General features: G+C 43.7%; 3 protein-coding genes across 5 annotated transcripts; 2 read left to right on the forward strand and 1 right to left on the reverse strand.

Annotated features, from left to right (window-relative positions):
- Positions 1-12,034: 12,034 nt before the first annotated feature.
- IFI6 (interferon alpha inducible protein 6) lies at positions 12,035-15,385 on the reverse strand. Its single transcript, XM_026516915.4, has 5 exons — positions 15,301-15,385; positions 14,233-14,328; positions 13,808-13,891; positions 13,577-13,726; positions 12,035-12,474 (listed from the first exon to the last, which is right to left on the reverse strand). Exons 2-5 carry the CDS (start codon positions 14,300-14,302, stop codon positions 12,365-12,367), a joined length of 414 nt encoding a protein of 137 aa, XP_026372700.1. The 5' UTR covers positions 14,303-14,328; positions 15,301-15,385; the 3' UTR covers positions 12,035-12,364.
- Positions 15,386-34,525: 19,140 nt separating this feature from the next.
- On the forward strand, positions 34,526-65,253 carry FAM76A (family with sequence similarity 76 member A). Of its 3 annotated transcripts, XR_008956757.1 has the most exons (12): positions 34,581-34,800; positions 36,045-36,109; positions 39,258-39,312; positions 40,043-40,195; positions 43,265-43,422; positions 47,698-47,784; positions 54,520-54,655; positions 57,231-57,332; positions 57,839-57,975; positions 60,634-60,803; positions 61,762-61,863; positions 62,714-65,253. XR_008956757.1 is itself a non-coding variant. In XM_057305264.1 (9 exons), the coding sequence occupies exons 1-9, from the start codon at positions 34,720-34,722 to the stop codon at positions 57,923-57,925; spliced, it is 924 nt and encodes a 307-aa protein (XP_057161247.1). In that variant the 5' UTR covers positions 34,526-34,719; the 3' UTR covers positions 57,926-60,135. The 3 variants fall into 3 exon arrangements, 2 of the variants coding, with proteins under 2 accessions (XP_057161247.1, XP_057161248.1); XM_057305264.1 differs by lacking the exons at positions 60,634-60,803; positions 61,762-61,863; positions 62,714-65,253 and having other exon boundaries at positions 34,526-34,800; positions 57,839-60,135; XM_057305265.1 differs by lacking the exons at positions 60,634-60,803; positions 61,762-61,863; positions 62,714-65,253 and having other exon boundaries at positions 56,845-60,135.
- A 2,610-nt stretch (positions 65,254-67,863) lies between these two features.
- Positions 67,864-100,133, forward strand: STX12 (syntaxin 12). The gene is made up of 9 exons (XM_026516912.4): positions 67,864-68,137; positions 81,198-81,267; positions 82,806-82,905; positions 87,734-87,871; positions 90,551-90,594; positions 92,157-92,262; positions 95,749-95,821; positions 96,759-96,841; positions 98,616-100,133. The coding sequence occupies exons 1-9, from the start codon at positions 68,020-68,022 to the stop codon at positions 98,706-98,708; spliced, it is 825 nt and encodes a 274-aa protein (XP_026372697.2). The 5' UTR covers positions 67,864-68,019; the 3' UTR covers positions 98,709-100,133.
- The last annotated feature ends 5,374 nt before the right edge of the window (positions 100,134-105,507 follow it).

Here is a 105,507-nt window from a genome sequence, read left to right on the forward strand (position 1 = left end):
TCCCTATCAGGACACGCGATCTTCCTCATTCTTTTTCACAGTTGCATAGTGTCCCATTTAATGGATCGACTATCCCTTACCTAAGCTAACCCTTTACTAATGGACAATTGGATTATTTTGAGTCTTTCGCTGTTGTGAACAGTGCTGCGAGAATAACTTTTTTTTTTAAGGATTTTATTTATTCATTCGACAGAGAGAGACAGCCAGCGAGAGAGGTAACACAAGCAGGGGGAGTGGGAGAGGAAGAAGTAGGCTCCCAGCGGAGGAGCCTGATGTGGGGCTCGATCCCAGAACGCCAGGATCACTCCCCGAGCCGAAGACAGACGCTCAACGACTGAACCACCCAGGTGCCCCCTGAAGATTTTTTTAACTTATTTGGAGGGGAGGGGAAAGAGCACAAGTGGGCAGAGGGGCAGAGGGAGAGGGAGAAACAGACTCCCCACTGAGCAGGGAGCCCGATGTGGGGCTCGATCCCAGGAGCCTGGGATCATGACCTGAGCCGAAGGCAGCCGCTTAACCTACTGAGCCACCCAGGTGTCCCAGACAATAACTTTATATAAACTTCATTTCTCACTTGCGCAAGCATATCTGAAGTATAAATTTCCAGAATCAGGATATCGGGATGCATTGAGAATTTTGGTAGATTTTGCAATGCCCTTTTGGGGGCCTGCACTGATTTATACTCACACGTGTGAGAGTACTCTGTGACGGCGCGCACGAGAACGTGGTTTCCTTACAGAAACAGCTGCAGGGGCGCCTGGGCGGGTCAGTGGGTTAAACGTCTGCCTTTGGCTCAGGTCATGATCCCAGGGTTCTGGGATCGAGCTGCGTTGGGCTCCCTGCTCGGCAGGGAGCTTGCTTCTCCCTCTCCCTTGGCCCTCCCCCTGCTCGTGCTCTCTCGTGCTCTCTCTCTCCCTGAAAAAAAAATTAATTCTTAAAAAAAAAAAAAGAAGTAGCTGCAGACTGTACTATTAAGCGTCGGGATCTTTTGCCAGACTGGTAGGAAATGGTATCTCAGTATGGTTTCCCTGATTTTCACTTCTCCGGAGTTCCAGCTTCTTTCCATATGTTGAGAAGCCGTTTGTATTTACCTTTTCGGGAACTGTCTACTCATATCCTGTGCCTGTTTCTATTAGGTTGTTGGTCCTTTTAATGATTTTCCAGAAATGCTTTATAAATTAGATGACCCTTTGCCTGTGATCTGAGTCGCAAATATGTTCCTCTAGTTTGTCATTTGTCTTATGCCTTGATTTACAGTGTTTTACTTGCAAAAGTTTTTGATTTGTGTGTAGTTGACTATAATCAAACTTTTTAAAAGATATTTATGTATTTATTTATTTGAGAGAGAGAGGGAGAGCATGAGTGGGGGGTGGGGAGGGCGAAGGAAAGGGAGAAGCAGACTCCCTACTGAGCAGAGAGCCCCACAGGAGGCTCAATCCCAGGACCCTGAGATCATGACCTGAGCTGAAGGCAGACACTTAATGACTGAGCCACCCAGGCGCCCTAATCAAACTTTTTTTTTTTTAAAGATTTTATTTATTTATGTGACAGAGAGACAGCCAGGGAGAGAGGGAACACAGCAGGGGAGTGGGAGAGGAAGAAGCAGGCTCCCAGCGGAGGAGCCTGATGTGGGGCTCGATCCCAGAACGCCGGGATCACGCCCTGAGCCGAAGGCAGACACTTAACGACTGCGCCACCCAGGCTCCCCTAATCAAACTTTTTTTGACGGCTTTTTTGGGTTTGAGTCATGGTTACACTTTTCCTGCTCTGAGATTATAGATTCTCCAGTGTCTTCCTCTAGTGTTTTATGGTTTTGTTTTGATTTTTTAAATATTTAAATTTTTGATCCGTTTGGAGCTTATCCTCGGTGAGGTACTCGAGATGACGTACAGATCTAATTTTTTTTTCCAGTTGGCTATCCAGTTGTGCTAACGCTGTTTATTAGAGCCCGTTCTCCACTTTGAGATGCCCCAATTATCAAATACTAAGTAACTGTACATTGGGTCTATTTCTGGACAGTCTATTCCAGTCCATTGGTCTGCTTGTCTCCTCCAGCACCCAAATCAAGTTGTTTTAATTATTGACACTTTAAATATTATCTATAGTAGTGAAGTTAGTCTTATCCTCTCCCCCACCCCCAAGACCGTTTCCTGGTATTCGTTTCCCTTTTCTTTTTCTGAGGGTGGTGAACCTCAGGAGATCTCATGGGACTTATACTCTGTAAGGGAACAGACAATAAACAATAATTACATGTCACTTTGTAGTGGAAAAAAAACCCCAACAATAAAGCAGACAAAAGGACAGAAGGCAAGTAGGCAGTCCTATTAGGCGTACAGCCAGGGAAGGCCCCCAGATGAGGTGAACACACCTGAGTGAAGGGACGGAGGCCACCCAGATACCTGGCGGAAGACACTCCTAGCGGGACCAAGGACAAATGCGAAGGCCTGAGCCAGGAGCATGCCTGGCATGTTGAAAACAACCAGGCGGCCAGTGCAGCTGGAATGGAGTGTTCAGATGGGAGAGCGAGAGGCGAGGAAGTACATCATGCAGGCCTTGAAGGTCATACCAAGGACGCCGGCTTTTCCTTGGAGATGTGGAGCCAGGCGAGGGGACTGAGCAGCATAGTAACAGGTTCTGACCTCCCTTTTAACAGGCTGCAGGGTGGAGAGCAGACTGTGCAGGCGAGCGCAGCAGCAGGGAGGGCGATAGGATTTGGGATGGGCGAGTGGATTGTAACTCAGTTTCCTTGTCCGTCTCCCCCAGTAAACCGTGAGTTTACGAGGACAGGCAGTGATCTATGCACAGAGTAGGCATGGATAAACATTTGTGGGAGGAGGAAGGGAGGGAGGATAGACTGGAGGAGGCAGGAGAGGCAGAGTCCCCTGGGGACCGGCTCTGCAAAGGCCACAGACAGTAGAGGGAGCAGATGTGATAACAGAGCCGGCTCCCCAGCAGGGATGAAGGCTGAAAGGGGCTGAAGCTGGGGAAGCTCATCTTCCCAACCTGGTGCCCCCCCAATCTAAGATCTGTGACCCCCATCGAGGACAGGCTATGAGCAGTTTAGGCTGGAGTTTTGCTACCACAAGGACACTGGAGGGGGCTCTGTTCCTCAAGGACAGAGGGTTCAAGGGTGAGGTAGCCTGGGAGAGAGAGCAGCTTTCCTGAATTTTGGCACGCTGAGGCCCTGGGAAGGGATAATTTGTCCTCTTTACAGATGATAAATTGAGGCTCCAAGAAGGAAAGGAACTCACCCAAGGTCACACAGCAAATAAATGGCCCAGTCCAGTGTCAGGGACTTGGTGTCTATAAGACAGCTCCTTGGCCACTGCCCAATTTTTGTCTGGGTCCCTCTGCAGTTTTGGGGAGTGACCAGGTGCAGAAGGGAGAGAGGATTCCTGGCATCAGCCAGCCCTTAGCTGCTGCCCAGGCACTGCTGTTGCTGCCCCAGTGCGGGTAGGACCCAGCTATGGGGAGCAGAAAAAATGGGACCCTCAGGACTTCACGATGCTTTGAGCAGAATGTGCCTGGGAGCAGGGCAGATAGATAAGAGGCACCAAGCTAAGGGGCAGAGGAAAGAGGTTGGGCTTTGAAGTTCAGCTTGGCTTTGCCACTATCTCACTGTGTGACTTCAGGCAAATAGCATCTATCCAGAAACCTCAGTTTGTGCATCTGTAAAATGGGAACAGCATCTCTTCCTTACAGGGCTGGCATGGGGTTGAATGAGGCAATAGGAGGCCAGTGCTACCTGAAAGTGCTTCCTTCCTGGCTTTCCCCCATCCAGACTGGGGTGCTGGTGTCCCTGTCCCCTGTCCACTGTGCTTAGGTGAAAGGGAACATGAGTTGTGTCTCAAGTCCCAGGCCTACAAGTGGATCTAGGCTATGGGGCATCTGGCCAGTGCCAATGCCTGTTAGGGTCAGGTGAGCTGCACGAGCCCCCAGGACAGGTAGGTGGACCCTGCTCTGACCAAGTACCTCAAAGTACTCACTCACTCTGGGCCTCAGTTCCAGAGAATCTCTTGAGCGCTGGTTGGAGGTGGGCAGGAATTAGAGGCCTTCCAATGGGCAGATGGAGTTGGCTGCTTCAATAGTAGTGAGCTCCCTGTCTCTGAGGTATGCAAACAGACTGGACAAGCCCTGGGCAAGGATTCACTCATCAACAGACATCAAATAGCGGCAAGAAAGAGGGTACATGACATGGGTGGGGCTGGTCAAGATCTCTAAACTGAGATCTGAAGGACCAGTATGAGTTAAACTAGGGACGAGAAGAGTGTTTAGGTCTGAGAGAACAAGAGGTGCAATGCCTAGAGGCAACAGACAGCCCTGCATTTTCAAGGAACTGAAAGTTTAGCATGGCGGAAGGGTAGGAAGCAAAGGGCAGTGCCTGAGCTGGGTGAGGTCAGAAGTCACCCGTCCTCATCTAAAAGGGGATCCGTCTTAGGGGTCAGGATCCACCCCGTCCCATGATGGTCAAGGATGAGGAACAAGCAAGGCGAGAGAGGATGGGGCAGGGAGGGAACCATCTGTGCAAACACCTGGAGGAGAGGAAAGAGTTGAGAGCAGCTCAGTCCGGCTAGGGCCTGGCTGGGAGAGAGGGGAGGAAGTGTGGCTGGGACTAGAGACCCAGGTAGGGCCTTGTGGGTCTTGCTGAGTAGCCTGAGGGCCATTGGGAGTCACCAAAGGATTTTACATGATGGTGAAAGTGTGTGTGTATTGGGGGAGGGGTAGTGATCCAACCGCAGTAAAAACATTGAGGAAGGATGTCTGGGATGCCCTTCAAAGTCCCTGCAGACCCCAAGACCCTGCAGAAACTCTGGGGAGTCCAGCACTCTTAGGCACAGCATCATTAGAGGCATCTCAGGGAGGATGAGGAAGTTCATTCGTCAGAGGAACATCAGAGAAGTCAAGTGACACCTGGGGGTGGGGTCTGGTCTCAGCTCATCACTGATTCATTGAGTCAGTAAGTCTTACCTCTCAGAACGTAGGGGCTGGAAGGACAATTCTCTCGTCAAGATGGGGAAGTGAGGCCCCCAGATAGGTTAAATGAAATTGCTCCAGACCACAGAGCAAATCAGCGGCAGAGTCAGGGTCAGGGAGCAGGAAGCTAGCATCTACTGAGGACGTAGTATGTGCCAGTCCAGTGCTAGGCACTTTATGCATCATTTAATGCAGTATGGCTTCATTCTGCAGATGAGCCGACTGAGGTGCAGATGGCACGACTCTTGTTCCGGGTCATATAGAGATAGTGCTGGAAGCCAAGTCTGCAGACTCCCTGTCCTGCAGCACCTTCGGGTCTACGTTTAAGGTGGGGGTGGGGGTGGGGGTGGGGGTAGGAGGCGGGGCGTGTCGAGGAGAGTGAGGGGGAGGGTGGGGCTCTGTTTCTGGGACTTTCCTCTCTGAGGTCAGAGGCCCGAAATAGTTGCGCTCCAGTGGGCGCCCCGAAGCTTGGCCACACTTTATATGCCCCGCCCGCCGCGGGGAGCGGTCTAGACACAGCGCGCGTCCCCTCCTCTGTTCCATCTCCCGTAGAACAGAGTGAACCTCGCCAAACGCTCGGCGCGCCGTGAACGTGCCCCGGGGTGCCCCTGCGCGCTGAAGCTGGCGCCGCGGCGGCAGGGCCTGGCGGCCGGCTCCGGGGACACATCGACGCACTCCACAGCCTCTCCACTCCCAGCACAGCTCCTCCGACCGCCGCGGCTCTGAGCGTGGCTGCCGCCGCCACGCGCCCGCCAATTAGGAGGCAGAGGCGGAGTCCGGGCACGCCTCCCCTTGACGTCACGCAACCGTCCAGGAAGCCCCGCCCAGTGGCCTTGCCTGGGAAAGGCCTCGGTGGCGAGCGGTGCATGCGAGCTCTCGGTGGGTGGAAAGAACTCCCGTGTGAATTGCACACATTATACCTGCCCTGAGAAACAGAGGCAGGGTGAATAGTCTCCTAATTTTAAAATGTATTTATTCACTCAGTTGCTTTTCATCCACCCATCCATCGGTCTGTCCGTCCATCTGGACCATGCACCCCACCATCGCTACTGGGCGCCTTCTGTGTGCCAGGAGCTGAGCTGGGTGCTAGGGATAAATAACGATGAACCCTGTGCTTGTGTTCAGGGAGCTCAGAGTCTAGTGAGGAAGTCTGACAGTAACAAATGCTTACACCAATCATGCTTTTATTACAATCGTGATCCATTCTCAGAACGTAAAGTACAGGCTGCTGGAATAACGGAGTGTTTAATTTAGATTGGGGGCTTGGGTCTCCGGAGAAGTTATATTCGAGCTGACTCCTGAAGCAACAAGAGTGTTCCAGGCAGAGGGAAGAGCTTGTGGAAAGGCATTGAGGTCGCCACGCACTTGGAGGGTTCTGGAAAGAAATAAGAGGCCAGTATGGCTGGAAAAGAGTTGGGGGAGGGGAAGCAAGGTGAGGTAAGACGCTGGAGCTTCGGAGGAGCACATTATTCAAGACCTTGAACACAAGAGTAAGGGAGTAGAATTTTAAGTGTGATGGGCAGCTCCTGGGGGGCTTTAAGCTGGAAGGGGGGGGTCACTTTGTTTTGCTTTAAGATCTTCCTGGCTCTGTGTGAAGAATAGACAAGAGTGGACACAGGGAGACCCATTAGGAAGACCTTGTAGGTGACCTCCAGGACTGAGGGTAGTGAGCTAGATGATGAGAGGGGAGCCATGTGGGTGGAGAGCCATGAACAGACTCAAGAAATAATTAGAAAATAGGTTCTACAGGCGGCTGGTTGCTGGATTGAGTGTGGGGGGATGGGTGGGACCAAGGGAGGTTAAGTACTTTTATTGGACAATTATTTGTAGAGTCCTCTCTGGGTGCCAGTTACTGCTCTAGAGTACCTGTCAAGATTCAGATCCTGGTCCTGCCACTTGCTAGCTGTTTACCTTAGGGAGTCATTTAACCTCTCTCTGCCTTGATCTTTTCCTTTGAAAAGCAAAGATCCCAATAATACCCAAGAGGATTGTTGTCAGGATTAAATGAGTTAATATATGTAAAACCTTGGATCTGGAGGTCTGAGACTGGGCTCTGAGGCTTAGTACTTGGACTTGGTTACTTGGGACTGAGTGCTTGGGCCTGTAACCAAGGCTCCATTTCTTGAGCCTGCCCCTAACCTGACTCTCCTCTCTATGGCTTCATAGCCCATGAAAAGGGTGTGACCCTACCTGTCTGCACTGTTTGCTTCACAGAAACCTCAGATGGAAGGGAAATAGGAGGCTGCTCTGGACTTCTCCATGGGGCCTTGCTGGGGCCCCTTTCTTTTCCCCCTAAGCCAGGAAACCCATACTCCCTACTCTTCTGCCCCTCCCCCACAGCCATCTGCTTAAAGGAAGTGGCTCTTTAGTTCTTCACAGGAAGCCACAGGCCTCCTCTGCCTCAGGTCCCTCCAGCTACTGCTGACCCAGGCCCTCTGCTGGCCCAGGCCCCCTTCAAGGCTGAATCCAGGGATACCCTATACCTGGCATCATTCTCTGCTGCCCAGCCAAGGAGAAGTGTGTGTGGATTGTTCTTCTCATTTCCTTTAGATCCCCATGGCTCCAGTCTGGAAGCACAGGCTGTAGGCCTGGAAGTAAGACCTGACTGCAGAGGGTCCTGAGTGCTCTGCTGAGGAGTTTGGAGATCCCAGCATTGCAGGACGGAGGGCCCGCAGTGCAAGGGAGAGGAGGGGCAGGCCCTGCAGGGATCCTCAGGACTGACCACTCCTGTGAGCTTCAGGAGCTCCTGCTGTAGAGCACAGGCAGGGTCCGATTCGTTTTGGTTTTCAGCGTCCTTGGTGGGGTCTGCCCTGGGGAGGGCTGGTGGTAATTGTGGAGGGGCTAAAGGATGATGCAGGCTGAGGGAGAGTCAGGGCGGGACTGTACTGCCACCTGGTGGCCACAGCAGCACATAGCACCATGAGATGGTGCTGAGAGGAAGTGAGCTGACTTTCAAGGGTCTGGGGGCCAGGGAGGCCCTTAAAGAATAAAAGAAACCCCTACGTGAAGGGATTTTATTAAAGAGGAAAACACCTCTCACTTGAGTACTGGGGAAAGACACTCCAGGTCTGGATGGGAGTCCAACTCCTCCTCTCCTCCATTTCATAGACTAGGACACTGAGGTCCAGAGAGAAATGATGAGGACAGAGGACCTCAATGTTGTTTTCCATCAGGGCAACCACACAGATGGGATCTATTTTTGGACTTGTCTTAGGGTGTGGTCTCAGAGTGAGGAACTGCCCTGCTGGTTTCTAGTCACCCTCTTTTGTGACCAAACATGGCATCTCTCGGCACCATCACCCACCTTAGTCACCGAAGTTGGCACCACAAGGTGGCTTTTGGCAGCTTCTAAAAATAAAATCCACTCTCAGAGGGCCAGGATCAGACAGGACTGAGAGGATTCCGAAGCATGTGCTCCAGGCTCAGCAGTTTTAGGCAGGAGGTAACTCAGAGACCATAATATCCAAGCCCCCTTGTTTTAAAAACGAGGAAGCTGAGACTCGAAGGCAGGTAACCTGCTGGAGGCACCACCCTGTTGCTGGGCCAGGACTCGGCTTTTTGTCTCTCTGAAGGCCATTGCCAAGGAGGAGTCTACCAGCGCATTAGCGTCTCCTGACGTGTTGCAGTCGTGAATTCTGGCTTGTGTTCCTCATTCTGCCTCACACTTTGGAGACAGGATGATCGTGGCCCATGATGGCTCCCGAGGGCCAGGATGGGTGGAAGGAGATGGGGGCAAGGACAGGGAGGGAGGAGGGGGTCATAGATTCTTTGTGGGGGCTCCTTGTCTGTGCACTGTGGGCTCCAAGGAGGTGGGAACTGGGTCTCTTCCACCACAGTGTTCTCAGCAGCCGGCACAGTGCCTGACAGACTGAGGGCCCCATAAATGCCTGAAGAATGAAAGCAAGGAGTCCTCCTGCATAGACCCATGGGATCCTGTGGTAAGAAGAGTGTCCCCTTAAAGACGGGTCATTTTCAGTGTCATTCAGCCTGACAAGTGCTGAAGCCTCAAATCTGAAATCCTGGGGGCAGAGCTGTCTGTCTCTGGCCTTGAAGCTGTTCACGTGAATAAGATGCCACGGGAAGGGACGTCTGGATGGCTCAGTGGCTTAAAGTGTCCAACTCATGGTTTTGACGCAGGTCATGATCTCAGGGTCCTGGGATTGAACCCTGAGTCAGGCTCCACGCTCAGCATGGAGTCGGCTTAAGGATTCTCTCCCTCTTCCTCTGTCTGTCCTCTCTCTCTGTCTCTCTCTCTCATATAAATAAATCTTTTTTTTAAAGATTTTATTTATTTATTTATTTGAGATAGAATGAGAGTGAAAGAGCACAAGCAGGGGAAGCAGCGGGGAGAGGGAGAAGCAGACTCTCTGCTGAGCAGGGAGCCCGATGCAGGACTCCATCCCAGGACCCTGGGGTCATGACCTGAGCCGAACTGAGCCGCCCAGGCGTCCCCCCCAAAATAAATAAATCGTTTAAAAAAAGATGCCGGGGCACCTGAGTGGCTCAGTCGGTTAAGCATCTGCCTTCAGCTCAGGTCATGATCCCAGGGTCCTGGGATCGAGTCCTGCATCCACATCCGGGCTCCCTGCTCAGTGGGGAGCCTGCTTCTCCTGCTCCCTCTGCCACTCTCCCTGCTTGCACTCTTTCAGTCTCACTCCCTCTCAAATAAATAAATAAATAAATAAATAAATAAATAAGATCTTAAAAAAAAAAGATGTCAAGGGAATAAGTGGGGGGTATATGCTCCTGGGGGCAGGGTGCCCACCCTTGGGAGAAAGGAAGAACAGAAAGGAGCTCTGGTGAGCTCCAGAAAGTAAACCCTGACTCCAAAGTCACATGATCTAGTTCCCGGCTGTTATTTGGCTTTTTCCTATCTGCTTTAGGCTTTCATCTTACAAAGGAGGAAACCGAGTCACATGTGGTGAAGGAACTTGTGTTAGGTCTGTAGGACTCCAGAGGAAATTCCTAGCTACTGTGCTCCACTGCCTTGTTTGAAAACCGCAGCCTCATCTGTGCTGGAGAATGCTGAGTAAGAGGTTAAAGGCCTGTGTTTACTCAGACCAGTGTTAAACGGGGTTCAGCTCCCCTATCCCCGGGCCTACATGGTAGTGGCAGTGGGTATTATCAAGGGTCCCCGAGGGACAGAACAAGAGGTCCAGTCATCCTTCCCATGAATACTGGGGAAGGTGAAGGGACGGGTAGATGGGAGGCGGCTGACCTCGGGTTCCATTCTACCCACATATATTAGACTACTGCGTGCCAGGCCTGTGCCAGGCATTGGGGAGGAGAGATATTAGAGACAACGCCCTCCCTGAAGGTGTTGAGGGTTATACACTGTGTCTCTGGGATGTCAACCCTATAGACAAACTGGGGTGCAGGGCTCGGTCGAGTGTGAAGCTTGAGACTCCACCTCCTCTGTGGGTGGGGGTCCCCCGTCTGCCCCTCTGGGGGTGGCCCCGGCCAAGACAGGACTCTGCTGAGGCCCTATGGTGAGTGTCAGGTCAGGGGACGCAGCCCAGCTTTTGCTCTTTTTTTTTTTTTTTTAAGATTTTATTTATTTATTTGACAGAGAGAGACAGCCAGCGAGAGAGGGAACACAGGCAGGGGGAGTGGGAGAGGAAGAGGCAGGCTCCCAGCAGAGGAGCCTGATGCGGGGCTCGATCCCAGCACACCGGGATTACGCCTTGAGCCAAAGGCAGACGCTTAACAACTGAGCCACGCAGGCGCCCCCCAGCTTTTGCTCTTGGACACAAGCCATGAAGAGTGCCTGAGGAGCAGGCGGTGTCTCTCCCACCTGCGCATCTCTCCCACGAGCAGCGTTTCTCTGGGGCCTGGGGCAGGCCCACTGAGCCACACGACTGCCGGCTGCAGACAGGGCATTAGATCTGGGGCGGGAGCGGGTGGGATGGGACCTCTTACCCACCTTCCCACACACAGCGGTAATTGGAGAAGACTTTGGGGATTATAAGTGGGGCGGGGCAGGCGAGGCCTGAATGGCACTACCGTGGCCCTTTTGTGACCAGCTTTCGTGGTTCACACAGGACCACTCCCCAGGGATGCTGATCTCTGCAGGAGGCTGGTCTGGGCTGGAGGCTGGTGCGCCCACTCACAGACCAGAACCCTGGTGCCGGCACCAGCCCTGTCTTCACTGCCATTTGATTTCTGGGACCTCTATGCCACCCCCCCTGGACCCCGCCTGGGTCCAGGCACCCTGGTTCACCTGGACAGGCCTCTCGAACTTTGGATCCCCCCAAAGGTTTGGGATGGCCTTTCCTTTCCTTTTTTTTTTTTTTTTTTAAAGATTTTATTTATTTATTCGACAGAGATAGAGACAGCCAGCGAGAGAGGGAACACAAGCAGGGGGAGTGGGAGAGGAAGAAGCAGGCTCACAGCGGAAGAGCCTGATGTGGGCCTCGATCCCACAACGCCGGGATCACGCCCTGAGCCGAAGGCAGACGCTTAACCGCTGTGCCACCCAGGCGCCCCTGGACTTTCCTTTCCATTCAGAAGGCGTAAAGGTTCCATATGCAAACTGTCCCCTTGATCCCCAGAGTTCTTGGAGGAAAGGAGACCTGGCCGAGCTGAGCCCTCAAAAAGCTGCCGTTACATACTTTCCCCAAGGAGAAGGTCTGGCGTTATATTCTCCATCTAAGGGAGATCGCTCTGCGCTTCCTCAGAGAACGGAGATCAGGTTTCTCCATCTCTGCCTAATCAGAAAAGTAGCTGGAAGCTTCTCCCACTGAGAACAGACTGAGCTCTGCCTCCCCGGGCACCCTGTGAAATCGAGCCTGAGTGTTCACGCTGTGGCAGGAGGCTCTGCTGGGAAGGAATCCCAGAGGAGGGGATGTCTCAGCTGGGTTATGAGCTTCAGAAGGACATTCGAGGCAGTAAGAACAGCATGTGCTGAGGCCCAGAGACAAAACCACCTGGTTAGGTTCCGGGAGCTGTGGTTGGCTTCAGAGAGGAAGGGGTCGGAGGTGTGTGGAGAAGGCAAATTAGAGCCAGATCTTGCAGGGCTTCTCACAGTAAGCATGACTCACAGAAGGGCAAAGCATTTTCCTTTTTTTTTTTCTTTTTTTAAAGATTTTATTTATTTGTTTATTTGAGAGAGCTTGAGCACGAGAGCGCAGGAGCAAAGGGAGCAGCAGAACGAGGGGGAGAAGCAGGCTCCCCGCTGAGCAGGGAGACAATGCAGGAGTCAAACCCAAGACTCTGGGATCATGACCTGAGCCAAAGGCAGATGCTTAACTGACTGAGCCACCCAGGCGCCAGGGCAAAGCATTCTCTGATTGAATTTTACTCTGTGTTTTCACTTAGGTCACCGATGAGTGTGACAGAGAAAGCTCTGGACTACAATTGGAGGAAGGAGTGGGTTCCCAGTTGCTGCTGGCTACTCCTCTTCTTCCTCCTCCTCCTCCTTGCTGTTTTCTAGGTGTTTGTGGACCGTGTAGCCCAGTAAGGCACCAATCTTACCCAGGAGGACACTGCCACCGCTAGCCCCTGTAAAGCAGAGAGAGCCAGGTCACTTGGGGCCTGGGAATCCAAATGCCTGGAAACCATTAGTGAGGTCCAACCTCTTCATTTCCAGTGGAGAAACAGGGGTCCTGAGAGAGGACAGGACTTTTGCAAAGTGAATTCTAGTTCTCCCTTGACTTGTCATGTCAAACCAGAGATGTGTTTCAGAGTGGAAAATACACAAATAACAGCCAATTCTCTTCACATCTGCGGTGAACACACTGTGTTATTAATAATGCTAATAACAGCCACCTCAGTGGAGACGTCCCTCTGGGGGCTGGGGGTTCACAAGTAAGGGATTTCATCCCCCTTACAACCCTGTGACATGCACGAGCGCAAGCATCTTACAGCACAGGACTGTTCCTAGCTTTGCCCACAGCCTTCACCTCCCACTGCTGGGGTGTAGACTGATCTGTGTCTTCTCTTCTGCCTCCTCTGAGAAGGGCTCTATTCTTTTGGGCTGGTTCTTTGAGCTTTTGTCATCCAGAATTGAGAGCAGATGGAAGATTCAGGAAGGCAGAGGGGGAGTCTGCCAGGGGCAATTTTTTCTCTGGGATTTTAGAGGCCTCAGAGAGAGAGGGAGGGAAAGAAAAAGAAAGTAGTGGAAAAGAGAAGTGAATGCATTTTTTTTTTAATAAAAAAAATTTTTTTTAAAGTATAATCTCTACACCCAACATGGCGCTCGAACTCACAACCGGGAGATCAAGAGTCACATGCTCTACCAACTAAACCAGCCAGGCGCCCCTCTGCACCACCTTTTTTGCCAACCTGGTTCTCTAGGATTGAGCAGATTCATAAAATGATATATTAAGGATGGTCATCCCTGTTAACAGATAAGGAAACTGAGGCTTGTTGTGACCTGGCCAAAGCATCAGTGAGGCACCTGGCTTTCGTGGTTAAAAGCGAGGAATATGATGAGGTTGGAATCCTGACTCTGATGCTAATTAACTGGGAGAACGCGAGTACAGTACTTAGTCCCTCGGTGCCTCAGTTTCCCCGCCTGCAGGATGGAGAGTGTAAGAACACCCGGACTCGTGGTGTCACCTGGCTCTGGCAGCCCGGCCCGGGGGCCCGGCCGCCCACTCACCGAGGCTCTGCAGCGTGGCCACCAGCCCCCCGGCGGGCACACCGCCCCCGTTCGCCACGGCCGACAAGCTCATCAACGAGGCGCCCACCGAGTTGGCGGCGATGCCGGTGCTCAGGAAGCCCAGCGCGGGCAGCCCGGCGGCCAGGAGCCCTGCAGGAAGAGGAGGTGACGAGGGAACGCCCGCAGCCGGGCCCGCCCCACCTTCCCGAGCTTTCCGGCCCCCGGACGCACCTCCTCCGACCGCCATGTAGGTCAGCGCACCCCAGAACCCGGAGCCTCGGTCTTTCGAGCGTCGTTCTTCCTGTTTTCGCTTGCCTATGGGGAGGGGACAAAGTGGAGTGGGGAGCGGGGCTCCCTTCTCTGTGCCTGATGCTCGAGACCACCCCTAGCCTTCCATTTCGGGGAGCCTCCCTGAAGGGAAGAGACTTCACCGAAGGCGCGGTGCAGGGCGCAGAACTGGCACAGAGTAGCTTTCGGGTGGGACGGAGGAATTGACATGGGGGCATTCGAATCTGGGACCCTGGCTACAGCGACCCGGAGCTGTCCATCGTGAGAGCCCTTCCCGTCCTGGAACCAGGGATCCTGAGACTCTCCCCTAGGGTCTGAGACTCTCCGCGTCTTTATCCCTCGGCCCTCCCGCCTGCGGGGCTCCTTACCTGCCTCCACCCCGCCGCAGGCGTAGAGTAGCAGGTAGCTCAGGAAGAGCGCCACCGCCTCCTGCCGCATGGGGGCGCCGCGCGCAGGCTTTGTCACTAGCCCGAGGAGGGGGAGAGAGAGGAGATGGTCTCCAGAGCTCTTTTGGACCGGCTCGGTGGTTTCCCCTTCCTATTCTGGGATGAGTCCATAAAATGCAGCGAGGTGCTCTGGACTGAGCCCAGGACCCTCCTAACGAGCCGCGGGCTTTCAATTTCCTCGTGGCAACGACAGTAACACAGCAAGTGGTGCAGCCTAGACACACGCTCAAGACTCGGAATTCAAACCTTATGCTCCTTCCATTATAGCACAGAGTAGGAAAGTACATATGCCCCCAAACTCACCTCTCATGTGATCTTTGTCAGCTCAATGAATTTTCCTTGAATTAAAAACGAACAACCTCCCATATATTGAGGACTTAGCACTTCATGGCACTAGGCATTCATACCCGGAACAACCCCATGGGGTAGGTACCATTGCTCTCAACCATGTGTTACAGAGAAGGAAGCTGGAACTGGGAGCGGTTCAGTCATACTCCTAAGACTGCCCAGCTAGGAAGTGGCAGTCAGCATTTAAACCCACAGTTGACTGATGCCCGAACACACACTTTTTTAACAACCACTCCAGATAATTTCATCTATCCTCGAAGATGAACTCATTGTCACATTAGATCCTACATTAAAGGAGTTTCAGAGATCGTCCAGTCCTTTGGGCAGGTAAGGTAGCTCGGTCTCCATTTTACAGATGCCAAACTAAAGCCCAAAGAAGTGAAGTGCCAGGGTTAAGGCCACAGATTGCTGCTTTGGTACCAAACGCTAAGTGTCATGCCTCTTGGCATTTTATACCCCAAGCCCCTCAAAGCTCCCAGGCCATCTCCTGGGACCAGTCCTAGCCCAGGGCACTACAAGGGACCCAGGGGATAGCCTCCCTGAGGAATGGGCATCCGGGCTCTCGGGGCATGAGGCTCACAGGCAGGCAGCCTGGCAGAGGCTGGCAGCTTGCCATTCACACTTCCTAGCTTCTGGGTTTACCTTGGTGGAGGGGAGAAGAGGAATCTTCCTTTCCTTCCCGGAGCCTGATGTTAGATGGGAATAGCGGTGAGGTAACAGCTCTCTGGCTGAAGGCTGGCTTTTTATAATCACATTTGGAATGCCTCCTCCACCCAGGCAACCAACCAATCCCAGACTGAGTTTCCGTTTCCCGGACCCATCTTGGGTTTTCTTTCCTCTTTCCTCCAGCTCTGCCCGGTGACGGTGTCTCTGCCATATCCACTGGCAGAAACATGTCACTGAAGCCAGGGCCTTTCTGAACAGCTGAGAGTATTCAAAACAGATCATGCTGGAGTGGGAAACACGGCCCTGCTGGGCTTCGTGAAGCCGAAACACCAGCTCCTCTCGGGATGCCGAGGCCTTTCACAATTCAATTCATAATAATGCCTACCATTTATCGAGCACTTTCTGCACAGCAGGGCCTATGTAAAATACCCTCTATACATGATCTCTTTCCTATCCCACAACAATCCTGCGGAGTATCATCTATTGTTTATAATCCTCATTATAAACAGGAGGAGATTTAAGCTTGTGGAAATGACGTCATTCGATTCTATGTTTTCTCAGGCTGGTGCTTCTGGGTGGTAGGCTTATGGTAAGACCAGGGAAGGCCATGTGCATGAGGCCATTGGCTCACATCCTTTGCCATAAAATGGATCCTCTGGTCCTGGTAATGGATTGAGCATTTTCTTTCTTTCTTTTTTTTTTTTTTAAGATTTTATTTTTATTGTTTATTTGACAGCGAGACAGCCAGCGAGAGAGGGAACACAAGCAGGGGGAGTGGGAGAGGAAGAAGCAGGCTCCTAGGGAGGAGCCTGATGTGGCGCTCGATCCTAGAACGCCAGGATCACGCCCTGGGCCGAAGGCAGACGCTTAATGACTGTGCCACCCAGGCGCCCCATCTTTTTTTTTTTAATTAATTAATTAATTAATTAATTTAACAGAGAGAGATCGTGCACGCATAAGCAGGCAGAGTGGCAGGCAGAAAGAGGGGGAGAAGCAGACTCCCCGCTGAGCAGGGAGCCCTACGTGGGGCTCGATCCCAGGATCCCGGGATCATGGCCTGAGCCAAAGGCAGACGCTCAACCGACTGAGCCACCCAGGCGCCCCTGAACTGAGAATTCTTTAAACCTTTGGATAGTAATGCTTGCAGAAGCGCTAGGGGCAAGAACGGCAACCCATGTTTGGAGTACACAGCCGAACATTCTAGTAAGGATGAGTCACTGCCTTCTCCAAAGTGCAAGGGGGCTGATACAACTGAGTTGCCAGCAGGGGGCTGGCGGGTCTCCCTGACCTGCATCGCTACACTGCAGCCTGTTGGCTGGTTGGCTATTTGTTGGCAGTTGCTAGATTAACTTTGGTGAGAGGGAACCCAAATTGTGGGGTCCATTCAGAGCCTCCATCTATGCTACCGTGGGCATTCATTTATGGATCTTTTGCAAAGCAGTAGAGCTGCTAGGCTCAGAGCCTGGTTGATGTCCCCAATATGGGACATGCGACTGGCTGGCTGGGCAGCCTCCCCTGCAGTAGACAGTCTCTGGTGAGCGTTAACATGAGACACAAAGATCCGCATGCCTTGTGCCTACTCCCATCCATACGCCCCTTACCCAGACCTGCTTTTCTTCGAAATTCCAGTCTTGTGATTTCCATGCCCTTGGCCAACGAGCCAAGCCATTTGCCACTTGTTAGGAATTAGTGTCCGTCTGCACCTCAGTCCATCTCTTCCTCCATGCAAAAGGGGAAGAAGTACGCTGCTCACGGTTCTGCCCCTGAGAAGCTTTACCACTGTTCAAGGCTACCCCAACTGGGGCTGTAATAGAGTAGTCTGCTTCCAGCTGGTGCCAAAATATCGTACTGACCTATCCGTGAAAGGGGTCTGACTCCTTTCCTCTTTTATCAATCAGCTGCAGGGAACCCTGCATGAGACCATAGCTATGAGTTAAAGGAGAGGTGTCAGATCAACAGAGTTAGATGCAATGGGAGTCCGAGCTGCCTGCCCATTTGACTGACTTGTGCCTTCTGAAGCCTACGGGCCCAGCCCTGAAGGTAACACTTCCATCATATTGAATTGTTGTTCTTCCTGCCTGATAACATCTAGCTTAAGACATACAGCCCCTGGCATCCAGTGGTCACAGCGGGGCCCAGTGCCACATCAGGACTTTTGGTTCAAATGGCCCATGGTGAGTATGTCCTTACTCTAGATCTCAGGGGTCCTCACTACAACTCTCCTTTCTGAGCTTCCATAAGCTCCCTACAGAAACTTTATCCACCACAGGTGCCTCCAGCCACATTGTATCTGCAGGATCATGTAAGCCACTGGGTTTAGGCTAAACTCCATCCATCGTCTGGCCTCTGTTAGTCCCTCTCTAACCAGAAAGCTATGTTGGCATCTTGTGTCTCTTAGTTTCTGTGTCAGCTCAGACTCCATATCTTTAACAGCCTTTGAAAACTGTGAATATTCTTCTCTTTCCAGTGCACAGTTACCCCAGCAAATGGCCGCAGATCTCTTTGGGGCAGGATCAGAGGGACAGTTACTATACGTAACTATGGTATCACTCACTGCAGAGTTGCTCCTTAATGGGGCACGACCTCTACTGTAGTCAAGGTGTTCTGGTTCTGTGAACTTAGGTCTAGGATCTGGGTGAGAGACTGTGATTTTCCATTTTCCATTGTGGCAGTTAATGACAGTCTTCTGCTGATCAGCTTTTTTTTTTTTTTTTAAAGATTTTATTTATTTATTTGACAGAGAGACAACCAGCCAGAGAGGGAATACAAGCAGGGGAAGTGGGAGAGGAAGAAGCAGGCTCATAGTGGAGGAGCCTGATGTGGGGCTCGATCCCAGAACGCCGGGATCACGCCCTGAGCAGAAGGCAGATGCTTAACGACGGTGCTACCCAGGCGCCCCCGCTGATCAGCTTTTGATTTTTTTCTTAAATATTTTATTTATTTATTTGACAGAGGAAGAGAGAGAGCACAAGCGGGCGCAGTTTCAGGCAGAACGAGAGTGAGAGGGAGCAGAAGGCTCCCCACTGAGCAGAGAGCCCAATGGAGGACTGGATCCCAGAACCCTGGGGTCATGACCCGAGCTGAAGGCAGACGCTTAACCAACTGAGCCACCCAGTTGCCCCTTGATTTTTTTTTTTTAACATAAAAATTGAGAGTGGGTACCTGGCTGGCTCAGTCAGTAGAACATGTGACTATTGGTCTCAGGTTCATAAGTTCAAGCCTCATGATGGGTATAAAGATTACTTAAAAATAAAATCTTTTAAGCTTTTTTTTTTTAAAAGATTTTATTTATTTGAGAGAGAGAGTGTACGCATGAGAGTGGGGGGAGGGGCAGAGGGAGAGAATCTCAAGCAGACTCCATGCTGAGCGTAGAACCCAATATGGGGTTTGATCTCACGACGCTGAGATCATGACCTGAGCTGAAACCAAAAGTAGGGCACTTACCTGACTGAGCCACCCAGGGGCCCCCAGAATATAATCTTTAAATAAATAAATAAATAAATAAATAAATAAATAAATAAATAAAATCGAGGATTACCCAGTCAGCCATCCATCCATCCCCATAGTCAACTTGCCATAGATTCCTGCAGATCAAGGCACCCTCATTGTCACTTTGGCCTTGCTGCCCATGACAGTCATCATACTCACCTGGCCTTGGACGCCACTTCTGCCATTCTGGGATCCCAATATTACAATTATTAGGGATGCCAGTTCCACAGCAGCATCTCTCACTCTTCATCCCCATCTACCAAAGACAGACACCACCGAGCTACTCAGAGACGCTGATGTCTATTTCTCAGTGAACCCTCGTTGCCTTAGTAAAGAGAATGTCCTCTGGACCCTCCTAGAGAACATAGTCAGATGCTGAGTTCTTGGATCTTACTGTCCCACCTTCTTGAACTTTCTGACCTCTTCTTAAATACTCGACCATGGAAGTTTTAGCATCTTGACCTCATTTATTGTAGGCCACCATCCTGCTTTAACGAACCATCCTTGTAAAGTATTAAGACCATATTTCAATTATTCGTTGCTGAATAACAACCCCCCCCCCAAACTTAAAGGCTTACGACAACCGCATTTATTATTTTTCACAATTCTGCAATCTGGGTTAGGCTTAGTTGGGTGTCCATTTGCTTCATGTGGTGTTTACAGGTGTTTGTAGGAGAAGAAATGTCCAAGATGTACTTTTCACTTACATAAATGGCACTTCAGCTGGGATGGATGGAACACCTGGGGACTGGTCAGTCTTCTCTCTCTTTTTAAAAAAGATTTATTTATTTGAGAGAGAGAAAGAGAGCACACAAGTGTGCACACAGGGAGCAGGGGCAGAGGGAGAGAGAGAGAATTCCAAGCAAGCTCCAGCATGGAGCTCAACGTGGGGCTTCATCTCACGACCCTGAGATCATGACCTGAGCTGAAACCAAGAGTTGGATGTGAATGCTTAACTGACTGCGTTCCTCAGTCATCTCTCTTAATATGGTGTCTCCACATGGCTACCTTGTACTTCCTCATAGTATGGGGGTCTCAGTGTGGTTGGATCTCTTACATGGTGGCTGGCTTCCAAGAAGGAGGAAATGGAAGCTGCCAGTCTTCATGAAGTTTAGGTCTGGAACTGGAATGGTGTCCTTCCACCATATTCTGTTAGTTAAGGCAAATCACAAGACCAGTCCAGATTCCAAGAGAAGAGGAAAACAGACTCCATCTCTTGATGTGAGGAGGGGCACATATAAAGAGGAAGGGAAGGACTTTGGAAACTATCTACCAGAGACAAGCTCTAGCTATCCTTTTTTTTTTTTTTCAATTTTTTTTTGTTTAAAGATTTTATTTATTTATTTGAGAGAGAGAGAGAGAGAGAGGGAGAGAGAGCACAAGCGGGGTGAGGGATGGAGGGAGAAGCAGACTTCCCGCTGAGCAGGGAACCCTACATGGGGCTCAATCCTGGGACTCTGTGATCATGACCTGAGCCAAAGGCAGATGCTTAACCTACTGAGCCACCCAGGCACCCCTGAGATCTAGCTACCCTTGCAAGAATACTGAAGACTGTGTGTGCCTGTCTGGCTCAGTCAGTGGAGCATGCACTCTTGATCTCAGGGTTGTAGGTTTGAACCCCACGTTGGGTGTAGAGATTACTCAAAAATAAATTCGTAAAAAAAAAAAAAAAGAATACTGAAGCCTGAACTATGGGACAGTGGTCCATGATGATGTGATCCCAATGAGCCAGTCTTATATTCTGCCATGCCTGCCTCCTCACCGCCATGTCTAAAACCCCCAAGATCTCTCCCACATATATTAACTAGGTTTTTTAATTCCTTTGATGTATAGCTTATTTTTCCCAGGTCAGGACTTAAATTTCCCCACTCAGGATTTGCCGGGAACTGACCTGGTTATTTGAGGAGGTGATAGGAGCAGGTCTTGAGGAGAATAAATGCCATCTTATGAGACCTCTGCTTCACGTGAGATTATTGGATAGTCTCAAGGAAAAGGGAAACTGTTCTTCCTTGGGAAGAGGGCAGGGGCTGCTCAGGCACCCAGGAACACTCAGGAGAATTTATGAGATAAAGGTTTTTAGGTTTGTCTGCCCTAATGTCCCTATCCCAGGTCTCAGGGTCCTACTCTTTCTCTGTCGGGACCTTGACTCTGACACAGGAGATCTACTAAAGTTGCACGTTTGGAGTCCTTTGCACCTGTGCCACTTATAACCTGCCTGAGCTGGATGTGGTTTCTTGTTTTGGGTTTTTTTTGTTTTTTTGTTTTTTGTTTTAGTCTCCCGTTCACCACAAGAGAGAGCTTTCATAATTGTTGCAGCTGAAGGCCAAGGTTATCACTTCACTCGCTACCAGCAGTGAGATCCCTATTGCCTTCACATACGTGAGAAAAAACAACCACAGAATCATATCCTGAGGGTCTGTTTTCTAGGACCTCTTCTGATACTAAATGTCAGCCTATGTTCCCTAGAAAATGGAGTCCAAATCGAAGGTTGTATGCTAATGCTTTCTTGGGAGTTGCAATCCCCACAGCCAGGGGAAAAGAGAAGTGAAACAGAGAAGGAAAGAAAGAAATACAAGCTAGTGCATTATTTCGCTGGCCAGAGTCCCACAAAAATCAAAGCCAGTTGCTCAGTCACATGGGATCTCTTCAGAGAGGTCACATAACACTGTGTCTCAGAATAGTGCATAAGAAGGAAGAAGAGTGAGGAATTTATCTCTCAGCAATTTTTCACTCTCTGGTCTCATGGTCACCGGCAGGGTCTTAACAGTCTGCACTTTGGAATTGTGTGAATTCATTCCACTGGGCTGTTTCTGGGCAAGCCAGAGCCTTCCTGGGTCCAGTTGGGTCAGACGTGAGTGCCAAAGCTTCTGTGCTTCCCACTGCAGCAGGCTTCATCAGGCTCATGCCAAACACTAACATTTGCCTCCCGATGATGCTGAGGCATCCAGGAACGTTTGGAGATGAGGCAAGGATATGGACCGCTGGAAGACATCTAAACTGCGTCTGGGGCAGTGAGACTAAAGACCCGCATTTACTTTAGAGTGAGGTGGGAAGGAAGCTACTGGAAGGATTTGAGCAGAGCGACATCTGACAAGTTTTAGCAGGATTATTCTGGCTGCCCAGGAATCGATTGCAAAAGTCCAGGTGTATCGATCATGGTTCTATCAGAGAAGCAGAACCATTAGGAGTGATATAAAATTAGCGATTTATTATAGGTATTTAGCCTGATACAATCACGAGGGCTGCTTAAACAGATTACACGGGTTGTGTATCTGGTGTTGGGCTAGAAGTCAACAAGGCAGTTCTGGTGGTGGGTGTTCTGAAAGATGGACATGACGTGCTGGATGTCAAGGTCGAACCGGACCCCTGAAGATGAACTGGAACCCACGAGGCCAAACTGGATCTCCTGTTGGTCTCAGCACACCTCCAAGCCTCCAACTTTGACGACCAGCAATAGAAGCTGATGCCCTTCGTCGACACACACACTTAAGCCTGGAGTTGGAGAAGCAGAAGGCAGAGAACCGGGGGTTGCTGGAGGGGCTGTGGGCCCAGCTGCTGCCTTACACGGGCAAGGGGAGCCAGCAGACCGGGGAAAACATGCATGAGCCACGGCAGCGTCTGACTCTGCAGCAACCTTTCAAGAGTAGGCGTGGCTACAGCCTCACTTCTGCCTCCAAATCCTGCCTTGTCTTCCTGGCGTGGCAAAACCACACGAGAAAGGGAATTCTGGGAAACATAGTTCCAGCTTAGCTAAATTGACAGAATACAAATTCCACCACACCAGGTAAGAAATTAGGGTGGTTCGAGCCAGAGTATTGGCAACAGGGGTGGGAGAAGTGCTTGAACTCTGGACGTGTCTTGAATAGCCCTCACGATCTGAATCTGTTTGCTTTCTAAGCTTGGGCGGTGAGTTCTGATGCGGACGTCGCATGCGTTGAGTGAAAAGCAAATCCCCACCACCCTCATCTATACAGCCTGGGACAAAGGTATAAAATAGAGGTGCACCTATTAGGTCTAAACATTAAAAAACTCTAAATGAAGACACAACCTATCATTTAAAATATATTCTAGTGCCTGGGTGGCTCAGCTGGTTGGGCGTTCGGGTCTTGATCTCAGGGTTGTGGGTTCAAGCCCCATGTGTGGAGCCTACTTAAAACTAGCTGAATAATAAAATAAAATATATTCTATCTTTATACCTTAAATTTACCTTCATAATGACAAAATAAAAAATATGTGTAGACCTATAACTTTGATGTGACCGAAAGTCTATCAGAGTGAATGCATTTCATTATCATACTACATATCTGGGTGTTCTCGTCCTGAGCTGGAAATATTTGGACAAAGATACAAAAATATGTGCATAAGTAATAAATTATTATATATTTATTCCGTATAAAAGAGAGAGAAAAAAGGCTGGCCTGTAACTCACAGATAGACCATGTTATTGAACATAAACGATCTCATAGGATACCAATCTCAAATGTTACTCTGAGACCATGACAAAATAAGACAAAACAAGGCCACTTTATATTTTATCTTAGCACAGATAACAACAAGGTCATTGTGCCTCCCTCAAAATATCAAACTACCCTTTCCCCCTTAGCTACAATAAGTGACTGCTACTTCTTAACAACTAGTTTTACCCTCGTGCTAGTCTCGTCTCCCTATGGATAAGATTTATGTATTGAGATCCCCGTAGAATTGTCCTTGCTCTCTCACATCCAGAGAGCGAGAGCAATCCCTCGCTCTCTTAGACTTTCCCCCAAGTCATTCAGCCCTAGTCCAGATCCTATAAAAGGCTGTTTGTAACACCCATGATTCCCAGTGTGTCTATTCTCCCTCACTGCAGTGCTTTATAAAGCCAATTTGCTTATCTATAGGTGCGTTCCCGGGGGTCTTTGGCTGAAGACCATTAACACGCTAAGAATATATTTTCCTTGACTTTTTTTCACCAAAATTACTAATCTTTCTTTCTTTCTTTTTAAGTTTGTATTTAAATTCCAGTTAGTTAACATATAGCGTAGTTGCACCTTTTGCGCTCATGCTCAGCTCCTGGAAGTCCCCTTGTGGCCTTTCCTATTCTGTTAGCCCTTGGAGGTGGCTCCGAAAGGGTGGCTGTTAATCCCCTGGGGCGGCTCCCAGGGTGTGGCCAGCATCTGCTTCGCACTCCTCTATCAGGCCTCACTAACTGCCCAACATCAGTTTCAGGGATACAAGATAGTGATTCAACGCTCCCATACAACACCTGGTGCTCATCACCACAAGTGCACCCTAATATTTCTTTTTTTTAAATGTTTTATTTATTCGAGAGACAGAGCACAAGCAGGGGAAGAGGCAGAGGGAGAAGCAGATGCCCTGCTTTCCAAAATATTTAAATCATTTATTAAAAATTAAAAAAGCAAACTATACACATTAATATAACATTTAAAATGAAGATTGAGGTGGCACCTGGGTGGCTCAGTTGGTTGAGTGTCTGACTCAGGTCATGATCTTGGGGTCGTGGGATCGAGCCCCTCGTCCAGCTCTGCGCTCAGCATGGAGTCTGCTTCTGCTTTGGATTCTCTCTCTCCCTCGCCCTCTGCCCCGCCCCCCACATGTGCTGTCTCTAAATAAATAAATACTTAAAAAATAAAATGATAAAGTTGATTATTTTGGTTTTGAAAATTTTATCAAATCTTCCTAATTTTTTAAAAATAAAACTCTCTGCCATTTTAACATTCAATATCCAGCTAAATCCCATAGAAAGAATTGGTACTATGCCTCACACATGTTACGTCTAGTTCTATGCATATCCAGATGAGTAATAATATTTGTTCAATTGGAAAACATCCCTCAGCTACCATGTGTAACCGTTGTGAATGCCAAGGTAATTTACGAGTACCTCCAGTTGGAAATTGAAACTGGAAGAGAAACAAGAAAATGGACACTGGACACTACTGGAAAATGATACTTTGTTGTGCCAGAATTTATTACCTTCCTGCTATCAGAGAGGAAAGTTTTGGCAAGGCAATGAATGAATTTGTCGGTTCTCTTGCCTAAGCTCTATCTTTCAGTGTCCTGCAGACTTTGAAGCAGTGTGTGTTCTCTGATGTTGGCACTGACACAACCTGCAAACCTTTACAGCAATCAGCACAATTCACTTTTGTTCTGGGAACACAGAACACAAGATTTTAGAAGCATTGCCTGGGGCCTGAATCATGCTAGTCCTAGATGTTTATGATTTCGGGTCGTGCTGTGCCAGCCTTAAACTTCAGATCCTGAGCCACGGAAACACTCGTGTGTTCTTTATCTGATGAGTGCTGGTGATGTGCAGGGTTCTCTAAAGCACAGGGCTTGGATCTAAGGATGGTAGTAGTAGTGAGGCGTCCGATATTGAAGGATATTTCAGAAATTGTATTTGTGTCTCTTTGGTTTCTGAGTTTAGATAACAGGAGTTCAACTAGTGAGGGATACCTGGTATTTCAATGATAGAACCAATCAATGGCATTTACAGACAGACCGGAGCTGAGATACAAGAGAAAGAGAGAAGTCAAGGATGACACCAAGATTTTTGACCCAAGCAACTGGGAAAACGGAGCTGTCGTTAACTGAAAGGGAGAGGACTGCAGAAGGAGCTGGACATTTTTTGGAGACACCAAGTTTGAAATGCTTAGAAGACATCCAAATAGACATGTCAAGTTCAGGGGAGAGGCCGGGCTAGAGACAAATTTCAAAGTCATCGGTGATAGAAAAGTCAAGAGCTACATAAGATCTCATAGGATGAGTGGAGAGAGAAAAAAAGTCCAAGGACTTTTTACATTCCCCACCAGCTGTAGATAGTGGAGGAACTCGCTAGAAGAAATCTGGGTGCCTGGATGACAGCTACCAGCTGACCTGGAACATTAGTCCTTAGACCATTATTGTCAGTTTCAACTGACAGAATACCATCAACTGGATGGCTTATAAACAACAGAAATGTATTTCTCACAGTTCTGTAAACTGGAGAGTCCAAGATCAAGGTACCAGCAGATTCGGTGTCTGGTGAGAACCAGCTTCCTGGTCGCTGTCTTCCCACTGTGTCCTTGCTTGGTGGATGGGGAAGGGAGCTCTCTAGGACCTCTTTTATGAGGGCACTAATTCCATTCATGAGGGCTTAGACCTCATGAGCTAATCATGTCTCAGAGCCTCCACCTCGAAATACTATCACATTCGGGATTAGGTTTCAATGTGTGAATATCAGGAGGACATAAACTTTGTCCATTGTAATTATATTAGAGAAAAATAGACATCTGTCTTGGTCAAGCCACTGAATAATTGTTTGTTCTTGTTGTTAAAGCAGCTTAGTCCAACTCTAGGTGACAAAGCTCATGGAGGTCCCTACACCCAACATAGTCCAGAAAGAATAGACAGGAATGGCTGAAGGGTGTGGTTCCTCATGCTAGAGGGTGGTGTGGGGATCAGCGGGACGTTTCCTCCAATCACCCTGAGCAGAGGAGGTATGGCATATATTGCTGGCAGATATGAAGAGGCCTTGTGGTCTAGGTGAGGAGGACATGGCAGCGAGCTCCTTGGACAAATGACTTGACACCAGATGGGAAAGAGGACAGATGACAAAGACTAGATAATCCTTACCCTACCCCATTCCACCTGTGCCTTCGGCTCGAAAACTTCCCAGAACTTGGATGCAGCCGCTGGGGAATGTGTGGAGCAGACTCAAAGTTACTCCTGCCGCTACTGTTCACGGCCAACTTTCAACTTCTATGCTGGATCCCATCCCCATTCACCTACTCAAAGGCTTTGTTCCTTCAACTTTCTCCTGCATCAGCAAGTTTCCCCTTTCCTGTAATAGCGCCCACTGAGGAAATAGAAAGGTAAATCTTCTCTTGCCTCTCACAGCCTTTTAAAATTATCCTTTGTTGTTGTGTCCAAATCCTCTAAATGCTTCTCTATACGCCACTTCCTCACCTCCCATTCTCTCTCTTTCTCCTTTTCTTTCCCTGCCCCATCTGCCTTTAACCTATCTCAGTCAGGCTTTTCCTCCTGCCAAACCAGTGCAACCACTCTTGTCCATCCCCCAAAGCTCTTAGCAGCCTTTACCGCAGATGATCACTTCTTTCTTTTCTTAGTTTACTTATTTATTCAGGCAATCTCTACACCCAACAGGGGCCTTGAACTCACAACCCTGAGATCAAGAGCTGTGCGCTCTTCCAACTGAGCCGGCCAGGGGCCCCAGTGATCGCTTCTTTTTTGAAGACCTTTCTTCACTTGGCTTCTGAGACTCGACACTGCTGAGTTTTTCCTAACCTCACTGGCTGTACCTTCTTAATTTCATTTGCTGGATGACCTCTCCCTCTTCCGCCCCATCCTTCACTTAGGCGCCTGCTCTCGAGCCACCCACTCAGGGAAGTCTTCCCTGACCATTCCATCTAAAATAGAGCCTCTCCCATTATTCTCTCTCCCTTGTCCCTGCTCTATTTTTATCTGAGCATTTAGCATCACTTGAAATTATATATACGTTTGTTCACTCCTATATCGGCTGCCTCCCCAACCCCTAGAAGGGAAACTTCATGACAGGAGGGAGTTGGTTATATTTGTTGCTGTACTTTTTAAAAATAATCTCCATGCCGGGGCGCCTGGGTGGCACAGCGGTTAAGCGTCTGCCTTCGGCTCAGGGTGTGATCCCCGCGTTATGGGATCGAGCCCCACATCAGGCTCCTCCGCTATGAGCCTGCTTCTTCCTCTCCCACTCCCCCTGCCTGTGTTCCCTCTCTCGCTGGCTGTCTCTATCTCTGTCAAATAAATAAAATCTTTAAAAAATAATAATAATCTTCATGCCCAACGTGGGGCTCAAACTCACGACCCCAAGATCAAGAGTTGTATGCTCTACTAATTGTGCGAGCCAGGAGCCCCTTACGCTGTACTTTTAAGGCCTAGCCCCGGGTCTGATACTTACTAGATGGTCAGTGCATGTTTCTTGAATAAATAAAATAGAAATTAAATCCAGTTGTATGACGATATATCTCAATAAAGTCAGAAACACAATATAAGTCAGAAAATAATGTTTTAGAAAAGAAATTACAGTTTTTATTTTTATTTATTTATTTATTTTTTAAAAAGATTTTATTTATTTATTTGACAGAGACAGAGACAGCCAGCGAGAGAGGGAGCACAAGCAGGGGGAGTGGGAGAGGAAGAAGCAGGCTCATAGCGGAGGAGCCTGATGTGGGGCTCGATCCCGGAACGCCGGGATCACGCCCTGAGCCGAAGGCAGACGCTTAACCGCTGTGCCACCCAGGCGCCCCCTTTCTTTTTTTTTTTAAGTGAAGTATAGTTGACATACAACGTCGTATTGGTTTTAGGTGTACAACGTGATGATTTGACAATTCTGTACATCACGCTCACCACAATAAATGAGGTTGCCACCTGTCAACGTATTATTATTGTAATATTATATTATACATATGATATATATTATTACAATATTATTGACTGTAATCTCTATACTGTACCTTCCATCCCCGTGACTCAGTTATAACTAGAAATTTGTACCTCTTAATCCCCCTCGCCTATGTTCCCCGTTCCCCCAACCCCCTCCCCTCTGGCCAACACCAGTTTCTTCTCTGTATTTGTGGTTCTGTTTCTTTCTGTTTGTTCATTTGTATCGTTTTTCAGCTTCCACATATCGGTGAAATCATATGGCATTTGTCTTTCTCTGTCTAACTTATTTTACTTAGCACAATACCCTACACGGGCTTCCACGTAGTCACAAATGATCTTGCCTTGAAGTTAATAGCTGCTGGCGGATCAGGATGGTGGGTGCTGAAGGTCGGGGTGGCTGTGGCAATTTCCAAAACAATGAAGTTTGCCGCATCGATTGCCTCCTCCTTTCACAGACGATTTCTCTGGAACATGCGATGCTATTTGATAGCATTTTACTCACAGTAGAACTTCTTTCAAAATTGGAGTCGTTTCTCTCAAACCTTACTGCTGCTTTATCAACTCAGTTTATGTACTATTCTAAACCCTTGGTGTATTTCAACAGTCTTCGCAACAGGAGCAGATTCCATCTCAAGAGACCACTTCCTCTGGTCATCCATAAGCAGCAGTTCCTCATCTGTTCAAGTTGTAACATGAGACGGTGACCATTCAGTCCCATCTTTGGGCTCCACTTCACATTCTAGTTTTCTTGCTATTAACACCACATCTGCAGCTACTTACCCCACTGAAGTCTTGAACCCCTCACAGTCATCCACGAGGGTTGGAATCAACTTTTTTTCTTTTTTTTAAGATTTTATTTATTTGAGAGAGAGAGAGAGAGCATGAGCAGTGGGAAGAGGGGGAAGCCGGCTCCCCATTAAGCAGGGAGCCTGATGTGGGACTCGATTTCAGGACCCCGGGACCATGACCCAAGCCAAAGGCAGACGCTTAACCGACTGAGCCCCCCAGGTGCCCCCCAGGAATCAACTTTTTCTAAACTCCTATCAAAGTTGTTATTTTGACTTCTTTCCATACATCACGAATATTCTTTTTTTTTTTTTAAAGATTTTATTTATTTGACAGAGATAGAGACAGCCAGCGAGAGAGGAAACACAAGCAGGGGGAGTGGGAGAGGAAGAAGCAGGCTCATAGCGGAGGAGCCTGATGTGGGGCTCGATCCCATAACGCCGGGATCACGCCCTGAGCCGAAGGCAGACGCTTAACCGCTGTGCCACCCAGGCGCCCCTTTCACGAATATTCTTAATGGCATGTAGAGAGGTGAATCCTTTCCTGAAGGTTTTCAATGTAGTTTTCCCAGATCCACCAGAGGAATCACTCTCTATGGCGACTATACCCTTAAGAAATGTATTTCTTATATAATAATGCCTGGAAGGTGAAATTATTCCTTGATCCATGAGCTGCAGCATACGGATGATATGTTAGCAGGCATGAAAACAACATTAATCTCGATGGACATCTCCATCAGAGCTCGTGGGTGACCAGGTGCATTGTTAATGAGCAGTAATATTTTGAAAGGAATCTTTTTTCTGAGCAGTAAGTCTCAACAGTGGGCTTGAAATATTCAGTAAACCACATTGTAAACTGCCACGCTTTCATCCAGGCTTTGTTTTTCCATTTATAGAGCACAGGCAGAGTAGATTTGGCACTGTTTTTAAGGACTTTTGGAATGGAAATGAGCATTGGCCTCAACTTAAAATCACCAGCTGCACTAGCCCCTAAAAAGAGAAACGGCCTGTCCTTTGAAGCTTTGAAGCCGCTCACCGACTTCTCCTCTCTAGCTATGAAAGTCCTGGATGGCATCTTCTTCCAGTAAAGCTGTTTCATCTACATTGAAAACGTGTTGCTTAGTGTAACCGTCTTCATCACTGACCTGAGCCAGGTCTCTGGAGAACTTGCTGCAGCTTCTCCATCAGCACCTGCTGCCTCCCCTTGCACTTTTATTTTATAGAGATGGCTTCTTTCCTTACCTCTGCTAGCTTCAGACTTTTCTTCTGCAGCTTCTGCCCCTCTCTCAGCCTTCATAGACTTGAAGAGAGTCAGGGCTTTGCTCTGCATGAGGCTTTGGCTTAAAGGAATGTTCTGGTGGGTTTGATCTTTTATCTAGACCACTTGAACTTTATATCAGCAACAAGACTGTTTTGCTTTCTTATCATTCGTGTGTTCACTGGAGTAGCACTGTTAATCTCCTTCAAGAACTGAACCTTTCCTTTCCTTTCACAACTTGGCTAACTGGCACAAGAGGCCTAGCTTTCAGCCTATTCCAGCTTTTGACATGCCTTCCTCACTAAGCTCAATCATTTCTAGCTTTTGATTTAAAGTGAGAGACATTTGGCTCTTCCTTTCACTCGAACACTTAGAGGCCGTTGTAGGGTTATAAGTTGGACTAATTCCAATATTGTTCCCTGTGTCTCAGGGGACAGAGAGGCCTGAGGAAAGGAAGAGGGAACAGCCGTTTCATAGAGCAGTCAGAAGACACACATTTATTGGGATCCCTGGGCGGCTCAGTCAGCTAAGCGTCTGACTCTTGCTCTTAGCTCGTCTTGATCTCAGGGTCACAAGGTCAAGCCCTATGTTGGGCTCCACGCTGCATGTGGAGCCTACCTAACAAACAACAACACATGGGACACCTGGGTGGCTCAGTCAGTTAAGCATCTGCCTTCAGCTCAGGTCATGATCCCAGGGTCCTGGGATTGAGTCCTGTATTGGGCTCCTTGCTCAGTGGGGAGCCTGCTTCTCCCTCTGCCTGACACTCCCCCTTCTTGTGTTCTATCTCTCTGACAAAGGAATAAAAATCTTTTTAAAAAACCACACACGCATTTATTAATCAAGTTCACCCTCTTATATGAGTGTGGTTTGTGGTATCCCAAACAATTACAATAATAACATCAAAGATCACTGATCGCAGACCACTGTAACAAATACAATAATGAAAAGATTTGAAATACTGTGAGAATTACCAAAATGTGACACAGAGACAAGAAGTAAACAAATGTTGCTGGAAAAATGGTGCATATAGACTTGCTTGACACAGTGTTGCCATAAACTTTCAATTTGTAAAAGTGCAATGTCTGCAAAGTGCAATAAAGCCAAGCGCAATAAAATGATGCATGCCTGTATGCCAAAAATAAAACCCTTGGTTTTGTCTCTGAAACCTGTCCTTCTTATCTTCTCTTTTGCTGGAAATGATACCACCATCCACATAAGTGGGTACATTGATCATCATTTCTTTCTTTCCCTTACCACCTCCTAAATCCAATCCATCCCTAAATCCTGTCGACTCTCTCACCAAAATATATCTTGAATCTGTCCGCTTCTCTCACGGCAACATTTTAATCGTCACCTCCCACCTGGACGACTACAGCAGCCCCTCACCAGTCACTGTGCAGTTGGCCCCCTACAGTCTATTTTACCCATAGCAGCCAGACAAATCTTAAAAATACAAATCTGTCACTCGTCTGCTTGAAAACTGCCAACGGCTTCTTTCCCATTATGCTACATACATTGTAGCATATCAGGGTGGACAGATTCTGTGCATCTGGCCCCAGCCAATCCCTGCCAACCCCTCTCCTGGCCCGGCCCGCTAAGTTCCAGCTATAACGGCTTCTTCTCCATTCTTGTACCTGCCTAGCCCTATTCCACCTCAAGATCTTCACCTTTCCCTCTGCCCAGAACATTCTTGGCTAAGTCATATGGCTAAGTTCTTGACCTTCACGTCTTGGCACCTCCTCAGAAAATTATTCCCTGACCTTCTCACCACTCCCCTTACCTTCTCCCATATCCCAACATTGTTCTCTATCCCTGCGGTACATCTCATCATTCATAGTCTTTGCTATTCGACTGTCTTTGTTACTAGACTTTTGGCTTCACAAGCTCAGGATTCACATCGGTTTTACATACCAGCGCATCCCCAATGCCTAAGCCAGAGCCTGGTATATAGTGAACACTGAATAAAGATCTGTTGAAAGAAATGACCTAGATATGGCCCTTAAATCCCATAATGCCATACTCTGATAGATGAAAAATGTGCTAATGGGCAATTAGAAAGCTGGTAAGTAATACATTGGAGATCAGAACTGGAACACAGACAGACTCATACCCCAGTGTGGGGTTATGGATGGGAGTAGAAGGGATGCTGTATTTACATGACCCAAGGCAGCAACATCTCCCTGATAAGAAACACAGCTTTTTTCTTCTAATAATGAACATTTACCTAGTATACCAAATTCCATGTACTATTATTACTGTTTGTTTATTTTGTTTGTGTTTAATATCCCCAAAGTAATACAGCTTCTAAGTGATAGAGCTGGGATTCAAAGCCACACAGTCTAGCTCCCAAACCTACATCTTTTTTTTTTAATGATTTGAGGTGAAATTCACATAATAAAATCTACCATTTTATTTTTTATTTTTTTAGATTTTATTTATTTATTTGACAGAGAGAGAGAGAGAGAGCAAGCAGGGGGAGTGGCAGGCAGAGGGAGAGGGAGAAGCAGACTCCCCACTGAGCAGGGAACCCAGTGCAGGTTCGATCCCAGGACCCTGGGATCAGCACCCGATCCAAAGGCAGATGTCTAACGGACTACCATTTAAAAGTGAACAATTCAGTGGCAGTGCATTCACAATGTTATGCAACCACTACCTCTATCTAGTTCCAAAATATTTCCATCATTTCAAAGTAAAACCCCTTACTTATTGAGTAGTTTCCCCCATTACCCTCCATGTACTATTTTGATTCTCATAATGATCCAGTTGTGCAATCGAGGAAAGTGAGGCTCTGAGAAGTTCAGTGATAAGTCCAAGGTCACATAGTAAATAGTGGAAGAGTGATTTTCAACTTTGGTTTTGAACTTTAGTTCCACTAGTAAATGCGAAACAGTGACTTTGAACTTTAGTTTTCTGACCCCAGAGCCTAAACCTTTGATTAGCACACATCTTTGGGCAAAAGCCCAAAAAGGGGGCTGGATTTGGGTTTCAGAGGCAAATTTTGTTGGGGCAGGGATGTAGAAACCATGTGCATCCTCAGTTGTAAAAAATGCACGTTGAAGTAAAACTGCAATTAGTACCCTATAGATGGTTGGCAGAACCAAAAATAATCTAAGGCCAAGAGCAGCTATAGGGCAGGGACTTGGAAAGGTCAGCACTGCAGGAAACTTCGCCGAAGTCTTAAGAACAAGAAGTTCAAGGGCGCCTGGGTGGCTCAATCGCTAAGCGTCTGCCTTCGGCTCTGGTCCTGATCCCAGCGTTCTGGGATCCAGCCCTGCATAGGACTCCCTGCTCAGCGGGAAGCCTGCTTCTCCCTCTCCCTCTCCCCCTGCTTGTGTTCCCTTTCCCTCTCTCACTGCCTCTCTCTCTGTTAAATAAATAAATACTTAAAAAAAAAAAAGAACAAGAAGTTCATAATTCTTTGGGCAGCCCCTACATGTGCCAAGCTGAGAGATGGAGATGCCGAGTATCCAGGAGGGTGTGGCTTGCCTGGGGGTGGGGGCAGGGTCAGCCAGGAAACCTCAGGTGGTTGTTTGCGAGAGAACCTGGGGCTGCAACTGGGCAACACAAAGTAGGAAACGGGCCTCACACCAAATGTGTCCCACTCTGAGGGAGGTCACCAGAGCAGGAGTACTCTGAGGGATAGAGGGCCTCGCGTTAGTATTCTTCCGCATCGTCCTGGAGGGGCTGTCATCACTCTAGCAGCCCTCTTCCTCAACATAGAGGTCCTCTTTCTGGGGCTTCCCCCTTTCTCTCTGGAGGTCACCGATCCTCGAGTTCCCCCCCTTTTTGGGGATCTCTGACAGAGGGCACCCCTCTTAGGTTGTCTCTCGTGGTTTCCTCTTCTCCCTCCCTGTGTTGGTGATGTTCTCTCACAAGCCCCCCACCTTTTTCAGGCTCGGGATCTTGCCCGACTTCTAGTTCAACAATGCTCAGCTCTCCGCTCAACCGCGCCCCTCCTGCTCCGTGAGGGCAGCTCCATGGAAACCAAAACATCACAACTCCGCGGAGGTATCGCGAGAGGCACGGTTGCGACCGTGGCCGGGGAGAGGAGGAGCGAGGGCGGGAACAAAGAGCGAAGTGGGAGGGGTCTGGGCGCTTCCGAGGTCCCGGGCGGGAGAAGGTACCTCCTAGTGGCGCCCCCGCGTGACTGCGCTTTACATAATCGAGGCCGAGCGCGTCATAAGTGGCGTACTCCAGTCCAAACCGAATCAGAGTTGTCATAAGCTCTGTGTTCCGCCCCTTCGTGGTTGATGGACGTCGAAATGAACCAGTGAACAGGCTACCAGGTCCGCCGCGCCCGCCCTGATCCGCCCGCACTCGCCGGCCCGCCAGCCTGCCGCAGCCCGCAGCCTGCTGCCGCCACCGCCGCCAGCTTGTCCGTCAGACTGTCAGATAAAGCGGCGGGCCGGGCCGGCTGGGCGGTGAGCACGGCCCGGGCCGGACATGGCGGCGCTCTACGCCTGCACCAAGTGCCACCAGCGCTTCCCCTTCGAGGCGCTGTCTCAGGGGCAGCAGCTGTGCAAGGTGCGCGGGCTGGGGCGGCGGCCGGGAACTGGGACGCTAGAGGCGCGGCCCGGAGCCCCCTGTTCTGCGGGGCCGCTCAGCGGGGTCCCCCGGGCAGGGCGTGGCAGGCCCGCCTAGCTGAGGCGCCTCACCCGCTCCGCTGGGGGCCAGCGGGGCACGTGGGGGAGTCCCGGGCTCCGTCCAGGCCCCCGCGGCCGGCGTGTCCCGGTGCTTAGCAACCGCAAGGGATTGTTCTCGGACCCCTTGAGGTCAGGGGAGGAGACAGTGGGTCCCCTGCTTGCTCCCGACCAGACGCACCGAGATCCCTCTTGGGCTGGCTTCCCCGTCGTTGGTTGCAGACTGAGGGACCCCCTGCCCCGCCTGGGACTGAACTCCAGAGTTGGGTGCTGCCTGGGAGGAGAGTCTCCCAACTCGGGCGCCTCACGGGCACTTTCCAGCCAGTCTCAGAGTCGGAGGTGGCGCGGCTTTATAGAAAAGCCCCACAATTAAGCGCACGAAGCAAAAGGATTTTTCAGCATCCAGTTGGTGACCTTCGGTCCTGGCCCTAACCAGCTACTGTTCAGTTTTTACTCCTGAAGGTCCAAGTTGCTTTTTTCGTTCGAGTTGCTTCATCCTGCTTTGCCTATTTAAGTTAATAGAAGTGCTGTGAGGTGACAGTTAAAAGTCACAAAGCCGGCCTGAGACAGATTTTGAGATATTCCCAAATAATCCAGTTTGTGCCTCTGATATGGGTAATTCCTAACTGTATGTCACCGTGGCCGCAAATGGCCGTGACTTTGTCACTCTCTGCTTACCCTGTAGGAGAGAGCTCAGATGTTTGAGTGCCTTTTTAAGGCTATATATATGAAATATATATAATGCTTTTAAGGCAGTTTCATATTGGTAAGCAATAATGATTTTAATTTAGCATTTTCATTTCGCAAGTGAACCTGCTCAAAAATCAAGCAGTGCAAGTGGCAGAACTGGAACTAGAATCCAGGGCTTCTGATTTCCACTCTGAGGCTAATTCATACATACTTTTGTTTTACAATTTATGACTAGTTCCATATAAATTCTTTCTTAATTCCCACATCAATGCAGGCCAGTGATGCCAATATTACAAAAGAGAAAAATAAGGCCCAGAAAGTTCAAGTGACTCACTCAAGCACAGTGGCTATGCTGGGAATAGTAGGTCTTCTGCCTCCTACTGAAGGCTGTTTCCATTTCTGACTGCCTTTTAAAATTATATCCTCATTTCATTTCAGGAATGTCGGATTGCACACCCTGTTGTGAAGTGCACCTACTGTAGAACTGAATACCAGCAGGAGAGGTACAGTTTTTGTTGACCATGGAAGATGTTAATAGGCTTTTTCCTCTTAAAATCGACAATTAGTTGCTTGTCACGGAACAGATCTGTCATTGAGTGCATTATACACAGATTCTGCAGTTTTTTTGTTATCACACATTGACCAATACCAAACACACATCTTGTTCCTTAGTTATCCATTGATTGCTTAAATGTTTAAAGTTACTTTTTTTTCAGCTCCTTGATCGTCTTATATTGTGTTTATAATCTTGATGACATGAAGAAACCTTAACAGTAAAACAATGAGCCTCATGTTTCAGTGTGTTTATATTCAGAGCTTCAAGAATTTATAATTCAAAAGAAGATACTTTTGGAAATGTGACAATTCTGATAAGGGTTTGTTAGCCCCAGTCACATTTGAAACTCATTGGCCTTATGTAAATCTCATTTTGAAAAATGTGAAAAACATTTAGGTGTGAGTAAACACACATTTGGGGGAGACTTTCAATAGCAGCAAAGTAGTTTATTGGTGTAGTAAGTTTTGTGAGACTGCAACTGTATTAGTTCTTAAAGCAGGGTGGGGTCTGTTTGCTAACTCACACATAGACCTAGAAGCCTACTTTTAATCAGTCTTATTTCAGTTCTAGGAACATCTTCCCCAACACTTCATGGACATTTTCAAACCAGAAATGGTTGAAAGAATTAGGCAATAAACACTCATATACCCACCACTTAGATTCTACAGTGTACATTTATTGTATTGGCATCTATCCATCAGTTTATTAATCCATCTTATTTGTGATGCATTTTATTTATTTATTTATTTTTATGTTTATTTATTTATTTAAAGATTTTATTTATTTATTTGATGGAGAGAGAGACAGCCAGCAAGAGAGGAAACACAGGCAGGGGGAGTGGGAGAGGAAGAAGCAGGCTTCCAGTGGAGGAACCTGATGTGGGGCTCAACCCCAGGACTCTGGGATCACGCCCTGAGGCTGAACCACCCAGGCGCCCCTGTGATGCATTTTAAAGTGTGGACATCAGTACACTTGATGCTAAACAGTTAAGCATGCATATCATTAACAAAATTCAACATTTCTTTACAGTCCTTTATTTTTTTAGAGGTAAAATTTGTGCACAGTGATATGCTCAGATCTTAAGTACATCATTTGATGAGTTTTGCAAACCGTATACATCTGTGTAACCCCAAACTGTTTCAAAATATAGAACATTACCATCACCCCAGAGGGTCCTCTCATGCCTCTTCCCTCTCAATCCCTACCCTTCTTGCCTTCCCCACACAGCTACTGTTCTGATTTTCCTTTCCACCATAGATCAGTTTTCCCTGTTCTCGCACTTAATAGAAATGGAAACATACAAAACATACTCTAGAAGCATTATGTTTTAGCTTTTACATTTGGGTCTATGATCCATCGTGAACGAATTTTTGGGTCTGAAGGGAGATAGGAAGTTTGACATAAAAATTTATTGCAGATGGCGGTGCCTGGCTAACTTAGACAGCGGAACATGCGACTCTTGATCTCGGGGTTGTAAATTCGAGCCCTGTGTCGGGTGTAGAGATTACTTTAAAAAATTAAATCTTAAAAAAATTGATTCAAGGGCACCTGGGTGGCTCAGTCAGTTGAGTGTTTGCCTTTGGCTTGGGTTGTGTTCCCTGAGTCCCAGGATTGAGATCCGCATCGGACTCCCAACTTAGTGGGGAGTCTGCTTTTCCCTTTGCCTCTCACCCACCTTGTGCTTTTTCTCTCTCACTGTTTCTTTCTCTCTCAAGTAAATAAGTAAAATCTTTTTAAAAATTGGTTCAGGGGCGCCTGGGTGGCACAGCGGTTAAGCGTCTGCCTTCGGCTCAGGGCGTGATCCCGGCGTTCTGGGATCGAGCCCCACATCAGGCTCCTCTGCTGGGAGCCTGCTTCTTCCTCTCCCACTCCCCCTGCTTGTGTTCCCTCTCTCGCTGGCTGTCTCTATCTCTATCTCTGTCGAATAAATAAATAAAATCTTTAAAAAAAAATTGATTCAAGATGGATCATAGAAATAGTTTTTCTTTGCATGTTTTCTAAGATGTCAGGAGCATTTGTATGGAGATATATATATATGTATTTTTTCAGTAATAATCTTCAGTAGTAAATCTAAACATAAACCGGAATGTTCAACATCACAGAATTGCTGATGTGAATCCTCTTTCTAAAAGAGTTTCCTTTAAATGCACCTCACTTCTTGTACTGCCTCTTTAAAATGGCAGAAAATTGCCCTGGAAAATATTTTGTTCGAACATTTCATTTTAATTTAAATGTTTTCTACTTTTAGGTTTTTCTTTGTTTTAACTTCATGGTCACTTTTATAGGACTTTGTGGGAAAATAATCACAAAATAGCTAATAGGCTGGATTTTTATGTGATTTTATTTTCAGCTCCAGAATATTGTTTATTCTTGCACATCAAGCATTTGTTTGTACCTCCCTTTGTGAAGAATTAAACTTTATTTGAAGATGATTTTTTTTCCCCAAGGTAGTTTATCAGTTTCAATATTTAGGTAATATTATGACCTCTGGACCTTCATAAGACAGGGACTTTGTTTTTGTTTTTTTGTCAGTGCTTAGTTCTTAGAGAAATTGGAAATATTGGTAAAATATTTGGTCATAGCCTCTATTTCCCCACATCTGGAATTTTCATATGCTTTTACTTACAGAGAGTGTAGAGAGAGTAAAGTCAACATGGATAGAATCTCTAAGTTTGTATTCCAAACACAGATACTTTCTTTCTCACCTTAGGTTTCTCAGGTGTTCATCCGAATTGATGAGAATTACTGCTAGTCCATTTCAGTCTAACATGATATTCTTTTGAGGGTCCTGTCCACATTTGATCATTTTGTTTAATGATACTTGGAGATGTAATGTGATAATCAGAAATAACTCATTCTCCATTTTAACTAAAGTCTTATTTTATCTGAGCTAATAAAATTAGTAACCATAAAATAATTAATAAAAGTTTTTGGCCAGATACTCAACCTTCAGTTAACCAAGTATTCAGACCACATATCACCTTGGCACTTAGCAATGAGCAAATTCTGTGGGCTTAAGGAGGAATCAGTTTTCAGATGTAAGTAAGGCAAGTTTTTTTCTTATAAAAGCCTTGTGTCTCTTTTTTCCTTAACAGTAAAACCAATACAATATGCAAGAAATGTGCTCAGAATGTGCAGTTATATGGAACGGTAAGTAGGGTTTCTCTGTACCTAACAGTGAGAACACAGGTCTCTTGGAACCTTAATATTCTGTGGATTATTAATGTAATTACCATATTTTTATTAAAACTAGTTATGTGTTAATACTTTCTCAGTGAAGTTTATCTAGTATGTGAGCTTTTGAGCTTAGCTAATACTTAGTATTGAGAAGGTCTGTGTTTATGGTCATGATGGTAGGATTGTCATCATAATTTTCCTTGAGAGCTTTCGTAACCAATATGAAAAGAGGAGGGGAAAGATGGATCTTACAATGTGACCTCCTTGTTTGGTAGCAGTTGACTGTTCATTCTGATGAATGGATTTTTGTCTTTCAGTGTTAGGGTTCTGGATACTATGTCCGTCCAGGGAATCTCCCAACTTGTGATACGGTGATAATGGCAAAGAGGCCTTTTGAGAAATTTGGAAGCACCTGCTGGTTTCTTCAAGGAACTGGTTCTGTGAATTTCTCAGAGAAGTCCCAGCATATACACTAATGGGGTTTTATTTGTTTATTTATCTGTTTAAAATCAATAGTCCTGTGCAGAAAAACACCTTACATAGTGTTAAGAATTAGGCTTCATTTGATCGGTGTAGAAGGAAATTTATGAAGTCAGGAATGCATGTTTACAATGACTAATGAACTATGTAATAGGAATGATTGGTTTAAAAAATGTGCTGGTATTTTATAATATACTCAGTTGACCCTTTTTCTCTCTTGAAGCCCAAACCTTGTCAATATTGCAACATAATTGCCGCGTTCATCGGCAACAAATGCCAGCGCTGCACGAACTCAGAGAAGAAGTACGGACCACCATATTCGTGTGAACAGTGTAAGCAGCAGTGTGCATTTGACAGGAAAGATGACAGAAAGAAGGTAAATCTCCGTGTTTTCTGTTGATTTTTTCTTTCAGAGAATTAAGGTGGGTCACTCGTGTCAAAAAGGGGCACCTGCTGGGCTCAGTAGGTGGAGCATACGACTGTGGATCTTGGTTTGTCGGTTTGAGCCCCATGTTTGGGTGTAGAGATTACTTAAAATCTTAAAAAAAAAAAAAAAAAAAAAGAGGGGCACGTGGCTCTGGGTTAAGCGGCCGACTCTCAATCTCAGCTCAGGTCTTGATCTCAGGGTTGTGAGTTCAAGCTCCGCATTGGGTTCCGTGCTGGGCATGGAGCCTACTTAAAGCCTACTTAAAAAAAAGAAGAAGACATATAACAGAGCAAAGAATTCTCAGTTCCTCTTCTAGTTGTTATTGACCTTGAAGATTTTCAGCCTTTGTTTTCTTTATTTACTAAATGTGGACCATTATATTCTTTTTTTCGAGTATATATATATATTTTTTTAAATTAATGAATTAATTAATTAATGTGCTTTCTGCACCCAGGGTGGGGCACAAACTCATGGCCCTGAGATCCATGTTTGCATGTTCTTTTGACTGAACCATCCAGGCATCCCTGGACCATTATATTCTTTTTTTTTTTTTTTTTTTTTAAAGATTTTATTTATTTACTTGACAGAGAGAGACAGCCAGTGAGGGAGGGAACACAAGCAGGGGGAGTGGGAGAGGAAGAAGCAGGCTCATAGTGGAGGAGCCTGACGTGGGGCTCGAACCCAGAATGCTGGGATCACGCCTTGAGCCAAAGGCAGATGCTTTAACCACTGCGCTACCCAGGCGCCCCTGGACCATTATATTCTAATCTCATGAGTTGGTATTTCATGAGAATCTGAATTATAGTGATCAAAATCCCACATAGGTGAAGTGATGATTGGCAGAATTCTGTAGAATTCTGTAGAGGAGAGATTGTGACTTAAGCAAGATACATGACCAGTTTCACTATCTGACTCTTCAAGGGTTTCCCTCTGTTGAAGTTAAAAATCACAAGATGACATGGAGGAGAGTTCTGTGTGGAGCAATGGGGCATTGGTAGAATAAAAGTGGTTTAGATTTGTTCTGTTTAAAACCCTCCAGTGGTTTCCAACTGCACTTAGAATAAAACCCAAAGCTCTTCCCTGGCCTGCACGGCCCATACCTGCCTCTCAGTCTCATCTGACCTCACACCTCCCACCCCTCACCTTATCTCAGCCACACCGGCTGCCTTTCAGCCCTTCAGATGTGGCCGTGTCATTCCCACCTTTGTGCTAGCTGTCGCTTTGCCTGATGCGTCCTTCTCAAAAGCATCTTAACTGGTTCCTCATGCTCAGATGCCACTTCTTCACTGAGACCCTTTACTCACTCACTCACCCCGTATCATATTACCCTGTTTTATTGTCTTCGTAGCATGTAACATTGTGAGAAATTAATCTTGTTTTTTGCTTATATGTTTGTCCACCTCCATTAGAACATGAGCTCTGTCCATCTTGTTCTTTGTCACATTTCCTGTGGCCTGGCACATAGTAAGTGCCCCCCCATATTATAATATATATATGTAAATGTATCTATTTAGGTTGTTAAGAGTTATACTTTATTGAGAACTTTTTTCTCTCCCTTTCAGTTGTTTTACCAGACATGGCCAAAATATTAATCTGAAATATATCTTCAGCTTGCTGTTATTTATTGAGAAAAAGTATGCTTGTTATTTTCTACTTTTTTAAAAGTGACTGAAAAAGTGATTATTTTATATATCTTTTTAAATTGAGGTATAATCAACATACCTTATATTAGTTTCATATGTACAGCATAATGATTAGATATTTGTGTGTATTGGAAAGTGAGCACCACAATAAGTCCGGTTAACATCCATCATTATACACAGTTACAGAATTCTTTTTCTTGTGATGAGAACTTTTAAAATCTCCTCTCTTAGCAACTTTCAAATATGCAATATAGTATTAACTATAGGCATCATACTGTACATTTTGTCCCTGTGACTTATTTATTTTATTTTATTTTATTTTATTTTATTTTATTTATTTATTTATTTTTTTAAAAGATTTTATTTATTTATTAGACAGAGACAGCCAGCGAGAGAGGGAACACAAGCAGGGGGAGTGGGAGAGGAAGAAGCAGGCTCCCAGCGGAGGAGCCTGATGTGGGACTCGATCCCGGAATGCCGGATCACGCCCTGAGCCGAAGGCAGATGCTTAACCGCTGTGCCACCCAGGCGCCCCTATTTATTTTAGAACTAGAAGTTTATACCTTTTGACTACTTTCACCCATTTCACCTGCCCCCCACTCCCCATCTCTGGCAACTATCAATTTTTTCTCTTCAATAAGTATTCTTTTGGGATGTCTGGGTGGCTCAGTCGGTTAAGCGTCTGCCTTCGACTTGGGTCATGACCCCAGGGTCCTGGAATCGAGTCCCGCATCGGGGGGGGGGTCCTTGCTCAGCAGGGAGCCTGCTTCTCCTTCTGGCTGCTGCTCCCTTGCTTCTGCTCTTTCTCTCTGACAAATAAAGAAATAAAATCTTTAAAAAAATAATTAAATACTCTTTTAATGAAAGAATACAGTACAGAAACTTTTTCAGTGTCCAGAGCTACTTTTTGGAGATGCTTAGGCTCACAAGCACGAACTCTTGCCAGCCAAATTTATTAATTTACAATGGGAGGCTATAACTCTCCAGTGACCAGAATACTCCTGCCTGCTAACCGGAGCACATTTTCCCTGCATCAGGATAACTGGAGAGGCTGACTTAGGAATCAGGAGGTAGCATACACTAAGAGTTGGAGTATAAGCTTTGCAGTCCTGTAGGCCTGGGTTAGCTGAATGATCCTGGGCAGGTTTCTTACTTATTATGCATCAGTTCCTTCATCTTTCCAGTGGGGAATAGTTGTAGCTGCTTCACAGGACATAGGGAGATTTAATTGAGGTAGAAGACTTGCCTAAGTTCACACACCTCATAGGTGGGAGAATTGGTACTTAACCCAGAGGGTCTAGCTCCCAGTACCTATATTCTGGAGTACCCATGTACTACATTTTCTTTTCTTTATCTTTGTCTCCTTGTCTTTCAGGTAGATGGGAAATTGCTGTGTTGGCTGTGCACGCTTTCATATAAACGGGTCCTTCAGAAGACCAAAGAGCAGAGGAAACATCTGAGCAGCTCTTCCCGTGCCAGCCACCAGGAGAAGGAACAGTATAGTCGACTGAGTGGTGGCAGCCATTATAACAGGTAACCCCAAGATGCATAAGGTAGGACTAGAAGTACTGGTTGATCAGATAGAATACACAGTTAGCCACGGAAGATAGCCACATTTGGTATACATTTTCCTAGTCTTTTCTGTAGTTACTAGCCTTAGGAGGAATCTCCTTTACCGTATTTCATAGTTCATGTATCTTCCAAGTGCCAGAGAGATTTCTGTAAGGTATCAGGATTTCCTGACTTGGTTTGTATTGTGTCTGAAAAGTTTGTGGACCTTGTTCTACTTTCCCTGTAATGTTCTACTCACCCTTGGAGTGGGTTATCTTCTTAGAAGATTGGACATTTCACTTTCTGAGGTGTGCAGTTTTTTTATGCATATTTGTCCAGGAGGTTGATAGATGTTCTAGGTTTGTCCTGGTGGGATCTAGTCAAAAAGATGTCCTTTCATTGTAGCCTTAGCTTCCTTTCGGAGTACCTGAAGTGTCGTTAAGAATTCTGGCTCTGGATTGAATCCCAACTCTGCCAGTTTCTCTGTGTGGGATCTTGGGCAGGCTTTTCTCATCTTTAAAATAGGGAAATAATAGTATTACCTCATGGAATTGTTGTGAAGATAAATTATGTAGTGCATGCATAGTGATTAGTTTTATAACTGGCATATAGGAAGCGTTCAATAAATTTTAGTTACTGTTTGTTATTGTTACCATTATGATTTTGTTTGTTCATTTAGCAAACATTATTAAGTACTCTCATGGGCCAGCGACTCTGCTAGGAAGGCAGAGATGAATCAAAGAATCATGCTGCTCACCAGGAGTATGCAGTCTGGTAGGGAAGACAGACCTGTAATCAAATCATTGCAGCATAATTCGATGAGCATGAGAAACATCAAGATACAGGCATGAGATGCAGTAGTAATTAACTGCCTTGGGAAGTCAGGCAAGAGAGGCTCAGAAAAGAGCTGGTGTTGGAGCTGGATTTTAGGATGAGTTGGAATCATCACCGAGGGAATGGGCAGAGGCACCCTAGGCTGAGGGAATAGCATTTGCAGAGTCACGGAGGGCATAAGACTATGGAACCCTGGGGAATTGCAGGTCCTTTTATGTTGCTGGACCTTACATTTGGGAGCCAGGGAATGGGAGAAAAGGGGATTCTGCGGACATGTTAAGGAGCATGAACCTGATCTTGGGGTCTGTAAAAAAAAAAAATTAACCCTGATTACTGTGGAGAATACATTGGAAGAAAAAGAGACTGGATGCTGGTTAAGAAGCTTTTTTACGAGTCCGGGGTAAGAAATGTTAATATTAGAAGCCCTGGCACCAGAGATCAAAGAAGCAGATTCAGGAAGATCATTTAGAGGGAGAATTATGAGAAATTTAGATAATTTGATGAACAGGTGGAAGGGCAGAAGCTGGGTGAGTAACGGATAATTCTCAGGTTTCTTACTTAGGTGAATAGGTGTATTCTTAACTGAGAGAGAATATAGGAAGAAGAGAAGTTCAGTTTTTAAAAGTTGAGTTTGTGGGACTCCTGCGTGACTCAGTTGGTTAAGCGTCTGCCTTCAGCTCAGGTCCTGATCTCAGGTCCTGGGATGGAGCAGCCAGGTCAGGCGCCCTGCTCAGCAGGGTGTCTGCTTCTTCCTCTCCCTCTGCTTCTCCCCCTGTTCGTGCTCTCTTTCAAATAAATAAATAAAATCTTTTTAAAAAATTAAAAAAAAATAAGTTGAGTTTGGAGCATTAAGAGGAATTATTTTTTGGGAGCTTAGCCTAGAACTCAGAAGAAAGGTTCAGATGAGGCCCATTGGTGGCACATGAGAGTCAGTGGGAATAGAAGTTGTTATAAAGTGTGGATTCCCGCTGCTCCATCCCAGACTTTAATTCATAGGGTGTAGGATGGAGTCCATGAATCTGCATTCGGGGAACACCATTTCCAACCCATATGATAAGTTGTTAAAACCATGCTCTTGGATGGTATAATTCAAGTTGGGGAGGCTGACAACAGAACTCTAGAAGCACTCAAGAAGGATGGAGTGAGTATTTGCAAACCATATAGCTGATAAGGGGTTAATGTAAAAAATATATGAAGAATTCATGCAACTCAATAATAAAAAAAGCAAATAATCCAATTTAAAAATGGGCAAAGGACCTAAATAGACATTTTTCCAAAGAATACGTACAAATGGCCAGTAGATACATGCAAAGGTGCTAGACATCACTAGTCATCAAGGAAATGCACATCAAAACCACAATGAGATATCACCTCACATCTTTTAGGATGGCTATTATCAAAAAGACAAGAGGGGTGCCTGGCTGGCTCAGTCGATGAAGCATGTGGCTCTTGATCTCAAGGTTGTGAGTTCAAGTTCCACTTCGGGTGTAGAGATGACTTAAATAAAAGAGAGAGGGGAAAAGACAAGAAATAACGAATGTTGGTGAGGTTGTAGAGAAAGGGAACCCTATACGCCATTAGTGGGAATGTAAATTGGTATAGCCATTGTGCAAAACAGTGTGGTGGTTCCTGAAAAAATTAAAAACAGAGCTGCCATATGATCCAGCGGTCATTCCTGGGTATATATTCAAAGGAAATGAAATGGATATCTTGAATAGATATCTGCACCCCTGTGTTCATTGCAGCTTTATTCATAATAGCCAAGAGATGGAAACAATGTAAATGTTTTGCAGTGAATGAATGGATAAAGAAAATGTGATATATATATGCAGACACACACACATACTATACGGTATCACTTCTATGTGGAACCTTTTTAAAAAGCCAGTTCCATAGAAACAGAGACTGGAATCATGGTTGCCAGGGGCTGGGAAAATGGGCAATGGGGAGATTTAGGTCAAAGAGTATATAAACTTTCAGTTCTAAGAAAAAGTTCTGAGGATCTAATGTACAGCAGAGTGACTGCTCTTAATATGGTATATTCTTGAAAATTGCTGAGAGTGGATTGTAAGCATTCTTGCCATTAAAAAAAAAAGTTACTATGTGACGTGATATATGTGTTAATTATCTTAATCTTGGTTATCATTCCATAACATACATGTATATCAAACTCTCACGTTGTATGCATGTATACGATTTGTCACTTACTCCACAATAAAGTTGGAAGGGGGGAAGGATGGCATGGTCAGTGGTATCAGGTATTGAAGAAATCAAGTAAGAAAGGGTCTTACTTGGGGCGCCTGGGTGGCACAGCGGTTGGGCGTCTGCCTTCGGCTCAGGGCGTGATCCCGGCGTTCTGGGATCGAGCCCCACATCAGGCTCTTCTGCTATGAGCCTGCTTCTTCCTCTCCTACTCCCCCTGCTTGTGTTCCCTCTCTCGCTGGCTGTCTCTGTCTCTGTCAGGTAAATAGATGAAATCTTTAAAAAAAAAAAAAAAAAAGAAAAAGAAAGGGTCTTACTTGAGGGTGAACTCGTTGGGCCTAAAACTAATTTTTTAGTGGTGTTGTGGGACTCAGATAGTAGATTCACAGAACTACACTGAAAAAGAACTAGACTAGGAGTTCAACCTGGTATCTAGTCCCAGCTTCACTATTGACTAGCTATATATCCTCGGGTAGGTCAGTTGACCTCAATGAGCCTCAGTTTCTGCAGAGTAGAAATAGTACCTTGTATATACCTCACAGAATTGGAAATGCATATGAAACATGAAATGTAAAAGTAATTTTTAAGCGGTGTGTGGCTGGCTCAGTTGGTGGAGCATGTGACTCTTGATTTCAGGGTCATGAGTTTGAGCCCCGCATCGGGGATGGAGCCTACTTAAAATTTTAAAAATTAAAAAGATTTTTAGAAAAGTACTTTTTAACTATAAGATAGATTATACTTCCTATTAAAATATTATTGACTCTTGACTCTGTTCCCATATTTATTAATAAAGCAGGTAATATTTAATTAAAGCTAAGAATTTTGGGGGCCTAAGAAGGAGAGCTACCCATGCATCCAGGACCTATGAAATCAACACCTTGGTGGATTTTAATAATCAAGACTGGGGTGCCTGGGTAGCTCAGTTGGTTGAGCATCTGCCTTCGGCTCAAGTCCTGATCCCAGGGTCCTGGGATCAAGCCCCACATCAGGCTCCTTGCCCAGCGGGAGACCTGCTTCTCCCTCTCCCTCTGCCTGCCGCTCCCCCTGCTTGTGCTCTCTCTCACTCTTCCTGTCAAATGAATAAGTGAAATCTTTAAAAAAAAAAAATCAAGAATATGGAAGAGCTGTGGTATCGTGTTGGTACCATTTAACAAACTTTTATTGTGATGTTTTATAAATCTTTGATTTCTAATGTGTGTCTCTCTATTTTTGCATTAAAAGCCAGAAAACACTTTCCACATCTTCAATTCAAAATGAAATCCCAAAGAAAAAATCCAAGTTTGAGTCAATCACAACCAATGGAGACAGGTAAGCCAGTTGGTGTGTGTGCATGTGTCCGTTTGAGCTGCTGCGTATACAGGTCCGGAAACAGGAGTACATTCCAGGGTATGCCTTGGACCTAGTCTAGGGTTGTTGTTGAGCCTCCGAGGGTCATTACATGAGCCGCTTGATATCTCAGGAATAAGCATTGCCGATATTTGTTTGTAACTAATCCTGTCAGTACAACATAAGCACATATGACGGGATTTAATAGTAACTGAATTCTGCAGTCCACAAATAACTCCCCCACACTAATTCTAAGAAGTCAGGAGCTGTATGCCTTTCACTATGATCTGTGCCTGTGGCCTCCTCTAGGCAGGACAGGAATTGGTCTTGAGAGGTGGAGTGGAGACCATTTGGAGTTAAGGCAGTGTTGCTCGATCTGTGCGGGGTGATCCATGCTTCCTTAGCGTGCAGAAAGCCCAGTGCAGATACTGAACAGCAGAGAACAAGATGCATTTAAATATTGTTGCTTCTTTTTAAACCTGTCTAAATACATATTTTTATTCTTTGCTTTCCCTTCTCCTGAGCAATGCTTCCTCTTGCAAGCTGCTTTGTCCTAATATCCAGAGTGCCCCATCTGTGTTGGTTCAGTGCTGCTTCCCAACCAAGTCTTGGGGCCACCCATTTTCCTATTTCTGCAGGCGCAGGCATCCTCAAGTGAGACACTGACATACTCTTCCCCCAGATCCTTGGAATCGTGTTCGTTCTGGAAACTCCCAGTATGAGTTCTCCCTCCCAGCCAGTGGTGGGTATGGGAGTAGACTAGCACATAGGCTTACCAGGGCTGAACTTCGTTTAGGGGAGCACAAAGCATCTGTGAAATTTACTCTTTCCTGTTACCTCTTTTATTAACCTGATTTCAGATTCTACAAGGTGTCTTATATATTTTTTTAATATTTATTGATTTATTTAAGAGAGAGAGTATGAGGTGGGGAGGGACAGAGGGAGAGAATCTCCAAGTAGACTCCCCACTGAGCGCAGAGCCCGACACAGGACTCGATCCCACAACCCATGAGATCATGACCTGAGCCAAAACCAAGAGGCGGATGCTTAACTGACTGAGCCACCCAGTCACCCCTACGAGGTGTTTTTTTTTATCAGCTAGTATCACTGATTTATACTTTTTTAATTGAACCTTCTGGAAATGTTTAACTTAGATATTCAAATTATATGGGAGAAGGAACCATAAAGACCATCTTCTCTGGTCAGCTTCACTGTTCTCTGAGTAGATATTCTGGCCGTTATGAGGATCGTCCCATCACCTCTGCCAGGGCGCATGATCCTGCAAAAACCATGTCAAGGGGTGAACCTTTCTGAGTCCTCTGCCTTTACAGAGGCCTAGACGAAGACTCACAGCCTTTAGGTTCAAAATTTCTGTTTTGTGCTCACTTATGACCCAGACTGTATTTGAATGACCTGGAAAAAACTCATTTATAACCTTTAGTTGAACCAACCAGTCCTTAAAGTTTGCCTTCTTTTAGCTTATTTTGTTCTTGAGATGCTGCCATTATTCTTGCTGTCCACTGCTATGAATATACAAAGCAAAACTTAAGTTTTCAACTGGTCACCAGTAAAGATTGTTTCCTCAAGTAGGATGCTGATCCTAACACGGTCTTTCACAATCTCCTCTGGAAAAGATCTCAGAAGATCATTTTTTCCTTGAAATGTAGATGCTAATTTTTTAAATAACTTACCCTAATAACTTGAAAATTTGGAAAATTTTTCTGCTTCCACAAAAATTATTTTCATACATATATGAGTTCTGTTCCATTTGAATGTTCCTGCATTAGCAGGTCCTGACTATCAATTCCACTTGTTTGCATTTCTTTTAAAAGTTCATAGCACAAGTTAAATTACATTGTTCCTTTTCTTTTTCCTTTTCGTGAGTTTTTTTTCTTGTTTTTCCTTCACTTTGGAAACATTTTATTTATTTATTTACTTATTTTTAAAGATTTTATTTAATTATTTGTCAGAGAGAGAGAGGGAGAGAGAGAGACAGAGCACAAGCAGGGGGAACGGCAGGCGGAGGGAGAAGCAGGCTCCCTGCTGAGCAAGGAGCCCAATGCAGGACTCAATCCCAGGACCCTGAGATCATGACCTGAGCCAAAGGCAGATGCTTAACTGACTGGGCCACCCAGACACCCCTTTATTTTATTTTTTTAATTTAAGATTTTATTTATTTATTGGAGAGAGATAGAGAGAGCACAAACAGGGAGGAGAGAGAGAAGCAGGTTCCCCTCTGAGCAGGGAGCCCAACGTGGGGCTTGATCCCAGGACCCTGGGATCATGACCTGAGCTGAAGGCAGACGCTTAACCGACTGAGCCACGCAGGTGCCCCTGAAAACATTTTTTTTTTTAAGATTTATTTATTTGTCAGAGAGAGAAGGAGAGAGAGAGAGCACAAGCAGGGGAAGCAGCAAGCAGAGGGAGAAGCAGGCTCCCTGCTGAGCAAGGAGCCCAATGCGGGACTCGTTCCCAGGACCCTGAGATCATGACCTGAGCCAAAGGGAGACGCTAAACCAACTGAGCCACCCAATGTCCCGAAGACAATTTTTTTAAAAGATTATTTTAGAGAGAGTGAGTGTGTCTGCACTCACATAGGGGGAGGGGCAGAGGGAAAGAATCTTGAGCAGACTCCCCACTGAGTGTGGAGCCCCACACCAGGCTGAATCTCTCAACCCATGAGATCATGACCTGAGCAGAAACGAGGAGTCGGACACGCAGCCAGCTGAGCCACCCAGTCACCCCTCACTTTGAAAACATTCTGATAAGCCTTTCTTTGACGGTCCTTTTGTAATGTCATGCAAACCCCCAGTGTTTTTACTGAGTATCTATCTTGAATTCAGTTCTGTACCAGATGTTGGCAGTCTTGCTTCTGAGATCTCTGTTGTAGCTGCCGCCCCGTTTTCAGTTGATGGAAGACTACTTCCTGGCCCCACTTTTAAAATATCCATATATGCTCTTGTCCTTTCATTGTTATCCCCTCTTGTCTTCTTCTTCTTTTTTTTTTTTTTTAAAGATTTTATTTATTTGACGGAGAGAGACAGCCAGCAAGAGAGGGAATACAAGCAGGGGAGTGGGAGAGGAAGAAGCAGGCTCTTAGCAGAGGAGCCTGACGTGGGGCTCGATCCCAGAACGCTGGGATCACGCCCTGAGCCAAAGGCAGAGGCTTAATGACTGCGCCACCCAGGCGCCCCTCCCCTCTTGCCTTCTGCGGGCTGCTCTCTAACAACTTTCCATTCACCTTGCTGTTCTACCACATTCTCCTCTCTTAGCTTTTAAGTCTAGAGGCATATTTGATCTTTTTTTCCTTTTTTCCTTCTCCATTAGCCTTCTGTATCGTACAGAGAGAATGCATCACTTTAGCTTTTGTTTTCTTTTGTTTTTTTGAAGATTATATTTATTTATTTAAGAGACAGAGCAAGAGAGAGTGTACATGAGCAGGGGGAGGGGCAGAGGGAGAGGGGGAGAGCCGAGCAGACTGCCCCGCTCAGCGAGGAGCCCAAGGCAGGACTCAATCCCCGGACCCCGAGATCATGACCTGAAGTCAGATACTTAACCACCTGAGCCACCCAGGCACCCCTAGGTTTTTTATAAAACTTTTTCTTGAATAATTTTATTTTTTATTTTTTTAAAGATTTTTATTTATTTGAGGGGGGAGGGGCAGAGGGAGAGGGGGAGAGAGTCTTAAGCAGACTCTGCACTGAGTGCAGAGCCAGACACAGGGCTCAGTCTCACAACTCCGAGATCACAGCCTGAGCTGAAACCAGATGCAACAAATTGCCACCCAGGCGCCCCCTCAAATAGTCTTGTGCTTCTAGAATGCCTTTGTCTTTTTTTCAGTATCTTGCAGAATTCATAGTCTCCCTCTCATATTTTCTAGTTTGTTGAAATTGTAGCAAAAACTTTTCAATTTGAGGAAAATCTGAGTTCATTTCTAGCTTTCCTTCCCAGAGAAAATGCACCAGCTACTTTTTTTTTTTTTTAAGATTTTATTTATTTATTTGACAGAGACAGCCAGCGGGAGAGGGAACACAAGCAGGGGGAGCGGGAGAGGAAGAAGCAGGCTTCCAGCGGAGGAGCCTGATGTGGGGCTCAATCCCATGACCCCGGGATCACGCCCTGAGTCGAAGGCAGACGCTCAACGACTGCGCTACCCAGGCGCCCCCACCAACTACTTTTTGATCATACTTGTTTGTTGTTCTGTTGATGATAGAAAAGCTCTCAACAATGGGTGATACCCAGGCACACCTTGTGGTTTATTGTTTCTAAAGGATTCTTTTCCTTTCCTCATAGGTTTTTTGGTTTTTTTTAAGATCTTATTTTTAAGTAATCTCTACACCCAGCGTGGGGCTTGAACTCATGACCCTGAGATCAAGAATTACAGGCTCCATCGACTGAGCCAGCCCGGTGCCCCTCCTTGTAGTTTTATTTCATTCTCCATTTGAAATATGCCTGAAAGAGTGGACTTACTTTGTGTGGCCTTTGAGGACAGACCCAGGGCCAAAGGATAGAAATGACAGGGAGGCAGGTTTTGGCTTAACCTGAGGAGGATTGCTCTTATATTAAAAGGTTTAGAAAAGACAAGAAGCTTTCTAGAGAAATTGTGAGTTCCCTGTCATTGGAGATATTTGAAAAGAGACTGGATCTAATTTTCTGCCTTGCTAACCTAGCCATCTGTTTTCATTTGATTTCCAGCAGTTCTTATTAATCAGAAGTTAGAGAGTTAGAAAGGTCAGGCCCTAACACAGGATAGACATGACTGGTTTTGTCAACAATGTATTGCTATGGGAAAAATCCTCTCTTAAGCAGGTAGAGAAGAGCATTAGAAGCTTTTGGACCACACGATTTATATTAGCCCATTACTCTGTTTCATTTGTCATTCTAGTTACGAGCTTAAGTAAATTCTTTTGGGTGGACGGAAGACAATCCCTTGGCAGGTATTAAAACTGATGGAGACTTTGATGGGTTCTTTTAGCATTTTCTCCTGCATGCCTTGTTTTATTATATGGCATTAATTTTTGTCACCCAGTAATTCTGCATATTCATCAGTTACGAGAGCATGGGTCCATTCTTCTCACATGCTTTATGATTCTCTCCCAGGAGAGAATCAACGGACACAGTCTGTTGGAAATGTTTGACTTGGTAACTCTGAGGATGTCCAGTGATTTCGCTTGCTCTTTGGACTTTCTACCTGTGTAGAGAAATGCCGGTTATTAGATGTAGTTCAAGATGGAGGAACGAACCAACAGCAAGGGGGACCTAGAGTCGTTGCTATATTGATATAGGGAACTGGAAGTCAATATTCCAGTGTCTGCTTTGGAAAAATAGGTTTGTGTTTTACTTTAAAGGTTGCCCTGGGAAGAGTAAGAGCTTTCTTTGGGAAGTCTCTAGAGAAGGGCAGGATTTGACTCTCATGGCAATGATTCTTAACTTGTTTTGGGTATAAGACATCTCTGACCAACCAAGGAAAGCTATGGATCGTCACCCTAGAAACCACCCATCGTATGTATACACTGAATTGCACATACAATTTCAGGGGGTTACAGATTCCCTGGAGCTGGGCCTGGTTAGAAGATTCTGCTAAGAGGACAGACTTCTCCTGGCACTTTGGAAAAATGAAGTGCTCGGGTACTGTTACTGAGAAGAATCTGTTGAAAACCCAGGTTGTGGTGTGACTCTGGAGTTTGCCACCTCTTTGTTCCTTTTCTAACTAAATATCACTGAATTCTTGATATTGGAAGTGGTGGTCAACAGGCCAGTTGCAGTGTAGGGGAAGTTGGCTTCCTTCCTATTGGTTTCATCTTCATGGGGCACCTGGGTGGCTCAGTCGGTTAAGCGTCTGCCTTTGGCTCAGGTCGTGATCCCGGAGTACTGGGATTGAGCCCCTCGTCGGGCTCCCTGCTCAGCAGGGTGTCTGCTTCTCCCTCTCCCTCTGCCCCTCCCCCTGCTTGTGCTCCCTCCCTCTCTCTCTCTCCCTCTCAAATAAATCTTTAAAAGAAAATTTCATCTTTTTATAATTTTTAAAAGGGACTGACTGCTCCTGAGATGGAATGCAGCAGCTTTTTTTTTTTTTTTTTTTTAAGATTGTATTTATTTATTTGAGAGAGAGCGAGAATGAGTGTGGGGAGGGACAGAAGGAGAGGGAGAAGCAGACTCCTCACTGAGCAGGGAGCCCAACATCAGATGCTTAACCGGCCAAGCCACCAGGCGCCCCTACGAGCAGCTTCTTAGCAGCTGCACCACATCACTGGTGTTTTGGGGCAAAAAATAAAGAACCAAAAGATGAGGTCTGTGGGGAGCTTTAAAAGAAAAATACATGAGCTTACAATTGATCATTTAGCCAGATTCTAGGGAAATTAGTCACAAAAAATTGACTGTTTCACCCATAAATAATTGGGAATCTTCAGTGCACCTGAAACAAAATGTCCTTGACTCTTGGGGAATGCGTGTGTTTTCGTCTCGATTGTGAGAGGAGGTGCTGCACAAGTGCTCTGGGTTGTGGTTTGGTTGGTATAGTAACCCCATGATCGCCTTGCCAGTGCAGCGTAGCAGATGCTGTTGAGTCTGGTGTGTGGAGCATTGTGCTTACGGCTGGGAATTCAAAGAATTGTTCTTACCCTTGAGCTTGTAGTCAGGTGGCCTATGGTGTGTCCTCAAGTAGGAAGAAGGTGTATCCCTCCAAGTTACGATCTTTTCCCCCTCCGTGTTTCTACTCAGCTTTTCCCCAGACCTGGCTCTGGACTCACCAGGCACTGACCACTTTGTCATCATTGCCCAACTGAAGGAAGAAGTGGCCACTCTGAAGAAGATGCTGCATCAAAAAGATCAAATGATTTTAGAGAAAGAGAAGAAGGTACAGTTTTGTTAATGCCTCTCAGGCCAGAATGATGCAGGGGGAAGCACGTGGTACCACAGGGCATGGTGCTGACTCTTGTTCAGCTGACATTTATCTGGTACTGACCATGGGTGCTTTGAGAGACCCAGTGGCAAGGTTGGGATATCCTGGGAGAGGCTTACTATCTGCCAGGATGACTGATGGTCTGGTATTACCGTGGCGAATCCACCCCGGTCAGGTGCATTTTAGAAAGTTGATTTTTCTCAGCATTTGGAGGGAGCTTCCGCTTCTCAGGGAGGACTCGTGTTACCCAGCCTTACAGAGGTGATGTATAAAAGTACAGTGCCCCTCTTAATTCACAGTGGGGCATAACTGACTACTACTCTTCTCAGCATGAGCTGCTTTGGAAGGTTGTAATCAGAAGGTGCTGAGTGAGCATGGAGTTGGGACAAGAGGAGGTAGTTATGTAATTGGAACTCTTAATGCTCTCAAGCTAAGCGAACCTGATGTCTCCATCTCTGTTATTGGGATGGCCATGTCTGTGGGACAGTAATACTCAAAATATGTGGGCCAGGTCTCCCTCCTTCCTGGACAATGTTCAGGTGGGCCTTCCTCTGTGACTCTTAGGTCACTTTGCTTCCATTACTGACAACTCCCTTCCTGAGTGACCCATTCTTGAAACACATTAACATCTTCAGTAAAGTCTTACTCTGGTCTAACAGCCCTCCCTCTTTAAGGGAACTTTTTATATCCTTCTTCTGATTGAGGTCTATTTATCTTATTTTTAGGTTCTTAAAGAATATCTCATTTTTGTCTTAATATATTAATAACCATAATAGCTAACTTTTATTGAATACTTAACTATGTGCCCGACTGCTCTGCGTGCTTTCTATGTATTAACTCACTTATCCTCATAATAACCCTTTGAGAGAGGAATTACTGTTACCGTCATGTCATAGATGAAGAGAGCCTCCAATATTTTTCCTTTTACGCTTCCATTCCCTTCTCCCAGTTGTGTTTTTTTCCCTGAGGCTGTATGTTTTTTTGCACCAAGTTTGGAGTGCTAGGATTCATTGTGAATAGCTAACGAAGGCATTTCTAATGTTAAAATATTTATATGCATTCTTTTCATCTAATTTTGACCTCATTTTACAAATGAGGAAACGGACCCAAAGATATTAAATGAGGTACCAAATCACACAACTAGTAAATGGCAGAACAAAGTAATTAACTCAAATCTTTCTGACTCCGCCATTCTTTCCACTAGCCTATGTTTTCTTAGCCGGTAAGGTGGAGATTCATGGGGAGAGACCAGTATTCTTTCTACTTTACTACATGACTATTGGATGAAAGCAGACCCAAGGGGCGCCTGGGTGGCTCAGTCGTTAAGCGTCTGCCTTCGGCTCAGGGCCTGATCCCATCAGTCATTCGAACAAGCTATCAGTTACCTCACACTCTGGCTGTGCCTGTACAGTTTCCTGTGCTTGGATGCCCCTCTCCCTACCTTGTGTGCCAGTTGTCGCTCATGTACCTCAAAACTCAGCTCACACATCACTTCCCTGACGTAGAGATCTCTTCTCTCTGCTCCTTGAATAGCATAGTCAATAGAAGAAGGCCTGGGATTTGAATTCTAGCTCTGCCACTTGCCTACATGTTTGATCTTGGCCATGTTATTTAACCCTTTCTAAGCCTTGGTTTTTCCCATCTATAAAATGGGAACAATAATATTGTCCCCCAAAGGTTTATCATGGAATTGGATGAAAAAATAGAATCAAAAACAGTTTGGGGCACCTGGCTGTCTCATTTGGAGGAACATGCAACTCTTGATCTTGGGGTTGTGAGTTCAAGCTCCATGCTGGGTATAGAGATTACCAACAAAACAAAACAAAAACAACCATATATATATCTATATATATATATAGATATATATATGTGTGTGTGTGTGTGTGTGTGTGTGTGTGTGTGTATACACACACGCACACAGATTACTAAAAAACAAAACAACTGTATACATATATATATGTTCAAACATTTTGCCTGGAACAGGGTTAAAAATTCAATAAATGGCAGTAGCTGTTATTCTCCTGACTTCTTTTAAACCATCAGTCATATCGTATTATAATCACTGATTTATTTGCAGGATTATTGGCATGTATTAAATACATAAAATCTTTATTTTTTTTCAAGATTTTTTATTTATTTGACAGAGAGAGCGCACAAGCAGGCAGAGTGGCAGGCGAAGGGAGAGGGAGAAGCAGGCTCCCCACTGAGGAGAAAGCCCGACGTGGGGCTCATGACCTGAGCTGAAGGCAGATGCTTAACCAACTGAACCACCCAGGCGCCCCAATACGTAATATCTTTAAAACCTGCCAGTGACGAAGTATCAGAAATGTATGTCAGGATTTTGTGTAATTTTCAGGAAATCTTTAGAAAATAATAGGATACAGAATCCCCTGGCTTTGATGTAGTTAGGGATCTTCAGGAGAGCCCTGGATTTCATTCATTTGGGAAACCATTTAGTTCTTTGGTACCAGAACATTTTTCGTTGCACAGAGATTTCTTCTGGTCACACTGCCTTTTTTTCTCCTCTCAGATCACAGAGTTGAAGGCTGATTTTCAATACCAAGAATCTCAGATGAGAGCCAAAATGAACCAGATGGAGAAAACACACAAAGAAGTCACAGAGCAATTGCAGGTGAGTCTGCTTATTTTATGTGATAACTGATTGTATTTTAGGTGATTATTTCTTAGATTTCTTTGTTCTCAGGGTATTGACAAATTCACATTAATCCACCTTATAGCTGTCTTTTATTGTTTCACTGTTAGGTGTGTTCTGATCTTTTCCCCTCAAAAACAGTGGAAGTAATAAATGTGTGCTTTGATTTTCGGGTAAGCCAGATGTGATTCCAGATGTCTGGATGATGAATTCTGTTTATCCAGCACACGAAAGCGCTCCGCGGCTCGTTTGTGTTGCACAAAGCACCCTTTTGTAACCGTGGATCCCAGGAGATTGAAGCGTGCTGATTAACCTCCAGCAAACACTGTCTTCCCTGAACCAGGCCCTAGAGCTTTCTGTTGTTTTCTGCCTCTAGAACTTGTTCTCTTCCTGACCCTCTACGTTGTATGCCTTAGCATCTGCGTGAAAAACATGTCCTGTTAAGACATCCTTCTTGCACTGATTTTTTGTTTTGTTTTGTTCAGGCTAAAAACCGAGAGCTCCTGAAGCAGGCAGCTGCCTTGTCCAAGAGCAAGAAGTCCGAGAAGTCGGGAGCTATAACCTCTCCGTGAGAGACCATAAGGAGGCTCCCAGCCAACAGCAAAGGGGTTCCTGGCTTAGGGTGGGTGACCTGGCTGTTCTCTGGGAATTGCAAGCTTTCTTAAGAAATCTCTATTTTATTACAGTTATCCTCCTTCGTGGGATTGCAGCGGGCTGAATGGAAACACCTGGTTTGTGCTGTGTCATGACCGCATGCTTGGACGTTTGGGGTTCCAAGCTCTCTGTCTCATACACTCACTTCCCTTTCCCTCCCTTCTCCCCTCCCCCCTCCACCAGTACTACTCTCTGTCTCTGTCTCTCCCTTTTGGTACTACTCTGTGTGTGTGTGTGGTGGTCACTGCTCAGTGTTATGTGCAGAATGATTAGTTTGTTTGTCTGTTTGTCCATCATCGCATCCTGCCGTACCCATGGGCAAATAGTTTGGCATTAATTACATATCACTGCCACCCTCTGAACTTCGAAAACTGCCACCTTGAGACTTGGTACAATGGAAGAGGCTTTCTCTCTCCAAGAAACCTTTTGCTTCAGGGTATACTCTTGGGTTTTTTTCCAGGTATATTATGTATGAACTTTGTACTATGTATAGCCAGAGTTTTATTTATTTTTTAAAAAAACTTTTTCTTGATAAAGGAATAATGGTAGCCTAGCTTGTTCTTCTTGTAAAAGTGATGCCTCTTAAAAAAAAAGTTCTCTCTACCTTTTAGTAAAGGAATAAGACCTTTTCTTGTTACCTTGGAGTCTTAAAAAGTGCTTGCTGAGGTGAAACAATTCAGTGCGTAAGTATGGAGTCAAGTGCCTTTTGGAGGATTTCTTGGAAGAGCATTTAAGAAGAAGATACTTAAGGGAGGTAGCAAAGATTTGAACAGTCTGTCTTTTTTTAAGTAAGGGCAGAAAGAAAGGTTGTCCAGGTTTTACTGGACATTTCCGTCCCCTACCCCTTTCTTGATTGTTTTATGTGACCGATTTTAAATTCTCACACTGCCACTTCGTTTTTAAAAAAAATACCCTTCAGTTGTTATATTGGGCCATTGTCAGAGAACATTTTTTTTTAAATGAGCAGATTCAAAATGGGATAATATTTGAACTACAGAGCGTTTTGAGAGTCAGTGTGAGCTGCTCCAGTATGGACTCTGAATCTGATTGGGAGAAATGACATCACTGGACCTTCTCCCCTCTCCTCATCCACCCCAGCCTGGACACTCCCTGCTTTTAATGGAAATGTATTGAAAACAGGTGCTTGTCAGAAGCAGCTTGGCCTCAGCCAGAATTGTTTGTGTCCTCTTTTCCCTTCTTGACCCAATAGGCACATGGATTTACTTTTCCAGAAGAAGAGATAGATTTGCGCTTCTAGCCATTCTCTCAGGTCCTCTATGAGATGTTTGTGAAGGAAGTCAGAGACATGTAATGTGCCATGAAACACAGTAAAATCAATTACCTTGGTATCATTAATGGAAAGGGAGGGGTACTGCGGCTAGAGGTAACCATGAGGGCCAATGACCTTTGTACCTCAGTGCACCAGAATTGTAAGCAGTCAGTTTAACTTGCTAGGCATTTCCTAGAGGCAAATGCTTATGATTTGTGATAACATTCTCACAAGTGGAGCCATGCACAGAATGGGCCAGAGATGTGGAAATGGGTGGCTTCTTTCTGAGAAGAGAAACAATGGACCATGTTGCTTCTATCTCACTCTGGTAGGGGAGGTCATTTTCCCTTCTAAGCAGGGGAAACGGCAGTGCTAAATAGTTTTGTAACTTTTTGAATGAGAAACTTTTAGGTAAAGATAAACTGTCAGATAATATTTTTCAGATGCATTTACGTTTGACTATGGGGAAAAGATTGTGAAAAAAGTTACAGTCATGGTTTTTTGGGTTTTTTTAATTTGGAAGACTTGAGAAATTCTGTTTCATGAAGTGATAATATAAAAACACATACTTAGTTTTATACTAAATCTTTTTTTAAGGTCTTGGCATTTAATATAAAGCAGATTCACGCATTTTCTAACTTTCCACAAATTCCAAAAAGTGAAGGAAGAAACCTCAGTCCTGAAATTTTGGTTTTTAAAAATCATGACACTGTTTTACCATGAAATTGAGTAGCTAACTTTTGGTAACACCTTTTGTTCATTTGTATGTTTGTATAATGGACATTTTGAAACACAGGAATGTTTTGGTTTGTACAAACTTTGAAAAATGTGTGTTAATAAAAATTCATATTGACTCAAGTCTAATTGTTGGGTGAGTGATTGACCGATTGATTGCTGGTTTACCAATGGACATATCCCACAGTGCCCTTCAGCCTAGAAGACATTTTGTCTGGCTTGTAGACTTAAATGTTTAATTAAAAGCCTAACGGTGGTAATAGGGAGTTTCATATCCATCAGAGAATAAACTCATTCTCTTTTCTTCTGTGACTTTATTTTCCAGTTTAAGTGCTTACTTGTTATAAACACTGTGCTAGACAATGAGGATACAGAAGTGAAGAAGACTGTCAGTTACTGTCCTCATGGGCTTCTGCTTCGTGAAATATTGGACAACACCATTGTTTCTTGATTTTGTATTTACCATTATTTTTCGAAATATAATACAGGATGAATCTTTATACGGTATGAGTGAAAGGATTTTGAGATATCATCTCAAGAAGGAGAGGAATGTATTAGTTTAAAACTTTGGTACTGGTAGGTTTTGTTTTTTTTTTAAGATTTTATTTATTTATTTGACAGAGATAGAGACAGCCCGCGAGAGAGGGAACACAAGCAGGGGAGTGGGAGAGGAAGAAGCAGGCTCTTAGCAGAGGAGCCTGATGTGGGGCTCAATCCCAGAACACCAGGATCACGCCCTGAGCCGAAGGCAGACGCTAAATGACTGCGCCACCCAGGCATCCCTGGTACTGGTAGGTTTTAACATTTATAACAGGTGCCTCTCAGATATTGTCACTGTCACATCTTGGTCATTCGATTTCATAGACTCAATGACAACTTACTTTCTCTAAATTTAAGACGGTTTTATTTTGTAGGTACCATGGTCTGAATGTTTGTGCCCCTCCCCCCCAATTAATACGTTGAAATCGTAACCCCAAAGATGATAGTGTTAGAAGGTGGTACCTTCCTCTAGAAGGTGCTTAGGCTCTGCCTTCGTGGATGGAATCAGAGACACCTTGCCTCTACCACCATGTGAGGACACAGCAGAAGGCACAGACCGTAGACCAGAAAGAAGGCCATCACTAACGTAACCGTGCTGGCACCTTGATCTTGAACCAGCCTCCAGAACTCTTGAGAAATACATTTCTGTTGTTTATAAGCGTTTAAGTTTATCTTATAAGTTTATCTGCAATATTTTGTTACAGCAGCCCAGAAACACTGAGACGGTAGGCTATGTTTATAACCATCTTTGTTGTGTGAATTACTTTATCCATTTACTCAGCCTTGAAAACCACTGTAGGGGAATGATATAGTATAAACAGTTCAAGAAGGTCTTCAGCCACTTGAAATAACTGTCCAAATTTAGGACTTTGGTTCCATCCTTTGTGGTTTAAGATCATACGTTACCTGCAGTATAGCTGTCTTCGCAACTGATGGCCCTCTCAAGGGTCTTGGAGGAGGGGCCATTTTTGGGAAGGCCCAAACTGTCAGGAGTTGCAGGGTATCCTGATTGTTATTCCTACATAAGAAACTACCCCCAAATTTAAATATGCCCACAGACCCTATTGGTCAAGAATTTGGACAGGGCACTGTGGGGATGACTGCTCTTTGTTCTACAATGTCTGGGTCCTCAGTTGGGAAGATTCAAAAGCTGAGGAATGCTTCTTGGGGCTGGAATCACCTCTAAAGGCTGTTTACTTGTATATCTAGTGCCCGGGCCGGGATGACTGGAAGTCCAGTAATGCCGACTAGAGCACCTTATGTGGGACCCTTCCGTATATAACTTGGCTTTCCCAAGCATGGTGGCTCAAGGTAATCAGACTTCTTCCACGATACCTCTAGACTCCAAGCACAAGTGATCCAGTGAACAAAGCTGAAGATGTGCACATCTTCTGATCTGTGTTCAGAGGTCACATTACCTTACTCGTGCAGTACTCTATTGGCTAAACAGTCAGAAGCCCATCCAGACTTGAGGGGAGGGGACATAGATTCCTTCTCTTTATGAGAGAATGACAAAGTAGAAGAGCATGTTGGATGGAAACTATTGTGGTGGCTAACTTGAAAAATAGAATCTGCCACATAGATTCTGGAACCAAACCAAATCCAAGAGAGCAAGGCAGAACTGCAGTGTCTGGGGCACCTGGATGGCTCAGTCGTTAAGCATCTGCCTTCAGCTCGGTGTGATCCCGGGGTCCTGGGATTGAGCCCCACATCGGGCTCCTCCACTGGGAGCCTGCTTCTCCCTCTCCCACTCCCTCTGCTTGTGTTCCCTCTCTCGCTGGCTGTCTCTCTCTCTGTCAAATAAATAAATAAAAATCTTAAAAAAAAAAAAAAAGAACTGCAATGTCTTTCAAGGTATAACTTCAGGTGTGGCTCTCCATCATTTCTGCAATACCTTACTGGTTACAGAGGTCAAATTACTGACACTATTCGAGAGAGAATGATGCCACCCACGTGGGTACATACCAGGAGTTAAGGATCTTCAGGGTCTGTCTTGTAGGCTGGCTACCACATTGCCCTTTGGCCTATAGGATTGAGTAAAACCGATGTGAACCTCTAGATTTGGAAGCCAGAAGTGAAAGCTGTCAGTTTGGGAAAAGTAGTTCATATTCCTCAGCTCTAACTGGAACCAATGCCTACTTTCCCTACCACTGTTGGCCAGGTTGTCGCTGCAACAGATCGTCAACTCGAAAATTGATGCCGGAGTCGTGCCATGGTTAACTCTGACGTCAGACTGCATGGGTTTGAGCTGTGTCTCTACTCAGTTTACGGTTGGTGTGAAGATGAAGTTGTATCCGTAGAAGTTGTTAGAACAGTGCTTGGCACGTGGTACGCACTACATTTTGTAAGCAGTTTTTATGCGTGACTTCTACAGAATCTACATTTTCTATTTCCTGAGGGGGAAAGTAATAGAGTCATAAATTAGAATCACCATGGATGTCCACTTGTTTTGGCTTCCATTGTTACCTTATCCCAAGATCACATTTAGGCCCTCAGAACATTCATGCAACTCACAACTGGTCTGTTCTTTTCTCGACTCCAAACGACCCACCTCGTGCATGCCACTTCATCACACTGGTTCGTAGAGTGTCGTTTTTTTTTAAGTTTAATAAGATATCGATTGCATACAGTAAAATTTGTCCATCTTTGTATATAGATCAAAGAGTTTTGGTGGATGTATTCTGTTATGTAATCACCACAATCGAGATATAAAACATTTCTAGCAACCTCAAAACTTCCCTTATGCCGCTTGGTAGTTAATCCCCTTCCCCCAACTCCAGCCCCTGGCAACCATTAATTTGATTTCTACCGCCGTAGCTTTGCCTTTTCTAGAATGTCTCATAAATGAAATCATACAGGGACGCCTGGGTGGCTCAGCTGGTTGGGTGTCTGCCTTCAGCTCAGGTCATGATCCCGAGGTCCTGGGATGGAGTCCCACATTGGGCTCCTTGCTCAGTGGGGAGCCTGCTGCTCTGCCTGCCTCTCCCTCTGCTTGTATGCTCTCTCTCTCTGACAAATAAAATCTTTAAAAAATGGAATCATACAATATGAAGGCTTTCATGTCTGACTTCTTTCATTTAGCACCTGCTTTCGAGATTTGTCCTTGTTGTTGCATGTCTCAGTAGTTCATTCCATGTTCCAGTAGCCTGTTTATTTTATAGCTGAATAGTTTTCCATCGTATGAATATACCACAATCTGTTTACTCCATAGCTGATGGACATTTGAGTTATTTCTAGCTTTTGGTTATTATGAATAAAGCTGCCTTACACATTCATGTACAGATCTTTATAAAACATGTGTTTTCATTTCTCTTGGGTAAAACACCTAGGTGTGGGATTGCTGGATTGCTGGATTGTATGACAAATTTGTTCAATTCTCTAAGAAACCACCAAACTGTTTTCCAAAGTGGCTATATGATTTTGCATTCCCATGAGCAATGTATGATGAGTGCTCATTTGAATGCAGTCTTCACTGCAACCAAAGTGAATATCTCCATTGACCCTTCCCTACCATTACCAAGAACACTTGCCATATTGGTGATAATGATACTTTATTTTTAAAATATGAAACTTACTTACTGATGTATAGCATACTTCAGAAGAGGACACATCACATGTATATGACTTGATGAATTTTCATAAAGTAAACACACCTATGTAATCACTACCCAAATCAAGAAGACTGCTACCAGCATCCTAGAAGCTCACCTCATGTGCCCATTCCTAGTTACTCCCTCTCTCAAAACTAACTACATACTATGCTGACTTTTAATAATAATTTTGCTGGATATGAATCTAATAAAAATGGATTAATACAGAATGTACTCAGTTTTTTCTGGCTTCTTTTGCTTTGCATTATGTTATTTTTTATTTTTTTAGGTAGGCTCCATGCCCAACATGGGACTTGAACTCACGACCTCAAGATCAAGGGTCAAGGGTCGTATGCTCCATCGACTGAGCCAGGCAGGCACCCCACTATGCATTATATTTGGATGAGTTCACCCGCATTGCTCACACAGCAGTAGGAAATTTATTTTTGTGTTTATCCATCCTATTGTTGATGGACATTCAGGCTGTTTCCAGTTTGGAATTAGTAAAAATAAATGCTGCTCTGGCCTTCACCGTAATAGTCTCAAACTGGAAACAATTCAAATGTCCGGCAATAAGAGAAAGGGTAATCAAATTGTAGTATATTCGTATGATAAAATAGTACTCGGCAATAACAAAGACCAAACCACTGATACATGCAACATCATGGATAAATCTCAAAAATATTATGTTAATTGAAATAAGCCAAGCACTAAATGATACATAAAATATGATTCCAGCTCTATGAAGTCCAAGAATAGGGAAAAAAATCTGTAGTGATAAAAATTAGAAAGTGATTTCTGGGGATGAGAGAAATTGGTTAGGAAGGAGCACAGCTTGATAGAGCAACGTGTACAAACCTGCAGTTCGTTGATGTTTTTGTACAAGCCTGACCCTTTCCTTTTTTTCCCCCTATAAAATACATGATAGAAAGGAGCACAGCTCAAGGAAACTTCCCTGGGTAATGATGAAATTGTCTATATCTTGATATGGGTGATAGTTCCACGGATGGATACAAGTGCCAACATTCATTGAATTGAACACTTAATGCCTGTACATGACGTTGTATTGTAAGCCCATTATAACTCAATAAAAATAATTGATACAGAAAAATGTTACTTAGTCCTAAAAAAGGCTATTATGAACATTCCTATACTTGGTTTTTGGAACACATAGGTATTCATATCAGTTGAGTATTTAGGTAGGGGTAGAATTGCTGGGTCATAGAATATGTATGAATCACGGCTCTGCAACTTAATAGCTGTATAGCATTGGGCAAGTACCCAGGACCTCTAGAGAACATCAGATTCCTTATCTGTTACCGAGGAGCTAATCTCACATTGATGGGTGCAAACCATGAAAACTGTTTTTGTCAATTAACAAAAGGACATAATGCTGAGAAAAAAAATCACAGATTTTCAGAATATTTGCTATTAGAAATATCAGTGAGAATGGAATATTCCACTCCTGCCTAGAGGATTTGAGTTACTTTGACACAGAGAAGCAGCCTCAATTTCTAACCCAGGTGCAGAGCTTTAGATAAGGGGTTTCCAGCTACAACATTCCACATTTATCTTCACGTTGTAGTTTCCAAGGAAACAAGATCCCGAGTCCTCTTGTTAGCTCAGGCCTGATGATAATCCCCTTCCACGTAGCCTGGTGTGCTTTGAGGCTATTAAAACACTGCTTCTTTTAAATTTTACCTACACTCCATCTTTCCCCCAAATCCTAGGATAACTCTCTCTCCTTCTGTGCTTGGTGAGACGCCCCACGATTCCTCTGGTGTGCAGTCTCCCCTGCAGCATTAACTTAATAAACCTAACTTTGTCAGACCACAGGTGGTCTTTATCAGATAGGCTTTATCTTGGGGGGTACCGATAAGGTTTGTAAAATGTGTTCACATTGCCGGGAGAGGCATTTAAGAAATGGTAGTTTTTTATTATTATTCATGTATAAATATAATAAATGTTCATTTGACATCTAGTATTTGCAAGACACAAATGTATTGCTATGACAGCACAAGACAGCACAAGGCACAGATGGAAAACCACTCTTTATCTTAGATGGAGAAAGAAAACAACAATAACAAAATCCTATGTCTTCAATTCCTAGGAGAAAAATACCTTTACTGGACCTTTACATTGAGTCAAGTGTAAATGAAAGAATACTTGACTATTTTATATGTAAAAAAGTACAATTTACATGATTAGCTGTAAGATTTGACAGAAAACTATGGATTCTAAGAAATGGTAGCATTTTAATAACCAGAATGAGAGCCCCCAAATGTCATCTGTCCCTTCCTATAGAGAAAGAAATGCTCTTAAAAATGCCACAACGAAAATAGAAATAGCTTTGCTTACAAAATCTCTAAGGCTCTTTCACTCATTTGGGGTCTCATCCCAAACAGGCAAACAGCTTCCTCTCTTGCCATTCCCCAGAGACTACAGAGTAGGCTGGGGTGGGGTTGGGTGGAGAACACAGGAAACAAACTACTGCCAGTTTCCCTTTCACTTCTTCCTATCTAGATCTCCTCCCAAACCCAAATCCTACCCACGTCTGTCCATTTATAAGCTCACAAAATGCAATATTCTACAGGAACATTGAGGTCATACCCTCCAAATTACTCAGGGAATATTCCCCCCCCCCCAAGGGAATGATTTTTAAAATGTGAGAGTCTAGCTCTCCAAAAAAATCCTGGTTTGGGGTACATAGTAAGTGAAGAGGCTATTTGGGAAGGATTTAGATGGAGAATGAGTTTGGGAATACGAGAATGCGTTTTAGGGAAGTAGCGAGATGAGGATGGAGTTAGCTTAGTGTTTGGGTTTTGAAGTCAAATCTCAGAAAAGCAAATTAACCACTGTGGTCTTAATTTTCTCAGTTTGTAAAAGGGAAAATAACTCTTGCTTTGTCGAGTTACTTTGCTTCAACATTTAAAAAACCGATTGTCCATAATCTATTCAGAACGTAAACATATAATTAGAACATTGTCCCTTGCTATGATAGAGCTTATGAACAAATGAATTGCAGGGAAGATTCATACATAGTATGTGCTCAATAAATATTATTATTTTTTTTTAAAGATTATTTATTTATTTATTAGACAGCCAGGGAGAGAGGGAACACAAGCAGGGGGAGTGGGAGAGGAAGAAGCAGGCTCCTAGTGGAGGAGCCTGATGTGGAGCTTGATCCCATAACGGCCAGGATCACGCCCTGAGCCAAAGGCAGACGCCCAACGACTGAGCCACCCAGGGGCCCCACTCAATAAATATTATTATCATCATCGCTTTATTGTTTAGATTAGAAGAGGGGTGGAAGGAGAAATGAAAGCGGTCTGTAACCATAAAAGCGCTCCGCAATTACTACCAAAGCCCTACAGGGTGGAAGTAGAGTGAGGAATTTCAGGAGTTTGGTTACCGATCTGAGTTTCAGAGTTGTCGAATTCTCCCATATTTGGGCCTGAATTCTCAGAATAGAACAGAATAGGATGTTAGGGCTGAGATCATCTGGTACAATTTTATGCTAATCGAAAATTCTTGCCGCCTGTCACCGTGCTCTGGCGAGAAACAACACTACCACACCAGCTCCTCCAATTCGAGCCCCAACCGTGTGACGTCAGAGCCCCGCCCCATTTCTCCAAGGCGGATGCGTCCAGTCTCTAAGCTACTGTCCCCGGCCCCAGTTTCAGCAGCGCCTGCGCACTATGGGGCGGGGCGGGGCGGACGCGTGCGCGCGGCGTGGGGGCGGGGCTAGTGCGCACGCAGCCCTCGCTCCTTCCCCCGCCCTTTCTCTTCTCGGGTTCCCCGTCAGGCTGCGGGTTCAGTCTGGCGGCTGCTTCCGGTAGGAACGAGGTGCAGGTCGAGTCGGTCTCAGTTCCTCGTCATGTCCTACGGTCCCTTAGACATGTATCGGAACCCGGGGTCCTCTGGGCCCCAGCTCCGGGACTTCAACAGTATCATACAGACGTGCAGTGGCAACATCCAGCGGATCAGCCAAGCCAGTGAGCTGGGGGACGGGGCTGGGGGGCAGGGGCTGTCCCGGGGACAGGCCTGGGTGAGGTTGCCGGGATGCGGAGCCCGGCCGAGGCTACGGCCAAAGCCACACTTGAGGCCGTCTCGGGCTCTCTCCTGCGGGCGCGGCGGCTGCTATCATCGAGGGTGTCAGGCCCAGGCTCCCCGAGGGTCCCGAGCCTCAGCTGAAGCTTGAGCTTCTTCTCAGGTGTACTGCCCTCATGGTAAGGGGGCCAGAGCAGCAGTCTTGACAGCCCTAGGGTGGGAGGGGTGTGTGTGTCATCTCGGGAGCAGTGAGTGAGTTCACTTGGCGCAGTGGTCAGCCGAGTTTTTCCTGTCATCTGCCTTACCCCCACCCACCTCTCTTTCCTCTTTGGCCAGTTTGGATCGGGAAATGTTTACTGATCTAGACTTTAAGTTACATTCCGTTCAGCTTTTTCCTCCTTGGAAATCAGCAGCTTTCAATTAAGGGAAGTGGAGAGTGCATGTGTTTGGGTGACTTAATACCCAGTCTTCCTGTAATGAATTGGAAATCAGATACAATGACATGTATTTGAGGGGTGAGATGACTGTGTTTTAATAAAGAGAATTCACCGAAAACATTCCCATTTACATGGTTTTGTCTTTTGTAGCAAAAGATTTGCATATTTTTGGATTTCAAGCTGATGAAGCTTCTGCATTCGTTCTCTATTTAGCAGCTTTTTTGAACAAATCTCATACACAGAGAGGCTCAGGGACTTGGACACAATCATATAGCAAGTAAGACATGGTAGAGTTGGTTGTGGATTTCAGAATGTCATTGCCTGTCTTAAAACTACCCCCCCTCCCCCTCATTAGGGTCTGAGTAAGACTGATTGAGCTAACTGAGTCAAATACAGGCGGTTTCTTGTGCCTGAAAATCATCACAGAGCCTTATAAACAGGTTAGTGGCACAAGTTTACTTGGAAAGAATGGTGATCAGCATCCTTGTTTATTATTGTGTTTTTGTGAGCTTTGCTGTACTCTGTTAATAGGCAGATCTCAGTTGGCCCTGAATTATAATTATGTTCTGTATACAGAGGGGGAAAGTTTCTGATGAAAAGAGTGTGAGACTGGGTGAATGGAAGTGGAAGGAAGACTATGTGGGCTGTTATGTATAAAAATTTAAAAAAATTAATGTGACCACTGGTTTGAAAGTACAGTACTTCGTGTTCCAATTTCTCCTTTTGTGAGGGAGCTGTAGTACCAGTTAGGTCAGAAGATTCTGGTTCAAGGCTGAAAGTTTATCACTGAGTCTAAATCTAACCTTCATGTCTGTTTGTGAAATACTCATTCTACATATATTTGTTTGAGTATTAGGCATACTCATATACTGAGTATAGGAACGCATGGCATGGATTCTTTCAACAGGGAGCCCATGGCATATAACAACTGAAATATAAAGTTGAAAAGGTTCAGTACTACAGAAGAGATATAGCAACATTGAGTAGGTATTCGGGGGAGAAAGATACCATTTTCACTTGGGAAGGATCTGGGAAGGCATTGTGGCATTTGAGCTAGGTCTGGAAAAGTGGTGGAAAGGATTTGAACTTTTAACAGTAAAGAAGGGAAGAGGAGGGAATAAAATGAACAAGGCATGGTAGTGGGAAGGCATGGGGTGTATGTAGAAGAGTAGAGTGATTTAGTTTGGCTAGAGGGGTGGACTGTAGAAAGTAGCGGAAAATTGTGTTGGAAAGGTAAATTGGGGCCCAAACATGAAGGGCTTTAAGTGCTAAACTAAGGGGGCTGGATTTAGTGGGGTTTTTTTTTTTTTCAGATTTTATTTATTTATTTGAGAGGGAGAGAGAAAGAGAGAACAAGCAGAGTTGGGGGAAGGGGCAGAAGGAGAAGCAGACTCCTCACTGAGCAGGGAGCCTGATGCAGGGCTTGATCCCAGGATCCTGAGATCAGGACCTGAGCCGGAGGCAGCTACTTAACTGAGCCACTCAGATGTCCCTTGGATTTAGTTCTTTAGAAATGTATAAATTGAATTGGAAGGGAGAGGCTGGAATTAGAGACACCAGTTAGGAACTGTGAAAATGAAAAGGAAGGAAAAGATAGGCTTCTTTGGTGCCAGAATTGAATAGAATTTAGCTGTTGGTTGGGTATCGGGCTCAGGGGATCATCGGAGTCAACCATTAATAACACGAATAGCTAACATTTGAGTACCTACTGTGTGCCGGGCAATGCAAAAAGTGCTTTATATGCATTATCTTACTTAATTTTTTAACAACTCCGCTAAGTAGTTACCAATATTATTTCTCTTTATGAATTAGGAAACAGGCTGGGAAAGTTTAAATAATCACCAAGCAAACAGGTGCCTGGGTGGCTCAGTCGGTACATTACTATGTACCTGTCACATCTTATGACCCTAGGTAGTGTCAGTTGGAATTTTTCCCTTAGGGTTGTTTGGGGAGGACTTGGGAATTTGAAATTGGCGGGGTAACACTGTTTCTACCCTGTTATCAGATTAGTGACTTTCCCCAAAACTCTCCAAGATGTGGTGGGCATACTAAGCATACACTCTGAATGTGAGCTCACAGACATATACCCACATCCATATAGCCTTGCAGGGAGTCTGTACCCATTGAAAATTTGAGAGAATAGCTGTTCTTTTTTCTCAGCTGTTCAGCCACAGATGTAGGTTTGGAATTGCTGAGCATATCGGCTGAAATATGGCAGGCCACCACGTGGGTTGTTACAGATACAGCTAGGGTTGACTGCCTGGTACAGAAAGGGTTGTTATCAGTATGTGTGGGGTACAGAAGAAATGTACTTGGCTCTGCCTATTATGGAGTAGAGGGTCTGGGCAAGTATTGCTGTGTCAGATATAGGAAAAAAACCTAATAGCCTTCAAGTTATCTCTAAAGAGATTAAAGAACAGCATTTCTGTTCTTTAATGTTGCTTATTTATTGCCATGGTTTTTTTTTTTTTAAAAGATTTTATTTATTTATTTGACACAGATAGAGACAGCCAGCGAGAGAGGGAACACAAGCAGGGGGAGTGGGAGAGGAAGAAGCAGGCTCCCAGCGGAGGAGCCTGATGTGGGGCTCGATCCCATAACGCCGGGATCACGCCCTGAGCCGAAGGCAGACACTCAACCGCTGTGCCACCCAGGCGCCCCTGCCATGGTTTTTTTAACTAAAAAAAATGAAAAGCAGTTGAATTTTTGAAACTAATTATCATGAAATCGCATGGGTTGTTGTTCAAAGTTATTTTCACATTTGCCAATTTCTTTTTATTTCATTGCCATCTCTTAAATCTTCATGATCTTAACACCTGTATCACAGCAGCATGCTCTCAGTGTCTCTGTTTCCATTCTTATTCATCCTGATAATGCTATCAGTAGTATGTCTAAAATCCTGTTTGATTATACCACTTGCCTCTCTCTTGTCTGCTGCATCAGATCTTAACTTTCTACCTTGTTTTCAATCTCTATCACCTTTTTAAAGAAATATTTTATTTTTAAGCAATCTTTATGCCCAGTGTGGGGCTCAAACCTACAACCCTGATCAAAAGTCACACGTTCTACCACTTGAGCCAGACAGGCACCCCTCACTCTCTGTCATCTTAACCCAGATTAGCCACACTTCTCTTCACCCTTTGCCATAGGCAGGCTGTTTTTCTTAACATCCTTAAACACTGGTTTTTGCTCCAAGTTTTTGCTCATTCTGTTCCACCTTTCTTTAATATCTTTCCCTAACTCACTAGCTATCTAAATTATACAAATCTTCTGAGTTGTGCTTAAATCCTGTCCCTTGTAACTACACCTACCTTTGATTTTGAAAGAAAGTGAAGTCAGAAAGAGCATGGGCTTTAGGGTCAGCAGTTCTGCGACTGAGTCCTTGCCCCTCTATGCACTGTTAACTTTGGGCAGGTTATTATTTCCCCTTTTTGTCTGTAACTCTATCTGTAAAATGAATAGATTTTTTTTTTTTTAGATTTATTCACGTATCAGAGAGAGAGAGAGTGGGAGGAAGGGCAGAGGGAGAGGGAGAGAGAGAATCTCAAGTAGACTCCCCGCTGATCGAGGAGCCCGATGCAGGGCTCAATCCCAGGACCCTGAGATCATGAACTGAGCCAAAATCAAGAGTTGGCCACTTAACTGACTGAGCCATCCAGGCGCCCCATGAGTAGAATTATTAAAATAGGGTGTTTGAAAGTAGAGTGACTGGCACATAATAGACATTCAGTAAATGGTGATATTATGGGTTGAGTCGCTTGCCCTACTATGGTTTAGTAATTAGATGAGCAGGCTCAGGAGTCAGACTACCTGGGTTTGAATCCTAATCGGCTTCTTACTACCTGTGTAAAACATACTGCCTTATCTCTCTATTTCTCAATTTCCTCATTTGTAGTGTAGAGTTAAAAATAATATCTACTTCATAGGGTTGTGAGAATTAAATGATGTAATTAGGTAAAGTGCTTAAAACAATGCCTGCAAACATAGTAAATATTTAAGAAATGTTGGTTATCCTTTTGTAGTATTTGTTGTTGTTTCTTTGAATTTGCAAGCACTTTCATTCACAGTTTAGCACTTTTATTCAGTATTCCTTAATTAATTTTTTTTTTACCTTGTCATTCTAACCAGAGAGATAATTTTTAGTTTTCTGGGGATAGAGACAGCATGCATCGTACAGTTCTCTGTAGCTCCAGTGCCTGGCACAGCAATGGATATGTAGTTGGCATTCAATATGTACTTAATCGATGTTATCATTGCTAAGTATATTGTTCTTGGTCTTGAGTTTGATAATTATAGCTATTCTTAATTGAGTTCTTTTATGTGCCAGACACTGTTCTAAATTTAGCTTCATATTGTCTCATTTTATCTGCTCAAAAACTGTATGAGAGTTCTCTTGTTATTCTCATTTTTTAGGTGAGGAAACTGAGGCACAGAGGAGTGAAGCCTTTTGCTTGAGATCATAAAGCTAAGTTGGGGCACCTGGCTGGGTCAGTCAGTGGAGCATGCAGCTCTTAATCTTGGTGTTGTGAGTCCAAACCCCACATTGGGTATAGAGCTTACTAAAAGAAAGATCATAAAGCTAAGAAGTGGTAGAACCAGGAATAACACATAGTCTTAATCAGAGTATGCTCCTAACTGCTACATATTCTGTCACTGGTACAGCAAATGGAAGATTATGCCTTTGATATTTAGTGCTCATGTTTTTTTTTTTTTTTTAAAGATTTTATTTATTTATGTGACAGAGAGACAGCCAGCGAGAGAGGGAACACAGCAGGGGGAGTGGGAGAGGAAGAAGCAGGCTCCCAGCCGAGGAGCCCGATGTGGGACTCGATCCCAGAACGCCGGGATCACGCCCTGAGCCGAAGGCAGACGCTTAACGACTGAGCCACCCAGGCGCCCCATAGTGCTCATGTTTAGTTTAGTTTAGAGTCTTCATATTGTAATATAGTGGTTACATTTTTAAAGTCAGGTCATCTTCATTGTAGCTATATGAAAACAATATAAATCTGATTTTCAGGGTAAGACACTGAGATGACTTAATTGTTGTAATCACCACATAGGCTATCATTTTCCATTTGGGTGTAAATAATGTTTTTTTCTTTGAAAAAGAAACACTATGATGGTAGTTACTTTGATATGACAAGACTTTGATTTGAATTAAGGTTCATTTGGAGATTCAGGGGCGCCTGGGTGGCTCGTCGGTTAAGCATCCAACTCTTGATTTTGACTCAGGTCATGGTCTCAGGGTTATGATCTTAGGGTCGTGAGATTGAGCCCTGCATCAGGCTCCATGCTCAGTGCAGAGTCTGCTTGAGATTCTCTCCCTTTGCACTCCCTAAATAAGTAAATAAGTAAAATCTTGAAAAGGTCCATTTGGATATTCAGATTCTGCTTAAAGCTGATATCAGCTACAAGCACATAAAGAATGTTCAATTTAGAGTAGTTCATAGTGTGGATGTCGGCTGTAATGTACAATAAATTGATTTGTTTTGTAGTCTTCATAAAAGTTTTAGCCAGGACATGCTTTTAAAAATAAGAGGTCAATGATAGAAATTGAGGTCTAGTTTTAAAAATAACAAAATTACTTACATAGAAGTTAAGCACTTGTTTTTACATTTGGCCTAGTCATCGGGTTTCCAGGATTATGTAGCATTTCATAGACTCTTATTTTCATCCAAAATGTTGTAACAAGTCAACCTAAGGTAAAATTTTTATTTACCGGAATTCTTAGAGAAGGAGTTTTCTCACTTACCAAGTTGACTAGAAAACCCTTCTAGATTCAACCCATTTTTATAAAAATCTTTCCAAAAAGTATTACTTTACTTCACTGTAAGTGCACTCCAGTGAAAATAACTGAGTATGGGAACATTCTATTCCTTTCTGGGCTTTAGGTTTACTAAGGGATAAAATTCTTAGATATAAAATAGATGGGTCATTGAGTCACTATTTTTTAATAAATCCCTGATGTTGGTGGTTATGGATGGCGGTATACAAAAAATTCTGCTTCTTTGGATTCCAGTAAAGTAAGACACTACTATCCTTACGATTTGAGTTTTGGGGTATCTGATACCTGAGTCTTGCTGGAAGCTTTTAGGAAAATATCTTAATATTCAGAAATTTAGGAAGAGTTGGTGGAGGCTTGGATTAATTCTGGTGCTTAGGTAGGAAGTGATCCAATAAATCCCTCTTCCCTGCACTTCTGTAACCACCCCTCCCCCAACAAATTCAGGTAACCTCAACAAACCAAAAAGAAGTCAGAAAAGTCTAGATGAAAAAAGTTCTCAGCTGAGAATACACAAAGAATAGCTGATTTTTAATAGATTTTTTTCCATGTCCTATAAAAAACCCATTGCTCTCTGGGGTATTTAATTAAAAATTTTTTTAAGTTTATTTTTTAGTAATCTCTACACCCAACGTGGAGCCTGAACTTACAACCCTGAGATCAAGAGTTGCATGCTTGGGGTGCCTCAGTGGCTCAGTGGGTTAAGGGTCTGTCTTTGGCTCAGGTCATGATCCCAGGGTCCTGGGGTCCAGTCCCAGTCCAGCGTCGGGCTGCTTGCTCAGCAGGGGAGTCTGATTCTCCCTCTTCCTCTGCCCCTCCCCCAGCTTGTGCTCTCTCTTGCTCACTCTCTGTCTCAAATAAATAAATAAAATCTTAAAAAAAAGAGTCACATGCTCTTCCAACTGAGCCAGCCAGGTGTCCTGGGTATTTAATAAGTTTTGATAGATGATTAATACCTTGATACTTTGACATATCTCTAGAGTTTCTAAGGAGGGTACTCTACTTATAAAGACAGTGAATAAGATGAGATCTGTTTCCTTAAACTTTTTGTAAGATCTACCTTAATGTGTCTTCATATATTCAACCAACCGTTTTCTGGAGTGTGTGTGTGTGTGTGTGTGTGTGTGTGTGTGTGTTGTTATGCAAATTCAAAAATGAATAGACCGTGGTTCCCTGCCCTCCTGAAGCACATACTCTGTCTAGTCCCATTTGTACACAGGTGGATCCTCTCTAAGCCAAAGTCTGGCTTGCAAAAAACACTCTTTGGTTACATAGCATCATTCTGGAACTAGAGCTTTTTTATTATTGTTGAATTTTAGCACTGAGCAGTGATGGGAGGAGGACTCAGAGAACATTTATTCCTCACACAGCTGTAAAGATTTAATGAGGAAAAAACAGTACAAGTAGTAAGTATTATAACAATATTAAGTATTCAGTGTATGTTAGTTAAACCTGAATATCACATACAATTGGTAAAAAGAGACCCAGCAACATGAAATGACTTGCTTGGTGCCATGCATCTAGTTAGTGGTCAAGTGTGGCTTAGAGGTCAGGTCTCATTATTAGTGGTCAAGTGTGGCTTAGAGGTCAGGTTTCATTATTCCCAGTTCATGTTCATTCATATCTTCTGCCTTAAAGAAAATGTCATGATATAAAAGGGAGGTTAACTCAACCAACAATGACTTATGTACCCACTGGGCGCCTGGCACTTTGCTGGATTCTGGGGAGTACACAGGAATGTTCCCAAAGGTGGGAGGGAGTTGGGGAAGAGAGCAGGTTAGAGCAAGGACATCAGCCTACCTGGGGCAGAGAGCTATTAGGTTAGGGAGGTATCAGATAAGCAGGGTGGGGCTAAGTGGAACCCGGGAATTAAGGCCTGCCCTCTGTTGCTCCATTCCATTTCCTTTAAGCCTCAGCCTTTTGAGAAAACATAAGGTGGCACAAAGAATACCGTCATTGGAATTTGCCCTGGGCTTGAGTTCCGGTTATTATGGTACTCTGTGGCTTCCCATTTCATTCCTATTTGAAGTCCTTGCTCTAGTTTAGATACAGGATCTGGCCTTTATCTCTTTGGCCTCTTCTTTTACCCCCTCTTGCTTCTCTACTATAGCTGCAGTGGCCTCCTCACTGCTCTTCACAAGAAGCACTCTTGCCTTGGGACTTTGACTTCTTACTCTCTCTCTTAGAAAGCTTCTCCCCCATGTATTCGTACGGCTTGATCTTTCCCTTCCTTAGATCTCTTCTCTGTGTCACCTTCTCAGAGAGGTTTTCTCTAACTACACTGTAGTAGCTAGTACCCTCTCCCCACCCTGTCTTTCCAGCCCTTACCTGAATTTCTTTCTCTTTTTCTTTTTTTTTTTAAGATTTTATTTATTTATTTGACAGAGAGAGAGAGCACAAGCAGGGGAGCAGCGGAGGGAGAGGGAGAAGCAGGCTCCCCGCTGAGCAGGGAGCCCGATACGGGGCTCGATCCCAGGACCCTGGGATCATGACCTGAGCCGAAGGCAGACGCTTAACCAATTAAGTCACCCAAGTGCCCCTATTTTTCTTTATGGTACTTAATCACCAGAGATACATGCTTATTGTCTATCTCTTTTCTTTAAAATGTTAGCTTCTTAAGAGCAGTTGTCTTCTAGAGCATAAGACAGTATAGAGCAGGTACTATGAATGAATGAATGAATGAATGAATTCTGTCTCATTCATGAGCCTCAGTGTGCCCATCTATAATACTGAGATAATAATACATATTATTTAAAGGGTTGTTGGGATCAAATAAAATAATGCTTAATAAGTGTAAAGGAAAAATACTCGTTTTTCCTTTACTTTCAGTGCTTCTGACATCAGATATTTGGGTCTTCCACACACCAAACAATTCTGAGATTCTCCAAACACCAGTTGGATTTCCTACAATTTAACCCCATTCTGACACTTCTACCTGGAGTTAGTATCAGATGCCACAGGTTAAGGACTGAGTCCCACGTGACTGTTCCCCTTCAGACACCACTTGCAAGTTCCGGCTGTCATGTGTACTTCTGTCCAGTGGGCTGTAAATCAGAGGTTCCCATGAACCCCTCCTTGGGTTCGATTAATTTGCTAGAGCAGCTCACATAATTCAGGGAAACATTTACTTATTACATTATCAATTTATTATAAGAGAACATAATTCAGGAACAACCGGATGGAAGAGATGCCCAGGGCAAGATATGTAGGAAGGAGCTCGGACACCCTCCAACACCCTCCCTGTATCTTTGCCTGTTGACCAATCCAGAAGCTCGTCAAATGGCGTTCAAGAGTTTTTATAATGCTTAATCTTAATCTGCAGTGCCTATCATCCCCGCCCCCAGCGCCATTTCTCTGAAGTCAGTGGGTGGGGCTGAAAGTTCCAACGTAATCACTTGGTAGTTCTGGTGACCAGCCCCGCCCAACCTAAGGCTGTCTCCTCTAACTCACCCTAGGAGCATAAACTCTGTGCTCAGAAGGGGCTCTTTATGGGGCACCTGGGTGGCTCAGTCCATTAAGCGGCCGACTTTTGATGTTGGCTCAGGTCATGATCTCCGGGTCCTGGTATTGAGCCCCACATAGGGCTCTGCACTCAGCTGGGAGTCTGCTCAAGGATTCTCCTTCTCTCTTTCCCTCTGCCCGTGTGCCCCCCCATCCCCCGACCCTTGCTCATGTGTGTGTGTGCACATTCTCTCTCTTTCTCAAATAAATAAATCTTAAAAAAGAATAAATCTTAAGGAAAAAAATCTTAAAATCTTAAGAAAAAATAAATCTTAAGGAAAAAAAATTTGTTGCACATAAAATTCCAGGGGTTTTAGGTGCTTTGTGCCAGACACTGGGGACAGGGACCAAGTACATTTTTTTATTATATCACGTCAAGTACCTAGCCCAGTGTCTGGCACATAATAAATGCTCAATTAATGCTAATGTCTGCCCTCTTATAAATTATTTGTATGGCTAGCCAGTTGATAGTTCTAGTGGTATCCTGATTCCAATTTGACTGAGATAAGGGGAAATTCCACATGTTAGTGATGAAAAATTTTATTTATATCTTATAGAATGCTGCCTTAGCAAAATGCATTCATTATGGTGCCTACAGTTTCTGGTGGAACCATTAAGCTAAAAGTAACCCTCATTTAATAGAATAATTGATATATTTTAGGGAAGTTGGTCAAAAGGCAAAATTTTAATCACTTGAACACTGTATTTCCATTATAAAATTGGAGTTAACGTTTTTGCTAAACAAAACATGGTCTCAAGGTAAGATAAAATCATAACTTGAAGTGCTGCAAGTTTATATATTCTTGACTTTGGACTTTTTTGCTTTGTAACACCCATGGTGTAGTGATTTTGGCTAGACCGAAATAGCGTAGACCTATTTCTAAGGACTGGGTTGTTCGATTCCTGCTTAGCAGTAGCGTCACCAGCAATCAATTCGGTTTTGCTTAATCACATTGTTTCTTATCAGACTTTGAGGCTATCAGCTCATCCGTGTTTGTGTAAGGTAACTTGGTATTTAATAAATTTTTTTTAAAGATTTTATTTATTTATTCGACAGAGATAGAGATAGCCAGCGAGAGAGGGAACACAAGCAGGGGGAGTGGGAGAGGAAGAAGCAGGCTCATAGTGGAGGAGCCTGATGTGGGGCTCGATCCCATAACGCTGGGATCACGCCCTGAGCTGAAGGCAGACGCTTAACCGCTGTGCCACCCAGGCGCCCGGTATTTAATAAATTTCAGCTTGCCTTTTTACTACTCTCTCTCTCTCTTTTTTAAGATTTGTGTATTTGTTTTAGAGAGAGCATGGGGGGCGGGGCAGAGGGAGAGGGAGATAGAAGCAGACCCCCGCTGAGCTCGAAGCCAGTCCAGATCCCAGAACCCTAAGATCATGCCTGAGCCAAAATCAAGAGTTGCACTCTTCACTGACTGAGCCACCCAGGCGCCCATCTTTTTATTACTCGTGGTGACCAAATTAAGAGCAAGATTATGATTGAACCTCAAATTTTGTTATTTTAAGGAACACCCTATCATAAAGTCTAATAAGTGAAGGTTTTCTCTTACTGGATATGGAAGCATTGTGTGTACATTGTCCCTATAATATATACAAATGGTATAATATACATTGGTTTCCTCCTCATCTTCCACTAAGCCAGTCAGTTAGCAGACTGATATTTCACAAGTGAAACTTTGGCATTAATGCTGAGAGAATAGGAAAGGCCCTCACAAAGGAGGCTGTGTTTTGGCTGGAAGAGTCATATACCTATTGTGTTATGTTATCTTTTGAAGTTCTGGTGAAACTGAAGATAATCGTGTTTCCTCTGGGCAAGGAGTACTCTATTATGTTCTATACTCCAGGAACTTGGAATAGAAGGTAGTGAATGCTCTTCAGGAGCAAGCAAGGAGGAGCGCCTGGGTGGTGTAGTCGGTCGAGCATCCACTTGGTTTTGGCTCAGGTCACGATCGCAGGGTCATGAGATCGAGCTCAGCGTCAAGCCCCATCTAAGGCTCCGGGCTCTGCGTTCCTCACAGAGTCTGCTTGGAATTCTTTCACCCTCTCCCTCTGCTCCACTCTGCCCCCCACATGCATGCATGCTCCCTCTCTCTCAAATAAATAAATCTTTAAAAAAAAAAGCAAGCAAACAACAGCAAAAAGAAATACAAGAAAATTCCAACCTCTACAAATGAATGAATGAATGAATCTAACTCCTTCATCCTCCCCGACAACCAGAAAAAGAACAGAAAGCAGGACACAAAAGAAATCAAAAGGTCAACTGCACTACAAAAACGCCTACAAAAAACCCAAAAATATTTAGAATAAGGAAAAAAAAGAAATCAACGCTCTATTTCTGGTGCACAAATTGGTGAAGTACAGGGCTATTCACATTCCCAGGCCAGCTAGTGTTACAGTGATTCTCCTACTGATAGATGATCAGTTCCTCTGGACCTCTGCTTCCCTAGTCCAGGGCTAGAGGCCTAAACATCTAGAATTCCAACATGACCATTTCTAGTCTTAGCAAAATATCTAGGAAAAGATAGAAAATGTTACCTGAACAAAAACATATATTTGACTGTAGACAACATAGTTAAAAAGAACGAGGCCTTGGAGTTCAATGTATCTGGGATTGAATTTTTTGCCCTGTTCCTTAATAATTGTGCACCCTTACATAATTAACTTATGTAAATTTAACTTATATAACTTATTTAAATGTATCTCCTCATTGGCAAAATGAAGATATACCTACTTCAGACTGTTGCTGTGAAAATTAATAAACAATGTGTACAGAGCTCCTAATATAAAAGCTCCAGGCACGTAGAGGTGCTCAGTCAATGGTAATTTATTATTACTATTTTTTAGTGGTAATTTATTATATTATTAACAACAAATGTACATTGTCTTTCCAAAAATGTTTGCTATGGAAAAATTATTGTGTATTACGAATTTAAATTTTAATTGTTGCGAGTTGATATTTGGTAGTAAGGCCCTTCCAAAGGTGTTGAAATTTTAAACCAGCGCCATGGGAAATATGGGAAATTTTGGAAGTTCTTTGGGAATGATGAACAAAACTGCCATCCTCTACTTGGCGACATAGTATCTGTAGAAGAAAGGTGAACCTCATAATTAGTTTTAGAAGGGACTATATATGCTGAAGTTTTGATCATAACATGCTTTCGTTAGTTGCATGAATTTATTCAGGATGTGGAGAGAGATCAGTGATCTTGAGAAGTAGGATGCTTATGATGGATGTATTTTTCTTTTAAATAAATCTTTTCCCCCCACTCTCCCCAGCTGCTCAGATAAAGAATTTGATGAGCCAACTAGGAACTAAGCAGGACTCAAGCAAGCTACAGGAAAATCTGTGAGTAGCTTCCTAACACGGTTGGGTTCTGTGAGGGCCCTTTGAGGACATACCCACTGTCTTTGCTGTGTGGCCGCTTAGGTTTCTGGCCTGTGGAGTCAGAATGACAGGCAGTGGGACATGAAGTAATAGCTGGACCTAGAAGAGGGGCAACAAAATATAGTCATGGGTTGTGATCTCTGCTGCCTTTCAAAATCCTTGAACTCGGATTCTTTCTTTCCTTGGGCTGTTCAGCAGAACACTTTGAGGAACTAGGGAAGGGAACTTGTACCACTGTTAAACTGCATTCTGCCTAAAGGAGCCTCCTTGTTGGCACAGGACTCCTGATCTGCAGAGCTCGTCTAGTCTAGTGGGATTTCCAACTGTAAATATGAGAAAAATGTATTCACAATGATCTGAGGGGTGTCTGAGGGAGAGGAGAACGGACTGGTAGTAGGGACTCGTGGTTCTTTTTATTACATCCTTCTTGACCCCATTTCTGCTTTTAGAAGTTCTATTCTTCATCTTTAAAGTATACCGAACGATATTCTTTGTTTCCTGTCCAGACAGTGTGAAGTGAGAGAATGACTTACTACTTTGAGCTTTTTCCAGGGAGATGTGAACTCTGGATGTGTTAGTAATGTCTGGGAGGTGCAGGCTCCTGATTGACACCTCTTGTTTTTGACTCCTTCATTTTTTATCTTGGAGGCCCCTCTGCAGTGAAAAAATAGTCGTGATTAAGTAGTATGGGTTTCTTTGTCCTCCCTTAAAACCTTTGTAGAAATGGCCGCAGAGTAGAGGAAACCATGACTAAAAGGGGCTATTTTTGTGTTTCCACTACTTTCCAATCTCACTTAATAGAATGCATATTCTTCCCTCTTTAATATTCTTCCCCTTATACTCCTTATATGTTTTTATGCAGTACAGCGATTCTTTGTTTTGGAGGGAAGAGCCAGAAAGTCAAGCATGAAGGACGATAGAGGGCCAAGAATAAAGCTGAAAAAGTGCCAGCTTTAAGCAAGAACGTGGGAGTAGATCTTTGGAGCTTGTTCCCTAGGGTAGAAGCTGTGCTTTTAATGCACATTTCATCCAACCCCCAGTGTCTGGATTCCGTCTCTAGTCGGTGGCCTGTGATAGACAGCCGCTAGGCAGAACTGCTGGGCAATGGACGGGAGAGTTTTGTGAGACCTCGGTGTGTGCAAACTATTAGGTTTAGATGTGGGGGCAGTTGCTCTTACATTTCTATGAGAATTGCTGATAGGCATTTCTTTTCTCCCCAAAGAGTTAAAATACCTGATCAGCAGGTTTCACTGAGGTAGGTTCTTTCTACTGAGTAACATGAAGATGCCTTGCAGTGGGTTTGACGGAGTCGTATTTCTGGATTTTTTTTTTTTTTTTTTTTTTTTTTTTTTTTTTTTTTGGTGAACTGGGGCCTCTGGGAACCCATTCCTTCAAGTACCCCTTTCATTCCCTGCACTGGGGCACTCTGAGAACTAACTGGACTAACTAACAGCTCTTGAGCAGCGGGAATATCCTGAAACATGTCTTTTCTCTCTTAGGCAACAGTTACAGCACTCTACAAATCAGCTTGCCAAGGAAACAAATGAATTACTGAAGGAATTAGGGTCCTTGCCTCTTCCCTTATCTGCTTCAGAACAGGTTGGTATTTTCTGGTGTGTGTGTTTGTTTAATAGGAAAGGACTTTGTTTTAATGGGAAAGCAGTGTGTGAAACAAAAATAACTTGGCCTTTGGTGCTAGGTAGACCTTCTCTGACCCTCAGTTTCCTTATCTGTAAAATGGGGTTAGTGACTGTCGTGACAATAGAAAGAACGTACGCACCAGGTCTTGCAAAGTGCTCGGCGTTTAGTAGGTACTCAGTATCTGCTGCTGTTATTAATCATAACATACTAACATATTGATAAAATGAGTTGAACTGGTAAAGAATATCAGTGTTTGCATCTCTGGGATTAGGCCAGCAGCTTTATGTTTACAGGCTTGGTCCTAGTTTGTTTTGTAGTCAGTTTCTATAAATTTCAGTCAAATATTTTTGCTTTCTGTTCTGTGGTCGCTTCTGTATCCCATCATGAGTTATTCATAGGTCTCAGGTTGAGGAAATGGCCAGGGGAAAAGATTTCTCTTTTCAAGTTATTTTATTCAGTGGTCATTGAAATCCTTTAAAAACACACAATTTTTAACTGGAGTTCATTACTCCCTTAATGTTTTCTTCACACATTTCCTGAAGTCAGTGTACCTCCTCCTCTATTGTGGCTTGACCTGTTTTACTTATCATTCATGGTCTACCTCACATCCTCTCTCTTCCAGGAAAAAAAGACCTTCTCCATCTACCGTAGCCTACTGTGATTCCATTTTTCTTTTAGCTTCTCTACCATTCCTGGGAGCACTTGACTTATTTTGCTTTTTGTTACTGAGATTTTTTCTGACGATGTCCTATGTCTGCTGGCTCTAAAGACAGAGCCTACAACTTCCCTATTCTGGGTTGTTTTTCATTCTGTGAGTTGTGGCAAGTTGGAACATGAAATAATTTTAGTGTGCTGTGATGATCATTTAAAAAATAGTGTACAAATATCAGAATGTATACCATGTAATAAAGGGAACTATTATTACAGGAAGCTTTCATTTCATACGTGTGTGTGTATATGGTACTAGGTCAAGATGTCACATTCTTACTGCATGTCTCCATCAAAAAAGTTTGAAAACGCTAGTCTAACCCTTCCCTGGCAAGCTGTTTAATGAAGCAGATGTTCAGTCTTTGGAGTTCTGGCGCCCCCTTGCACCAAAGAGAGGAACCAAGACTAGATGCTTTGTCCTGGTGCTACAAGGTAGCTCTGGTAAAAAGTAATGTTAATGTAATCACCTTTGGTTGTCCACGTGTATGCTGTTGTTATTCATGCGGATATTTCACTTGGGGACCAGTTCTCCTTGCCCTCCAGTATCTCCAATAAAAATCACCCCTTTCCTCCTCTTAGCTGGACACTTAGGGAATACATGCTTGTGGATGGTTTTAGTTAGTAATAAAAAAGGAGTCTAAGGGTCTTGATGAAACCAGTGTACTTAAAAAGTACTTAAGGGTTAACAGTAGCCTAAGCAAAAATAAATAGAAAGTTAAATCTGGTACCAAAAAAAAAAAAAAGAGAGAGAGAGAGAGGAGGAGGAGGATTTAATGTATTCCAAAATCGAATAGAAGTTATTTTTGGATCATGCATGCGATTGTTCCCTTCCATTATCTTGGATCATTAAAAACATGAAATAGATCTACAAGTAATTCCTTGATCCCTTCCCCTGTTGTGCTGAATACCATTTGCCCTTTCGATTCTTTCTTCATCTAATCAGTCTTAGCACCATCTTTTGCTGCTGTCCTGTATATCAGATCACATATCCTCCTTTCAGTCTTTTTTTACACTCATGTGCTATCATCAGTGATCTTGTTGCCAAATCCAGTGGGCTTTTTTTGAGCTTTTGTTCACTTTTCTGTCTCATTTGAAACAGCGCATCCCGTCTCTACTGAAATTATCTCCTTTCTATGATCCCCTTTCAGTGTGTCTCCCAACTCTGGTAACCCTTGCTGGCTTCTTTTCTCTTTCCCCAGCTGGAGTCTCAGCCTCCTTCTCTGACTCTCGGTCTTCCTAGAAATAGGCATGCCCCAAGGCTCTGCCATTGACCTCTCATTTTCTTAGTCTCTGCTTTCTCCCTCAGGAGGCTTACTTATTTTTATGAGCTCCATGTCACCTTTATGAACATGACCTCCAGATCTTTTCCTGGCTCTAGCCCTTAACCTCTAAGGACTAGGCTTATATTGCCAATTCCTGCTCTAATATCTGTTCTTGAATATACTGCCTTCATCTAAAATTAAAGTGTTGTCTTATACTGAATTCCTCCCATTTCACCCAAATCCCTTAACTAAGCTGATTGATAATACTGATTGTCATATAAAAAGTTTGTGCCTTTTGACCTAATATTCCCATTCATGAAAATTTGTCCTAAGGAAAAAAATTGTAGTCTGGAGCCGGATTTCCTGTATTTAAATTCTACCCCTTCTACTTACTGACTGTGTGATCCTAGGCAAATTACTTAATTTCTTTGTGCCTTGGTATTCTGATCTGTAAAGTAGGGACTATAATATAGGTTGTTGTATAGATTAAAGTGAGTTATTATGTTAAAGTACTTATAACCATATTGGTACATGGTAAGCACTGTATTAATATTAGCAGTTATGGTGGGGCTCACATCAGCTTTATTTATAATAGTTAAAACCTGAGAATAATTTAGAAGGAATGTTTACATAAAATTTACTAGATCAACTTGATAGAATATTATGTAACAAAGACCATAATTGTGAAGAGTATGATAACCTGGAAAATGTTTATGATATACTTAAAGATAGTATTTTTTGTGGGGCACCTGGCTGGCTTAGTTGGCGGAGCATGCAACTCTTGATCTCAAGGTTGTGAGTTCAAGCCCCACATTGAGCATGGAGCCTACTCAAAAAAAAAAAAAAAGATGGTGTTTTTGGATAGTGAGATTAAGGAATGATGGTTTTTCCCTCTTATTGTTACAATGTTTATGTGAAAATTAAAAATCCCAGAAAAAATGGAAAAAGTTCCTCATGTAAATTTGCTCTCAGGGGTCACCTGGGTGGCTTCGTCGTTTAATGTCTGCCTTAGGCTCAGGTCATGATCTCAGAGTCCTCGATTGAGCCCCACATCAGGCTCCCTGCTCAGCAGGGAGTCTGCTTCTCCCTCTGCCCTTTACCGTGCTTGTGCTTGCTCGCTCTCTCTCTCTCTCTCTCAAATAAATAAATAAAACCTTAAAAAAATAAATAAATTTGTTTTTAGGGTGCCTGGGTGGCTTAGTTGATTAAGCGTCTGCCTTTGTCTCAGATCATGATCCCAGGGTCCTGGGATTGAATCCCACATAGGGCTCCTTGCTCAGCGGGGAGTCTACTTCTCCCTCTTCTTCTACCCCTCCCCCGTGCTCATGCACTCTCTCTCTCTCTCTCTCAAATAAATAAAATCTTTTTTAAAAATAAAATAAATTTGCATTCAGTATTACCGTAATTCTCCCAGGTGTGATATTTGAGTCATTTCTTTGTTTAATTTTATTTTAGAGAGAAAGAGTGAGGGAGAACATGAGAGCAGCAGAGGGAGAAGCAGACTCCCCACTGAGCAGGGATCCTGATATGGGGCTCGATCCTGGAACTCTGGGATCATGACCTGAGCCAAAGGCAGACGCTTAACCGACTGAGCCACCCAGGGGCCGCTTGAATCATTCTTGACGTTAGCCCCCTTGTAGCCTTATAGGCCATCACTAAGTCAGAATGTTTCTTAAATTCATGTCTTTTGTGTTCCCATTACTGACACAATGTGCTCCTAATCTTTAACCTAGAATATTGCAATAGTCTTTTTGACATGTTTCTTTTCTCCATTCTATCCTGTACACCATCACAGACTACTTTTTCTAAATTATCATTTTGTACCCATCATGTTTCCTGCTCAGAAATCTTTGTTGCTCTTTGTTCTTTAGGGATTGAATCCCAGACTCATTAGCTTGGCATTTAAAACCAGGTCCGGTCAGTCCCTTCTCTGTCTTTCTAGTTCTCTCTTTTAGCTTTTAGCTATTCTCATGAAAAAAACTTTGGTTCCAGCCAAACTATCTCCTGATAGAGCCTCTTCAAATTTTTACTGGCAGGCCTTTGCTCAAACTGTTTTCTTACTTGGCTTTGTCTTACTCCTTCCATGTGCTTATTCAGACCGTTCTCTTCCTTCAGTGTCCACTTTCTCTTGGCCTTTTTGGCCACCTGAGTTCTTACTGATTATACCTGCCTCCAAAGTCCTGTAGCACTAATCGGATATAACAGTTATTCAGAATGATTTGTAACTTGTGTGTCTGTATCCCTTATCTATAAGTAGTTGGTAACTGTTTGAGGTCAGGGATGAGTTTTTACTTCTCTGTTCTAAGCACATAGCAGGTGCTCTCATTATGTTTTTTGAGACATAGAATCAGTAAGCTTAGTAAAGATAGCCTGTAGTAGCTTTCAGGTTCTCAAAGATTTTAAACCTCACTACAGTATAAAGGAAAATGGTTCTGTAGTTTTCAGGGAAGCTATGAACTCAGTGTAGATGAATATTTTTAACATTTTAACATAATACAATCTCTTTTGGGGTTCAGTCTGAACCTAAAGTTATTTATTCTGCTTTTAGATTCTCCAGGAAACCAAAATTCTCAATTGCAATTCCCTCTGTGATTACCTTACAAGGTAAATCACACACAGTTCCCAGGTTTGTCAGAATGAAAAAAGGAAAATTCAGACTTGGCCTATTGCATTAATGAGGGATTGGAGTTAGCAAAGAACACATTTATTAACTTAAGGAAGAGCCTCTAGTAATTTTTCTGGTTGGAAATAATGGGAATTAAAACCAAATTATTCATGGATAATATGAAATTTCAAGTCTTTATTTATTTCCTTAGCGCCAGCAGAAACTTCAGAAAGAACGCCTCATGAATGACTTCTCTGCAGCCTTAAATAATTTCCAGGCTGTGCAGAGAAGGGTATCTGAGAAGGAGAAGGAGAGCATTGCCAGAGCAAGAGCTGGATCTCGTCTCTCGGTGAGTTTATTCCCGAAAGAAGACCCTTGCAATTGCAGTATGTTCTTTCCCACACTGTTGGGTTTTTTTTTTTTTTTTCTCCTCCTAACTCTGACCGTTTTGACCATTAGCTTTTGTTTATTATCTGCCCCCCCCAATAATAATAAACATAGACATTAGCTCTTGTGAAAATGTCAGATTGGTACAACCTATATAAAAAATATGTATGCAGGGTGCCTGGCTGGCTCAGTTGGTAGAGCATGTGATTCTTGATCCCAGGGTCGTGAGTTCAAGCCCCACGTTGGGTGAGGAGCCTACTTAAAAAAAAAAATTTTTTTTTAATAAAAATAAATTTAAAAAATATGTATGCCTGTGGTCTAAGACTAGAAAGGAATAGGCACAAAGATTTGAAAAAGTGACAGAATTGTGTGTAATTTCTTTTTTATTATTTTATTTGTCTTACATTAAAAACGTAAAAAAAGAAACAATGAATCTGTTTCCTAGTATATAGCAGGCTAGGTTATTTGCACTAGTCCTCTCTGTGAAACAAATTAACAAATACTAAATTTTAACAACCCAACTTTTCAAAAGTATCAAAGAGCCATGAAAATATTAAGGTCAAAATCTAAGAGAAGATGAGAACCCATAGAGAGGTAAGCTGAGCATTGAAACTGCTTTTGTATGGAGTATATTTACTGAGGGCAAACTTGAACTTCAGTTTTGATGTCCTTAGGGCATGAAGGGGAAGAAAAGCCCAGAGTCCACACAAGGTGGAAAATCTAAAAGAAGGTGCTCCTCCAGTTAAACTGGACCCCAAAAGGCTATATCCTTCAGGTATGGGTGAACCAAAAGTAAACCCTTCTTTCCTACAAAAAGTTTGCATTAGCACTGAGCTGAGCGGCAAAGGACAGCAAGAGAGAGGGGAGATCCAGACAATAACTTGTACCACAAAGGAACCTTGAGGCAAATTTACTGCCCAAATTCATACTACATGAATGATCCAAAAGCCTCAAGCTTCAAGTAGTTCTGGCCTGGTAGAGTACCCAGGTGCCAGGCAGAAGCAAATACAAATCCTCTCTGGTTAGCCCCGCATCAGGCTCCTTGCTCAGCGGGGAGTCTGCCTCTCTGTCTGCCCCTCCCCCTGCTCACTCTCTCTCCCTCTCTCTCTCTTAAATAAATAAAATCTTAAAAAAAAAAAAAGAAAAAAGTAAGCTCCACATGGAGCCCAATGCGGGGCTTGAACTCACGACTCTGAGATCGAGTCCTGAGCTGAGACGAAGAGGCTGATACTCAGTGGACTGAGCCACCCAGACACCCTTCCACCAGTGTTTTTGTTCCATGAGTATAAACGTCAACACAGTGAAAATGGCAAATAACATCTTAGTGTTATTTTGAATAATGGTCAAACAAATGGAAATACCCAACTTCTTTAATCGTCATGAAATTGCAAATTAAAACCACAATGAGGTCCTATTTCATGTCCAAACGTAGGACAAAAATGTAAAATTCTGTGACCACTGAGAGTGGTTCTTATAGACATGAAGCAGCAGGAACTTTCCTACCTGGCCGGTTAGAGTGTGAACTGAACAACCACTGGAAGACATTTTGCCTGTAACTTCAGAACACATCAGCTCTACCCTAGAGAAAACTGGAAATGTTTACCTCAGGATATATGTATAAGAATGTTTATAGCAGCATTATTTGTAGTAGTCAAAAGTTGGAAACATCTGAATGTCCCTTGGTAGAATAGGGTAAGTGCCTGATGGTATGTTCACATACTGTAATATCGAACAGCAAAGAAAGTGAACCACAGTGACATTCAGCATCAGGGATGGATCTGGCACAATCTGGCGTGATCCAGTCAAAGCATGGAAGAATACAAACAGTATAATTCCATTCATGCGAAGTTCAGAAGCAGGTAAAATGATATTAAATAAGGATACATACCACTATATTGAAAATACAAGAAAATGATCATCGTGAAGTCAGAGTAGTGGTTTCTTTAAGGGTGAGGAGGGGCGTTGTAATTGGAAGGGCGTAGAGGTAGGCTTGAGGGCACGATCAGTGTTTTGTTTTTTGATTTGGGGAAAAAGTAAAAATTAAAAACAACCACCACAACAAAAAACTTCACAGTGTTCCTCTGGGTGGGTAGAATTTTGAAATGTGTTTCATTTTGCTTGTTCTTTTAATTACTGCTATTATAAAAAGGGAAAAACTTATTTTTGAATGGAAATAGATTGCTCGTAACATTTTTTTCTTAACTTTTTTAAATACATGCGTTAGACTGATTTTTGAAATGAGTCTGCCACTTTAGTGCCTGATATGCCATAAATGTCCATACATCTTTACATGTTCTGAAAATTTGTTTCCCTCCAAGTTTTCAACTCTTTCCCTTGTTCTACCTCCCTGCAGATTGTAAAATAGGTTATCACTATTACTATTGTTTACTCCTCTTTCCAACCCATGTTCCCTCCATCCTGTTCAGTAAGGTTACCATTCTGAACCCAGATTTGCTTTCACCTACTTCATACCCATTTTCTAGCCGAGACAGATTGCCACAGCCCTGTGTCATCTTACAGATCCTGTTGGAGCCAAGGGATGTTGCTTCTTTATACTGTAGCGAAAGGAAGCCATTGTTTTGTGTGTCTGTCTGTGACATGTTTCTGGATAACAGCAGCAATAATGCCATCTGCTTTCTAGGCGGAGGAGAGGCAAAGAGAGGAGCAGCTCGTCTCCTTTGATGGGTAAGGAATTATCCATACAACCTGCTGGCTAGTTGAGATGGGATTCTATACTTTCTACTTACTTCTAATTTAAAAAATGACTGCGGAGAAGAAAGAAAAAATAAAGGGAGACCTGGGGGTGGGTAATTTATAATCCACCAAATAAAATTAAAAAGTCAAAACCTTGGGCTTTTCTAAGATCTTTGAATTAGGGAAGAAAGAATTTCAAGGTGAAAAAAAAAAGCCAGAGAAATCCCTGATGTCTTTGTGTTGGGGAGAGAGCTTGGCTTGCTAGGAATAAGTACACACCCACGAATCTACAGATTAGGATTTTACCTCTGATTCAGATTTAAGATTTTCAAAGTTCTGGATCTCTGTTTACGCATCTGTAAAATGGAGGCAACTCATTCTTTCAGGAGTAGTACAAGAAAAAGCAAACAGTTTGCATTTGAAAGACATCTTCTTTCTTAACTTCTCCAGACTGAATTAACTAATGCCATAGAAATGTGTTGGTGTTATTAATTCAGAACTTAAAATACTTTATCATGGATATGTAGCTCTCTCTTCCCACTACACTGTGAACACCTCAAAGGGCTGTCTGGTGGGCTCTCTCTTACTCCGTTTTGTATCTCCAGCGCATGGAGGAAACTCTTTAAATACTGTGGAGATGATGTCTGATTTATGCATACTGTTGGAAAAATGCTTAATACTGTATTTTCAAAATGTTTTATGTCTAGCATCGTATGTAGTATGCCTTTCTTCTAAATATGGTACCTGAAAAGAAGAGTTATAACATTTCACTAGTTTTTTATTTTAGTTTTCTCTTAAGAGGCATTTAACCTAGGGGCTCCTGGGTGGCTCAGGCGGTTAGGTGTCTGCCTTTGGCTCAGGTCATGATCCCGGGGTCCTGGGATCGAGCCCTGCATCGGCTCTCTGCTCAGCAGGGAGTCTGCTTCTCCCTCTCCCTCCGACCCTCCCCCTCCTTGTGCTCTTGCACTCTCGTGCTCTCTCTCTCAAATGAATAAATAAAAAACTTTAAAAAATATTTTTTAAAAAAGAGCCATTTAATCCAAAGTATAATCTCAAGGAATGTTCTGAAAAGAAGAAGATGTGGTTCTCTTAGACTAATTGGAGAAGCATTGACAGGTCACTTAGCCTGCTCTCCACCCGTTTAGTACCCAAGAGATGAACAGAGCTTACACTCTAAGTGCTCTAGAAGAGGATGGGCAGTGTGCCTCACTGAGCTTCAGTGACTTCAGTCTCTGTCTGCTTTCCTTGTCTAGCAAGTCCTAGCAAGATGGCAGAGTGTACCCCTAACTGGAAAACAGCAAGGAGTCCCATCCCTCATAATCCTGCTTCATCTCAGTTTTGCCCAGGGAAGCTGAGACTTTGTTTTCTTCGTATTATCAGCTCTTTGCCTTTAGATATGAAGAACGTGGCCCTCAATGACTTAGTATCGATACCAGAGGAGTTGGAGCCCTGGTAATGTCCTTGGATAGGCTCTGCTGCTAGTAGAAATGTTGTAGGTGTCTCATGCACACCTTGGAGAAGAGGAATCAACTCGTGTGCTTGTCTCTTTGCAGCCATGAGGAGTGGAACCAGATGCAGAGCCAGGAGGATGAGGTGGCCATCACTGAACAGAATCTGGAACTTATTAAAGAGAGAGAAACAGCAATTCGGCAGCTGGAGGTAAGAACCAGGTATCTGCATGCTTGACTCCATGTATCTGCACTCTAATCCCCCTGGATTTTCTCTCAGCGATTATGAAAAAGCATGAAATGAGTCCTTATGTGATTTGCAAATTATGGCTCAATGTAATCATGGTGAATATGAACTATTCTTATGGTGGTACTGGTCATGGTGCCCGAGAAGACTCCGCTCCTTTCCTCAGTTACCATATTCTACGTGGTCCTGAGATTGAGCCTGCATCAGGCTCCCTGCTCAGTGGGGAGCCGGCTTCTCCCTCTCTCTCTGCCCCTCCCCTGTGCTCATGCTCTCTCTCTCCAGAGCGCTCGCTCTCTCTCTCTGCCTCTCAGATAAATAAATAAAATCTTAAGAAAAAAAAAAAAAAGACTTTGTCCCCAGAGCTCAATGCCAACTTCTAGATCAGGTGGGATTCATGGATAGAGCCCCTTTGGGGGCACCTGGGTGGCTCCGTTGGTTAAACGTCTGCCTTCAGCTCAGGTCATGATCCTGGGGTCCTGGGATTGAGCCCCGTGTCAGGCTCCCTGCTCAGCGGGGAGTCTGCTTCTCCCTGCCCCCCCCCAACCTTTCAGCTCATGCTCTCGCTGTCTTTCAAATAAATAAAATCTTTTAAAAAAAGAGAGAGAGAGAGAGAGAGGGCCCCTTTGCTTAGTCTGAATAGCTCAGAATAAAGGCAGGACAAAACGTTTGCTTAATTTTTGTGCATCCCAAAGTCCAGTCCCAAGTTGTGGATATGACTTCACTGCAGAGAAACAGGAGCAGTTTTTGAGGTGGGGGTTGAGGGAAGGGTCTCGAGGCCTTTCTTACCTGATTTTCCAACTTTAACTTTACATAGTGACCAGTATATTCTTAAACCTGAGTAATTTTCTCCTCCATGCAGCTGGAAGACTGCCATCCCTGGGGGGCCAGTGGGGGGGGTTGTAGAGAGGAGAAACTTGGAGCTCCTCCATGACCTTCATCTGTGGCAGTGGCTCTGAACTCTGTACCTTAGAGTCACTTGGAGATTTTTTTTCTAAATGCCCAGCTGTTCTCCCTCCCTTACCAACTATTAGTTTGGACTATGTGAAATTCCCATGTTTTGTGGATTAAAAATGGGCAAATAGGCACAAGATCTTTTTTTTCAAACTTCCCAGGTGATTATAATGTGCATTCAGAATGGAGACCCACTGCCCTAGAGACCATCAGTGTCTGTGTTTAGATGGAACAGTTCATCTTCAAGTTTGATGATTTTATTGCCTTCAAAGATGTCTTATCTTTTCTCTTTTTCGCCTACTGCAACTAACCACCGACTTGGTTCCCTAACGTTAGAAATACTGTTCTAGCAGAGAGTCGAGTGAGACACGGAGCTAAGGAAAGGAATGTAAGGTCGAGGACGTCAGGAACATAATGGGCGCTTCACAAATTCAGCATTAAGTCCGAATGCCTTAGCTGGGACTGGATTTTCATATCCAGTTATTTCCTGCCTCTAATTTACAAAGCCTATACTAATGGAAAAACAACATACTGTTGTGTCTGATCGACTCTCACATTGTGCTTCTGACATTTCTGGCTACCAAATGTGTGGACTTTTCCACATCAAGCAATCCTGCAACACCAACTAGGTGTTTTACAATTTAACCCAATTCCAACACTGTCTACCTGGAGTTAGCATTAGATCCCACAGGTTAAGGGCTCAGTCCCACAAGACTGCCCCCTCTCCCCAACTTGGGAAGCCAACTATAAGTCTAGGTTATTACCTATGCTTCTCACTGACAGGCTATCAGTTGGATGTTTCCCATGATTCCCTCGTTGGGTTTGATTAATTTGCTAGAGTAGCTCAGAACTTAGGGAAAAAGTCTATTTACTAGGTTACTGGTTTATTATAAAAGGATACAACTCAGGAACAGCCAGATGGAAGAGATACACAGGGCAAGGTATGTGGGAAGGGGTGCAGTTTCCATGCCCTCTCCACCTGCACCACTCTCCTAGGACCTCCGTGTTCACCAACCCAGAAGCGCTCTCAGTCCTGCCACTTAGGATTTTTATGGAGGCTTCGTTATGTAGGCACGATTGATTAAATCCTTGGCTCTTGGTGGTTGATTCGGCCTCCAGCCCTCTGATAACATGGTTGGTTCCCCTGGCAACCAGCCCCTCATCCTGAGGGGCTTTCCAGAAGCCTTGTTCTTTAAGCTCAGGTGTGGTTGAAAGGGGTTTGTTATAAGTAACAAAAGATAATTTTATCTCTTTTACCACTTAGGAAATTTCAAGGGTTTTTAGGAGCTCTGCTTCAGGAATAGGATGAAGACTAAATATGTATTTCTTATTATAAATCACAGTTTCACACCCATGTTATAACCAAGCTGGGCTGTTTGCTCTTTAACTCAATTAACTTTTTGTTTATATGGCTTTTCTTTTGCTTTAAGGTACAACTCAAGTCCTACCTTTTCTGCAAGCTTTCCTCGGCATACCTTCCTATACCATTTACTAGTCACTTCCTATATAATGACTTTTCTTATTTATCTTATTGTGTGCTCATCCCACCCCTCACCCCCGTTAGCTAGTAAGCCTTTTTGTATCCATAGCAACTAGCAGACTGTCCCAACTACAGTAGACTGTTAGCAAGTAATTGAGGTTTTGATGTGCTGGTAAGAACTAGTCTTGCCAAGTTACGATTCGGAAGTCGCGGCTTTCAAGGCATTGTTTTTTCTTGTAGCATTCTGAGAGGCAGTGTATTGCAATCGAAAGAGCATGGGCTTTAGAGATATTCTGGCTGCGATGCTTAGTTTCCTTACTGACCAGTTTTGTGACTAGACAGTTATATAATCTCTCTGAACCTTATTATCCTCAAAGATACTTGACCTCATGGAGTGACTGACTGATTAATGTAAAATATCAAAGAGGCATAGTAACATAATGAAAACATCATGAACTTTTAATTCTCAGCTCCGCCACTTGCTAGCTTTAAGCCCTTGGGATAAGTCATCAAACCTCTCTGAGCCCCAGTTTTTTCTTCTGTATGATGGGCATAATACATGTCTCCTTGTATTGTCATGAGGACCAATCAGTAATGATTAATCATAGCTGACACTGATGAAGTGCTTATTGCACAGTTCTAAGAATTTTAAATATATCAACTCATTTAGTGCTTCTGCACTTTAGTATGAGATGGGTACTGTCATTGTCCACATTTTGGAGGGGACAGCCCAGAGAGGTTCTTAACCTAAGATGGTACAACAAGACTATGGAGGACTAACTTTACACAGCAAGACTGTGGGTCCTCTCTAGCTGACTGTCAGGCCCCAAGAGTCTGTGCTTAATCACCTACCTGGTATAGTGCTTGGCACATAGTAGGCATTTAGTAGATATTAATTAACTTTATTTTCATTTTCAGTTTATGGAGAAAGCATGATTTATAAGCCTTAGATACACATGTAGAGGAATTGAATTGTCTAACATTGTTACTTAATGTTAATGATTTTTTGTAATCCTTAGGCTGACATTTTGGATGTCAATCAAATATTTAAAGATTTGGCCATGATGATCCATGATCAAGGTGATCTAATTGGTATGTATCATTGATACCTTTAACCTCAAGGTGAGTTGATAGTAGTACTCGTGTGTGAAGAAGTCAGTAAGACATGTCTTAGGAAATTAGGAATGCCACTTAAACATTATTAAATTCTTTTTTTAGCCCCCTTTTTATATTGTCAGATATAGAAACTAAAGTGAGACCTCCATGATTACTCAGCTCACTTGTCATAGCCTCTTGTTAAGTCTTTGGCTGTTTAGGGAAATATCTGTTGGCTTCCCAGCTTTTATCTCCAGAAACTTACATAATTTTGGGATTAGTAACCTTTTTTTTTTTAAGCTTTTTATTTGGAAATGATTTCAAGTTTAGAAAAGTTGCAAAAATAAAAAGACTACAAGGAATTCCTTTATAACCTTTACCCAGATTTACCTCTTGTTAACATTCTACCCCCATTTGCTTTAGATTTGCTCTCTTTCTCTCTAAATGTACATGTGTATACATAATTTTTCCTGAACCATTCATGGGTAAGTTGCATACTTCACAACCCTTTTGCTGCTAAAATAGTTTAGTGTTTATTTCCAAAGGATAGAGCTATTGTCTTAACCAGTTAGTAACTTTTGATTCCATGGCTGGAAAGTTGGAATGGTGGTGGTGAAACCAGGACCAACAACATCAAGAGTGTGTTTAGGGGCGCCTGGGTGGCACAGTGGTTAAGCGTCTGCCTTCGGCTCAGGGCGTGATCCCGGCATTATGGGATCGAGCCCCACATCAGGCTCCTCTGCTGGGAGCCTGCCTTCTTCCTCTCCCACTCCCCCTGCTTGTGTTCCCTCTCTCGCTGGCTGTCTCTATCTCTGTCGAATAAATAAATAAAATCTTTAAAAAAAAAAAAAAAAAAAAGAGTGTGTTTAATTTGCAATCTTGAAACATCCGATTGCGGTAAAAACATCCACTGTCCTTCTTTTTTTTTTTGCAGACAGTATAGAAGCCAATGTGGAAAGCTCAGAGGTACATGTAGAGAGAGCCACTGATCAGTTACAGCGAGCTGCTTACTATCAGGTAAGAGCACGTACCAGAGAAAGTCACTGTGCTGCAGACTTCCTGAGCCATCCCAGCTCACTGACACATTGAGAACAGCTGCAGCCTTTGGCTCAGGCTTAAGCTGGAGGCCAATGGTCGTCACTGCAGTCACGGTCCATTTTTAATATTTTCCTCTGCAGAGATATCTACAAAAAGACACCAGTCCGTGAATAAACTTACACAGAAGCCTCTTAGCTACAAAGCTAACCCCATAAGCTGGCCTGATACCTAAATCTGGTATAAGGCTAATTTAATATTCCGAACAGCTAAAATTTGTTTCAGTTGGGAGAGTAACACGTACAAAGCAGGACTTGGTGGATACTTTATGTTGACTGCCACCACAGAGGATGGACATAAAATCAACTCCAACTATTTGTGAATAAATAGGGGGTTATCATTTTTCTGTGAATAAACGGGAGTTAATCATTCTACTTTGTATGAGGTGATATTCTTTTACATATAAGCTGAAACTCTGGTTTTGTGACTTTTACCTGGGTCTCTATCTCCAGTGTGCAGGTACTGTAGTTGAGGTCTTTTTCATTTCCTCTCCATTTGGTGCCATACAGCTTTTCAGAAATAAACAGCATTTCAGTCATTTTCCTTGTTTCTAGGATAGTTGTATTTTACCTGGAAATGTTCTTTTTTTTTTTTTTTCAAAGATTTTATTTATTTATTCGACAGAGATAGAGACAGCCAGCGAGAGAGGGAACACAAGCAGGGGGAGTGGGAGAGGAAGAAGCAGGCTCCCAGAGGAGGAGCCTGATGCGGGGCTCGATCCCATAACACCGGGATCACGCCCTGAGCCGAAGGCAGACGCTTAACGACTGAGCCACCCAGGCGCCCCTACCTGGAAATGTTCTTAAAGAAATTTGTTTTAGTAATAGTGTTTCCCTTTAAAAACTGAGTGATGAAATTGTCAGACAGTAAAGGAATTATGAAGTAAGTTATATACATCCATTCAATATTATGTGGGAATTAAAAGATGCTTATGAAGAGTATATAATAACATTTTTATGCTAAAATGTTCAGTGAGAAAAACATCAAGCATCTTACAGAATGATCCCAATTCTGTCAGATAACAATATGCATAGATAAAAGATCATGAGAAAATACAATAAAAATGCCAGTAGTTTTATCTGTTGGTGGTTATTTTTTTTCTCCTTGTCTATATTTTTTACAATGAACACAAAACTTTATAATAGATATAAAACCTTTATTAAAATACACATGCACAGGGGCGTCTGGGTGGCTCAGTCAGTTAAGCATCTGCCTTCAGCTCAGGTCATGATCCCAGGGTCCTGGAATCGAGCCCCACATTGGGCTCCTTGCTCAGTGGGAAGCCTGCTTCTCCCTCTCCCTCTGCCTGCTGCTCCCCCTGCCTGTGCTCTCTCTTTTTGTGTCTAATAAATAAAATCTTAAAAAAGAAAAGAAAAATACTCCTTAGTACCAAAATAAAAAAATTCATTTAAAATACACATGCACAAATAACTTATTTTATTACAAATAATGCCTAGCAGCATAGGTATAAACAATCCCTTTGCAGAAATGTATTAGGGGACCTGGAATTAGAACTTGCCCTACTGCCTCGTGCTGGTGACTGTTGAGGTTTTGGGAAGGGTCTCTGCATATTCGTGCGTGGATGGAGTTAATGCTGGATTATGAGGAGGCAGATTTATGAAGCACTCTTGGAGTCTTAGATATGAAAAATTTTACTTGTCTCATGAATGTCTTCTTTATATATTTTTCTCCTCAGAAAAAATCTCGCAAGAAGATCTGTATCCTGGTGCTTGTCCTGTCCGTGATTATTGTAATCTTGGTGGTTATTATCTGGCAAATTTATAAATGAAGTATTGCCTCAGAGCCGCCTTCTGCCGAGCTGTTTTCAAGGGCACCTGCTTACTGGAGTCTTGCCAGAACAAACTGATCACAAGAAGAGAGCATACACCAGAATGTCCTGTAATAATTTAGTTAGAAAATAACTACTAACTAGTCCTTTGGAATTAGTGACCTATGGAGACAGTATTTATCAATTTATGTATACATTTTATTGATTTCTCAAATTAGGAATTAATTTATGTGGACTTTGCTTTCTCTTGTATTCTGATTGCCCTTCATCTCCAAGTGTTTACTGAAAATTCCATTCTAGATATTCTTGTTTTGACAGGTAACACTACAGTCTTGTAATATTATCATTTTATGTGTATACTAGATTCACCTTTTTACTAGCAACTGAGATATAATTACTTTCTGATAGCCAGCACATTGTCAGGAGCTATATAATAAGCTGGTACTTTTTTTATTTAACATTTTAATTTGAATTTCCAAGAAGCCTATTCCTTATCTGCTTTGAAAGATTTTGGCAATGTATTTAACTGGAAAGTAAAAAAAATTGCACATTTGATCCAGATTAAAAGTATCTATTCGAGCTGGCCAGTTGTCAAGGTACCTGTTAACGGGGTTTAAAGTTTACTTTATTACCTGCTAGTGTCATCCATGGCAATTCATGTGCACACACACTAAACCATCTTGTTCACTTTTTTAAGAGGTTAATTTAATTAACATTATGCTCTCTGGGGTCCCTCTCCCCCTGTCTGTATAGAAAGGGAAAATTAGACAAAGCATGCTTTTGGAAAGCAAACAGGAGTTGTTTGGAATGATTTAAACTTTTTGTTGTTGTTCACTTGTGGTTCTGCATTCCTGGTGAATGATGAATATTGCTGTCAAAAGGCTGCCCCTTCCCCATAAGGGTTGCTGGGCATTTGATGGCAGGAAGATTAAAAGCTAGACTGAAATTGGTTTAAAATTTAGTTCTGTGAACCTGGTGATAAAGCAAAGAAAAGGTTCATTTTTGTAAATACTGCCGGTTTGGAATAGTGATGTTAGACTTATCCTAATTTATGAATAAGAGATTAATCTCCATGCGTAGTTTTAGACAAAAAAAAAATGTTTCAATAAAAGATTGCTGTCTTGTAATAGAAATGTTGTCTACTTCCCTTTTTCACACAGGTCTAGAGCAGTTAAAGGGAATGTAATTTCTGTAGGCTCTTACATAAGTATGAGTTGGGCCAACAATTTCAGTTCATCCTTTAGTGAATTAGAGGACTGGGCTACCCTCGATATATTTATATTCATTTCTTTCACTCCCTCTGTTACTTAATCTCCTTTTTACCAAACTAATGTGAATAGTAGGGAAACAAGGGCCCAAATGCCTAAGTTTCTTTGTACTCTTGCACCATTCCACTCCTTAATACAAATAAACATTTTAAAAGCTTTTGTAGTAAGTTTTTATGAGTTAACATGTCGTAGCTATTAGGTGATATGCTGTCCTGAGAAAAATTGAGACCAGCGAGAAGACTGGAGATCAGGTGAGGATTTGTTTGGGGGTGGAATAAGGGCTGCTGCTGCCCTTTCCCTGAAAAACAGGATGGAGCTAGTGGGGTGTCACAGGGGCCCAAGCAGCAGCTTCAGGGCTCATTGCTTAGTTCTACAATCATGGCCCCATCAGCTCCAAATTGCAGCTGAACTTGGGTACATCATTTGTTACATTTCAGACAAAAAAATTCCTGGTTGTGAAAAAATGATTTCAATTTGGGTTAAATGAAGCTATCATAGTCTGTTCGATAATACTGTGTAATTCAGTGGTGGTGGTAATAGTTGTGGGTAGCCAATCTGACCTTGGCTTAGAATTCGAATGGCCTGGAGTTTATGGTAGTTGCCAAGAGGTTTCGCTAGGTGATCTTAATAAACCTGTTCACAGAATCCTCCTTATCTGTGCTTTGTTTGTCTTTGTGGGGAAAGGGGCATGGTCTAGGACAGTGGTTCTTAACCATGGCTTCACATTAGAAACTAAAAAAATACTGATACCTAGGTGCCAGTTAGTTTGGAGTATAGCCTGGGCATTTAAAAGCTCTAGATAATTCTCATGTGTAACCCTGGTTGAAAACTATTAGTTTGGAGGTCAAAAACTAGATGAACACAGAAGGCTGAAGAATCTTGGCTCTGCCATTAACTTGCCATAGGTATTTAGATAGGTCATTTAACCTATAGGCGCCAAGTTTTCTTGGTAGCTTTCTTCTAGCTATAACATTTTCTGATTATAAGGGTTACAGGGGTTTGGTCTGAACATACAAATTCTGTTTGTCTCAGGGGCGCCTGGGTGGCTCAGCCGTTAAGCGTCTGCCTTTGGCTCAGGTCATGATCCCAGGGTCCTGGGATCAAGCCCCGCATCAGGCTTCCTGCTTGGCAGGAATCCTGCTTCTCCCTCTCACACTCCCCTTGCTTGTGTTCCCTCTCTCACTGTCTCTGTCAAATAAATAAAACCTTTTAAAAAAATGTTAAAAAAAAATTCTGTTTCCCTTGGTATTCCTTTTCTCTTCCCCTTTCTCCTTCCTTTATGGAATGTTCTAGAAGTACTAAGCAGATCTACCATTCTCTCGAGTGAATTAAAACTATAGTACTATACACGGTAAAATAGAAGTGTCATTCTGGGCCCTTCCTCTGGGAATGTTCCAGATCAAGAACTTGTAGCTACTAGGCTGATGCTCTCAGGGCAGGTTTTGTCTTATCTGCTAAGGGGTGGTGATAAACACTGTCTTATACCATTCAGCAACAATATCAAATTGGAATTACCATTCCATCAGTGCAAAGTAAAACACCCTAAGCCTCCTCCATTCATTTTTTAAATTGAAGTATAATTAACATACAGTATTATATAGTTTCAGGTATACAACATAGTGATTTGATATCTATAGACAATGTGAAATGGTCACAAGTCTCGTTACTATCTGTCACCAAAGTTTTTACGTTATTGACGATATTACCTATGCTGTATATTATATCCCCATGAGTTATTTTATAACCGGAAGTTTGTACCTCTTAATCCCCTTCACCTATTTTGCCTGCCCCTGACCCCTCCGTAGCCAGCAGTTTGTCTCCTGTATATATGTCTGTTTCTGTTTTGTTTTCTTTGTTCATTTGTTTTGTTTTCTAGATTCCATATAAGTGAAATCATACGGTATTTGTCTTTCTCTGACCTATTTTTTCTAGCATAATACCCTCTAGGTCTGTCTATGCTGTTGCAATGAGCAAGATTTCATTCTTTTTTATGGCTGAGAAATATTCCATTATATATATCCCATTTTCTTTATCTGTTCATCTATCAATGGACACTTGGGTTGCTTCCATGCCTTGGCTATTGTAAATAATGCAATGGACATAGGGGTGCATATGTCTTTTTGAATTAGGGTTTCCATTTTCTTCAGATAAATACCCAGAAGTGGAATTGCTGGATCATGTGGTAGTTCTATTTTTTTTCTATTTTTAATTTTTTTGAGGAACCTCCATACTGTTTTCCATAGAGGCTATACTGATTCACATTCCACCAACAGTGCACAAGTGTTCCCTTTTCTTCACATTCTCGCCAACACTTGTTATTTCTTGTCTTTTTGATACTGGCCATTCTGACAGGTGTGAGGTGATCTCTCATTGTGGTTTTGCTTTGTATTTCCCTGATGATGAGTGACATTGAGTATCTTTTCATGTGTCTATTGACCATCTGTATGTCTTCTTGGAAAAACGTCTACTCAGGTCCCCTGTTGATTTTTTTTAATTTATTTATTTATTCGACAGAGATAGAGACAGCGAGAGAGGGAACACAAGCAGGGGGAGTGGGAGAGGAAGAAGCAGGCTCCTAGCAGAGGAGGCTGATGTGGGGCTCGATCCCACAACGCCGGGATCACGCCCTGAGCCAAAGGCAGACGCTTAACCGCTGTGCCACCCAGGCGCCCCATGTGCCACCCAGGCGCCCCTCCTGTCGATTTTTTAATTGAATTTTTTTAATATTGAGTTGCATGAGTTCTTTATATATTTTAGATGTTAACCCCCTATTGGATATATCATTAGCAAATATCTTCTCTCATTCAGTAGGTTGCCTTTTCATTTTATTGATGGTTTCCTTCACTGAACAAAAGTTTTTTAGTTCGATATAGTGCCGTTTATTTTTGCTTTTGTTGTCCTTGCCTGAGGAGACAGATCCGAAAGGAAACTATTGCTAAGGTCAATGTCAAAAAGCTTACTGCCTGTTTTCTTCTAGGAGTTTTGTGGTTTCAGGTCTTATATTTAAGTCTTTAACCACTTTGAGTTAGTAGGTAATTTAAAAGAGTGGTTCAGTTTCATTCTTTTGCATGTAGCAGTCCAGTTTTGCCTACACCATTTATTGAAGAGACTGTCCTTTTCCCTATTATATATTCTTGCCTCTTTTGTCATAGATTGACCATATGAGAGTTAGTTTATCTTTGGGCTCTCTATTCTGTTACATTGATCAATGTGTCTATTTTTGTGCCAGTAACATACTGTTTTGATTACTACAGCTTTGTAGTATAGTTTGAAATCCAGGAGTATGGTATTTCCAGCTTTCTTCTTTTTGTTCTTCTTAAAACTCCATTCTTTTTTATTTAGAAAGGGTGCCTGGCTGGCTCAGTTGGTGGAGTGTGTGCCTCTTGATGTTGGGGTTTTGAGTATGAGCCCCATGCTGGGTGTAGAGATTACTTGAAAATAAAATCTTCTAAAAAACCCAAACAACTCTATTCTTCCCCCCCCCTTCCTATCAGAGGTCATCCTTAGTCATAGGAATGAAGCTTTTGCTCTTGATCACTAAATGTAGACCAGAACCCAACTCAGATTTCAGTCTATCCTATATCCTAGGGCTAAGAATCACCGGCTTCTCCCTGCTTTCCTAAACATGTTAAGTGTATCCTTAAGTTTCACAGGATTTTTCAGTATTGTTTTTCAGTGCTATGAAATACAACTACTTTAGAGTCTCCATTTAACCAGGATATAGTGTGAAAGGTTTTGATACTCAACTCCTGATCCTACTTATAGGCCATTTGAGTAGTTCATTTTAATACTTATCCAAAAGGAAATTTGATTGACAATGTAGCACTTAATTTTTAAGGGATAAACTTGAAATAACGGGATTTTTAATGTTGGACTCTTGATTATGGACCAAGTTTTTACCAGTCCATGAAGAAATGAGAAAAATTATGTAGTGGGCTTTTTATTTTTATTTAAGATTTTATTTATTTATTTGAGAGAGAGTGAGAGAACACAAGCAGGGGGAGCTGAGAGGGAGAAGCAATGAGCTGAGCAGGGAGCCCAATGCAGGTCTGGATCCCTGGACTCTGGGATCATGATCTGATCTGAAGGCAGACCCTTAGGTGAATGAGCTACCCAGGTGCCCCTGTAGTGGGCTTTTTAAAGTACCATCTTTGGGACACCTGGGTGGCTCAGTCTGTTAAGCATCTGCCTTCGGCTCAAGTATGATCCCAGGGTCCTGGGATCGAGTCCCACATCAGGCTCCTTCCTCAGTGGTGAGCCTGCTTCTCCTTCTGCCTGTGCTCTGTATCACAAATAAATAAATCTTAAAAAAAAATAAAGTACCATCTTTGTGTGTGAGATAATGACCTTCCAACTTTTTTAAAAGGATATTTCAAGACTATAAAAATGAGTAGGTGTAATGTGAGTTGTAAGTCTTCATTTTTAAATCTCCTTAGTTGACAAAATAAAAGTTGACATCCCTATATTACTTTCCCCCCCGGTCCATGACATCTCTAATGTCTGTGAAACACTCGTCTGGACTAGCCCCATCATGTTCCAACTGAAGAAGCTGAGGCCAGGGATGGCAGTCTAATACAGGAATTTAAAGCTAGAAGAAGTGCTCTACAGGTGCATGGTTGTTTGTGGGATAACATTTGAACCCTTACTACCAGTAATTTACTATGCTAAATGTAAAAATTTTTTGTATATTTCTTGTCCCCTTTTTGTGGATTAGGAAACTGAAGCATAGTAAGTAACGTGCCCATGGGCACACCGTTTAGGAATGATGGAGCCAGGATTTGATCTCAAGCACTCCGACTTAAAACCACACCTTGAGACACTCTACAATGTGTTTTTGCTCACCTCCTCTTTCATGAAGCATTCTCTAAAAATCTGGAGTAGTGGCAATTTCTGCCCATCTCTTCTTTGATCAGCACCTTGTGAACTTTTCATTCACCACCCTGCTAAATGAAGCCTCTGGTTTGTAGTATCTGTTCACGAACACAAATTTGTGTCTCCATTTGATCACTCATAAAGAGGTTTTAAGAAAGTTTTCTGACATCAATACGCTCCTAATGTCTTTAGGTTCTATTCTAAGGGGGTCTCAAAGTCTAAGAAATTAATATTAGTTGAGATACCAGAATCCCAAGGCAGCTGGCCCATCAGTCTTTCCATTTCAGGGACTGCTGCCCTTCAGTTTGCTGATCTATACTGACATCACCGGCGCCCAAACAAAGAGCATTTTGCTTTATAAGGCCTAGGTAAATGTAAGTGCTATTACATCAGAAGCCAGTGTGAATATCCGCTGTGCTGGAAACAAGAAACATGGCCGAGGAGTAAAGAATTATAAGGGTAAGAATATACCTTCAGGTTTCTTGGGTATATATCAGCACCGGAAGGGAACAAATAATGGACCACACACAGAAGCTGAGAAACTGAAAGGCAAAGTTGACATTTGTTATCAGGTCACTGTTAGCTAGAAATGGCTTCGACACCACCTTATGCCTGAAAAGGGCATGGAACCTTGAAGGCCTGGACAATCTCTGTTGATA

Source organism: Ursus arctos, unplaced genomic scaffold (assembly GCF_023065955.2).
Source record: "Ursus arctos isolate Adak ecotype North America unplaced genomic scaffold, UrsArc2.0 scaffold_32, whole genome shotgun sequence".
NCBI lineage: Eukaryota > Metazoa > Chordata > Mammalia > Carnivora > Ursidae > Ursus > Ursus arctos.

Bases quoted from the DNA above. Each gene is read 5' to 3' on its own strand.
- IFI6 (XM_026516915.4), bottom strand. From the start codon at position 14,302: ATGCGGCAGGAGGCGGTGGCGCTCTTCCTGAGCTACCTGCTACTCTAC. The intron at 13,892-14,232 runs GTAAGGAGCCCC...CCCTCCCCATAG, and splicing joins CTGCGGCGGGGTGGAGGCAG to GCAAGCGAAAACAGGAAGAA. The intron at 13,727-13,807 runs GTGCGTCCGGGG...CTCTTCCTGCAG, and splicing joins CTACATGGCGGTCGGAGGAG to GGCTCCTGGCCGCCGGGCTG.
- FAM76A (XM_057305264.1), top strand. From the start codon at position 34,720: ATGGCGGCGCTCTACGCCTGCACCAAGTGCCACCAGCGCTTCCCCTTC. The intron at 47,785-54,519 runs GTAAGCCAGTTG...GTTTCTACTCAG, and splicing joins ATCACAACCAATGGAGACAG to CTTTTCCCCAGACCTGGCTC. The intron at 57,333-57,838 runs GTGAGTCTGCTT...TGTTTTGTTCAG, and splicing joins AAGTCACAGAGCAATTGCAG to GCTAAAAACCGAGAGCTCCT.
- STX12 (XM_026516912.4), top strand. From the start codon at position 68,020: ATGTCCTACGGTCCCTTAGACATGTATCGGAACCCGGGGTCCTCTGGG. The intron at 68,138-81,197 runs GTGAGCTGGGGG...CACTCTCCCCAG, and splicing joins CCAGCGGATCAGCCAAGCCA to CTGCTCAGATAAAGAATTTG. The intron at 81,268-82,805 runs GTGAGTAGCTTC...TTTCTCTCTTAG, and splicing joins AGCAAGCTACAGGAAAATCT to GCAACAGTTACAGCACTCTA.